This window comes from Toxotes jaculatrix, chromosome 16 (assembly GCF_017976425.1).
Source record: "Toxotes jaculatrix isolate fToxJac2 chromosome 16, fToxJac2.pri, whole genome shotgun sequence".
Classification (NCBI taxonomy): domain Eukaryota; kingdom Metazoa; phylum Chordata; class Actinopteri; family Toxotidae; genus Toxotes; species Toxotes jaculatrix.
Genome location: NC_054409.1, coordinates 18,070,454 through 18,214,632, shown reverse-complemented (window position 1 = coordinate 18,214,632; position 144,179 = coordinate 18,070,454). Strand labels below are relative to the sequence as shown.

Below are 144,179 nucleotides of genomic sequence, written 5' to 3'. Positions count from 1 at the left end.
AAGAGCACAGAGAAATAACAATATCAGGATGCTTGTTGACGTTAATGAGAGGAAAATCTTACCCCTCTGAAGTGTCAAGTTAGCACTCAACAGTTATCCTTGTTGATATAATGGCATTACCTCAGTCTCTCCACATTCGATTCTTGGAATTACATCAGCAGTGTCTTTAACATAATTTCAATATCTGGATTTGCGTTACAGATTAAATTATTCATCCAGTGTATTCAGTTAATACTGTAAGTGTTGCATTAACAAAATTCCATATAGGTGTGTGGTGTGAGTAACTAAATCACCATGACTTCTTTGTCTCTGGAAAAGCACAGAGCGGTGTCATCTTCTCTTCCTTTATCTCTTTCCTCTTTTCCTTTTTGCTCTGTCATTATTACAATACAAAGCACCTCAGTTGTCAAAGTCAAGTCTTTGTTTTCCGGATCATTTTCAAAACCATTATCTCCCACCAAAAAGAATATGGCTATAATGACATGACTCCCCATTGTGTTCCTACCAGCTGTAGGATGCAGGTCTTCAAGAACAAGAAATGTAGTGCAAATATTGTAGGTTTAAAGCCATCAGCCCTCACCACGCAACTGCAGAAATGAGACGATACACATATTACTGTTTGGATACATATTAAATGTCCCACTGTTAACATATTGAACAATAGCCTAAATCATGGGCTGCCCAACAGGATACGCTTTCTATTTACAAAGTTCCCATGCCATTGTAGCCTATATTTTTCCCACCAGCTTTTGTTTGCCCAACCAAAGCAACGTGCATACATGCAGTTTACAACTTTGAATGAAGACACTAGCAGACACTTACAGTGAACGTGTCCTGTTGGAGTGACAGCGTTTTTGTTGACTTGCCTAACGGACAAGATCCTGATGCAGCAGGATCAGTGGCAAACGCTTTGTTTGCTCTTGCACTGAACTCTTGAGTCAATGAGTCTAATTATGTTGGATAGAGAAGTTTGTGTAAGCTCGCGAGCTCTGAGCAAACACGGCCTGAACCCAACTCAAACTCAACACTGAACAGTTCTCAGCAATTTAATGTTCCCAAGTAAGTTATTTCCCATACAGTATTTTGATTATTATAGTGTAGTGTTTTTCATGGGACCTTTTTGGTTGTGGGCAAGATTTGCAAGGGAAGCCAATAAATAGTTTGACAAGATAGGCTTTATTAGAAAAAACTGCCATCCCAAGCACATGTTTTAAGAAACATATTCAGATTAGACCTGTGTGTATTTCTCACATTAGCCTTGTCTCAAAAATTATTTAAGACTAATCATCTTTGAGAATTTGTGAATTTACAGTAAATGTGGATATGCTGAACAGACAGTATTATACATCTATATATAAAGACATATAGGCTCTATGTGCGCTGCCTGCAAAATTCAAAATGCAAAACACTAAAAAAAAAAAAAAAACCCCACATTGTAAAAGTAAAACAAAACAAAAATTAAATGTTGCTTTGCAAGTACCTGCATGTGTTGTGGGTTGGCCACTCCTACTGAAATCCATAGATGTAATTTTAAACCCAACATGGGAATAACCATAATTCTTGGCACAATTACATATAGACTACGTCACTGGTAAAATCCTGGTATTGTATCTATCATGAAATAACGAACAAATTTATTGTCTTGGGGCCCCCTGGGTGGTTAATTCAGCCATGCTTTTACCTATGTAGGTATTAGAAGCTGGACTTTTATATATTATGGAGGGCTTTATTATTATTATTATTTTACATTGGTATTGATGTTTACCTTCTCCACCACTGCTGCTAATAAGTAAACTAATGTAAGCTTTTGTCCATCCAGGTGATGCCCATGCTCGCAGGTGAGCCTCCAGACATAATTAAAGTCTCCCTTACACCCACGCCAGCCGGTCTTAAAAGATGCGCTTCTTCACCCCACATTTCACAGGACTAAGGATAGGTGCCGTTGCTATGAATACAAACAAACCTCTCTCGCTCTCGCTCTCTCCATTTCTTTCCCCCCCCCCCCCACGTGATGTTTTTCCGCGCTCGTTGCCGGGCAACGAAGGCGTGTCCAGCTCCAGTGATTTAAGGATACCTCTCACGCGGTTTTCTCAGTTCAGGCTGCCGGTCCCTGCATGGTAACAGGCGCGAGGGATTCCCTCGTCCGTCGCCTCTCTGTCTTCCCGTTCAAACAAAAATCTTTTTTTTTTTTTTTTTTTTAAACTTTAGCTTACAAAAAAAATCACCCTGTCTCGCTGCTTCTACCCGGCGCGCCCGTCGGCGGCAGCATGTCTCGGAACCTGGTATAACGCGGAGTAGAAACTTTAAAACCGGGGATATTCAACCAAAAACCCAGCGCACGAGCAGCCGAGAGGACACCGCATCCAGATTCTCACTGATGAGGTGTGGACCCTGAGAAACTTTTTATAACAACATTTAACTCCGATGAACATCTGCTTGTGGACTATAACAGGCTGCGCTCGCTGTTCCATGTTCACTCCACAAGGATTTACGATGTTTTCTGTTTAATTTCAGGCAGCCTCCAAATGACGTCGAGATGGCTTTAGGGGGAACGCTTCTGCCATCAATATCCACGTTTGCCAGCGGCCCCACTGTCAAGAGTAAATCCATAGGAAGTGCCAATTTAGTGAGTAGCCTGTGGTCACTACTTATTTCATGCCAGATAGCCATGGGGCATCGAGGAACCCGTGGAGGGAAATATGTAGACTGTGCAGTTTATTCACACTGTAGCTGTTTTCCAATGTGTCGCTCCCGTGTTATTATGTGCACAGTCAGGGCTTGACACCACGCTCTACTGGGGCGTGCACCAGTTTACATAGGCTACTCCAGTAGGTTTCTGTGCGAGCATTGAGGCTACTACACAACTCCATGGAAAACATCCTGATGCCCAGTCAGAATAAGGGGTTTACTGGTATATAAGACTATTCTATAGGGTCCAGGTGGATTGCTAGAATCTCCCGATGACACTCAGAGGCTGATAATTCTCTAAATGGCTCACTGTTTATTCCTCAAAGTGTTGCTTACCTACTGAATGCCGCTCCTTGAGCATTCCAGTGCAGTTTCATGATGAATATGACAAATCTGTATTCTAGGAAGAGCTTTGTGTCAGCGGCACCAGATTTAGCTCTGTAGGTGAGCTGTCATAAATATCACCCTGCAATATAAATCCAGGTTCCTCTCCCCTTGAAGCATTAAATTATACTTTTATCTGATATCCTTATCTATTATAAACAAGCACTAATTTCTAAGTAGGACAGGACAAACTCAAGTGTGATTTTCTTTACTGCTCTATGTATCTTATAAACAGTAACATGACACAAGCAGCTTATGCTGGTACAGTCATTAATGCCTCTGTAACTTTCCTCTAGAGATGGAAGGAGGAGTTGTCCCACCTTAAGAGACCCAGTGTGCCAACCGGAAGCAACTGCCCTGACCCAGACCATCCCACTGCCACCAGCACAACAAGCCCCAGCATGTCCAAGAAAGACACAGAGCCCGACCTGGACTTAGACTACGACTTTATCCTGTCTAACTCCATTCTTCAGCAGCAACAGCAGCAGCAGCAACAACAGCAGCAGCAACAGCAGGAGGAGGCCATGGCATGCACCTCTGGCCAGGCCTTGTCTCCTTCTCCGGGCTCTTTCTCCACATCTTACCCTCTCCCTTCCCCTCAGGGCACTGCCAGTGAGCTGCTCTATACCATTCCAGATATCAGTGACGTTTCGCCCTCTGGAGGCTTTGTGGCAGAGCTCATGAGACCCGAGTTAGACCCAGCATACCTCCACCCCACCAGCCTCCATGGCAAGTTCGTGGTCAAGACAACAATGGACATGGGAGAATATAGCCAAGGAGTGAACGTAAGCAAGGCCTGCGTTAATGCTGTGTCAGACCCAACTCCTTCGCGTGCCTCACCGTCCTTTACATGCCACAGGATAAAGCAGGAGAACCCCAGTAACTGCACCATCTCACAGGCCATGGACCCACACCTAACTGGGGTAAACTCCCAGGGCCGGGGGAGTCAGCAGCAGCGCCCCGGCCACTTGGATCTACATGGGTTCCCTGGCGGAGGGCGGTCCATGACAGGCAGCAGGTTATCCTCATCCTCTTCCCTCTCCCCAGACCATCCATTGAGCCGGGAGCACCAGGTGCTGGGGCATCCCCACTCTCAGATCCCTCTACCTCCCCAGGGATACCACCATAGCTCCCCGCAGGGCTACACCACCTATCCTCAGCCATCCTCCTTGCAGTACCAAGGTTAGAGCACATTTCTGTTTCTCATTATTCAGAGCTATATATATACTTTCTTGTAATCTTTTGTGGCTTCTGAACACTGTAACTAAGATTTTGCCTATTAGTTAAAGAAAATGCATACATACATGTAAAGCAGACTAACAGAGAGCATATTACACAACAGGAATAAAAAATCAAAGTCCATAGAGTCTATTTAAATACATCTTATATGACCTTAAGGGCTTTAATTATACCCCATACCATAAAACCAGCAATTCAAAAGGTTTCAAACCTCCATCCCATGGCCTCAGACAAAAAAAAAATCCTCTTTTTATTATGGAGTTCCTCAAATCAAACAAAATAAATGTATGACTACTTTTGTATGACCACATCGATCAGTTTTGTCTGCAGTTATTAAAGGAACTAAAAACCTTTTTACATCAAATTACGTCTTTTGAAACACCAGCTTTGTTTAGAACTATTTGTTTTGTTTGAGAATAAAGCTGATCTCAAAGTTTACAACAGAAAAACACATTTTTAAACTATTAACGGACATTTTGCAAATTTTAGTTGTCAGAAGTGAGTGCTCTTTTTAGCAAAGCTTCAACACAAAATTCTCACTGCCTTTCATGTAAGCCAGAAGTCAGAATATGTGACCTCAAATATATTTATACACTGAATATTTTCTCTATACGTGTGGTAATATGATAAAGTACAGTGAAGTTGACCATAATTGCTTGACCCCACAGATCCTCTCATGATCTCCAGTGGGGACTGCTTGCCGGAGGAACCAAAGCCTAAACGTGGTAGGCGCTCCTGGCCGAGAAAGAGAGTTGCCACACACACGTGTGACTACGTTGGCTGTGGGAAAACTTACACAAAGAGCTCCCATCTCAAAGCGCATCACCGCACACACACAGGTATTTAATGTTCAATGTTCTGTGCCATTTATATTTGTTTTAAATTACATCACATGCAGGTAGCTTTCTATAGTTATAATACAGATTTGGATCTTATTTAGGAGAGCTATTTAATACTGTTTAACGGTTTTAACATGTACACACTGTTTCTTGTTCAGAGCTAAATAATAAAACAACCACATCTGTTGCACATAGGGTACAAACACACTGAGCTATTGCGTCATGAATGGGGTTGGATGGGTGTGGGGTGGGTTAGGGGAGTTGTTTAGCAGGTGCAGCGAAACAAGTTGATACTGATCCCTGCTCAAATGCAAACTCTGGGCTGATTAGTGTGGCCTTTATACACTAGCTGCAGGACAGGATGGACCTCTTTTCTCCTGGCGGTGGGGAAGGTTAGGCCAGTTTAACCTCAGGGCCAGCACTAACTGCTCCGTGTGTATTGTGTTTCCATCAAAGGGGAGAAGCCTTACCACTGCGACTGGGACGGCTGTGGTTGGAAGTTTGCACGTTCAGACGAGCTCACACGCCACTACAGGAAACACACAGGCCACCGGCCATTTCAGTGTCAGAAATGCGACCGGGCCTTCTCAAGGTCAGACCACCTTGCTCTCCATATGAAGAGACACTTATGAGACTTGGTTGGAGGACCAGACTGGAGGGAGGTGGATGAAGGCTTCTGAAAAAAAAGAAAATATGTTAGCACAACCCTGAACAAACTTGTGACCTACACTTTTTAAAACCATAATTTGCCTTCAAGCCGTTGTCAAGCAACAAGACAAGCTGTGGTGTTCACGGCAAAAAGAGCATTTCTCCCTCAAGAGCCCTAGAATTTCTCTCAAAACTTCTTTGCACATCGTGCTGGTGACTCGACAAGACCTCTCAGTCAGGGTTGTAAACTATTATGAAAGGGACCAAACTGGAATTTGTCTTATTTAACTGACAAAACTTGGAGGACCAGGTGCCAACAACTTTAAACTGGAAATGTATTTTTGTCAGGGAAGCCAGGAGCAACAGACAAACATCTCCAGAGGCCTTCTACCAGCAACATGCCATTATAGGCTCTGTTAACAACTACACACTGTTCAAAATACTGTATTAATAAATACATATATATTTATATACACATTTCACCTGTAATGCCATTAATTTCAGGTACAATGTTAATTTATACAGAATGGTGCTCAGTGACTCTGAAGAAGGTTTTTTTTTTTAAAGAAAAGGTACCAAAGATTAAGGAAAATATACAAATGGGTGAAAACTATGAAAAAGTGCCATATGGTTGTTTGTGTGTTTCTTGGAAACCTCTTCCACAATCTGACGTAAATCAGGTGAACACTTCACTTTTTAAATGGTGATGGCAATCTTCAATGCACTGCAGTTGCAAAGTGCAATAATTTATATGAGACATTCATATTTTTGTATTGAATGAGTAACTCTGAACAAAGATTTTTTTGTTTATAGCATAAATGTGTAATATAATCTTGAATTTTGTACATTTGTAAATAAAATTTCTTTGTTATTGTTTTGTATTTTACAGTATAATAAAATAGAATGTATTTGAAATAAGAAAACCATCATGATCTTTATACTCTTCTACCATTCTCTAACAATGTTATCATTTAGCAAAAAAAGAAAAAAAAAGCCCACACAAACAGTTAATTGCACAAAAATTACATGCAAAGTTTCCTTGAACATTATAGTAATTGTAGATTTCCCTGGCAGTGTAATGGAGAAGTACATTTAAATGGCAGCAACAGCTCACAGCGCACACACAATATCCCCCTGATAATTGTGAAATTGCCACAGGCAAACTAACACAATGTTGCCGTTAAAAAGATTTTCAAAAAATACACTCCCACAATGTCCTGTTTCCATGGGGTTCTCTTTCCACCTGTCAGCAGGAAGAATGGGAAGGACAACTGAGTTACTGGCTGACATTCAAGGGCGACACGAAATCTCACTGCCTCTATGTGCCGGAGCTCTCAGGTGCACCATGTGAATGAAACCCACAAAGATGCTACATTAAGACAGGGTCTGGACAAGTTTCTGCTCTATTATTATTATGACTATGCACCATTCTTTGCAGTGTCTGTATGAACCATATATATATATATATATATATATATATATATATATATATATATATATATATATATATATATATATATATATATATTTTTTTTTTTTTTTTTTTTTTTTTTCCAGAAAAAAGCTGCATCGGAGGAATGCCGGCATCAAAGCACACTCAGCAACATTTACATACTCTACTGGCCTCAGTAAAGAAACACTCCAATATTTGAATATATTTGAATGTATCTTAAAATAAATGCAAACAGTAAATTAAAGCTGCAAGCAGCGATGGGCAGGCCCTCGCACCCCTTGCGAGCCGCGGGAGTCGCAGCCAGCGCAGCCACATAAAACAGTCCTCCTATGTCCTCTCCTCTCTCCTGCTCTTCTCCCCAGAGAGGCACTGCAGTATACAGCAACAGAAAAGACATGGCCCCCTCCCAGCAGGGGGCGCTATGACCGTATCATCATATGAGAATATATATGAGTTGAGAGTGTGAAGGTCAACCTGATTATCTGTGCAGAGCAAACATGTAATTTGGTTTAATGGCCAAAAAAAGTCATTTTTAAAAACGGCCTCAAAATGTCATAAAAAACGTCATAGTATAGTAAGGCGTGAAAATCGGCCAAAAAAAGTTTGTTTTTTTTTCAAACCTCAAAATGTCATTAAAAACGTCATAGTATAGTAAGGCGTCAAAATCGGTAAAAAAAAGTCAAAAAATTTTTTGACCTCAAAATGTCATAAAAAAAAGTCATAGTATATAAGGCGTCAAAATCGGTCAAAAAAAGTCAAAAAAATTTTTGACCTCAAAATGTCATAAAAAACGTCATAGTATAGTATGGCGTTTTTTTCGGACCAAAAAAGTCAAAAAAAATTTTGACCTCAAAATGTCATAAAAAACGTCATACTATAGTAAGGCATCAAAATTAGCCAAAAAAACTGAAAAAAAATTTTGACCTCAAAATGTCATAAAAAACGTCATAGTATAGTATGGCGTTTTTTTCGGACCAAAAAAGTCAAAAAAAATTTTGTCCTCAAAATGTCATAAAAAACGTCATACTATAGTAAGGCATCAAAATTAGCCAAAAAAACTGAAAAAAATTTTTGACTTCAAAATGTCATAAAAAACGTCATAGTATAGTATGGCGTTTTTTTCGGACCAAAAAAGTCAAAAAGATTTTTGACCTCAAAATGTCATAAAAAACGTCATACTATAGTAAGTCATCAAAATCGGCAAAAAAAAGTCAAAAAAAATTTTGACCTCAAAATGTCATAAAAAACGTCATAGTATAGTATGGCGTTTTTTTCGGACCAAAAAAGTCAAAAAAATTTTTGACCTCAAAATGTCATAAAAAACGTCATAGTATAGTATGGCGTTTTTTTCGGACCAAAAAAGTAAAAAAAATTTTTGACCTCAAAATGTCATAAAAAACGTCATACTATAGTAAGTCATCAAAATCGGCAAAAAAAAGTCAAAAAAAATTTTGACCTCAAAATGTCATAAAAAACGTCATAGTATAGTATGGCGTTTTTTTTCGGACCAAAAAAGTCAAAAAAATTTTTGACCTCAAAATGTCATAAAAAACGTCATAGTATAGTATGGCGTTTTTTTCGGACCAAAAAAGTCAAAAAAATTTTTGACCTCAAAATGTCATAAAAAACGTCATACTATAGTAAGTCATCAAAATCGGCAAAAAAAAGTCAAAAAAAATTTTGACCTCAAAATGTCATAAAAAACGTCATAGTATAGTATGGCGTTTTTTTTCGGACCAAAAAAGTCAAAAAAATTTTTGACCTCAAAATGTCATAAAAAACGTCATAGTATAGTATGGCGTTTTTTTCGGACCAAAAAAGTCAAAACATTTTTTGACCTCAAAATGTCATAAAAAACGTCATAGTATAGTATGGCGTTTTTTTCGGACCAAAAAAGTCAAAAAAATTTTTGACCTCAAAATGTCATAAAAAACGTCATACTATAGTATGGCGTTTTTTTCGGACCAAAAAAGTAAAAAAAATTTTTGACCTCAAAATGTCATAAAAAACGTCATACTATAGTAAGTCATCAAAATCAGCCAAAAAAAGTCAAAAAAATTTTTGACCTCAAAATGTCATAAAAAACGTCATAGTATAGTATGGCATCAAAATCAGCCAAAAAAAGGGAAAAAAATTTTTGACCTCAAAATGTCATAAAAAACGTCATAGTATAGTATGGCGTTTTTTTCGGACCAAAAAAGTGAAAAAAATTTTTGACCTCAAAATGTCATAAAAAACGTCATAGTATAGTATGGCGTTTTTTTCGGACCAAAAAAGTCAAAAAAATTTTTGACCTCAAAATGTCATAAAAAACGTCATACTATAGTAAGGCATCAAAATCGGCCAAAAAAAGTGAAAAACATTTTTGACCTCAAAATGTCAAAAAAAAAAAAACGTCATAGTTTAGTATGGCGTTTTTTTCGGACCAAAAAAGTCAAAAAAATTTTTGACCTCAAAATGTCATAAAAAACGTCATAGTATAGTATGGCGTTTTTTTCGGACCAAAAAAGTCAAAAAAATTTTTGAACTCAAAATGTCATAAAAAACGTCATACTATAGTAAGGCATCAAAATCGGCCAAAAAAAGTGAAAAACATTTTTGACCTCAAAATGTCAAAAAAAAAAGGATGGCGTTTTTTTCAGACCAAAAAAGTCAAAAAAATTTTTGACCTCAAAATGTCATAAAAAACGTCATAGTATAGTATGCCGTTTTTTTCAGACCAAAAAAGTCAAAAACATTTTTGACCTCAAAATGTCAAAAAAAAAAACGTCATAGTATAGTATGGCGTTTTTTTCAGACCAAAAAAGTCAAAAAAATTTTTGACCTCAAAATGTCATAAAAAACGTCATAGTATAGTATGGCGTTTTTTTCGGACCAAAAAAGTCAAAAAAAATTTTGACCTCAAAATGTCATAAAAAACGTCATAGTATAGTATGGCGTTTTTTTCGGACCAAAAAAGTCCAAAAAATTTTTGACCTCAAAATGTCATAAAAAACGTCATAGTATAGTATGGCGTTTTTTTCGGACCAAAAAAGTCAAAAAAATTTTTGACCTCAAAATGTCATAAAAAACGTCATACTATAGTAAGGCATCAAAATCAGCCAAAAAAAGTGAAAAAAATTTTTGATCTCAAAATGTCATAAAAAACGTCATACTATAGTAAGGCATCAAAATCAGCCAAAATAAGTGAAAAAAATTTTTGACCTCAAAATGTCATAAAAAACGTCATACCATAGTAAGGCATCAAAATCAGCCAAAAAAAGTGAAAAAAAAAACGTCATAGTATAGTATGGCGTTTTTTTAGTATGGCATCAAAATTAGTCAAAAAAAGTGAAAAAAATTTTTTATCTCAAAATGTCATAAAAAACATCATAGTATAGTATGGCGTTTTTATCGGACCAAAAAAGTCAAAAAAATTTTTGACCTCAAAATGTCAAAAAAAACGTCATAGTATAGTATGGCGTTTTTTTCGGACCAAAAAAGTCAAAAAAATTTTTGACCTCCAAATGTCATAAAAAACGTCATACTATAGTAAGGCATCAAAATCAGCCAAAAAAAGTGAAAAAAATTTTTGACCTCAAAATGTCATAAAAAACGTCATAGTATAGTATGGCGTTTTTTTCGGACCAAAAAAGTGAAAAAAATTTTTGACCTCAAAATGTCATAAAAAACGTCATAGTATAGTATGGCGTTTTTTTCGGACCAAAAAAGTCAAAAAAAATTTTGACCTCAAAATGTCATAAAAAAGGTCATACTATAGTAAGGCATCAAAATCGGCCAAAAAAAGTGAAAAAAATTTTTGACCTCAAAATTTGATAAAAAAACGTCATACTATAGTAAGGCATCAAAATCAGCCAAAAAAAGTGAAAAAAATTTTTGACCTCAAAATGTCAAAAAAAACGTCATAGTATAGTATGGCGTTTTTTTCGGACCAAAAAAGTCAAAAAAAATTTTGACCTCAAAATGTCATAAAAAACGTCATACTATAGTAAGTCCTCAAAATCAGCCAAAAAAAGTGAAAAAAATTTTTGACCTCAAAATGTCATAAAAAACGTCATAGTATAGTATGGCGTTTTTTTCGGACCAAAAAAGTCAAAAAAATTTTTGACCTCAAAATGTCATAAAAAACGTCATAGTATAGTATGGCGTTTTTTTCGGACCAAAAAAGTCAAAAAAATTTTTGACCTCAAAATGTCATAAAAAACGTCATACTATAGTAAGGCATCAAAATCAGCCAAAAAAAGTGAAAAAAAAAACGTCATAGTATAGTATGGCGTTTTTTTAGTATGGCATCAAAATCAGCCAAAAAAAGTGAAAAAAAAATTTTATCTCAAAATGTCATAAAAAACATCATAGTATAGTATGCCGTTTTTATCGGACCAAAAAAGTCAAAAAAAATTTTGACCTCAAAATGTCAAAAAAAACGTCATAGTATAGTATGGCGTTTTTTTCGGACCAAAAAAGTCAAAAAAATTTTTGACCTCAAAATGTCATAAAAAACGTCATAGTATAGTATGGCATCAAAATCAGCCAAAAAAAGGGAAAAAAAATTTTGACCTCAAAATGTCATAAAAAACGTCATAGTATAGTATGGCGTTTTTTTCGGACCAAAAAAGTGAAAAAAATTTTTGACCTCAAAATGTCATAAAAAACGTCATAGTATAGTATGGCGTTTTTTTCGGACCAAAAAAGTCAAAAAAATTTTTGACCTCAAAATGTCATAAAAAACGTCATACTATAGTAAGGCATCAAAATCGGCCAAAAAAAGTGAAAAACATTTTTGACCTCAAAATGTCAAAAAAAAAAAAACGTCATAGTTTAGTATGGCGTTTTTTTCGGACCAAAAAAGTCAAAAAAATTTTTGACCTCAAAATGTCATAAAAAACGTCATAGTATAGTATGGCGTTTTTTTCGGACCAAAAAAGTCAAAAAAATTTTTGAACTCAAAATGTCATAAAAAACGTCATACTATAGTAAGGCATCAAAATCGGCCAAAAAAAGTGAAAAACATTTTTGACCTCAAAATGTCAAAAAAAAAAGTATGGCGTTTTTTTCAGACCAAAAAAGTCAAAAAAATTTTTGACCTCAAAATGTCATAAAAAACGTCATAGTATAGTATGCCGTTTTTTTCAGACCAAAAAAGTCAAAAACATTTTTGACCTCAAAATGTCAAAAAAAAAAACGTCATAGTATAGTATGGCGTTTTTTTCAGACCAAAAAAGTCAAAAAAATTTTTGACCTCAAAATGTCATAAAAAACGTCATAGTATAGTATGGCGTTTTTTTCGGACCAAAAAAGTCAAAAAAAATTTTGACCTCAAAATGTCATAAAAAACGTCATAGTATAGTATGGCGTTTTTTTCGGACCAAAAAAGTCCAAAAAATTTTTGACCTCAAAATGTCATAAAAAACGTCATAGTATAGTATGGCGTTTTTTTCGGACCAAAAAAGTCAAAAAAATTTTTGACCTCAAAATGTCATAAAAAACGTCATACTATAGTAAGGCATCAAAATCAGCCAAAAAAAGTGAAAAAAATTTTTGATCTCAAAATGTCATAAAAAACGTCATACTATAGTAAGGCATCAAAATCAGCCAAAATAAGTGAAAAAAATTTTTGACCTCAAAATGTCATAAAAAACGTCATACCATAGTAAGGCATCAAAATCAGCCAAAAAAAGTGAAAAAAAAAACGTCATAGTATAGTATGGCGTTTTTTTAGTATGGCATCAAAATTAGTCAAAAAAAGTGAAAAAAATTTTTTATCTCAAAATGTCATAAAAAACATCATAGTATAGTATGGCGTTTTTATCGGACCAAAAAAGTCAAAAAAATTTTTGACCTCAAAATGTCAAAAAAAACGTCATAGTATAGTATGGCGTTTTTTTCGGACCAAAAAAGTCAAAAAAATTTTTGACCTCCAAATGTCATAAAAAACGTCATACTATAGTAAGGCATCAAAATCAGCCAAAAAAAGTGAAAAAAATTTTTGACCTCAAAATGTCATAAAAAACGTCATAGTATAGTATGGCGTTTTTTTCGGACCAAAAAAGTGAAAAAAATTTTTGACCTCAAAATGTCATAAAAAACGTCATAGTATAGTATGGCGTTTTTTTCGGACCAAAAAAGTCAAAAAAATTTTTGACCTCAAAATGTCATAAAAAACGTCATACTATAGTAAGTCATCAAAATCGGCAAAAAAAAGTCAAAAAAAATTTTGACCTCAAAATGTCATAAAAAACGTCATAGTATAGTATGGCGTTTTTTTCGGACCAAAAAAGTCCAAAAAATTTTTGACCTCAAAATGTCATAAAAAACGTCATAGTATAGTATGCCGTTTTTTTCGGACCAAAAAAGTCAAAAAAATTTTTGACCTCAAAATGTCATAAAAAACGTCATAGTATAGTATGGCGTTTTTTTCGGACCAAAAAAGTCAAAAAAATTTTTGACCTCAAAATGTCATAAAAAACGTCATAGTATAGTATGGCGTTTTTTTCGGACCAAAAAAGTCAAAAAATTTTTTGACCTCAAAATGTCATAAAAAACGTCATAGTATAGTATGGCGTTTTTTTCGGACCAAAAAAGTCAAAAAATTTTTGACCTCAAAATGTCATAAAAAACGTCATAGTATAGTATGGCGTTTTTTTCGGACCAAAAAAGTCCAAAAAATTTTTGACCTCAAAATGTCATAAAAAACGTCATACTATAGTAAGTCATCAAAATCGGCAAAAAAAAGTCAAAAAAAATTTTGACCTCAAAATGTCATAAAAAACGTCATAGTATAGTATGGCGTTTTTCTCGGACCAAAAAAGTCCAAAAAATTTTTGACCTCAAAATGTCATAAAAAACGTCATAGTATAGTATGGCGTTTTTTTCGGACCAAAAAAGTCAAAAAAATTTTTGACCTCAAAATGTCATAAAAAACGTCATAGTATAGTATGGCGTTTTTTTCGGACCAAAAAAGTCAAAAAAATTTTTGACCTCAAAATGTCATAAAAAACGTCATAGTATAGTATGGCGTTTTTTTAGTAAGGCATCAAAATCAGCCAAAAAAAGTGAAAAAAATTTTTGACCTCAAAATGTCATAAAAAACGTCATAGTATAGTATGGCGTTTTTTTCGGACCAAAAAAGTCAAAAAAAATTTTGACCTCAAAATGTCATAAAAAACGTCATAGTATAGTATGGCGTTTTTTTCGGACCAAAAAAGTCAAAAAAATTTTTGACCTCAAAATGTCATAAAAAACGTCATAGTATAGTATGGCGTTTTTTTCGGACCAAAAAAGTCAAAAAAATTTTTGACCTCAAAATGTCATAAAAAACGTCATACTATAGTAAGGCATCAAAATCAGCCAAAAAAAGTGAAAAAAATTTTTGATCTCAAAATGTCATAAAAAACGTCATACTATAGTAAGGCATCAAAATCAGCCAAAATAAGTGAAAAAAATTTTTGACCTCAAAATGTCATAAAAAACGTCATACCATAGTAAGGCATCAAAATCTGCCAAAAAAAGTGAAAAAAAAAACGTCATAGTATAGTATGGCGTTTTTTTAGTATGGCATCAAAATTAGCCAAAAAAAGTGAAAAAAATTTTTTATCTCAAAATGTCATAAAAAACATCATAGTATAGTATGGCGTTTTTATCGGACCAAAAAAGTCAAAAAAATTTTTGACCTCAAAATGTCAAAAAAAACGTCATAGTATAGTATGGCGTTTTTTTCGGACCAAAAAAGTCAAAAAAATTTTTGACCTCCAAATGTCATAAAAAATGTCATACTATAGTAAGGCATCAAAATCAGCCAAAAAAAGTGAAAAAAATTTTTGACCTCAAAATGTCATAAAAAACGTCATAGTATAGTATGGCGTTTTTTTCGGACCAAAAAAGTGAAAAAAATTTTTGACCTCAAAATGTCATAAAAAACGTCATAGTATAGTATGGCGTTTTTTTCGGACCAAAAAAGTCAAAAAAAATTTTGACCTCAAAATGTCATAAAAAAGGTCATACTATAGTAAGGCATCAAAATCGGCCAAAAAAAGTGAAAAAAATTTTTGACCTCAAAATTTGATAAAAAAACGTCATACTATAGTAAGGCATCAAAATCAGCCAAAAAAAGTGAAAAAAATTTTTGACCTCAAAATGTCAAAAAAAACGTCATAGTATAGTATGGCGTTTTTTTCGGACCAAAAAAGTCAAAAAAAATTTTGACCTCAAAATGTCATAAAAAACGTCATACTATAGTAAGTCCTCAAAATCAGCCAAAAAAAGTGAAAAAAATTTTTGACCTCAAAATGTCATAAAAAACGTCATAGTATAGTATGGCGTTTTTTTCGGACCAAAAAAGTCAAAAAAATTTTTGACCTCAAAATGTCATAAAAAACGTCATAGTATAGTATGGCGTTTTTTTCGGACCAAAAAAGTCAAAAAAATTTTTGACCTCAAAATGTCATAAAAAACGTCATACTATAGTAAGGCATCAAAATCAGCCAAAAAAAGTGAAAAAAAAACGTCATAGTATAGTATGGCGTTTTTTTAGTATGGCATCAAAATCAGCCAAAAAAAGTGAAAAAAATTTTTGACCTCAAAATGTCATAAAAAACGTCATACTATAGTAAGGCATCAAAATCAGCCAAAAAAAGTGAAAAAAAAACGTCATAGTATAGTATGGCGTTTTTTTAGTATGGCATCAAAATCAGCCAAAAAAAGTGAAAAAAAATTTTTATCTCAAAATGTCATAAAAAATATCATAGTATAGTATGGCGTTTTTATCGGACCAAAAAAGTCAAAAAAAATTTTGACCTCAAAATGTCAAAAAAAACGTCATAGTATAGTATGGCGTTTTTTTTCGGACCAAAAAAGTCAAAAAAATTTTTGACCTCAAAATGTCATAAAAAACGTCATACTATAGTAAGGCATCAAAATCAGCCAAAAAAAGTGAAAAAAATTTTTGACCTCAAAATGTCATAAAAAACGTCATAGTATAGTATGGCGTTTTTTTCGGACCAAAAAAGTCAAAAAAATTTTTGACCTCAAAATGTCATAAAAAACGTCATACTATAGTAAGGCATCAAAATCAGCCAAAAAAAGTGAAAAAAAATTTTGACCTCAAAATGTCATGAAAAACGTCATAGTATAGTATGGCGTTTTTTTCGGACCAAAAAAGTCAAAAAAATTTTTGACCTCAAAATGTCATAAAAAACGTCATAGTATAGTATGGCGTTTTTTTCGGACCAAAAAAGTCAAAAAAAATTTTGACCTCAAAATGTCATAAAAAACGTCATACTATAGTAAGTCATCAAAATCGGCAAAAAAAAGTCAAAAAAAATTTTGACCTCAAAATGTCATAAAAAACGTCATAGTATAGTATGGCGTTTTTCTCGGACCAAAAAAGTCCAAAAAATTTTTTGACCTCAAAATGTCATAAAAAACGTCATAGTATAGTATGGCGTTTTTTTCGGACCAAAAAAGTCAAAAAAATTTTTGACCTCAAAATGTCATAAAAAACGTCATAGTATAGTATGGCGTTTTTTTCGGACCAAAAAAGTCAAAAAAATTTTTGACCTCAAAATGTCATAAAAAACGTCATAGTATAGTATGGCGTTTTTTTAGTAAGGCATCAAAATCAGCCAAAAAAAGTGAAAAAATTTTTTGACCTCAAAATGTCATAAAAAACGTCATAGTATAGTATGGCGTTTTTTTCGGACCAAAAAAGTCAAAAAAAAATTTGACCTCAAAATGTCATAAAAAACGTCATAGTATAGTATGGCGTTTTTTTCCGACCAAAAAAGTCAAAAAAATTTTTGACCTCAAAATGTCATAAAAAACGTCATAGTATAGTATGGCGTTTTTTTCGGACCAAAAAAGTCAAAAAAATTTTTGACCTCAAAATGTCATAAAAAACGTCATACTATAGTAAGGCATCAAAATCAGCCAAAAAAAGTGAAAAAAATTTTTGATCTCAAAATGTCATAAAAAACGTCATACTATAGTAAGGCATCAAAATCAGCCAAAATAAGTGAAAAAAATTTTTGACCTCAAAATGTCATAAAAAACGTCATACCATAGTAAGGCATCAAAATCTGCCAAAAAAAGTGAAAAAAAAAACGTCATAGTATAGTATGGCGTTTTTTTAGTATGGCATCAAAATTAGCCAAAAAAAGTGAAAACAATTTTTTATCTCAAAATGTCATAAAAAACATCATAGTATAGTATGGCGTTTTTATCGGACCAAAAAAGTCAAAAAAATTTTTGACCTCAAAATGTCAAAAAAAACGTCATAGTATAGTATGGCGTTTTTTTCGGACCAAAAAAGTCAAAAAAATTTTTGACCTCCAAATGTCATAAAAAATGTCATACTATAGTAAGGCATCAAAATCAGCCAAAAAAAGTGAAAAAAATTTTTGACCTCAAAATGTCATAAAAAACGTCATAGTATAGTATGGCGTTTTTTTCGGACCAAAAAAGTGAAAAAAATTTTTGACCTCAAAATGTCATAAAAAACGTCATAGTATAGTATGGCGTTTTTTTCGGACCAAAAAAGTCAAAAAAAATTTTGACCTCAAAATGTCATAAAAAAGGTCATACTATAGTAAGGCATCAAAATCGGCCAAAAAAAGTGAAAAAAATTTTTGACCTCAAAATTTGATAAAAAAACGTCATACTATAGTAAGGCATCAAAATCAGCCAAAAAAAGTGAAAAAAATTTTTGACCTCAAAATGTCAAAAAAAACGTCATAGTATAGTATGGCGTTTTTTTCGGACCAAAAAAGTCAAAAAAAATTTTGACCTCAAAATGTCATAAAAAACGTCATACTATAGTAAGTCCTCAAAATCAGCCAAAAAAAGTGAAAAAAATTTTTGACCTCAAAATGTCATAAAAAACGTCATAGTATAGTATGGCGTTTTTTTCGGACCAAAAAAGTCAAAAAAATTTTTGACCTCAAAATGTCATAAAAAACGTCATAGTATAGTATGGCGTTTTTTTCGGACCAAAAAAGTCAAAAAAATTTTTGACCTCAAAATGTCATAAAAAACGTCATACTATAGTAAGGCATCAAAATCAGCCAAAAAAAGTGAAAAAAAAAACGTCATAGTATAGTATGGCGTTTTTTTAGTATGGCATCAAAATCAGCCAAAAAAAGTGAAAAAAATTTTTGACCTCAAAATGTCATAAAAAACGTCATACATAGTAAGGCATCAAAATCAGCCAAAAAAAGTGAAAAAAAAAACGTCATAGTATAGTATGGCGTTTTTTTAGTATGGCATCAAAATCAGCCAAAAAAAGGGAAAAAAAATTTTTATCTCAAAATGTCATAAAAAACATCATAGTATAGTATGGCGTTTTTATCGGACCAAAAAAGTCAAAAAAAATTTTGACCTCAAAATGTCAAAAAAAACGTCATAGTATAGTATGCCGTTTTTTTCGGACCAAAAAAGTGAAAAAAATTTTTGACCTCAAAATGTCATAAAAAACGTCATACTATAGTAAGGCATCAAAATCAGCCAAAAAAAGTGAAAAAAATTTTTGACCTCAAAATGTCATAAAAAACGTCATAGTATAGTATGGCGTTTTTTTCGGACCAAAAAAGTGAAAAAAATTTTTGACCTCAAAATGTCATAAAAAACGTCATAGTATAGTATGGCGTTTTTTTCGGACCAAAAAAGTCAAAAAAATTTTTGACCTCAAAATGTCATAAAAAACGTCATAGTATAGTATGGCGTTTTTTTCGGACCAAAAAAGTCAAAAAATTTTTTGACCTCAAAATGTCATAAAAAACGTCATAGTATAGTATGGCGTTTTTTTCGGACCAAAAAAGTCAAAAAAATTTTTGACCTCAAAATGTCATAAAAAACGTCATACTATAGTAAGGCATCAAAATCAGCCAAAAAAAGTGAAAAAAATTTTTGATCTCAAAATGTCATAAAAAACGTCATACTATAGTAAGGCATCAAAATCAGCCAAAATAAGTGAAAAAAATTTTTGACCTCAAAATGTCATAAAAAACGTCATACCATAGTAAGGCATCAAAATCAGCCAAAAAAAGTGAAAAAAAAACCGTCATAGTATAGTATGGCGTTTTTTTAGTATGGCATCAAAATTAGCCAAAAAAAGTGAAAAAAAATTTTTATCTCAAAATGTCATAAAAAACATCATAGTATAGTATGGCGTTTTTATCGGACCAAAAAAGTCAAAAAAATTTTTGACCTCAAAATGTCAAAAAAAACGTCATAGTATAGTATGGCGTTTTTTTCGGACCAAAAAAGTCAAAAAAATTTTTGACCTCCAAATGTCATAAAAAATGTCATACTATAGTAAGGCATCAAAATCAGCCAAAAAAAGTGAAAAAAATTTTTGACCTCAAAATGTCATAAAAAACGTCATAGTATAGTATGGCGTTTTTTTCGGACCAAAAAAGTGAAAAAAATTTTTGACCTCAAAATGTCATAAAAAACGTCATAGTATAGTATGGCGTTTTTTTCGGACCAAAAAAGTCAAAAAAAATTTTGACCTCAAAATGTCATAAAAAAGGTCATACTATAGTAAGGCATCAAAATCGGCCAAAAAAAGTGAAAAAAATTTTTGACCTCAAAATTTGATAAAAAAACGTCATACTATAGTAAGGCATCAAAATCAGCCAAAAAAAGTGAAAAAAATTTTTGACCTCAAAATGTCAAAAAAAACGTCATAGTATAGTATGGCGTTTTTTTCGGACCAAAAAAGTCAAAAAAATTTTTGACCTCAAAATGTCATAAAAAACGTCATACTATAGTAAGGCATCAAAATCGGCCAAAAAAAGTGAAAAAAATTTTTGACCTCAAAATTTGATAAAAAAACGTCATACTATAGTAAGGCATCAAAATCAGCCAAAAAAAGTGAAAAAAATTTTTGACCTCAAAATGTCAAAAAAAACGTCATAGTATAGTATGGCGTTTTTTTCGGACCAAAAAAGTCAAAAAAATTTTTGACCTCAAAATGTCATAAAAAACGTCATACTATAGTAAGTCCTCAAAATCAGCCAAAAAAAGTGAAAAAAATTTTTGACCTCAAAATGTCATAAAAAACGTCATAGTATAGTATGGCGTTTTTTTCGGACCAAAAAAGTCAAAAAAATTTTTGACCTCAAAATGTCATAAAAAACGTCATACTATAGTAAGGCATCAAAATCAGCCAAAAAAAGTGAAAAAAAAAAACGTCATAGTATAGTATGGCGTTTTTTTAGTATGGCATCAAAATCAGCCAAAAAAAGTGAAAAAAATTTTTGACCTCAAAATGTCATAAAAAACGTCATACTATAGTAAGGCATCAAAATCAGCCAAAAAAGTGAAAAAAAAACGTCATAGTATAGTATGGCGTTTTTTTAGTATGGCATCAAAATCAGCCAAAAAAAGTGAAAAAAAAATTTTATCTCAAAATGTCATAAAAAACATCATAGTATAGTATGCCGTTTTTATCGGACCAAAAAAGTCAAAAAAAATTTTGACCTCAAAATGTCAAAAAAAACGTCATAGTATAGTATGGCGTTTTTTTCGGACCAAAAAAGTCAAAAAAATTTTTGACCTCAAAATGTCATAAAAAACGTCATACTATAGTAAGGCATCAAAATCAGCCAAAAAAAGTGAAAAAAATTTTTGACCTCAAAATGTCATAAAAAACGTCATAGTATAGTATGGCGTTTTTTTCGGACCAAAAAAGTCAAAAAAATTTTTGACCTCAAAATGTCATAAAAAACGTCATACTATAGTAAGGCATCAAAATCAGCCAAAAAAAGTGAAAAAAAATTTTGACCTCAAAATGTCATGAAAAACGTCATAGTATAGTATGGCGTTTTTTTCGGACCAAAAAAGTCAAAAAAATTTTTGACCTCAAAATGTCATAAAAAACATCATAGTATAGTATGGCGTTTTTTTTCGGACCAAAAAAGTCAAAAAAATTTTTGACCTCAAAATGTCATAAAAAACGTCATACTATAGTAAGGCATCAAAATCAGCCAAAAAAAGTGAAAAAAATTTTTGACCTCAAAATGTCATAAAAAACGTCATACATGGTAAGGCATCAAAATCAGCCAAAAAAAGTGAAAAAAAAAACGTCATAGTATAGTATGGCGTTTTTTTAGTATGGCATCAAAATCAGCCAAAAAAAGTGAAAAAAAATTTTTATCTCAAAATGTCATAAAAAACATCATAGTATAGTATGGCGTTTTTATCGGACCAAAAAAGTCAAAAAAAATTTTGACCTCAAAATGTCAAAAAAAACGTCATAGTATAGTATGCCGTTTTTTTCGGACCAAAAAAGTCAAAAAAATTTTTGACCTCAAAATGTCATAAAAAACGTCATACTATAGTAAGGCATCAAAATCAGCCAAAAAAAGTGAAAAAAATTTTTGACCTCAAAATGTCATAAAAAACGTCATAGTATAGTATGGCGTTTTTTTCGGACCAAAAAAGTGAAAAAAATTTTTGACCTCAAAATGTCATAAAAAACGTCATAGTATAGTATGGCGTTTTTTTCGGACCAAAAAAGTCAAAAAAATTTTTGACCTCAAAATGTCATAAAAAACGTCATAGTATAGTATGGCGTTTTTTTCGGACCAAAAAAGTCAAAAAATTTTTTGACCTCAAAATGTCATAAAAAACGTCATAGTATAGTATGGCGTTTTTTTCGGACCAAAAAAGTCAAAAAATTTTTGACCTCAAAATGTCATAAAAAACGTCATAGTATAGTATGGCGTTTTTTTCGGACCAAAAAAGTCAAAAAAATTTTTGACCTCAAAATGTCATAAAAAACGTCATAGTATAGTATGGCGTTTTTTTCGGACCAAAAAAGTCAAAAAAATTTTTGACCTCAAAATGTCATAAAAAACGTCATAGTATAGTATGGCGTTTTTTTCGGACCAAAAAAGTCAAAAAAATTTTTGACCTCAAAATGTCATAAAAAACGTCATAGTATAGTATGGCGTTTTTTTCGGACCAAAAAAGTCAAAAAAATTTTTGACCTCAAAATGTCATAAAAAACGTCATAGTATAGTATGGCTTTTTTTCGGACCAAAAAAGTCAAAAAAATTTTTGACCTCAAAATGTCATAAAAAACGTCATACTATAGTAAGTCATCAAAATCGGCAAAAAAAAGTCAAAAAAAATTTTGACCTCAAAATGTCATAAAAAACGTCATAGTATAGTATGGCGTTTTTTTCGGACCAAAAAAGTCAAAAAAATTTTTGACCTCAAAATGTCATAAAAAACGTCATAGTATAGTATGGCTTTTTTTTGGACCAAAAAAGTCAAAAAAATTTTTGACCTCAAAATGTCATAAAAAACGTCATACTATAGTAAGTCATCAAAATCGGCAAAAAAAAGTCAAAAAAAATTTTGACCTCAAAATGTCATAAAAAACGTCATAGTATAGTATGGCGTTTTTTTCGGACCAAAAAAGTCAAAAAAATTTTTGACCTCAAAATGTCATAAAAAACGTCATAGTATAGTATGGCGTTTTTTTCGGACCAAAAAAGTCAAAAAAATTTTTGACCTCAAAATGTCATAAAAAACGTCATAGTATAGTATGGCGTTTTTTTCGGACCAAAAAAGTCAAAAAAATTTTTGACCTCAAAATGTCATAAAAAACGTCATAGTATAGTATGGCGTTTTTTTCGGACCAAAAAAGTCAAAAAAATTTTTGACCTCAAAATGTCATAAAAAACGTCATAGTATAGTATGGCGTTTTTTTCGGACCAAAAAAGTCAAAAAAAATTTTGACCTCAAAATGTCATAAAAAACGTCATACTATAGTAAGGCATCAAAATCAGCCAAAAAAAGTGAAAAAAAAAAACGTCATAGTATAGTATGGCGTTTTTTTAGTATGGCATCAAAATCAGCCAAAAAAAGTGAAAAAAATTTTTGACCTCAAAATGTCATAAAAAACGTCATACTATAGTAAGGCATCAAAATCAGCCAAAAAAGTGAAAAAAAAACGTCATAGTATAGTATGGCGTTTTTTTAGTATGGCATCAAAATCAGCCAAAAAAAGTGAAAAAAAAATTTTATCTCAAAATGTCATAAAAAACATCATAGTATAGTATGCCGTTTTTATCGGACCAAAAAAGTCAAAAAAAATTTTGACCTCAAAATGTCAAAAAAAACGTCATAGTATAGTATGGCGTTTTTTTCGGACCAAAAAAGTCAAAAAAATTTTTGACCTCAAAATGTCATAAAAAACGTCATACTATAGTAAGGCATCAAAATCAGCCAAAAAAAGTGAAAAAAATTTTTGACCTCAAAATGTCATAAAAAACGTCATAGTATAGTATGGCGTTTTTTTCGGACCAAAAAAGTCAAAAAAATTTTTGACCTCAAAATGTCATAAAAAACGTCATACTATAGTAAGGCATCAAAATCAGCCAAAAAAAGTGAAAAAAATTTTTGACCTCAAAATGTCATGAAAAACGTCATAGTATAGTATGGCGTTTTTTTCGGACCAAAAAAGTCAAAAAAATTTTTGACCTCAAAATGTCATAAAAAACATCATAGTATAGTATGGCGTTTTTTTTCGGACCAAAAAAGTCAAAAAAATTTTTGACCTCAAAATGTCATAAAAAACGTCATACTATAGTAAGGCATCAAAATCAGCCAAAAAAAGTGAAAAAAATTTTTGACCTCAAAATGTCATAAAAAACGTCATACATAGTAAGGCATCAAAATCAGCCAAAAAAAGTGAAAAAAAAAACGTCATAGTATAGTATGGCGTTTTTTTAGTATGGCATCAAAATCAGCCAAAAAAAGTGAAAAAAATTTTTTATCTCAAAATGTCATAAAAAACATCATAGTATAGTATGGCGTTTTTATCGGACCAAAAAAGTCAAAAAAAATTTTGACCTCAAAATGTCAAAAAAAACGTCATAGTATAGTATGCCGTTTTTTTCGGACCAAAAAAGTCAAAAAAATTTTTGACCTCAAAATGTCATAAAAAACGTCATACTATAGTAAGGCATCAAAATCAGCCAAAAAAAGTGAAAAAAATTTTTGACCTCAAAATGTCATAAAAAACGTCATAGTATAGTATGGCGTTTTTTTCGGACCAAAAAAGTGAAAAAAATTTTTGACCTCAAAATGTCATAAAAAACGTCATAGTATAGTATGGCGTTTTTTTCGGACCAAAAAAGTCAAAAAAATTTTTGACCTCAAAATGTCATAAAAAACGTCATAGTATAGTATGGCGTTTTTTTCGGACCAAAAAAGTCAAAAAATTTTTTGACCTCAAAATGTCATAAAAAACGTCATAGTATAGTATGGCGTTTTTTTCGGACCAAAAAAGTCAAAAAATTTTTGACCTCAAAATGTCATAAAAAACGTCATAGTATAGTATGGCGTTTTTTTCGGACCAAAAAAGTCAAAAAAATTTTTGACCTCAAAATGTCATAAAAAACGTCATAGTATAGTATGGCGTTTTTTTCGGACCAAAAAAGTCAAAAAAATTTTTGACCTCAAAATGTCATAAAAAACGTCATAGTATAGTATGGCGTTTTTTTCGGACCAAAAAAGTCAAAAAAATTTTTGACCTCAAAATGTCATAAAAAACGTCATAGTATAGTATGGCGTTTTTTTCGGACCAAAAAAGTCAAAAAAATTTTTGACCTCAAAATGTCATAAAAAACGTCATAGTATAGTATGGCGTTTTTTTCGGACCAAAAAAGTCAAAAAATTTTTGACCTCAAAATGTCATAAAAAACGTCATAGTATAGTATGGCGTTTTTTTCGGACCAAAAAAGTCAAAAAAATTTTTGACCTCAAAATGTCATAAAAAACGTCATAGTATAGTATGGCGTTTTTTTCGGACCAAAAAAGTCAAAAAAATTTTTGACCTCAAAATGTCATAAAAAACGTCATAGTATAGTATGGCGTTTTTTTCGGACCAAAAAAGTCAAAAAAATTTTTGACCTCAAAATGTCATAAAAAACGTCATAGTATAGTATGGCGTTTTTTTCGGACCAAAAAAGTCAAAAAAATTTTTGACCTCAAAATGTCATAAAAAACGTCATAGTATAGTATGGCTTTTTTTTGGACCAAAAAAGTCAAAAAAATTTTTGACCTCAAAATGTCATAAAAAACGTCATAGTATAGTATGGCGTTTTTTTCGGACCAAAAAAGTCAAAAAAATTTTTGACCTCAAAATGTCATAAAAAACGTCATAGTATAGTATGGCGTTTTTTTCGGACCAAAAAAGTCCAAAAAATTTTTGACCTCAAAATGTCATAAAAAATGTCATACTATAGTATGCCGTTTTTTTCGGACCAAAAAAGTCAAAAAATTTTTTGACCTCAAAATGTCATAAAAAACGTCATAGTATAGTATGGCGTTTTTTTCGGACCAAAAAAGTCAAAAAAATTTTTGACCTCAAAATGTCATAAAAAACGTCATACTATAGTAAGACATCAAAATCAGCCAAAAAAAGTGAAAAAAATTTTTGACCTCAAAATGTCATAAAAAACGTCATAGTATAGTATGGCGTTTTTTTCGGACCAAAAAAGTCAAAAAAATTTTTGACCTCAAAATGTCATAAAAAACGTCATAGTATAGTATGGCGTTTTTTTCGGACCAAAAAAGTCAAAAAAATTTTTGACCTCAAAATGTCATAAAAAACGTCATTGTATAGTATGGCGTTTTTTTCGGACCAAAAAAGTCAAAAAAATTTTTGACCTCAAAATGTCATAAAAAACGTCATAGTATAGTATGGCTTTTTTTTGGACCAAAAAAGTCAAAAAAATTTTTGACCTCAAAATGTCATAAAAAACGTCATACTATAGTAAGTCATCAAAATCGGCAAAAAAAAGTCAAAAAAAATTTTGACCTCAAAATGTCATAAAAAACGTCATAGTATAGTATGGCGTTTTTTTCGGACCAAAAAAGTCAAAAAAATTTTTGACCTCAAAATGTCATAAAAAACGTCATAGTATAGTATGGCGTTTTTTTCGGACCAAAAAAGTCAAAAAAATTTTTGACCTCAAAATGTCATAAAAAACGTCATAGTATAGTATGGCGTTTTTTTCGGACCAAAAAAGTCAAAAAAATTTTTGACCTCAAAATGTCATAAAAAACGTCATAGTATAGTATGGCGTTTTTTTCGGACCAAAAAAGTCAAAAAAATTTTTGACCTCAAAATGTCATAAAAAACGTCATAGTATAGTATGGCGTTTTTTTCGGACCAAAAAAGTCAAAAAAATTTTTGACCTCAAAATGTCATAAAAAACGTCATACTACAGTAAGGCATCAAAATCAGCCAAAAAAAGTGAAAAAAAAAACGTCATAGTATAGTATGGCGTTTTTTTAGTATGGCATCAAAATCAGCCAAAAAAAGTGAAAAAAAAAATTTTATCTCAAAATGTCATAAAAAACATCATAGTATAGTATGGCGTTTTTTTCGGACCAAAAAAGTCAAAAAAATTTTTGACCTCAAAATGTCATAAAAAACGTCATACTATAGTAAGGCATCAAAATCAGCCAAAAAAAGTGAAAAAAATTTTTGATCTCAAAATGTCATAAAAAACATCATAGTATAGTATGGCGTTTTTATCGGACCAAAAAAGTCAAAAAAATTTTTGACCTCAAAATGTCATAAAAAACCTCATACTATAGTAAGGCATCAAAATCAGCCAAAAAAAGTGAAAAAAATTTTTGACCTCAAAATGTCATAAAAAACGTCATAGTATAGTATGGCGTTTTTTTCGGACCAAAAAAGTCCAAAAAATTTTTGACCTCAAAATGTCATAAAAAACGTCATAGTATAGTATGGCGTTTTTTTCGGACCAAAAAAGTCAAAAAAATTTTTGACCTCAAAATGTCATAAAAAACGTCATAGTATAGTATGGCGTTTTTTTCGGACCAAAAAAGTCCAAAAAATTTTTGACCTCAAAATGTCATAAAAAACGTCATACTATAGTAAGGCATCAAAATCAGCCAAAAAAAGTGAAAAAAATTTTTGACCTCAAAATGTCAAAAAAAACGTCATAGTATAGTATGGCGTTTTTTTCGGACCAAAAAAGTCAAAAAAATTTTTGACCTCAAAATGTCATAAAAAACGTCATACTATAGTAAGGCATCAAAATCAGCCAAAAAAAGTGAAAAAAATTTTTGACCTCAAAATGTCATAAAAAACGTCATAGTATAGTATGGCGTTTTTTTCGGACCAAAAAAGTCAAAAAAATTTTTGACCTCAAAATGTCATAAAAAACGTCATAGTATAGTATGGCGTTTTTTTCGGACCAAAAAAGTCAAAAAAATTTTTGACCTCAAAATGTCATAAAAAACGTCATACTATAGTAAGGCATCAAAATCAGCCAAAAAAAGTGAAAAAAAAAACGTCATAATATAGTATGGCGTTTTTTTAGTATGGCATCAAAATCAGCCAAAAAAAGTGAAAAAAAATTTTTATCTCAAAATGTCATAAAAAACATCATAGTATAGTATGGCGTTTTTATCGGACCAAAAAAGTCAAAAAAAATTTTGACCTCAAAATGTCAAAAAAAACGTCATAGTATAGTATGGCGTTTTTTTCGGACCAAAAAAGTCAAAAAAATTTTTGACCTCAAAATGTCATAAAAAACGTCATACTATAGTAAGGCATCAAAATCAGCCAAAAAAAGTGAAAAAAATTTTTGATCTCAAAATGTCATAAAAAACATCATAGTATAGTATGGCGTTTTTATCGGACCAAAAAAGTCAAAAAAATTTTTGACCTCAAAATGTCATAAAAAACATCATAGTATAGTATGGCGTTTTTTTCGGACCAAAAAAGTCAAAAAAATTTTTGACCTCAAAATGTCATAAAAAACGTCATACTATAGTAAGGCATCAAAATCAGCCAAAAAAAGTGAAAAAAATTTTTGACCTCAAAATGTCATAAAAAACGTCATACTATAGTAAGGCATCAAAATGAGCCAAAAAAAGTGAAAAAAAAAACGTCATAGTATAGTATGGCGTTTTTTTAGTAAGGCATCAAAATCAGCCAAAAAAAGTGAAAAAAAATTTTGACCTCAAAATGTCATAAAAAACGTCATAGTATAGTATGGCGTTTTTTTCGGACCAAAAAAGTCAAAAAAATTTTTGACCTCAAAATGTCATAAAAAACGTCATACTATAGTAAGGCATCAAAATCAGCCAAAAAAAGTGAAAAAAATTTTTGACCTCAAAATGTCATAAAAAACGTCATACTATAGTAAGGCATCAAAATCAGCCAAAAAAAGTCAAAAAATTTTTTGACCTCAAAATGTCATAAAAAACGTCATAGTATAGTATGGCGTTTTTTTCGGACCAAAAAAGTCAAAAAAAATTTTGACCTCAAAATGTCATAAAAAACGTCATAGTATAGTATGGCGTTTTTTTCGGACCAAAAAAGTCAAAAAAATTTTTGACCTCAAAATGTCATAAAAAACGTCATACTATAGTAAGACATCAAAATCAGCCAAAAAAAGTGAAAAAAATTTTTGACCTCAAAATGTCATAAAAAACGTCATAGTATAGTATGGCGTTTTTTTCGGACCAAAAAAGTGAAAAAAAATTTTGACCTCAAAATGTCATAAAAAACGTCATAGTATAGTATGGCGTTTTTTTCGGACCAAAAAAGTCAAAAAAATTTTTGACCTCAAAATGTCATAAAAAACGTCATAGTATAGTATGGCTTTTTTTTGGACCAAAAAAGTCAAAAAAATTTTTGACCTCAAAATGTCATAAAAAACGTCATACTATAGTAAGTCATCAAAATCGGCAAAAAAAAGTCAAAAAAAATTTTGACCTCAAAATGTCATAAAAAACGTCATAGTATAGTATGGCGTTTTTTTCGGACCAAAAAAGTCAAAAAAATTTTTGACCTCAAAATGTCATAAAAAACGTCATAGTATAGTATGGCGTTTTTTTCGGACCAAAAAAGTCAAAAAATTTTTTGACCTCAAAATGTCATAAAAAACGTCATAGTATAGTATGGCGTTTTTTTCGGACCAAAAAAGTCCAAAAAATTTTTGACCTCAAAATGTCATAAAAAACGTCATAGTATAGTATGGCGTTTTTTTCGGACCAAAAAAGTCAAAAAAATTTTTGACCTCAAAATGTCATAAAAAACGTCATACTATAGTAAGGCATCAAAATCAGCCAAAAAAAGTGAAAAAAATTTTTGACCTCAAAATGTCATAAAAAACGTCATAGTATGGCGTTTTTTTCGGACCAAAAAAGTCAAAAAAATTTTTGACCTCAAAATGTCATAAAAAACGTCATACTATAGTAAGGCATCAAAATCAGCCAAAAAAAGTGAAAAATTTTTTTGACCTCAAAATGTCATAAAAAACGTCATAGTATAGTATGGCGTTTTTTTCGGACCAAAAAAGTCAAAAAAATTTTTGACCTCAAAATGTCATAAAAAACGTCATACTATAGTAAGTCATCAAAATCGGCAAAAAAAAGTCCAAAAAATTTTTGACCTCAAAATGTCATAAAAAACGTCATAGTATAGTATGGCGTTTTTTTCGGACCAAAAAAGTCAAAAAAATTTTTGACCTCAAAATGTCATAAAAAACGTCATAGTATAGTATGGCGTTTTTTTCGGACCAAAAAAGTCAAAAAAATTTTTGACCTCAAAATGTCATAAAAAACGTCATACTATAGTATGCCGTTTTTTTCGGTCCAAAAAAGTCAAAAATTTTTTTGACCTCAAAATGTCATAAAAAACGTCATAGTATAGTATGGCGTTTTTTTCGGACCAAAAAAGTCAAAAATTTTTTTGACCTCAAAATGTCATAAAAAACGTCATAGTATAGTATGGCGTTTTTTTCGGACCAAAAAAGTCCAAAAAATTTTTGACCTCAAAATGTCATAAAAAACATCATAGTATAGTATGGCGTTTTTTTCGGACCAAAAAAGTCAAAAAAATTTTTGACCTCAAAATGTCATAAAAAACGTCATACTATAGTAAGGCATCAAAATCAGCCAAAAAAAGTGAAAAAAATTTTTGACCTCAAAATGTCATAAAAAACGTCATAGTATAGTATGGCGTTTTTTTCGGACCAAAAAAGTCAAAAAAAATTTTGACCTCAAAATGTCATTAAAAACGTCATACTATAGTAAGTCTTCAAAATCGGCAAAAAGAAGTCAAAAAAATTTTTGACCTCAAAATGTCATAAAAAACGTCATAGTATAGTATGGCGTTTTTTTCGGACCAAAAAAGTCAAAAAAATTTTTGACCTCAAAATGTCATAAAAAACGTCATACTATAGTAAGGCATCAAAATCAGCCAAAAAAAGTGAAAAAAATTTTTGACCTCAAAATGTCATAAAAAACGTCATAGTATAGTATGGCGTTTTTTTCGGACCAAAAAAGTCAAAAAAATTTTTGACCTCAAAATGTCATAAAAAACGTCATACTATAGTAAGTCATCAAAATCGGCAAAAAAAAGTCAAAAAAATTTTTGACCTCAAAATGTCATAAAAAACGTCATAGTATAGTATGGCGTTTTTTTCGGACCAAAAAAGTCAAAAAAATTTTTGACCTCAAAATGTCATAAAAAACGTCATAGTATAGTATGGCGTTTTTTTCGGACCAAAAAAGTCAAAAAAATTTTTGACCTCAAAATGTCATAAAAAACGTCATACTATAGTAAGGCATCAAAATCAGCCAAAAAAAGTGAAAAAAATTTTTGACCTCAAAATGTCATAAAAAACGTCATAGTATAGTATGGCGTTTTTTTCGGACCAAAAAAGTCAAAAAAATTTTTGACCTCAAAATGTCATAAAAAACGTCATACTATAGTAAGGCATCAAAATCAGCCAAAAAAAGTGAAAAAAATTTTTGACCTCAAAATGTCATAAAAAACGTCATAGTATAGTATGGCGTTTTTTTCGGACCAAAAAAGTCAAAAAAATTTTTGACCTCAAAATGTCATAAAAAACGTCATACTATAGTAAGGCATCAAAATCAGCCAAAAAAAGTGAAAAATTTTTTTGACCTCAAAATGTCATAAAAAACGTCATAGTATAGTATGGCGTTTTTTTCGGACCAAAAAAGTCCAAAAAATTTTTGACCTCAAAATGTCATAAAAAACGTCATACTATAGTAAGTCATCAAAATCGGCAAAAAATAGTCCAAAAAATTTTTGACCTCAAAATGTCATAAAAAACGTCATAGTATAGTATGGCGTTTTTTTCGGACCAAAAAAGTCAAAAAAATTTTTGACCTCAAAATGTCATAAAAAACGTCATAGTATAGTATGGCGTTTTTTTCGGACCAAAAAAGTCAAAAAAATTTTTGACCTCAAAATGTCATAAAAAACGTCATACTATAGTATGCCGTTTTTTTCGGACCAAAAAAGTCAAAAAAATTTTTGACCTCAAAATGTCATAAAAAACGTCATACTATAGTAAGGCATCAAAATCAGCCAAAAAAAGTCAAAAAATTTTTGACCTCAAAATGTCATAAAAAACGTCATAGTATAGTATGGCGTTTTTTTCGGACCAAAAAAGTCAAAAAAATTTTTGACCTCAAAATGTCATAAAAAACGTCATAGTATAGTATGGCGTTTTTTTCGGACCAAAAAAGTCAAAAAAATTTTTGACCTCAAAATGTCATTAAAAACGTCATAGTATAGTATGGCGTTTTTTTCGGACCAAAAAAGTGAAAAAAATTTTTGACCTCAAAATGTCATAAAAAACGTCATACTATAGTAAGGCATCAAAATCAGCCAAAAAAAGTGAAAAAAATTTTTGACCTCAAAATGTCAAAAAAAACGTCATAGTATAGTATGGCGTTTTTTTCGGACCAAAAAAGTCAAAAAAAATTTTGACCTCAAAATGTCATAAAAAACGTCATATTATAGTAAGGCATCAAAATCAGCCAAAAAAAGTGAAAAAAATTTTTGACCTCAAAATGTCATAAAAAACGTCATAGTATAGTATGGCGTTTTTTTCGGACCAAAAAAGTCAAAAAAATTTTTGACCTCAAAATGTCATAAAAAACGTCATACTATAGTAAGGCATCAAAATCAGCCAAAAAAAGTGAAAAAAATTTTTGACCTCAAAATGTCATAAAAAACGTCATAGTATAGTATGGCGTTTTTTTCGGACCAAAAAAGTCAAAAAAATTTTTGACCTCAAAATGTCATAAAAAACGTCATACTATAGTAAGGCATCAAAATCAGCCAAAAAAAGTGAAAAATTTTTTTGACCTCAAAATGTCATAAAAAACGTCATAGTATAGTATGGCGTTTTTTTCGGACCAAAAAAGTCAAAAAAATTTTTGACCTCAAAATGTCATAAAAAACGTCATACTATAGTAAGTCATCAAAATCGGCAAAAAAAAGTCCAAAAAATTTTTGACCTCAAAATGTCATAAAAAACGTCATAGTATAGTATGGCGTTTTTTTCGGACCAAAAAAGTCAAAAAAATTTTTGACCTCAAAATGTCATAAAAAACGTCATAGTATAGTATGGCGTTTTTTTCGGACCAAAAAAGTCAAAAAAATTTTTGACCTCAAAATGTCATAAAAAACGTCATACTATAGTATGCCGTTTTTTTCGGACCAAAAAAGTCAAAAAAATTTTTGACCTCAAAATGTCATAAAAAACGTCATACTATAGTAAGGCATCAAAATCAGCCAAAAAAAGTCCAAAAAATTTTTGACCTCAAAATGTCATAAAAAACGTCATAGTATAGTATGGCATCAAAATCAGCCAAAAAAAGTGAAAAAAATTTTTGACCTCAAAATGTCAAAAAAAACGTCATAGTATAGTATGGCGTTTTTTTCGGACCAAAAAAGTCAAAAAAATTTTTGACCTCAAAATGTCATAAAAAACGTCATAGTATAGTATGGCGTTTTTTTCGGACCAAAAAAGTCAAAAAAATTTTTGACCTCAAAATGTCATTAAAAACGCTATACTATAGTAAGTCATCAAAATCGGCAAAAAGAAGTCCAAAAAATTTTTGACCTCAAAATGTCATAAAAAACGTCATAGTATAGTATGGCGTTTTTTTCGGACCAAAAAAGTCAAAAAAAATTTTGACCTCAAAATGTCATAAAAAACGTCATACTATAGTAAGGCATCAAAATCAGCCAAAAAAAGTGAAAAAAATTTTTGACCTCAAAATGTCAAAAAAAACGTCATAGTATAGTATGGCGTTTTTTTCGGACCAAAAAAGTCAAAAAAAATTTTGACCTCAAAATGTCATAAAAAACGTCATATTATAGTAAGGCATCAAAATCAGCCAAAAAAAGTGAAAAAAATTTTTGACCTCAAAATGTCATAAAAAACGTCATAGTATAGTATGGCGTTTTTTTCGGACCAAAAAAGTCAAAAAAATTTTTGACCTCAAAATGTCATAAAAAACGTCATACTATAGTAAGGCATCAAAATCAGCCAAAAAAAGTGAAAAAAATTTTTGACCTCAAAATGTCATAAAAAACGTCATAGTATAGTATGGCGTTTTTTTCGGACCAAAAAAGTCAAAAAAATTTTTGACCTCAAAATGTCATAAAAAACGTCATACTATAGTAAGGCATCAAAATCAGCCAAAAAAAGTGAAAAATTTTTTTGACCTCAAAATGTCATAAAAAACGTCATAGTATAGTATGGCGTTTTTTTCGGACCAAAAAAGTCAAAAAAATTTTTGACCTCAAAATGTCATAAAAAACGTCATACTATAGTAAGTCATCAAAATCGGCAAAAAAAAGTCCAAAAAATTTTTGACCTCAAAATGTCATAAAAAACGTCATAGTATAGTATGGCGTTTTTTTCGGACCAAAAAAGTCAAAAAAATTTTTGACCTCAAAATGTCATAAAAAACGTCATAGTATAGTATGGCGTTTTTTTCGGACCAAAAAAGTCAAAAAAATTTTTGACCTCAAAATGTCATAAAAAACGTCATACTATAGTATGCCGTTTTTTTCGGACCAAAAAAGTCAAAAAAATTTTTGACCTCAAAATGTCATAAAAAACGTCATACTATAGTAAGGCATCAAAATCAGCCAAAAAAAGTCCAAAAAATTTTTGACCTCAAAATGTCATAAAAAACGTCATAGTATAGTATGGCGTTTTTTTCGGACCAAAAAAGTCAAAAAAATTTTTGACCTCAAAATGTCATTAAAAACGTCATACTATAGTAAGTCATCAAAATCGGCAAAAAGAAGTCCAAAAAATTTTTGACCTCAAAATGTCATAAAAAACGTCATAGTATAGTATGGCGTTTTTTTCGGACCAAAAAAGTCAAAAAAATTTTTGACCTCAAAATGTCATAAAAAACGTCATAGTATAGTATGGCGTTTTTTTCGGACCAAAAAAGTGAAAAAAATTTTTGACCTCAAAATGTCATAAAAAACGTCATACTATAGTAAGGCATCAAAATCAGCCAAAAAAAGTGAAAAAAATTTTTGACCTCAAAATGTCATAAAAAACGTCATAGTATAGTATGGCGTTTTTTTCGGACCAAAAAAGTCAAAAAAATTTTTGACCTCAAAATGTCATAAAAAACGTCATACTATAGTAAGTCATCAAAATCGGCAAAAAAAAAGTCAAAAAAATTTTTGACCTCAAAATGTCATAAAAAACATCATAGTATAGTATGGCGTTTTTTTCGGACCAAAAAAGTCAAAAAAATTTTTGACCTCAAAATGTCATAAAAAACGTCATACTATAGTAAGGCATCAAAATCAGCCAAAAAAAGTGAAAAAAATTTTTGACCTCAAAATGTCATAAAAAACGTCATAGTATAGTATGGCGTTTTTTTCGGACCAAAAAAGTCAAAAAAATTTTTGACCTCAAAATGTCATTAAAAACGTCATACTATAGTAAGTCATCAAAATCGGCAAAAAGAAGTCCAAAAAATTTTTGACCTCAAAATGTCATAAAAAACGTCATAGTATAGTATGGCGTTTTTTTCGGACCAAAAAAGTCAAAAAAAATTTTGACCTCAAAATGTCATAAAAAACGTCATACTATAGTAAGGCATCAAAATCAGCCAAAAAAAGTGAAAAAAATTTTTGACCTCAAAATGTCAAAAAAAACGTCATAGTATAGTATGGCGTTTTTTTCGGACCAAAAAAGTCAAAAAAATTTTTGACCTCAAAATGTCATAAAAAACGTCATAGTATAGTATGGCGTTTTTTTCGGACCAAAAAAGTCAAAAAAATTTTTGACCTCAAAATGTCATTAAAAACGCTATACTATAGTAAGTCATCAAAATCGGCAAAAAGAAGTCCAAAAAATTTTTGACCTCAAAATGTCATAAAAAACGTCATAGTATAGTATGGCGTTTTTTTCGGACCAAAAAAGTCAAAAAAAATTTTGACCTCAAAATGTCATAAAAAACGTCATACTATAGTAAGGCATCAAAATCAGCCAAAAAAAGTGAAAAAAATTTTTGACCTCAAAATGTCAAAAAAAACGTCATAGTATAGTATGGCGTTTTTTTCGGACCAAAAAAGTGAAAAAAATTTTTGACCTCAAAATGTCATAAAAAACGTCATACTATAGTAAGGCATCAAAATCAGCCAAAAAAAGTGAAAAAAATTTTTGACCTCAAAATGTCAAAAAAAACGTCATAGTATAGTATGGCACTTTTTTCGGACCAAAAAAGTCAAAAAAAATTTTGACCTCAAAATGTCATAAAAAACGTCATACTATAGTAAGGCATCAAAATCAGCCAAAAAAAGTGAAAAAAATTTTTGACCTCAAAATGTCATAAAAAACGTCATAGTATAGTATGGCGTTTTTTTCGGACCAAAAAAGTCAAAAAAATCTTTGACCTCAAAATGTCATAAAAAACGTCATACTATAGTAAGTCATCAAAATCGGCAAAAAAAAAGTCAAAAAAATTTTTGACCTCAAAATGTCATAAAAAACATCATAGTATAGTATGGCGTTTTTTTCGGATCAAAAAAGTCAAAAAAATTTTTGACCTCAAAATGTCATAAAAAACGTCATAGTATAGTATGGCGTTTTTTTCGGACAAAAAAAGTCAAAAAAATTTTTGACCTCAAAATGTCATTAAAAACGTCATAGTATAGTATGGCGTCAAAATCGGCCAAAAAAAGTGAAAAATTTTTTTGACCTCAAAATGTCATAAAAAACGTCATAGTATAGTAAGACATCAAAATCGGCCAAAAAACGTGAAAAATTTTTTTGACCTCAAAATGTCATAAAAAACGTCATAGTATAGTATGGTGTTTTTTTTTTAGGACAAAAAAAGTCAAAAATTTATTTGACCTTAAAATGTCATAAAAAACGTCATAGTATAGTAAGGCGTCAAAATCGGCCAAAAAAAATAAACAAAAAATTTTTTGACCTCAAAATGTCATAAAAAAACCTCATAGTATAGTAAGGCGTCAAAATCGGTCAAAAAAAGTCAAAAATTTATGTGACCTCAAAATGTCATAAAAAACGTCATAGTATAGTAAGGTGTCAAAATAGGCCAAAGAAAGTCATATTTTCGTGAGACCTCAAAATGTCATAAAAAAATGCCATCCGGCCGTAAGGCGTCAAAATGGGCCAAATAGTCATATTTTAGTAAGAATTCAAAATGTCATAGAAAGCGTCATAGTACAGTAAGGATTTGAGTGGATCAGCAAATGAGCATATAAATCAGGTGAGAGATTGAAATTTATCCTGACTGTAAAGTTTGTTCAACAATGGATGAAGTATGTGGGAGATACAGGCACAAATACATCCATTTCCTGTGTGTCAGTGAAGGCGTCGCCACGGCCACACAGTGCAACTTTGATGAAAGCTTTTTATAACTTTTACTTATCAATGAGAGACAACATTTCAAATGTACCAGATCATGTCCCTAAGAGGACTTCATTAAAATTTAATGTGTGGAATGTGGAAAATAGGGCTAAAAATAATGCATACAGCCTATGCTATGACTGTGTCATCATATTAGGACATCAATCTGTTCAGAATCACATGGTAATCATGCCTGATTTTTTTCATCCACATACATCCATTTCCTGTGTGTTGGTGAAGGGTCATTTTCGTGGCGGCACCATGGGCAGACCGTGTAACCCACATCAAAACATTTGATAACTTTTTGTCCCTAATGCCTTCTGAGCAATCTGGCCAAAATTCAGCACAATTGGACAAGGTCATCCTCTAGGAGGAGTTCGTCAAAGTACGGCGAGTGCTAAAGGCCAAATGGTGCAGTCTTTCCAAAATGGCTGACTTCCTGTATATCGTGGACTTACGGTGAATACTTTCACATTTTAGGGGGCGCTGCAGAGACATTTGGCTGCGCCTGGTCACACGGACAGTGTCAAACAAGAATTTTTTTGTCAGGGGACAATTTTGGGCAAAGTTTGGTGACTTTTTGAGCATGTTCAGGGGTACAAATTAGCCGACAAAGCGGCGGAAGAAAAATAAAAGAAGAATAATAATAATCCCTTCAGTTACAATAGGAAAGAGGAGAATAATAATCCCTTCAGTTACAATAAGAAAGAGGAGAATAATAATCCCTTCAGTTACAATAGGGCTTCGCACAAATTTTGTGCTCAGGCCTTAATAAGGTAGTATCTCTTTCTGTTTCTACTCATAAGAGCCCCATGGCATGAAGTCTAACAAATCACATATTTCAATTATCTTTAGAGGCAAAACTGTTGCGCTTCTTAAATCAAATGTTGTTAAATTTTGAAATATTGACCCATTTTATAATCTCGAAATAAACACATTTTCAGGCTGGCAAACAGAGCTTGGTATTGATGTTTAGAAGCATGTTGTGGTCTATGTTGCCCCCTATAGGTTAATTCAGTTTTAAACACACTCAGGGCTCCTTGTCATGCATCTTCTGTTCCTAGCTGTGGAAACTGCCTTATCCAATTTACAACCAATTCTTGGGTGAGAGCAGCAATATATATCTAAATTAGAGTAGTAAATACACTATATTTACTATAGTAACTGACATGTATAGTCACTGTTAATTGCAGAAGTTATTTACCTTTTTTTCAATTTCAGACTAACATCAGACTCCAAACACAGCAAAACAGTCACAGCTTTCATTTATCTTGAAAACTTTATTTTTTTCCATAAAAATAACAGTCTTTGCAACTAAACCCTATCACATGTATGTAAACTACATACATGTTTAAATGCCTTTAAAATGCCTCCTGCCAACAACAGTGTTGATTTAACATGCAGATGACGGATGTTAAATAGAAAAGGAACTAGTCCCACAAATTTTGTTTGTTATCCACAGCTTTAATTTTAAAAATTACTTCTCAACCTTAAAAAAAATAGAATAAGAGCATGTGAATAGCTTTCAGATCTACCCTGAACTGACCTTACCGCTTATATTGTAAAACATACTGCCATTGCAAACCATATTGATAAAAAATAAAAATAAATCAGAGGTCTTAACTACAGTGTTAAAAAATCAATAGCACACAGGTGATTTCTGATGCAAAGTTACTGTACTTTAATTGTTCCTCCATTTCAAACTGATCACAAACAACAGCCTGTCCTTGTGATAATGATCCAGTGTTATTAGAGAAGTGAATGTGGAAGTGGTGAATAAAACTTCTGGAAATGTAAAAGGCTTGTTGTACGCATATATTTAACATCAGTAATCAAAAGATAGAGGAAGAAAAAATAAGAAAAAAATTAAAGTAAGGATGGCTCTTTTAATCATCGTCAAAGTTCTGTTGTAAAAGAAAGTTGGCAGCCAAGTTCTCGTTCTTCTCACAAGCAAAGTAGGCTTGTATAACAAGTCCCTCTGGAAATCCTAAGGCTTTTAGCTGGAATTAGAGAGAGAGGTGTTGCAAATTAGCCAAACAGTACTTTAATAAGCAAATGGCAATTTGTGCTTCATGCTTTATCAGTCTCTGCCATGAGAAGAATAAAACCTCAAGTAAGGATTTTGGCAACATCATTAGAGTTGTGTATCATATTCCGGCGCTTCTAGTAAAGCAGCACTTAAGTTTGGACTAAAGGAGAGGGTTAATGTTAGTGTTGTGTTAGTCCTCACCCTCTCAATGGCCTCTTTCTCCTGTGGCGTGACCTGGATATAGCTCATGTGACTTCCGCTGGGTGCATCACTTCTGATGCCTCCAGCTCCTCCGGCTCCTCCTGAACCACTGCCACCACTGGCCGGCACGGCTTCTGGATTAGGTTCATTCAGCATCTGGATGAACTGCTCTTGGTGGTTGCTAATTTCCTACAGTGGTAAATGAGCAGATTAGGTATTACTGAGGAGCATCGGAACTGTTCAATGTTTCATAAGCCTTAAAATGTGGATAAATAAATTACTTCATGAAAAAAATAAGAACAAAACAAACAACAACAAAAAACATCCTGTAGCTGCCTATTATATATTTGGTTTTAGAAATACATTTGGAAGACTCACAAGAGACAGATTTGAAAAATAATTTTCAAACTCCTGACTTTTAGTGTCTAGTAAGGGTCAAGATCCCAAAAAAGCTGGATCCTACAATTCCCAAAATGACACAATGCAACTCAAGTCTCAACCCCAAGCTGCAATTTTTTTTTCAATTTTCCCAAGTACATGCACACTTACAGAAACATTTAAAAACACATAAAGCTCTGTCAGTACTTCACCTGCAAAAGTTCGGGGTTTTCCCTGCCGATCTCCTGCAGCAGGGCTGGAAGCAGGGCTGCATTCTGCTGGATCAGCTGTCGCATCACATGAAACTGGGGCTGATTTCTTAGGAAATTCAAAGGATTGCCTGAGAAGAAAAAATATAAGTCAAAAAGTGCAAGCAGCAAGAGTCAACAAGCCAGACAGAGAAAAATAATATCAGAAATTAAAATAGGTTCACAGAGGCTGATGGAATATGCAGAATAGTGTGGGCCATTCACCTCCAGCACTTGGTGAAGAGCCAGTGTTGGTGGGGGAGCTATTATCGCCTGTGGGTGCAGCTGGAGCTCCACTCACTGGAGGCGCAACTGCATCAGGTCCTGACGCGTGGCCCGGATCTCCGCCTGGGATACCCTGTCAGAAAAATTATGAGATTTTTTAAAATAAATAAATAAATAAAATAAAATACTGAAGAAGCTAGGATCTCACTGTTATTCTGAGATTCAGAACTACTTGTAGTCCACTTGTAGAGCCATCATGAGTTGAAGCACATTGCTAGATTGGTGCAAAGCTATGGCCACAGACATAGCACTGTTCTTACTGTGAGCAGGTACTCCACAGCTCTGTCTGGGTTGTTGAAACTCGCTCTCAAAGCTGCTACCACCTGCTCCCTCTCGTAGCCCATGAGCATCATCTCGTTCACCATGGCGTCATATGATGGGCCTGTCACTACAGGAACACACAGACACCAACACATAGAGTGCATTTCAGTAGTAGAATCTGTGAAGTTGTGTTTTCTCAAGTACAGCACTATAATTAAAACTATTTCAGAAAAACCTCACTCCACTTCCTAATTATTAGTGACCCAGTATTTAGAAAATAATGTTCAGTTTCAGTATTGGACAGAAATTGTGTCTTTGTAAATTACTTTAAAACTGTCAAGACCACCAGAAAGACATTAATATAAACTTTAATTTGAAGAAAACAAATAGTCTTTAAACACATATTAACATGCTATTATATATACAACACAGATAACACAACATGGCATGCATCAAAATTAATTCCTCTGTTGTGTCCCATAAAAATAACCAACCCATCTCAAAGTCTAAAAATTCACATCCGCGGCTGTATGAGTCAGAATAATTAAGACCTGAAAGATTTGCTCTGAGCAAAGCAATATCTGCAAAGTTCAGAGCATGTGGCCACAAGAAACAGTGGGATTATGCTTTGGCCGAGCTGCGGTGTCAGACTGTTTATTGATTACAATACATCAATATCAGCACACTGTGGATATCAACAATGTGGGCCAAAATGAACCAACAAAATTCTTATACCAGGTTCATAATCTTAGATTTTTGTCAGATGTAGCACGAGTAACAAGTCATACAATGATGACCTACAAATTAGGTTTACAAATGCTGCCTCACCTAGATTTGAAACTGCCTCATCAATTAGGTTTGTGTTTGTTGATGCCTCAGAGCTTCTGCAAAAGAAAACAGACCTTGGGTGATCACTTCTCGAAGCAAGACACACAGCGGTATCAGATAAACAGTTAAAGACAAACATCTACCCATCTTTACCGAACTTGGGAGGAAGCTGGTTCAGTAGTGGAGGACTGTCTCTCCTCTGGTTTGTCATCTGTGGAAGCACGCTCTGCTGTGTTTTCAGAGCCGGACGATGAGGCAGGAGGTGCTGCAGAAGCTGTAGTGGTGGGGGCTGGGGTGGAAGGTGAAGGCTGAGGGGCGGCTGAGGCTGTTTTGGGCTGTGAGACAAAGTTTAAAATACAAAAATATGTCGCTTCAGGGTCATAATGGGTCATTTGCAGTAGGGAGAAGGTACATCAAAGAGATTAGGACAGGACTGAGCCTCTCTATACCTTCAGTATGAGCAAAATACTAATCAAATGTGGTTTAAACTCAAATGCAGTCCAGTTTAAATACGCCCACACATGGATATTTTGAGGAGAAAGGATTAATGTAAATTGTCCTCTTCTCAGTTAAGCTAGGAACAAGACAATGTCTCATGATATTCTTTTCTTTAATTAGCTGAAGTGATCTGCAATGTATTAAATAAAACGGAGCCAGGGATGGACAATACTGAGCCCACAATACTAAAACTATTTTTTAAATTCCCAAACCTTTGTCACCATGACGACCACAAAGTTCTTCTCATCGATTTTATACTCTTTGAGGGCCGACTCATCGTTGAGGATTTTACCTGGGAAGAAACAGAAAAATGAGTCAAAACTCTGCTGGATTCACCTGCCGTGAACTCTGAAACAACACGCAGGGATGTAACAAAAGATGGTGTCATGCTGTATCAATGACTAACTGTTTCATCGTCTGCTTTTGTTACCATGTCTGGTTCTTTTTGTTCTATTGTAAAGCACTGCTTTTATTTTGTGTCATATATGTGCCTGAGAAACCACTTGAAGTGGGTCACACAAAACACCATTGTATAACATGTTATAATATACAGTTCACACACACTGCCTATAAAATACTTTCAACCTCCCTTGGAGTTTGTCATGTGTGATTGTTAAATTACAGTGGTGCTCATGATATGAACAAAATACATTTATTTGGGCCTTTGAATGGATCAGTACAACAAATCCAATGGGTGACAATATGCACAACAATGCAACAGCTCTTATAGATGTGAATTTACAATTGCATAAGTTCTATTACAACGCAACAAAATTTGACATGTCATGAGTGAGAGGTAAGCAAGAATGGCAACTTCTGTCTCAGTGGAGGCCATTTGAAAGCTCAGTCTTTGATCCAACTGTAAACTAGGGCTAAGCATTTCAAGTCAAAGTACTGCGAACCATTCTTCAAAGTGTAATCTCACTCACAACACACAACAAGAACCAAGTGCAACAAAGGTGAACACACCCTTCATTAGTGAGATTCCATTCTTTGAATTTTTAAAAACACTTTATATGTTGAAGGCAAGTTATGTGTTCAAGACAAGGTTGCATAAATAGCTAATTGTGTGTGGCATCATTTCTTGAGTACAGCCACTGCACCTTCTGTCTTTTACACTGTGGCTCAGTTTTGTTGTCCACTGTATATATCAGCAGTCAGAGATGTGAGCAGAGCTGCTGCTTGTGAGAAAAAAGTGAACTTGCTCTTGACTTCTTCTAAAGGACAGCTGTGACTATATTTTCTGGCCATTTAGCTTTCAGCTACTATCAGCATCACAAATACATCTAAAACGTCAATGGACAGTGTAATGGGTTGCAACAAGGAGATGAACACTCAATAAACGAATGCAATAAACTTTAAGGTAGATATTTTGCAGGAATTTCTAAATGTGTTTTTCACAGAGTAAACCACTGAAATTAAATTCCATGTAGATTTTGACAGCACAAGGAGAAGAGAAACTTATCAAGAAATGGGAGGATTTAAGCAGAGTTTAAACTGGAGCTGCAACGATTAGCTGATTAACCGAGTTGTCAACGGACAGAAAAATAATTTTTTTTCCTCCGTTTTTTTTTTCCAGTTCCAGCTTGTTCAACTTTGACTGCATTTTGGACTGTTGGTCAGATAAAAGAGGGGAATAATCGATAATGAAAATAATAATTGGGTGCAGCCCTAGTTAAAACAGTCAACAGTGGGAACATACCAGCATATATCAGTTTCTGTCCAGCAACTGAAAAGTTGTCCTTTCCTTTCTCCTGTTCAATTCTCTCTTTTAATGTCTTCACCTGTTAAAAAAAAGAAAGAAAAAAATCAGGCCACTTTGTTTTTTTTTTTTTTAGAATACTATAATGTAAAATGAAGCACCTTTTCAGCCACCATTTTGTCCAGCCCTTATTATATAACGTTAGCACGAGTTAAAAAATAAAGTACAAAGTGTGCACTGGGTTAACTACCAGCACCATCATAAAACTGGAGTTGAACGGACGTGAAACTTCTGCCTCTTCTGAAGCTCAGAACTAATTCAAAAACCATGCTGGAAATAACAAGACGTTTTACCCCTTAAACCCAACTTCATAAAATGTCATTTTCATGTTTCACACAGCTGTGCAGACTCATCGAAAGTAAAAGTTAACGAAAGGCTGTTTTCCATAGGCAAAACGCCAAAATGTAAAGTATTATTAAAATATACGGTGGCCATCAGAGCTCAGACATCGACCGTTAAAGTTAAATTTAATTTTAAGCTTTGGCGCTGGTTTACAGTAGCTTAAGTTCAAACTAACGTCGTCTTGCTTAAAAGATAATACCTAACTACATTAATCATATAACGTTGATTTGCTGCTACTGTCCCGCTAATTTCGATTTATTAAATGGAAAATGAACAGTTATAATTTCTCATAAATTACTGCTTCAAAAACATCAAACGCTGCAATTATGAGAGCCCCCCGACACTGACGCGGGCTACGGCTAAATACTGACTATACAAACTACTTTCCTAGCCAGTAGGAATCAAATAACGCGAATCTATCTAAAGTTCCGCGCTGAACACAAGTCGCATTAACCCGAACACTTGGTCCATCTGAAACTAATCCTTCCTATCTACGCAGACCCATTTACTGATGGTCTCATTTCAAATGTTGAAAAACTAAAACACTCGGTTCCAGGACATACCCAACTCCCAGTCCACCCCCTTCACAGATGCATGGTTTCAACTCTTACCGTCTCCTCTTCGTCGATGTCGATTTTAAACGTCTGCTGTTGCAAGGTTTTCAAAGTTATCAGCATTTTGCCGACTGAGTTTTTATGCCCGCGCCTGGTTTGAACGTCGTAGATCCTACTTGCAAGAATCTTTGCTGTTTTTGTTGGCTCATTACAAACTGTCAGCCGCCATGACTTTTCGTCTCTCTTCTTCTATCTGAGTTGGTCAGCCTACAGCGCTCCTGCTGGACAACTTTAACATTACACTGACAGTTCACTAACTCACCTGTGGAGGAAGTTTTCAATGTGCCCTTCGATAAACGTGGCTAATAGCTAAACTAACTAAATAAATAAGCCATTACAAGGAAAGGAGAGTTATGCTATTACTGTATGTTGTATTTAAGTTGTTTTGTTGGATTATTATTATTGATGCATTTATGTATAAACATTTGTAAATGATGCTTTATAAACTTAAACCGTTTATTAATATGCAATACGGAAACACGGCATCATTTTACTAACTGATTATATGTTTAGTATTTATCTGCAATGTCAATAGTAACTATATGAAATACTTGAAGTAGAGCAAAAAGTAACATTAGTAAAAGTAAAACATTTGTCTCTGAAATGGATTTTGGAAGGTGTAACAGGAAAAAGAAAATAGAAATAGTCAAGAAAAGTTAGGTACATTATTTGAGTAAATGTGCTTACAAACTTTCTACCATTGTTTTAATTTCTCATAATCAGTTAAATCCATGAATTTGACAAGAATCAATTTGAATAAGTGCAACTGAAGCTGTAAATCACTGGGAATAAACATAGTTATGATAGTGTTACAAAATCGTTCAACACTTTTTAAAGGCCTCGCTAATTTTTTTACATACATTAACATAAACATGGACACCTCTTATTTACGATGTAACAGTGAACAATAATGTTAATTTATTCTGCTGGCATGCAGGTACAGAAAGAGCCTGATTTATACACTCTTACTAAACCTCTCAGGAACACACACACACACACACACACACACACTACTCTGCCCTCAAGCAGACTCCAATTCAGCTGAAGAGATTATGAGCAGCAGACAGAGCAACAGCTCAACCATGCAAGCAATTTGTCTGCAGTACTTTTAATGTTTGTGTTTGGGATTCTTTGACAAATCTTTGACATCTCGATGGTGCGGTGTCTGTGCCTCTCGTGGAATTTGGACCAATCACCAACGCCTATGTCAACTTTTAATTGACATGTGATCAAAGCATTACCTGCAATTTACTTTTGCATGCATAAGTTGAGTGTATGGTGTTTCATATTCCTCTGAAGACTGACACTGGTGGGCTAAACATGTTGTGATGACTGAGCTTGAGATAGTATTCTATGCTGTTATCACAACTTTGAATAATCCCAGGTCCTTCATGCATGGATGGATTACATTCTATGACTGTGTGCGTGAGTCTATCTTTATGTCCCATTCCTCCCAACTGTCTCTCCCTTGTCCTTCTACCCCCTTCACCCTTCTTACTCTTCTTCTATCCTTACTTTGCTTTCTATCCTTCCTCTCAACCCTCATCCCCTCTCCCTCTCTGTCATCCAGTTATTACAACAAGAGCAGTGCCCCCGCCTGCCGTGGCCTGAGCACACACTCACCAGGCGTGTCCTTATGTTGCTCCACTCAGCAGCAGCAGCAGCAGCAGCAGTGTCCTCCTTTCCCCTCTCCCCACTGTGGCTGTGCCTCTTGCTCCTGTCTCCAGGGGTCGTCAGTCTGCCATCGGCCCCCTCTGAAGTGGTGAGCCACAGAGATTACAGCCTGATCTCCGGTGACTTGAAGATATTTTTAAGTGATGATGTTAGACATGTGAAATAAAAACGCCACCCCTTCAAAAATAGGCAGGAGAGGAAATGCAGAAGACTTGTGTGAAATCGAGACTTTGAATAGGAAGACACTAGAGATACACCACTCCAAGTGCTGTTTTTTTGTGATACAGTTGGCTCAATGAAGGACCAGTGAAACATGGAAGCATAGCTGACCTAAATGACTTGTGGTATGTAGGGTGCAAGAGGTTCAGCATTTCACCTACGTGCATTACACAGACATACCAAGACGCAGAAAAGCACACACAACTGACATTTGCAGGGTTTGTGGTTTTGGTCAGTAGAGCTCATGCAGGGTGTGGAGAGTAGTAGAGAGAGAGAGAGAGAGAGAGAGAGAGAGAGAGAGAGAGAAAAGGGTGGAAGGGTGTAACACACAGTGAAGGCCACTGAGATGCCTTCTCAGCCCGGAGCTATTTCCTGTGGACAAGCTGCTGGGACTATTATTGGTTATTCCAAGGTCTTTGTGGACATGTTGCAAAGAAAATCGTATATGTCACTGGAAATTGAAAACATGTTTTACAAAAGCTAGAATGGATAACCATGAAGAAATTTTTACAAAGCATGAGATTAACTTTGGAGGAGAAGTGGTTAAATGTGCGAACTACTTCATCATTAAACCACAGTGTTTCCACATAGAAACACACACAAATAATCTAACAAGAGTCCACAGCCAAGTAAGAAGATACTGTGAGGCTGACCTGATGATACATCAGTATGCTAGCATGTTCACAATGACAATGAAGATGAAGCAGCTATGCCAACCCCCTTTTCAGTGTTTGGCCTCTGTGGTAGTTCCAGCTTTAGCATGTATCTCTAGGACCATATCTTGCCATGATGACAAACACATACACACAGACTCACAAGGTGAAAATACCAGCCACATGCTGTCACGGCTGATTAAAATAATACACCATATTCCCACAATTTAATCTCCAAATGATCACATACTGTAGTTCAATCTTATCCCTTAACATCTCAGTTTAACGCAAAGAAAAGCCACCTCTTAGAGGCAGAAAGGAGAGAAATGTAATCAACCGTTATCTGATAACTTTATTATCAAGTTAAAAAAAGACAATGAATTACAATATTTACATAATATCCAGAGATAAATGGAATAAAATTGTAAACAATCATTCTAGGCAACATCACAACCCACCATCAGGTAATCAGATTTATATGGGAAGAAAGGCAAGAAGGAGAGATTCTAGTGTCAAACTATGGAGACAACAGTCTGAAAAGAGAAATGCATCAGAAACAAACTAAACATATATACAAGTATCCAGTGTGTTGTCAGCAGGGGTTTAACTTTGGGTAAATGGGGGGTATTACAGTCTACAGACTGCACACAGTGAGGGATTCATAGTCATTTTCTATTAAAATGATCACAGAACAACAAATAATTTTGGGTTCACAGCTTCATTACCCAGATTGTCCCAATTTATCATCTGGTTTACACTGGGCTTTCAAGCTGGGCAACAAGCTGCCTTACAAAGCTTATTACTACAACAACAATTTTCAAACAGTTTCACTTTCAAAAAGCTACAAGCTGGTCCTGTAAAACAGAAAAAGGGCTTTGAGATTCAGCACCAACTAAACGTGTTTTTAAGGTATTAAAAGGACTGAGGAGCGGCGTGGGGCTGCTACAGTCCCGCCTATTGTTGACTGGGTACACTAAGGGCAGGCCTTCCTGCCCTTACTGACCGTGGATAGAAGATACTGGAGTGTCAGATTTTGGATTAGACATGAGTGAGCTAGATCTCAGAGGGATCTATAGGTTGACTGTGAACCCAGATGGTGGCCAAGCCCAGAAAAAGACCAAGCAGATTAAGGAGATGCTCCCAAAGGAACACTTTTTTTTCTTGTCTCTTACTTTGCCATGTTTTTTTTTTTTCTTCAAAAAAAGCCTGGTCATTATTTATGAGAGAACTGCATCATTATCCTTCATGTGTTTAAATATTGTACAACCACACTGCTCTTCCTATCTGCTCAATCCCATTACAGTACAAAAAAAGGAGATATTTTTCATTGTAACCAGACATTGTACAACAGCGTAATAATGTTGGATTGGGGACTCAAAAAGCCCCTAAGGGTTATCTATCATCCTTAATTTTTTTTTCTCTTTTTTTTAAAAATAAGAACACCTAAAGGAAAAGAGGGTTAAAGTATCCTTTCTGAAACACCACAGTTCAAACACTTAACGAGTAGTTTTGTTTTCTATACATGGCTGCAAACATGTAGTTTACCTGGGTTCCACCCATAGAACTCTAATTCTAAAATTCTATGGTCCAAACCCAGATTTCCCATTTCCATCAAAGGTTCAATGCTCAGGAAAGACAATCACAGCAGCAAACACAGCAGGCTTGGTAAATATTTTGGTACCAAGAACACCATTAGATTAACAGTGTTCCTCTTCAAATTTTAAATTGTAGCTATCAGTCATTTGATTTCAGACTGTTTAACGTTGCCTATTGGTCTCATTGGAATTGAACATAAATTTCACTTAATTGCTATTCACTTCTTATAAGGCTTTAGGGCATTCAAGCAGCAAATTCCAGCAAATACAATCTCTGCCTTTTGTCAATATCAACAATAACATGACAACTTTGTCTAAAAAGAAGCACACAAATGCAGGCTATGACAGTTATGTCAACACAGGGTAAGAATTTAGGGGTCTAAATTGGGGGATTTGACACCTTTAAAAAGTCTTCAACTTTTTAACATACAGTCCCAGTGGCACCTTTATTCTCTATTTATGTGGAAACAAATGTTTTTATGGCTTTTTGACCTAGTTACACTTGTCTTTTCAGAGTATCCTATCATTTTGAAACTGGACCATAGTCTGTTTGACCATGTCTGTGACATCAGCTATAAGTTTCTTAAGAGACATTTTGAAGCCTAGATTTGAGTTTTCCTAGACGCTCGCTTCCAGCTTGTCAGTTGTTTGGAGCCTGTAGATCCAAATATGGACACTGTGGAGGAACCTGGATGGAGTTGAGGTAATCACCAGGGCTGACTTTGAAAGGCCAACACGCCTGACAAACATGGCTCTGAACGTACCCACTTTAGCATGGAATTTCACTTGTGGTGCTCACATCATCGAAAACAAACAAGAAAACCACACACACACTAGCAGCGCTTCTTTCCCTAAACACGGCCCCCCACCCTTTACTCTAGATAATAAAGTAGAACACACTGTTAACAGGTTTCATTCTATTTATTTGGTAGAAAAGAATTCCACTGAAAACTGCTCTAATTTCTTAATCCTGTGAGTGTAATAAATTCCATTCTCTTCCACTGGCCATTAGGGTGGCAGCAGAAACCTAAGAGGAGCATATCTCAAACTGCTGGCAAAGGAACTAAAGCCCTGACTATTAGAGGCTGAAATCGAAAAAAATATATATTTTTTTGTAATCGGGCTCGACCAATGCTTTGAGCCTCAAGAGCCTCTTTGATCTGATCTGGGTCGATGCTAAACCCTATTTTGCTGTTAGAATAAAGTTGAATCTAATTTGATCTAATCCAATCTTAATTAAATAATGACTCTCAAAATTGCCACTAAGGCACACATTAGGATGAACGAAAACAGCTGTTGAGGCCTAAAATTCCTGTGGGAATAAATCTTGACTTTACTTTTTCAGAGAGAAGTTGGATATTTTTGTAGTTACTTTAAAACAGCTGCAGTTTTTGCTTAAAGCAATTAAAGCCTTATAGTGGCCAGCAGTGGAACTGCATTGTAAGGCACTTGCAGACTGGAGTCAGCACACAGCCATGGTGGTCGACACTTGGTCTGTACATAGTGTAGTCTGATCCTGTAGACAGTGTAATCAAGAGAACTGTACCACACGCCGTACGAATGTCTGAGAAGTCTCTTAACCATCTGTCATTAAACGTGTGTGGACAGAGCTGGATTCTGACACATCCAATCACATATTTTGCACTGAAAAGACAAGTGTAATTTCTGTCTCTTGGTCAAGATGCCACTACTGTTAAAACCTGTAGTTATGTTCCAGGCTAACCCTTAACGGATACTTTCATACGGGTTCAGTTATGATACAGTTAACATAACTCTGTTGTTACTTTGATCTGCTGAGTGCACAGGTTACCTGTGATACAGGTAACCTGGATCACAAACAACATGACATCCTACAGGGGAAAGGACATTTTAAAGTTTTATCATTATTTCCATGATATAATCAGTGAAATTACTGGACAACAAAACAGTGCAGTCAAAATGTGAAGGGTGCCACAGGCTGAAGGCTTATACGTAGTATAATATTAGGGGACCTAAAATATAGCAATTTGCTACAAACATTGGGGGAAATTGTCAGTATTTCTGCAAATGAACAAAACGTGATTTGTGATTTTGCTAAAATAGATAAGGTGCGACTCTTCCTCAAGGAATACTTCTACACATTTAACACAAGGCTAAGATGAAAAATTTCAACGAGAAACAAGCAAAGGTAGCTCTACAGTGGGCCACGGTTGTAAATGCTTTCTTATCTGGTTTGTTTCTTCTCTGTAAAATTACAGTACCCCTGTTTTGGATGAGCAGGGGGGAGTGTAAAAGGTGCTTCGATTAATAAAATGCTAAATTTAGTTTATCATTTTGGACAAAGTTCTTTATAAATAGCTTAGTTTTATCTAGGTGGGATCTTTCACTGTAGATTTGACCAGAATGTCAGCAATAAAGAGTTCTGTTCACTATTGGTTACCAATATATTAAGATCTGTCCTAGGGGACCGCTCATTTAAAGAGCTCAGCCATTTTATGCAGCACAACCTAATACTTATATATGTAACACCTAAAATCTAATGATGTGCCAACTCATAAGAAGTCACTTTTTTTCCATTTCAATCTTTTTTTTTCCTTTGACGTTCTATTTTAAGATCCAACTCAGTGCTGATCCTACCCAATGTTATCGTTTTCTAGCACAATATCCCTAGAGGCCAAAATCTATTCAACCAAACTGTTGATCCTTTTTGGTGTCGAGCATTTCTTTGTCCTCCACATACTGGCTTTGACTTTTGAGTGACAGATCAGCAGGGTTCCCTTCTTCTTTTCTGTTGCTGGACAGGTCCAGTCCTTTGTCCATCAAGACAGAAGAGCCAGTGGAAGATGAAGCTGAGGCCTCTATTGCTGCAGTGGTGCTGGTGTCCATCCGACTGTTGCTAACTGTCCTGAAAATGCAAAAATAAGTGCTTATAGGGAGCTTGTAAGACTAATGACAGAGAGGGCAGAATTTTAACTACACGGACATACTGTTATGAAAGAAGACTACAGAAGTCTACAGCCAACTTAGATGCAGGGGTGATTTGAGCTAAATGCTAACATGCTAAAAATAACCATAATAACATGTTGAGGTTCAGCAGGTGTATACCATGTTCACCATCTGAGTGAGCATGTTAGCCTGCTAAAGTTTTCTGATTAGCACTAACACAAAGTACACACGTACTGATGAGAACGTAACTGGTTTTGCAGTTATTTGGTTGAAACTGAAAGTACAACTGAACATATTAGAAATTCGAACTGATGATGGTGCTCAATGAAAAGTCAGAGGATCACCACAGTTATTACATCTCATCCTGAGGGGGACTATGAATGCCTGTGCCAAATTTCATGGCAATCCAACAAATAGCTCACACACAAAGAGAGTGTAGAGAAGATGAGAAAGAGGAAAACAAAAAAAAAAAACAGGAGAAAAAAACTAACATGCCATGTCGAAGGACATGTCGTTCCCACTCGAGGCTGTTGGTGAAGCAGCGGCCGCAGAACTCGCAGGGGAGACGCTTCTCTGCAGAGCTCGGTCCAGAACTGCTGCTGCTGGTAGGAGATGCAAGGACCTCTGGGAAATAGAGTTCAAATGACTGGCTAGTCTCAGAGCACAGTAATTTCACACATATTTATTTCCTATCTGTAACAATATTGGAAAACAATGGAAATTTTTATTTCTGTAATTTATTTATAATAGCGCAATTAATACTCCATAAGTAATTATAATTATACATCACTCTCCAAGTTAAAATGCTTAATGTATTGGAAATAAATGTTGGCTCCTTTGTGGACCTGTAGATTTTTATGTTAGCTCTACTTTTTCCTTCAGAGGGAAACCAACACCAGTCTCCTTTACCATAACATAGTGAATCATATCCTAGAAGAATGAAATAAAGAAATCAATTCAGAATAACAACGAGACTTTGGTTATTTTGGAAGATGAACATTGCTCATGAAGGACAGATAAAACACACTAAAAAACATATGTCTGCTATGGGACTTCCAAGATCAACAATGTTCTGGAAGTGTGACTGTTTTTTTTAACCTTTGTGCACATTTATTTAGCTTCAAAAGAGACACAGGAGACTCTTCACACAGATCACTATTGGATCTACAATAACCGAGAACACCACTGAAAATGCCTTTTCAGCAGACACATGTTTACAGCATGGTCCAAGGAGGTTTTGTAAAGAAATCTGCTGTCAGACAGGCTCAAGCAGCAGTTAAATAGTATTCAGTAGTGTTTTTGACTTGTCTGGCCCGAGTGTGAAGTGTGTATTTGCTCTGTCAGAAAACATCAGTGGCTGTACTTTACTGTCTGATGTGATACTGTTCTTTGTTGCTTCTTCTTCTGCCTGCTATTGATAGACAGGTTTAGGTGTTTTCTCACTTGACAATAAGCATCAATGGTGTTGGTCCAGGGTCCATTTCAAGTTTAGTTTTAATTCACATCTAATTTTTGTTCTTGAAATAATGTTGTAGTACTTTACTTATACATGGCCCTTGGATATGGACCCTGTGTGTCTGTATGAGTGAATAATAACTAACAGATGATCCTTTGTATTTACCTTGTAGGGCAGGTTTCTCTTCCTCCAACCCCTTAACTTCCTCTTCCTCCTCCTCTTCCTCTTTGATGTTGTCCTCTATCTCCTCATCATCCATCTCTCTCTGTTCATCCACTATGTTTTCCATAATTTCCATTCCTTCATCGTCCTCGTCCTCCTCTTCCTCTGCAGCCACTTTTCCATCTACTACCATCTCCATCATTTCTCTCTCCTCTTCCTCCTCTGCGCTGCTCCCGTGTTCCTTTATCATCTCCAGCTGGTCCAGGTTGACCCGGCCCATCAGCTCAAAGTTGCGGATAACCTGATCAGAAACAGGGGTATTGTTCTCTGAGCCACATGAACCACATTCATCCTGGATTTTTTTTAATTAGGGCTTTTCTAATGCAGCTTGTTGAAGCCTTCAAAAATAAAAACAAGTGGCAGGGTGGAAACTACACATTTCACAAAGCATTCATGTTCATTGTCCTTTTTTTAAAATAAAATTAATTTATATTAAAAAGTAAATTTGTGAATTTAAGGTTGATTGTTCCTGTTATTTACCATTTTTCTATGTCACATTTACCAAAAAAGCTCAAGAATCAGAGCCATATTAAAAAGTCAAGCTAATTTGTGCAGGTTTTACAGGTGGGTTAAGACACTAAAGTTGATATGTGTTTCTCCCTAGTAGTTTGTTTCTTCATATACTACTATACATTAGCTGTGTTTCTTGGATTTATGTTGATTATTTGTGACACGGCTTTATACCCTGCCTAAACTCAACAGCCATAGTAAAAATAAGTAAATGTTTTTTCAGAAGCCAATTTTTCAACAGTGACTTTATGTTCCGGGGCAAAGAAAGTGCCATGAAAGTTTCTGGCTGAAATTTATTTTGCCCCACAGTATAAAACAATTGAGTTAGCAGGCATTTGAAGGTAAAAGCCGGCCTCAGTCAACAGTCAAAACTGTTCCAATGCAAATGTTCCTGTTTTCACTGTTCCCGTTAATAAAATCCATCTAATTTGCAAAAATGAAAATTTGAAAAATGTTTCAAACAAGATGTATGTTTGCATACAGTGCAATGCAGCCTTAGGTGATAAGTGAAGTCAAATGATCTGAAACAGAAGTAAATTTAACATAGATGAAAGGTTTGATAGCAGATCTTGCTCATCTCATTGCTTAAGCATCTTGTTGCACAGTAAATTATGACACTGTTTCTGAGTAATTCCCTTCCCCCCATACTCCCTGAGGACTCAGAGCCATAGCCCTGCAATCCACTTCCCAGCAGTGAAAATATCTGTCCCTCTGGTCTTCCACAGTGAATGAACTGTATCTCTCTGTCTCTCTCATTCTTCCTTTTAACAACAGATGCCCTGACTCCCAGGTCAGCTACAGTGGCGATTTAAGTGTTTTCAAGATTGAAGAATACATTTATAATATTCCAATGAAAATAAAATAAAAAGAATTTACTGCCTGGTGTGCAATTAAGACCTACAACTCAGTGAGCTGATAACTGATTGCTCTGTGTAGCGGATGATGAATGATTCAAGGCTTTTAAATTATGGCTGGGCTTCTTGAAGGTAGCAGACGTGCTCAAGGCAGATTAGAAATATCTACAGGCTGGCCTCTATGCTCTCTTGACCTTTTTTAGCCTTTATCTACCAAACATCCTGACACTTCTTTACCAAATGATGATATGAAGAAGGAGGGTGCTTAGCTCTGCTGAGGTCCACAATTAAAAGTGTGCTACTAAACATAATGATAAATGGTTCTGAAAACGCATAACTTTAAGACCTCTCCGCATTCATCTGATTTCATTTTCTCCTTCCTTCTCCTTCCTCTTTTTGAGGTTACACGTTTCTCCCACTTTTTCACAGAGCTTTCCTGAGATGCTTAGTCCCTCCTCCGACCTATATCAGATTCTTCCAAATTTCCAGAAATATCAAGTCCCTCCTTCTGAACTACCCAGGACCGTAATATTTAAGGTAATCGTGGCAGGGGATTTCAAAAACTAACACTCACTGATCACTGGTGGTGGAGTAATCAGTTCTTCTCATAACTAAATTTAACTCAAAACCAATGGATTGTATTATTTTTCTGAACTGTATGTGCACTATGTTAATTATCCATTCACCAATCATTTATACCCACCTACTCCTCTTTTAGGTAACAAGTGGGCTAGACCTTACCCCTGCATGCTCTGCGTAAAATCAGCGATCTAGTCAGATGTAAAGAATGAAAAACGATAACCGGGTGCCCTTTTAAGTTTAATGTACTTTAAACTCCTACCATCTGCCTCCTCACATCATCTCATGAATTATCCCCATTAAGGGAGACTGAGAGATGAAACCTTTTCTCTCCTGGATGTGGTTAGAATTTACAGAAGCTTGAGAAATCTGATATTTATCCGCCTACTTACATCTTATTCCATTGTATCAGTAACCATTTCACTGATATTTTTATCTCCTTATACGTCAAGGCGCAGTTAGAGGTTAATTTTGGTGCAGAAATGCTGTCTTGAAGAAGACTCCTGATCTGCTTTATTGTCCATTGTAATTGGAATCTTCTAATGATTTCTCAACTAATAAAGTTTAATAGATGTGTTAAAAAAAATACCACACACACACACAGACACAATAAAAGTTAGCTGCAGTGGAGCCATTAACAGTGTTTTCTCTGCCTAATTTTAAGGCAGACTGATTTGGTTTTAATGTGAAACTGCTGCAGGAAGTGTTCACTTGTAGTCACTGGGAATAGCTTATTTAGATTAATGTTGGTGGTTAAGCTACTCTAAATAAAATTTACATTTGGACAATTATGTCTCATTTTTGTAACGTGACCAGTATCACGCAAGTAAGTTGCTGGACAGCGAGATGCCAGCACTTACAGAAGTTTGGCTGAACCTAAAACACCCAAGTAAACAAAGCAATTCCTTGTGTTGCTGCTGAACTTATTTAAATAAATTAACACATTTTATTGGCTTTCAATTGCTGTTGTTCCAATCTACCTGCATTCTCATCCCACCTGATGCATGGCATCACTTCTTTGAACACTTTTTACATGCAGGTTCCCTTATTGTGCTGCTGTATTCGGCCAGCAGCACAATGAGGCCAGAAACAAAACTCTTTTCTCTTGCCAAATTGTGTACATCATTTCTTTTAAAAAAAACCGGAATCAGTTCTTGTTAAAGGATCTGGGTATCAGATTCAAATGGGGTTTTTTTACAGTTCAGCAGCTGATGAATGAGGATGAGTTTGATTTAGGAGTTGTAAACTGGATTTACTGTAATAAGTGATCTTTCAACACTGTGGGAATATAGACAGTAATTTGGCACGGGCCTAACGATTACCTCCCATAAAAACAGCAATGGCCATTCAGAATTAATTGAACAGTTTGAAATTACAGAGTGTATAAGCTGTAAACAACTCATGTTACAGCCATTAAGCAAACCGATGATTAAAACCTATTCTTACCAGTAAACCACATTCTCTGACAGTGCTAAGTCACAAAGTCTTTCATCTGCAAAATGAGGCCACCGTTTAAAGCTGCGATGGCCATTTTCTTCCCACTTGTTAAATTGTGTTGTACAAACCAATTACGTAAAGTATATCAATTTAAATTTAGTTAGAGAAAACTTGTTGTGTATCATATATCTGGACTCCAACTGACCTTGTGCTCAAGGCGGAGATGCTCCTCTAGCTGACTCCGTCGACTGCTGTCATAGTAGCAGAGCTGGCACTGGTAGGGCTTGATCTCAGCATGCTTCTGCAGGTGCAGCTGCAGGGCCTGGTCACTGGAGCATGTGAAGGTGCATTTGTGGCAACGGAATACCAGACCCTGGAGGTGGCGTGACAGCTTGGAGCGGCTGACCTCCAGCGGAGCCACTCGCTCCTCTGATGGAGGGAGAGGAGAGAGTAGTGTGGATTATTAGGTCGGAGGAAGGGAAGGGAAATAATGGTAGAACAGGGGAAAGGGGAAGAACGGTGAGAGCTAATGACAGAATGTGAAGAGAAGATGTGGGGGTGCAGGTATCAAACGACGTTTGTCTGAGGATCACACACTCAAGCACACACACAGAAAAAAGTAATCACAGTGGCTGATACCTTCTGGTGTTTTTGTCATTTTCTCAGTTTCCACACAAACACTCTTCCAGAAAAGTGAAGACAGTGTCATAGAAAAACTAACCAAACAGAGAAAGTTTTATCAACTCATCAGAGCAGTTCCATCCCTCTGTGCTTGCTTTTAAGTGGTTTTTGTCAGTTTCAGTTCTCATGAATGTTCTCATTTACAGTGAACAACACTTTAATTATTTTAGAAACTAAAAGCTTCACTTGTACGTAGTGCTTATATCACCTGTGCTATCGACATATTTCCATTTCCTATAATGGAATAAAGATGCATATCAATGCTGTCAGTAGAAAATGTTGTGGTTAGTTTCTCAGCCATTCAGAAATGTTTGACAAGCCCTAACTTTCTTAAATGATTTGACCAATCATTATCACTTAAAAGACACAACTGCCAACAAAAGGGTTATGAGGTTTTCACTGGACCATGGTAGTGTTCACAGTAAAGGAATTTCTCAACATTTGGGTTATCCCTAACCCTAACCCTAACCCTAACCCTAACCCTAACCCTTGGGTTATTGTTTTTTTTGCCAACAGCTCAGCTTAGCTTAGCTTATAGACAGTAAACTAGCAGGTAACACAATGCCTACCAGCACCTCTAAAGTTCTCTAATTAACACATTGTTTTACAAGGAATTATGTGCCAGACTATTCTTTTGAAAGGGTGCAGTAACTTCCTGGAGTCTTGTCATCACCATGAGAATGCCAGGCCTACCAGAAGAGACTCCAGGAAGTCACTGCAGCCTGGCAGTGGCTGCTAGCTCCTATTTTCAGTCTACACTAAGCTAAGATAACCAGCTCATGGCTTTAGCAGACATGGAAGTGGTCTCAGAGATTTCCCAAGTTGTCAAACTATTCCTTTGAACGAAAATGCGTACCTCTGTGTAGGACAATGTGGTCAATCATATTGCTCTTGTGTTTGGTGTGGTAGAGGCAGAGAGGGCAGCGCAGGTCTTTATGGAGGTCCTCAGGAGCATTGTTGTTGTGTCCAGCCTCCACATGCATGGTGAAGGTATTCCTGAGATAGATACACAGAAAGAAAGAGGAATTGGACTACCAAAACCTACTAACACAGCGTATGCACAGAGTTTGTAAACTTTAGTTTGCAGCATGTGACAGCACTTTCCTCTGTCAAGGTGAAGTCTTTTCTTACTTGTAGCAGGTGAAAAAGGAACAGTCTTTGCACTTGAAGAGCTTCTTGCCACCGTGGCGGTCCCTGTAGTGCCGGCGAAGGCTCTGCATGTATCCAGAGCTGAACTCACAGAACTCACAAGTGAGGACGCCGTCTGGTCGATTGTCAGCCACTGTTGGGCCACCAGGCGCTGAGCCGGAAGACATTTGACTGCGGGAGGCCAGCTGGTAGTGACTAAGCTGCTGACGAACATCTGCTGGCTCCAGGTACGATGGATCTGACAGAGAAATTAAGAAAACGTATAACTTTGTTATACTGTGACCAATAAATGCCAATGGATACAGAATTTTTCTGTAGTTTGGAGCAGTGGTGGAAAGTAACTGAGTACATTTACTCAACAATAGCACAAGATTAAACCAGTGGCTTGTGACCACTTATAAAACAAGTTATTAGCATTTGTATCAATTTCATTTACATTATAAGAAAATAAAAACGCAAAGATTAGAGAAAGATCCCAAAAATTACTATAGGTTTATTTGGAGTTTTTCCATCCTTCCTTTGCTTCCACATTTATTAATCTCATAAAGCCTTAGATTTATCATGTGACCCCTTGGAGGGGCCCCAGCCTCTAGATTCGTGACCACTGGTCTAATCTACTAAACCTAATACTTTAAAAAGCTGTTAAATTATGTATGAGTTGGAGCATTTCTGTATATTTATGTTATTATATTGGAACATATTTCTCTTTCAAGAGCCTTTCCGTTCTAAAGGAGACACGACTATCCAGCGCGGCGCTCACACCAAATGTCCCCCCACTCACAGACACAGAATGTGTTACTGTGACTGTCTTCCTTCATCCCCTACCCCTTTCCCTCCTCATCCCCCTTCTCATGAGTCTATAATATCAGTGAGCAAGCTCATCTTCTCGTCCTACTTTGAGCCTCCAACACATCAATAAATAAACCACAGTGACACTAATAGAATATCTATTCATGTGAAAAATGCCACATTCAGCATGAGGAAGCATGGAGGGAGAAAAAAAACTTTACTTTTTAACTTTTACTTTATAAAATGCTTGAGATCCATTTTTTCACTTCTGCAGTAGAGCCAGAGGAATTCATATGAATCAACAGTGCCACAGTTGAGTCACGCTTTTAATCTCCTTACATCTCTACAATGTAGATGTATGGAGATAAGATAACAGATGCAGAGCAAATTTTGTGGTTAGGTTGTGTCTTCTTGTATGGTTTAACTGTCAATTATATTGCTTAAATGAGAGGTGGAATACCTGTGTGAGGAGTTAAAGGAGAAAAAGAAAGAGGGGAATACCTTAAAAATATTTTAGGGATGACCTTAAAGCAGCAAAAAGTGTGGAAGGGGTTGGATTTCAAAAGAACTTGGGTTCTATTTTCATGGTCTTGGGGAGGTGCAGGTGTAAATGTTAAAACAAACTGCACCTATATTCAAGCAATTTTCGAGACGTTTAAATAACCATTCCTGCTAATGAGAAGCAATCACATGGAAATATTTTCTAAACACATTTCACTGCCAAAAAAAAAAAGCACAAACTCTCATTTCCACTGCAAACATCAGAATTTTAGACATTCAACTGAGTGTAGCTACTTTGGCATGGTAGAGAGACATCCAATATGTCAGCTCTGCTCTTTCTCAATGCTTCATTTGTCTTGGTAGGGCACAGCTGACAGTGGTGGTTGGTGCATAGAGGAATGCTGTCCTGCTTCAGCTCCAGGGAAGATTCCACAGCTCCAGCAGCAAGGTAACAGCTGCTGCCAAGAACATTCTGCAAGCTAAAGCAGTGGCTGCACAGACACTAAAGCACCTAAAACATGGCATCACATCAAGGAGTTAGCTGCTGCACCAACCTACAGTGAAGGTGCCTCTTTAACTGAATATATTCTCTAAAGAAAAGTGTCATAATCAACATGAAAGAAGGCTTAGGCAGCCAAATCTGAGCAGTCAGACTCCTAAATTCTCATATAATTTATTCAATCTGTGCACACAACCCTCTCCCAGAGACTATGAATGTGACACAGACTTGTTGATGCTATAACCGCTGATTTTCAGATTTATAGCAAATCTGATCTGTGTTACATTAAATGTTTTTTTTTTTAAATCTAACCCCTTTGATGAAAAGGCCTGGCAGAAAATGTACACATTTCAGTCCAAACACTGCCTCTCTGAAGTGTGAGGATTTGATGCTTTCCTTTGTCATATGATGATAGTAAAGTCCCCCTTGGTTGTAGGAAATTATAATGAATAGTTTTTACTGTTTTAACAGCCTAGACAGCAAAGCTGGTATTGTTTTCACCTTGTGTATACGTGTGTGTGTGTGTGTGTGTGTGTGTGTGTCTGTGGGTGCGCATACACTTGTACTTATATCTGTGTGAGGACCAGTTTGATTTATAGAACTTATGTGAGGACATTCTGGAAAAGTGAAGACATTTTGGCCAGTTCTCACTTTCTGACACATCAAAGGGCTGTCTGAGGGTTAAGACTTGGTCTTAGGGTTCAGGTTAGACATCATGGTCAAAGTGTGGTCCCGGACAGCAGGACTTTCACAGAGGTGGTTCTGAGTACTTTGGCAGGTGTTTTAATGTCTGTCTGTGGAAAGATTTTGTCATGGGGATAGCTTCACAGCCCACAATACTTTTGAACAGGAAATAAACATTGCCGTGGCATCAACTTGAACTGGTTTTTTTTTTATCTTCTTTTTGTTTACAGATTAGAAAATTGTCAGCATTAACAGTTTGCCGAATTAGCTATTAGCAGTTCCTGTTTGCAGTGAACCCATGGATGTACAGACAGATACAATTGATTTACCTTAATACTGAAGAAAATTTAAAAATGTGATGATTCTCCAGCAAGTTCTGGAGAGACAAACAACATCTTTTTTCAATTATGTCATAGCAGATTTATGAACTTATTTTTCTGTGTTACAGTGGACTCTGCTTTGATGCTCAATTGAGATTTTCTAAAATTTGGCCTGACAAGCCTATCATATGACGTTATATCTACTAAAATGATATTACACATGATCTCATACCATCTGAGGCCAAGGGAGTCTGCTCTGTGTTACTGGCCAGCCGGGAGGGCCTGAGGGTGGCATGAGCAGCCTGGGTAGCAGCCCGGAGTTTAGAGAGGGTCAGGGCCTCACCATGGTCTCTCAGAGAGTGCTCCTTCAGCTGACTGATGGTCATGGAGGAGAAAGGGCACGACAAGCACTTGTATGTGTGCTGTTCACCTGGAGGATAAACAAGAACTATAAGACAACAACTTGACAACTTAATGAAATACACAAAAGGAATATTAGATGAGGATTAGCAGAGACCTATAAATGACTGTAAATTCTGAAGAAAAAACATGTTGACAATAAACACACCCTCCACCACAAACAAAGCTATTTCCCTGAGCCAAGCAGCAACAGATATATCACCTTGTACTCATTTAGTGCTCCCCTTGGGCTAATTAGTGTTATTTTGATAGAATATTTTTTAGCTGCATCGTTTATCAAAGTTTAAAAAAAAAAAAAAAAAAATTCAAACTACTATTTTGAAGTATCACACATAAACACAAAATTATTAGCAAACAAGTCAGATCCACATTCGAACCTGTCAACATGTATTTTCCTTTTAGACAGTTTGGAAATTACTGTACAAAGTTGATTTTGTAATTATCCAACAAAAATCAACAGTACAGTATGTTAGAAACACTACTGCTACAATGTGAAACTACTATTATTTTATTTGATTAAGTATAAAAGGAAGCTCGAAAATGTAAAATTGTTGTCAGCTTATTCAGCTGCTTTTCGTTGCTGTTCCTCCTGGAGACCTCATCTGACACAAAGATCCACATTAAATGAATGGAGATTTGTGTAAGTTGGTGAGGACAAAGGACAGTACTTCACTGGTTTATGCTGCCGCAGTTTATGACTGTACTTGTTTTGGCTTCTGTGTGTGTTTCTGGCAAACGCTTTGGTAGAGTTCTGAATTTACCCATGGGGCATTCAGAACATCTTGCTTCCTGTTTCTGCTGAATATATTTGCCTAACAACTTAATGCAAGCAGCATCCTGATGAGTGAAGCCATTACAAACCAAATCTGATCTGACTGCAACTTGTTCTTACCAGAAGTGGTTTAATAAGGAAGCCATTTCCTTATTGAACTGCTTCTGGTAAGAACATATTGTTTGGAATAAGACAGCTCCTGAATATGGATGGCTTTTTGGACAACAAGCAAGGACACAAAATTAAGAATTGAGACACAGCACTGAGATTTAATGTATATATATATATATATTTGTTTACACAAAGAATAAAAGTGAAAGTCTACATAATCACCACACTCTACTTTTCAAATGTAATCGCAACTCAAAATTGGTTTGTGTCAATTATCACCAGCAGTTAACACTTACTGCTGTTTCTTGTTTTCTACAATCAGACAGTTGAGAGCACTCAAATGCCGCTTGAAAATTGGCGTGTCTAGTTTGCTAGTTCTACTATTGTTTCTTGCGCTTGTGTATTGATTGCTCAGGTGGAGCTTTTTTGCATTTCTTGAATGCCTATGTCTTTGGATCAATGTTACCGTCTGGCTCACTCAAAAACAAATACAATCACAGAGGAAGAATCACTTCTAACTAAAGACACCTGTACATGCTGGACTTCTAACCATGTTCCCCAATAACAATATTAACAATATATTCATCTGGGCTGTTTGTGCTGAAATAGGAATCCAAATTTGATTCCCTTGGATGCGCTTAATTAAGTGTGTCTAATGAATGGTGAAGATGCTCCTCAAGCTAATCCACTGGTTGCATTGTGCTGGATAGGCTAAAACAGCATCCTTATGTGGAAGATGATAAACAAGAGGGTGCTATATTCTGGCCCAGGAATACACTGTTAGTCATGGATACAGCTGTAAGATGTGATTTAATGTATATGTGTGCCTGTTTTTTTTACCTGTGTGTGCCTTATGCAGGTGGCTCTTCAAGCGACTCACGTAGGCAGATTTAAAGGGGCAGAGCTTGCACTTGAAGGGCTTGTGGTGCCCGTGGTGAGACTGCACATGTCTGTCCAGGCTGGTGAAGCAGAATGTACAAAAAAAAAAAAACAGAGGGGAGGATATGAGATAAGAGGATAAAAGAAGAAAAAAATAAATGAAATGAGGACAAAAGGATAGCAGATAGAGAGAGAAAGTGACAAGAATAGGGTAGAGAGCGAAAGAAAGAGAGCAAGAACTACTCTACAGCATCCACTTTGATGATTTCAACAGAGAGGTTTTCTGCAGCATCTAAAGCACTGGATTCTGTTTACCTCACAAACAACAGCCACACATTTCCAATGACTACAGAACAAGGAGCCGTGGGGTGAACTCATCTACCCACAATCCCCTGGTGGGAATGAGTGTGTGAGTGCCTGTGGGGACGGTGGCTGTGTTTTTAATGTCAGCCTACCTAGGTGGCATGGGAATGCGGCTTCTTTCTGGGTCAGGGCACATACAGTACAGAGGGATTACACCTGGGAGCTCAGAGGTGATGAGGACTCTCTCTTTCCCTTTCACTCTGTGTCTCTGTGATGGATAAAACAAATCACACTACCAAAATGTCTGTCTGCTCCTAATGTTTGTCTTGCTCTCCTAGGAAGCAGGAAATCTTAGAGACGATTGAAGTTTTAAAGGCAATGTGACAGGGTAAACACAACAAGGTGTAAAACTGTGCTCTCCACCAAATGAGTTTAGCATCCAGTTGATTTGTAGAACAGCTGGTGTGAGACTTGTAAGGTAATATAAAGGTGAGCGTTTGAAATACACATCTACCATGGCTACATATTGCACATACTGTCAGGGTGGGGGTATACTGATCTGTCACTGTAGAGAAATGACACAGTACAGGCTTTGTTCTACCACTAGATTATACTGGCTGAAGGCTCAAAATGGAAGTAAATCTGGCAGGAACAGATCCATCATGAGCCTGTTTTTTTAATACTATTTATACAGCAATAGCTATTCAATGCTTTTACATTATGTATTTACCTCTGTATTTAGAAGAGAGTTTTAATTTGTATGAATGAATGATGTAGGTAACTGAGCTGTTTTAAGTCATTGCTCAAGCAAACCAAATATTTCCCACTGACGCTGTTTCACATTAAAAGCACTGATCACAACTGTTAATCAACAATTTTGCAAGGGGATAATAAAACCGCTCTAACAGTTCCATCTAACAGTGAGCTGTTAGATGGAAAACAACAGGGGAGAGGCACTTGTGCCATCGGCAACCAGAAATCAGACTGTGGTTGCAATTATTCACAGCTTCTTTGTTAAAACTGCGTTTCTTTGGGTGCAGTATAAGAAGATACACCAGCTCAGTGAGTCTTTGGTGTCACATTAATCTGCACTCGCTGATATCACCATTAACCACCGGTGTCACCAAATCAACCAGGTCTAAAATGTTAAGGATTCCAACTAGAGCTACTCTTACTGAAAAACAAACGTTAAAGAAAGCAGAAAGTCAGAACAGATCAATATTCAATGGAGGATCAATGGATCAACACATTGACAATGGTTAAAAGTAACAAACATATGTTTACTTTGGGCAAAGTTGCCTAACATACTCTAATTTATAAAGTATCACACTCTATACTGGGGGCTCTACTGTAGAAGCAGTGTTAGAGGCCTCAATCACAGATGTACTCCTTCCCACTTACTTGTGTCTGAAAGGTGAGACGAACTGGCAGTACTGGCAGCTGTATTTGTCCTCTCTGCTGAACAGTGCCATGGCTGAGTGGCTCCTCTCATGGGACCTCAGTCCCTGCATGGACATGAAGACTCGGTCGCACTGGGCACATGGGTGACCCCCTGCGGCTAACCGTTGCTTCAGTTGGCCCTCTGACACCACAGTCGCGAGGGCCACTGCACTTCCTTCAACAGCATCCGTTTCTGGATCAACCATCTCCGCGGCAACAGCAACACCACCAGAGGCTGCGGAAACCAAGGACGGGCCCATTGCTGTGGCCGCAGGTCTCTCGAAGCCATCGGCTTCAGCTGCTTCATCCCCCTCCAGGTCTCCATTTGTGAGGCTCTCCGAAGGCAGGGTCAGGGGGACCTCGCTGACTTCCTGCTGCAAAACAAAGAGGAGACGGCTCAGATTTTCAGCAACTTTTCTGTGGCTGTTGATTTTGTTGTCAAAGTCTTTTGACATGTGGACACACACCAATGCAATAAAAAGAGAAAGAGTAAGCATAACAATTTATGTGGACAGCAGAACCTGGTGGACAACAGAATGCTGATGCTGAAGTATCACTTGTTAGAGCGTGGCATCTGTCTAACACCTATGGTTCTGTCTATGCTGTATCAGTGCAATAATTTCTCGTTAAATTTCAGTTACAGCTACCTCACGCTTTCTCTTACTCACTCTTTGTGCATTTATGCTGGGGTGCTGTCTGTCAGTGCGCGCCTGTCTGGGTGTGAGACAAAAAAGTGTTTCTGTCCGAGAACAAATGATAAAAAGTGAAAAACATAACTTGATTCAAGTCAAGTATAGGCAAGCCTTAACTGTAAGCTTAGCCAACGGCTAACTTCAACCCTGAACCTGAAACTCTGTAGTCTGCCGGGATTTACGGACACGTGACACTCGGTTGATACTGAATTGATTGACCTATACAAATGGAATGTGACAGGATAATTCGAGCCCAGCCCTTTGAATCTTTGAGCTTTGTGACATATCATTCCTAACTTTCCTGCATCTTTTTATGTATCTCTCAACCACATAACTCTTAAGAATATGACTACTAGACCCTGACAATGCTAAATTACCCGTATGAGAAACGGGTGAGAGGACAGACAGAAAACCTTACACATTCACACATCTGCCACAATAGCACAAACTAACTGCAAAACAAAACTTCACCATCAGTTTCTACTTCCTTCATCTGCTGGAGTGCAGGCAGGCTTCTGCAGTCATCAGGAGCAGACAGACAATCACGATGACTTTTTTATTGCCTCAAGGAAGCTCATTCTTTCTGTGGAAGGACCTGACCCTGCACTTCATGCAGCCATAAATAAGATGTGGCATCCACAGGCCCAACCTTGCCATCCAGTCTGCCCTGACTGCACTGTCAGCCTGTTCCTCATCCAACTCTATCAGAAACCATTGCAGCTCTAGAACTGAAACTGTATTTGTGATCCTAAAAAAAACAAAACAAAACAAAACAAAAAAACACTTTGGTTTACCCTCTGCGGTGTATAAAACATACAGTAGCCTATATTACATCTGGAGGAGATGTTGTACATTCACATGGTCATTATGTTGTAGGCCATAAATACTTACAGGTAACCCAAACCCTGACCGGGTTAGTGCCATTAGCTGAGCAGAATTATATTTTATTCTTAAATGTGAAAGTCAAAACAGAGGTACTTCCTCTTTCTTGGCAGATCTCAGTTGCCACAGTGATTTCAGTACGTCTTCACCCTCAGTGGCCCCAAACCATCTCATCTTAATACATAAAAGACAGACTGAGTGTCTGACGGAAGAACCAGGCCTCCGTTTGGGTGAGGCGTTGGATCCTTAGGCCTGTTCCCCTCACTAGCAGCCTCAGTGGAATACTAATGTTCAAATGGTTACCCGCCGCTGCCCTAAAAGTTATGGCTCACCACTCTGTCCTCCACTCCCCCCTCCCCGCCTTCCTCCATTGCAATGGGACAGCATTGCTTGTTTTCTCTGGGGGAAGCTGACAGACTGTCTACCCAGAAGCTTCCGTCAGTAATCAACAAAATGGGAAACAGAACCCAGGCCCAGTAAAACAGATCGCTGCGGAGCAAGGAGGATAGGGGTTGGTTTGTAAGACAGACACACTGGGGACAGACAAAGTGGGTCTTTCAAGTGTTGTTAATGTTAAAATAGGAGTAAATAATTGATACTGTGCATTTGGTTGATCTCTGAAGAAGCTGCCACACAATTTGGTAAAGAACTAGTTTGACATTTTAGGAAATATATCTACTCACTTTCTTGAGAGCTGAGACTTAGATGAGAAAATCAATACCACCATCATGTCTGTACGCTAAATATGAAGCTACAGCTAGCAGTTTGTTAGCTTAGCTTAGCATTAAGAGTGGAAACACTGGGAAACAGCTAGCCTGGTTCTGTCCGAAGGTAACAAATCCGTTTAACGTTACCTCTAAAGCACTAATTCTCCCGTTTCCAGTTTTTATGACACGCTAAGCTACCCTACTGCCGGCAGTAGCTTCATAATCAGTGGACAATGGACATACGGAAGTGATGTCAATCTGTTCATCTAACTCTCAGCAAGAAAACAAAGAAGTGTGTTTTCCAAAATGTCTGTAGCAAGTCCCCAACTGAAATGAGACAAGTGCTATAACACTTTCAAAGAAATGTAAGACTAAATCCAACTCTATTTACCTTGACATGTCCCTCTTTGACCTCTCCATACTGGACGTGCTTCCTTAGGTGGTTGCAGATTGCTCGGAGGGTGGGGTGCACCTCAATGCAGAAGTTACACCTGAATCCTATGGGAGCTTTATTTACAGGGCTTTCCTGTTCAGAAAATAATAAAAAAAAATAACCTGTTTTACTCCCAGTTATTGTTTTTCCTGTTTTTTCTTTGACATCTTTATTAAATTGTATTTAAAAGTGATCAAGATATTAATCTTCAGCAGCTAATGCATTTGCCACAGTCAGAAGACACTATTATCTCCTCTCCATGAGCTTTACCTTATCTCCATTATAGACTTCCACTGCTCTCAAATATACATTAAATGAGATCAATGATATTTTTAATGAACTAATTATGAAACTAATTATCACATCTCATTATCATGCACTATTATATACTCCTGGTGACAGTGCAGAGGCAAATTGAAACACATAATTATCTCTTTAATTGTTTCGTCACTTGAGTTTTGGCAGAACTGATCTGCTTTGGGTGCATCTGCAATGAAAGTATGTTTATTCAGTCATGGTAAATAACAGATAAATAAGAAATGATAAATTAACAGCCAAAGAAATAGATTATATCTCGATAAGCCTTTGACCTCCAGGACTTAAAGAACACCTGTAGTATGATAGATTGTAGTAGCTTGTGACTATGGCATTAGATGATTTACAGTATGATTTCAGAAACATGTAACGGTAAAAGGAACATTTAATTATAGCTGTTTTATTCTTTGATTTACAGGGTTTTAGGGAAGCATATCTTCACTCACCTTCTCAAGTTTGGTGTCAGGTAGTTCTGCAGCTTTCTGTTTGCTGAGAAGCTGCTTCCTCCTCTCCTGCCTCATGGCCCTCTTCTGAAACTCCTCATTGTGATTCAGTAGATGCTTGGCCAGAATTGGGAGAGCCAGGAACTTCAGCTCACAGTGAGAACACTGGTACAACTCAGAGTCCTCATCCCCGGGACCGGGCGACACCACAAAGTCCCTCTTGAGGTCATTGCTGTGGTGGTCGTTGTAGTGCATAGAGAGCAGCTCGCCTGTGCTGAAGGACAACCGGAAGCATTTTAGACACTTGAATGGTAGCCATTCAACCTCTCTGTCCTGCTCGGGTTCAAGCGGAACCTCCAGCACTCCCTTGTCTTCCTCTGCCATTGCACTGACAGCAATCTTCTCAGGTTCTTTGGCATAGATAACGGTAAAGTAGCGACCAAGCTTGCTAGCATGCTGCTTCTTGGGGAAGACACCTGGGTGGCGTTTAATGTAATGCGAGACAATGCTCTTTCTGCTGAAGGCCTGGAAGGGGCAAAGAGAACACCTTCGTCTCTCCACAGCCAAACGTAGGTCTTCACTCATTTCTGAATTTTCTCCCTCTGATAGCGAGGGTGCCATCACTTTGTTAGGTTTTTCACTTAAAGTCTTGGAAGCAGCCAGACAATGGGTGTAATAGGCATCAATATCATGGCGCTTCTGGTAGTGTGCTGCCAGGCCTTTGCGTATAGGATTTGTGTATGAACACAGAGCACATTTGAAGACATTGTTTTTACCCTCTGGCTGAGCACGGACGTTGTTGTGCTTGATGCGGTAGTGGCGAGCGATGCCTTTCCTTGTGGAACAGAAGTATTTGCAGAGCTGACACTTGAATACAGCATGTTTTTCTGTCTTATTGATGGGTAACTGCGAGAGAGCAAGGTCCAATTCACTGTCCTCCTGGACTTTTGCTGAACTAGATATATTACTAGCACTGCATTCACCTACTGGCTCTATCTCTTTACTGGAAGAGAAATTTGTCAGAGAGGGAGTGAACATATCGGAGGCTGACTGATTGTGATACTTCTCATAATGGATTTTTAGTTTCTCCAGTGTCCCATGTGTGTATGGGCACATTTTGCATCTGTATGCACCGTAGCCCTGCCTTTGAGTTTTGCACTTGTCATCTCCTTCATTTAAGTCAGAAATTTGCTCTATATCATCTGCAAAATCTTCTGCAGTGACTTTCACTAATGGGTGTCTTTTCTGGTAGTGAGTTAAGACACCATGGATGCGAGAGTTTACATATGGACAGTGACGACACTTATACACAGAACTGGGGTTGATGTCTGCCTCCTGTGCAAAATCTGCAGCTTTTACTTTCATGCCCGGGTGCTTCTTTCCATAGTGAGTGAGGAGGCCATGAAGACTGTTGTACTCTGACAGACATACAGTGCACTGATAAGGATTGTTAGAGATGGAAAGACGTGGGTGGGCAGGATGGGGATTGCTTTCTTGAGGTGGGGTGGCAATGACCAGCGCTCCATCATCTTCAACAGACTGGCAATTGAAAGACGATTGTTCTTTGGCAACCTGCTGGTGGATCTTTTCAGCCGAGCCATTACCTTTGATGATATCCAAAAGCACAGATTCATCCTCTTTGATGGCCCAGGGGTGGACTGCCTGATAGTGACTGGTGATGTCCCATATTGTACAGGCCTCAAAGGCACAGTCTCTGCATTTGTAATGTTTAGTTTCCATATTGCCCCCTTGCTGGGTGGTTTCTGGCCCAGCCCATAGCTTGCTGGCCATGTATGTGTAATCGACATTGTGCTCAGGATGGCGTCTTTGGTAATGGAGCAACAGGCCCTGGGGTTCAGCATGGGAGTAAATGCACCATTCACAGTGGTAGCCAGCCTCCAGAATGCCATCTTGGTAAGCCCAGTGTAAAATGGTCATGGCTGTGGCTTTCACAGTGGGGTGCTCTTTCTTCAGATGCTTCTTTAGGGCATAGACATAGGGGGATGTGTACGAGCAGTGTCTGCACTTCAGGGAACGCAGAGGCGTAGCATTTTCAGGGTCAGGAGGGGCTGGGATCACGGCAGAAGACACACTACCTGACTGAACCATCTGCGCACGCTCGCGCTGACTCCGGACAACTGCAGTGTGACGACGTACAAGGTCAGCATTAGCCTTGGTCTCTCTATGCTTCTTCTGGTAATGAATAAGCACTCCTTTAACAGTGCGGTTGCCATAATCACAGTGCTGACAAAAGAACAGTTCATCCTCGCCTTTCTCACCACTTCCTGGTTTAGGGCTTGAGTTGTTAGAGCCATCGTGACCGTTATTTTGAAACTGCTTCAGAAATTGTTTGGGTGTTGCAATTTGCAGTTCATCCATTAATTTCATCAAACCAGGGGTGGGAGCCCCATGTTTGATATATTTTGCTGTCACTTTTACTTCTGGGTGTCTTTTTTGATAATGGACCAACACACCAACAACAGATCGGTTGCTGTACACACAGTGTTTACAATAGTACATTTCTTCATCTGATCCATACAGTGCTGCACTTGATTGTTTTGGAGGTGTAGACATGCTGAGGTTAAATGAGGAGTTGGCCGCAGGCTGTGACTGATCCACTGACATGACCTTCATGGTTTTCTGTATACGGAAGTAAGATGCCTTTTGCTCTGGGTGTTTCTTCTGGTAGTGGACCAGAACAGAGTGCATGTTGGGACTAGCAAAGGAACACACATCACAATCATAGACAACAACATTGCCACCCATAGCTTCTTTAAGAGGGTCTGCCTCAGTGCTAGTTTCAGGGGTCTTGGAAACAGTTTTCAGCACTGGGCTGGAGGATGACCTGGGTGTTGACGAGGCTGAGTTAAAAGTCTTGGGGCCAGAGTTTAATATTTCCCTCAGAGTTTGCGATTCACCCGTTTTGTGGGGCTGCTCCACTATATAGCTGGAGAAGATCATGGCATTATTGATTTTCACTGTGGGATGCATTCTTTGGTAATGGGGCATTAGGCTCCTGACATTGGGGCTTGTATACGAACAGAAGCGGCACAGGTATAAGAGATGTGGCTGGTTGAAGTTGAGCACATTGCTTGCTTCAGGGTGATGATCCATGTAGTGTTGGTGCAGATCATTGTAATTTGTGTATTCAATGTAGCACTCTAAGCACCGGAAGACCGCGCTCTGGTCTTCAGGGTCCAGGATGTACTTAAAGCTGAACTTGATGTAAGGGTGCATCCTCTGGTAGTGGGTGCTGACGCTACGAGCTGACTTGTTGTGGTAATCACAGTGTTTACAGTAGAAGCGTGTTGTTCCGGTTTCCTCTGAATATTCAGTATTCTCTTGGACAGCACTGTCACTGGGATCAGCAGAGATGTTTTCACTATCATCAGAGAGAGTCAGCGATATAGGAATGTTTCTTGGTTTTGACTTGGGGTTGCTTTTTCTTTTTCCTATTCTGCCTCCCTCGTGAGAGATCATCGATTCTCTTGCATGTTGTGTGTTGTAGGCAAAAACTGGGTTTTTGCTGTCATGGTTTCCACCCTCTTTATCAGCAGTGGTGTGATTTTCTCCTGCATCTTCATCATCCATGTCATCTAGATTTATAATCATGTCCTGCTGGCTTTGGCTTATCTTACTTTGAAGGTTACTGGCAATTTCATCAATTCTAGTTCTCTTCTTTACTGAGGACAAGTCCAAAGGCAAGTCATTAATGGACTTCCTGGCTCTTTTCCCTGTCACTAGGGGCTTTTTGGTGGCAAGTCCTAAAATGGAGGTCTGGGTTTTTTGCAGAAAGATCGGAGAAGCATCCACTTCAGAGTCTGGCTGGTCAGTCAGCTGGCTTTCAAAGACAGAGGGATCTAGGTCATCACAGTAGGAATGCTTATGCTGCTGGTGAACCCTCAGACCTTTCAGAGTGGTGGTGGAAAAGCTGCAGAGCGTGCAGCGATGAGGATTCTGCTGGTCATTCGGTGTGCTGGTTGTCTTTTTTCCATTGACTTTGGAGCTCACATTACCCCCATTAACTGGCTCTTCAGCGCTGTCATTCTGAGGTTCTGGACTATCACTTGTTAGGTCCAAGGTCTCTAAATCTGAGGAATTGTGGGTCTGCTTGTGCGTGCCTAGTTTAAGAGGGCTGGTGCAAATAAACGGGCATTCATCACATTTATACACTGTGGTTTTGCCAGAAAGGTGAATGTTTTCAATGTGGCGGGAGATGCTCCGCCTGTGCATGGTGAGGAAGGAACAGAAGGGACACTGAAAACGGTTCATGTACTTTCTGAAAGGTATTCCTTTTGTCTCCAGTAATTTATTATCCTCATCAGTTAAAAGCTGCTTTGCATCTGCTGACAGGGTTCCAGTATAGCTGGGATCATCTATATCGCCCAAATCTTCGTCGTCGTCATCCTCTAAGCTGCTCCTAGAGTCTTCCTCATTGAGCAAGTTGGCATCCATCTCTATGACACTATTGGGGGCATCAGATGAAGCAAACCTCTTGGACAATATAGAGGAACCTGTGCTGTTGGGTGTTACTGCACTAATCTGTGCATAATGAAAGGATGAAATCTCTGAGACTGACTTCTCCAATGTGTTTTCTGGTGTTTTTTCTCCTGTCTCCTCCTCCTTTCCACAAGCATCAGCAAAACTCATCTTTGATCTAGTCGGGCTATGGGGAGAGGAGGGAGAATCTGGTTTAGGTGAGCTTGCACTTGCCTCTCCTTCCAGCTCTGCAATGCAGGAAACTATCTTGACCTTGTCGCTGTGCTCCTTCACCACGTGATTAGTCCAGCTGTCCTTCTGGTCAGTCTGATAGTCACACCACTCACAGGCAAATGTTCCCTTCAAGAGTCCACTGGCTGCGTCAGATTCCTCTGCAGTCTCAGCGTATTCTGAGGGATCTCCAGAGCTCTCAGAGGGAACCTTGCTATGATACATTAGTTGGTGTTTCATTATCCTTGCTTTGCGTGGAGACTTATATGTGCAGTAATGACAAGAATACACTTTTGAATGGTCGTTGTGCATGATAACGGTGTAGCCGGGCTGCTTAGCTGTCTGTGAGGAGATACTTGCGTCAGAATCTTCCTCTACAACATTATGCACTTTTTTGGTGTGGTTTCTCAAGAATGACTTTGATCTGAAGTAACGGACACAGAACTTGCACTGGTAAAACGGCAGATGGGTTTCAGCTGTCTGCTTTTGTGATGTTTGGTTGGAACCGTCAGTAGAGCTGGGGCCTAGAAAAAGAGACATAAGTACATGAGACGTAAATAGTAAAACAGTAACTTTTTGCTGCTGTTATTTAGTCTCTCTGTTGTTTCTGCTAATAAATTCAGCCACAGCTCAATAAATTTTTATGCTCCTCAATAAAATATATGATCATCCTACTATAAAGAGTTCTTTGAAACAGCAACAGAAGTGTTTCCTAATCTCCAACAAATTAACTGTAGCATCTGAATTAATGTGGTAGACATACTCATTCCAGTTTTAGGAGGTGTATAATCCTTGTCATCCTTATCCTCATATTCCTCCTCTTCCTCTTCATCTTCCTCCTCGCCTTTCAGAGAGTCAGACTCATCTGCATCTGCAGGCTGCAGGAAAACAGTGTGCACTTCCTGAATGTGGGTCTTCAAGTCATCATATGACTCGGCACGGAAGTCACAGCCATCACACTGTAATACCTCCATCGCTAAAAAGAGGGAGCACTCCCTGGAAAATCAGGGAAACCTGCAGAGAAAAAGAGAGAGAAAAAAAGTCATGACGACATGCATCATTTTCCAAGGAGCGGACGGTTAAATAAATGTCTAATTTAAGTGGTTGTGAGTGAGAAGAAAAAGCAATTTATGAGAATCCTGTTAAACTATTCACAGGAGCCATAGGCTAAAAGCTATTAAAATTGCAAATTACGGGGTATTTACTATAGCAAAGAGACTCATTCATACAGAAATACCACAAAGCTTTAAGACTGAAGTCATTTCACGACTAATTTTAACCTGTAATGTTTTAATATGCAGTGTCGTGAACATGCCCGTCCATAAAAATGAACTTGATGATGATATTACATGATTACCAGGAGCAGTTCCTGCTGTGAACAAAGAACAATCAAGTGCATACCTTTTCCACTAAACAAGTAAGACAACTGCCAGTAAAAATATAATGCTTACAAATGTTTATGATTATGTGTTCAAAAGACATTCTTCTAAAGCAAAGCCTCATTTGCTGGATTTATACAGCCTCTTCAGGTTGCATTTGCAAGACTGTGCTTCAAAGGGATGTGGCAAATCGTTTCCAATGTTGCATCGCTGGTGGAAAATCTTTTTTGGATAAAATACTGTCATTGTACTTTGAATAAGGATAAACATCATATAATTTGCATTTATTTTTCATGATTACTTTAATGCTGAGAAATGTCTGAGAGGGATAAAATGGTAAACTAAAAGCTGAAGTTGAAATATTGAAATATTGAAACTTTTTATGATGCAGCCCTCTAAGCCTAAATCAAATATGCCACAGAAGCACCTCCGAAACAAACCACACAAAATTAGAAGCGTAAAAATATTTTAAAAAATTGAATAAAGATGACATATTTGTGTATTTATGCTGCCACAAATTTCTGTTGTCTCATTCTGATGACAATACCACATGGATAGAGTATCATAAATCCATATAAAAGTGATTTTCCATCTCTAGAATGACTGGTGCTGTCCACAAACTCTGACAGAAAGCCCCACAAAACATGACAAAGAGGGGAATTCAGCTGATGCTGATGTTACTCAGAATACTAAGAAGGTCCCATTTTTTAGCATAGCATCAATCCAAGAACAATGGAGGGACTGAGGAGGGATTATGGGCTGATTTGTCCCATTTTTATTACCTTGGGATAAGCAACAGCTGGAGAGCAGCTCCACAGCTCAGTATTTAGAGCAGACTATTCCATCAGATTGTATCAACTGCTCTGAAATAAGATTGAATGAATCAACTGAGAGATGAAGGCTTTATGTCTTTGGGCTTGTCTGCCGTTCAGACTTGGCAAGAAAAATGTAAGCTGATGATGTGGCCATCATTTCGCAGCTCTTTCATCATGGCTTTCTGATCAATTGTCATTTTGTCTCAAAAATACTGCAAATAGGATTTGTAGTTCACACTGGTTATTAAATAGGTATTTAAAGGGCACAGTTTACAACCTCAACTCTCAAATCAAAACCCAATCAATCAGATTTTTTTTGCACTTTCTTTGGAACACAAAACAAATAAATCAAAGTCAAAAATACGAAGTCTGGTAATGCATTTTGTTTGCTTAAGAGACACACTGTGGTGTGTGTTGTTTGGACAAAAAAAAAAACAAAAACAATAACACACATCACATAGTGTGATGGAGATGTTTTGAACATCACACTTCAACAACACATTAAAATTTAACTAAAAAAGCAGCCATAAAGGCATGTCAGAGTGTGTCACCCTATAGTATGAAGAATAATTATACTGAATGCATCAGGTTTAAAACAAGTTTCACAGTTCTCACTGAAGGAACACAAAGGAAGTGGTCAAGTTACCACGGAAGTGAATCAGCACCTCTCTGACCTGCTCTCAGCAAGAACTGTACATTCTGAGTTTTATAAAGTAGAAGTTTATAACAAGGCTCCCAGGTTGACACAGCTTATATTCAAATCAAACATCACCTGGTATAAAGTGCAACAAATCTATAGGATATGTAAAGGTGTGGGTATAGCTATGTTGTGGGACTCATTAGGTCTGATAACTGCTCTCCATAGAAGCATAATTGCCAACACTTACAATACGAGGCCATTTTACAGGACCAGGTCCTCTCTCTGGTACAAACACTGGTCCCTCATGATGTTTCCCCCAAACCACTAAGTAAATTTAAGACTAGTTTCATGAACACTATGGACACCTTCACCTATTTGAACCTTTGGACAGTTCAGGCCATCTGTGACAGCATTTCAAGATGGACTAAAGCTTTCCTAAACGTACAGGGGGCCCTGCTCCTTCTTATCACCTCCATGAATTGCCAGGTGTTTTCTTGCACCTGCATGTCAATATCAGTTGGGGGGGAAAAAAAACTTGAAATACAAGACTAAAACAACAACCAATTGAACACATGGAAAGTTGTGTACACACCAGTAGCATTCACACACACACACACACACACACACACACACACACACACACACACACACACACACACACACACACACACACAGTGTACACTAGGTGTCAGTTTTGTTTGTAACTGTTAAATACAGCCAGAACATAAGCCTGAGGATACAACATTTTTTTGTTTATGAAAAACTCCTTTGTGTACTAAGTAATAAACCTCTCAGTATGTTGAGATATTTTTAACCTTTTTTTTTGCCTTATTACTTTTTAATTTTGCCTTTGTATATACACACACGCACACACACACACACACACACGCACACACACACACATATATGCCGATCAGGCATAACATTATGACCACCTGCCTAATTTTTTTTTTTGCCTTGATTTAAGAATGTGGGGCAACTGAAAAGATGAGGAAATGGAGCAAAGGAGTTGGATGACATGTAACAACTAAAACACACTAAAAGCCAAAAGCCACTTTTCTAAGTACTGTTTCTTTATAACAAGCATTCATTTGTGTATTCTATTAGGCAAAGACCAAATATTTTGCAAGTATTCAAAGAGGATTAATGGTTCACACTGCAAGCATAACCCTTTGTCGATCCATTGTTCTTAATAAAAAAAAAAGTCTACAACACAAGTCTACAACACAATACACCATGACTCATGTCTAGAATCTGACTAAAATCTAATCTTACTATAATCAGTTCTCTTTATATTCTTGCTGAACTGTCAGACGATGAAGATGTTTCATCAATGGCTATAATAATGCCCAAAGAAAAAACAATTTAATGACTATGATAAAATTATAATTTAAGATAAAAAGCTGTAGCTAGGCTTCAATGTAAAACACTATCATAATCAACACTTAGTGTTTCAGTTTAAAATTATATTCTAAAAAAAAAATTATTCTAATTATGTCACATTCGTACAATGGAAGCATGAGTCAGCAGGAGCATACGTTTTTCATTTAGGCACTAAGCTGACTTAAAACAAATTACTAAAGCAAGACAAGAAGCAGGTCAAGTAAGTATGCAAATAAGGAAAACACCTGCATCTCTGGCCTAACAGTTGGCCATCAAGTTGCATTGTGGGTAATGTATGCATCGGGTTTTGACATGGAAGAATATGTGGAATAAAAAAAGATGATGAATCAGTTTTATTAATTTATTAATTTATTTTCAAAGCTGTCCAACGTTGTGGGAGTGCAATGCTAAATCGCCTAAATTTAAATTTTAACCAGTTCTTTAAAAACTTCAACTGGTTTTAACTTGTTTACTTGCTAACGCGAACATGGAAACATTTGACAGTTCAAGGGTAATTTATTTCCACTAGAAAAAACAATGAGACAAATTATGCAAAACTGAAAGCTGACAAAATGGAAACTGAATCATTTGCTTATCAGTGAATCAATGAAATACAGCTTTAAAACCACTATGAAATTCAGTCCACTGCTCTCGATACTGAAACCAAGAAATTTCAAACGAGATCCAGCAAGAGACAGTTGGGAATCCCGCCCTGCTTCCCACACCCAACTGGCCAGCCAGTGGAAAGCTCCATGTGAGCCGGCCAAGCCGCCAGTATGTCCCTGAGCAACCAGGGGATCCATTGTTGTTCAGGGTCAGGTTACAGCCTCACCACGGGGCCCCACCCTGCTCTCTTGGCAGTTCACTACAGTTTTGAACAAAGTTGCCTCCTAATGCCAGGTTCCTTGACATGGATATCAAGAGAATCCTTTCGGAGAAGGAGGAGAGAGGAATGCCCGGGGAAGAAAAAAAAAAACCCTCCTACACAACCACCATCTGCCTTAGAGTTGGCTGTGTCTTTTCAGCCAGTCAGTCCCTACGCCACACCAAGTTAATGGGTGAGATTGTGTAACTGCTTTCATCTAGTCAGCTGGGGCTCTAACAGGCAGCGACTGAGCTGCTCAGATCCTCCTCTGAGCTGAGCTTCAAGGGCAGCCATTTTAGGAGCTGACTATGTGCGCTTAGGTGTTCAGCCAGCACACAACATGGACCCACAGATCTGATCCTCTTCCTCAAAGGCAGGCAGCCTGTCACTGGAGAGCTGCTGACAGAAATCTATCTGCCAGATGTACAGTACTGTACCCAAGCCTTCTGCCCACACTGCTCAGCAGAAAACATCTAACACTCTTGCCAGCCTGACTTTGCCTAGTCCTTTCATTTCTCAGGGACATTATCTCTCACATCAAGAGATTTTCAGAGAAATACTAGAAAGCCCGTTCCAAGGAAAGACAGAATAAGTCAGAGCGAGCGGCATGCACCAACACTTTGTGGAGAGAAATACAGCAAATGCGTTTTGTAGGAGCTGCCAACTACTTTCCACAAGGGGGTCTAAAAATGTGAGGCATGTCTGAACTTCTTTATCTCAGAGCTCTGCAACCCTGAGCCCTGAGGAGAAGACGAGAGAGGGGGCAGAGAGAAGCAGAAAGGGAGAGCAGGCCTGAAGGGGAAGGGTGGGAGGAGAATGGAGGCAGCGAGAGAGCATGACGGAGCCACCTGGAAGACCTTCAGTGGTAAGCAACAGAGGACAAAGCCATCAGACTGGGCTCCCCAGATTCCAAAGTCTACTGACATTTGTTAATCACCAACCGGTCTCTCTGCATCGGTGAGCTCTGCCAGCAGTCACACCCTCTACTCAAACTGGCTGACAGCAGCTGCTCTGTCTGAAAGAGGGCCTTTGAATAAGCCAGCATTAAGCTGATTAGGAGTACAGAGGTTTTGTCCTTAACTGTTGGTTAGTGCTACCATCTCATGCCGGCAGGGAGGCAAAAATCCACGGATGTGTTACATTATTATATGGCCAGCATCCTGGCAACAGATAATTTATCTGGCAAACAAGACAGGACATGCATCTTGTCAACCTGCGCAGCCTCAATAATTAATGACCCATTGATTGAAAATGACAGCCTGCTTTTTAAAGGAAAAATACAGTGGCAATAACAGCAGGTAGCCAGAGCCTTGGAAATTGATTTTTTTTTTTTTTGCAGAGATGAGATGACAACATCAGAGGAAAATCAATACATTTTTAGTTTCAAGAAAGTTATAAAACAGAAAGACTGAGAAAGAAGTGAAAAGGTAACTGCATAATACTTCAAATTCTGATCTCTTTAGCCCACTGTCTTCACCAGGTTCGCTCAGAAGAGAGGAAAAAGACAGCAGAGAAAGATCTCATTGTGCCTGCAGAGGAGCAGCAAACGTTGCGTCACAGGACGAGTGAGAATTTGGCCTCTCGCACAAACAGGAGATAGAGAGCTGGAGATCAAGATGGCTACTCCTATCCTCTGATGTCAGCAGCTCTGGAGAACTCAACACACCAGATCTGATAGTGTGCTTAACAGTTGCTCATACACAAATAACACACGGTGCATATCACCATGCAATCCAATATCAAAATGCCACCAACTATGGCCTGGAATTGACCAGAGAGTTAAAACAGCAGCTTTATAACACAGCCTCAACAAATATAAGACCAAAAAAAAAAAAAGACAGGAAAAAGTGTTGGATACTTGAGGGATTCATATGTCCACCTGCTCTAGTCTATATGTCCACCATCCAGAAATATCCCAACCTTTAACAGGGTACTGCAATAAAAGAATTCATTGACGAGTGTAAGGCAATAATACATTTGGTCAAGAGGAGTGAATGCGATTAATTGTATAACTTTTACAATGATATGTTTGAAAGATAAACTTAATCTTTTAAAGAGATTAAAGAGCTTACAGTATGAGGTAATGCATTTGTATAAAAACAGATGCAACTGAAATCCTGAGTCAAATTTATTGTGGTGCCAATGACAGGCTTTTACTGTGAAGCAGCTGCAGACATGACATTTACAATGAAGCAAGGTTGCATCTAACAACATGTTTCCTTTTGTTTAGTTTTCCTTTATGAATATCTTGGTTTTTCAGAAGTCTAAGAACCATTTTGAAGAGAAATTCCCAGTGGACCAAGGTGATGTTTCAAATTGTTTGTATTTTTTTATCTTATGGCAAATTAGTTTATATTACAGCAAAAAAAAAAAGGGGCAAATACTTCACCTATATCACTTTATTACTTTTTATACTTCAATATTGTTAAAACCTTTGTTTTTGTCTTAGTTTTAATGTTAAGAAAGTGGGGAGATGTTTTTTTTTTTTTGACTGTGGTACATTTCAGAGCCTTTTTGTTGTCAGGGATCACTTAAACACACGTAAATCACAGGCCAAACATGAGCTTGTTTAATCTAATTCTAACTTACGGATAAATATTTGTCACTTCATCTCTTAATATTATATTGTCAACAAATTCTTTTCTGTTGGATCTCTTTCTGGGATATTGTCTTTCCCATGCTGTGTGTAAATCTGCTCACATGACCTTGTTCTCACACTTTTTGTTATGAGTGTCTCTGGATCTATGCAATCATTTTCAGTCAACATAAGGAGATTCTAGAGAATATGTTTTTAGCAAAAATTTCAAAGCCAATTTCAAATTTTAAAATGAAAAACTGAATCTCCAAATTGTGGTCAGGTGCATCCTGCTTGCTTTTGAAATGTGTCCAGACATGCGGCAAAGCGAATTCACTAGCAAGCACTGATTGTGGTGAACACCAGGCACTGCTCATCACCTTCTAATACCATCCCTGTGGTGAAACATGGTGGTGGCAGCAACCAGAGTGCACCCAAGTGCACCTGAGACTGGGGCGATGCTTCACCATTCAGAGCTACTGCCCTTGAGTGGCCCAGCCAAAGCCCAGACTTAAATCTCATTGGACATCTGTGCAGAGACCTGAAGATGGCAGTTCACAGGTGCTTCCCATCCAATCTGATGGAGCTTGAGAGGATCTGCTTTGAAGAACAGGATAAACTGCTCAAATCCAGGTGTGCAAAGCTTGTAGAAACTCGTCCAAGAAGACTCAAAGTTGCTGCCAAAAGGGCTTTGACAGTACCGAATTAAGGATTGAATACATTTGTAAAAGAGAGTTCCGTTTTTTACTTTTAAAAACTTTTCAAAAAAATTCTAGAAACATGTTTTCACTGTGTCTTTATGGCTTATTGAGTGTAGACTCAATATAATCCATTTACAATTACATCTACAACAAGGGGTTTGAAGGTTTAGTCTTTTCTGAAGGCTAGGGTTAGGAGTCTACGTGAAAGAGTCATCACATGTCAACACGTTCACTCAACACTCATCACAAAAGTCAATGTCTGAAGTTTGGAAAGCAACGTCTGGATATGCCACTGTCATTCTGAAAAGAAGTGCTGTGGACAGATGAAGTTAAATTGAGCTCTCTGGGGAATCTGGAGAAAAGGTAGCATTACATGAGAGGAACACCACACCAATTTTTAAACACGGGGGTGTAAATATACTGCTTTGTGGTTGTGTGGCAGCCAGTGGGACAGGAAACATTGCACAGATAGAGAGAAGAATAGATTCCACTAAATATCAGCAAATTCTATAGACAAATGTCACGCAGTCAGTCAAGAAACTGAAAGTGAAAAGTGGCTAGTTTCTACACAGAGGGGTTGCTATGGTACTGACTGAAGTTTACTTCAGCTACTAACTAGTTTCTGTTGTGTGCAGCACTTATCTTTAGAAATACTGTGCTGTCTGTTTGGGGCTACTTCAGTAACAAGTTTTCCATTTTCACTACAAAAGATGCCTAAACAATGTGCAAAGTAAAGCATCTGAAATCTTCATACACTGAGTAAAATCGAGAAAACTGCAACATGCTGAAAGGAGGCTAAAGGCTAAATTCTAAACCTGTTCACAGAGTACAAAATATGAGGGGAGATTTGACAGGATTCTAGGATATTAGTCAGAAATCCTTTAAACCGAAACCGGCTTGACAACAGTCTTTTCTTTTTATTTTATTAAACTATTATTTCAAAATGTTTTAATAACCATACCGTCTATGAAAATTACACTATTTATTAGAATATCCAGTAAATATTGTAGGACGTTGTGGTGTCAGTGAGGTGAAGTAAGCTCTACACATAAAACAGCATCACATCTGTGAAATGTTCATACCATCTATGGCAGCATCTAACAATTATTTTCATTACTGATTAATCTAATGATTATTTCCTTGACTAATCAATTATTTCTTGTCAATAAAAAGTCCAAAAACGGTGGCCATTTTAACTTCCCTAGTAAATTCCAGGTCATTGTTCATATGTCCGACCCACAACTTTACTGTTCTGCTTCACTCTGACTGCTCTCACTCTCTGGCAGCTGTTTCAAAAGAAAAAAGTCTAAAACCCCACTATACATGTCCTGCTTATCCCCAAACAATATGGTATATGACAAGCTGGTGAATATAATGGAGCACTTAGCAGCTAAAGAGCCAGATGTTTCCCTCAGGAGTTGGTAGAGACCAAAATCTGAGGTAAAACAGAAGGAATATTGGACTTCCAATTCAGTAAGCACAATTTTAAGCTCATTCTGTTGTATTATTTATGATGAACAGAAACAAGGAGGCTGCAGGCCCCGAAACCACGGCCAGAGGGTGACCATGAAACATAATTAACGTTTGTACTATCGGCTAACATGCAGCCATTTGTGCGTGTACCTAAATTCACTCTCACGCACAAACAACATTCAGTGTAGACAGATTATACACACACATGCTCCGTTACCGAGCACCACCACCACCACCTCAAATACACACACAGAGTACAGAACTCCAGCGTCAACTTGTCTTGGATTTTTCACGGCTTAGGCTCACCTGAAAGGTCTCAGAACACACATTAAAGCCATGGGGTCTGAATATGTCACAGAGAATTATTCCCTGAAAAGGATCTCCCAAGAATTTCTTAATACATGCTTTGGAAGTTATTTTGGTTCAGATTAGGAATGGTGCCCTCAAATGCAAGCCAGCCAAAATAACAGCATCTGGTTTGTAGCGATTCTTTGGCCTGCGTGCAGCTTACACCCTTGTTGGCTCACAGTTAGGCTTTTATCTGTCGGCACTGTAGCAGATAACAGCACTGGTTCAAAAGAGAAAAGCTGGTCCGACCTGACTGACCTTCATAGTCCAATACTGTGCTGCTGCCTCATCCTTTCACTAAAGAATAACATATTGACAGATACAACTACAACACTGCATGGGAGTCTGATATTGTGTTAGTAAGCATGTAAAGTAGAGATATGTAGGTGCTACATGTCACTAATGCTGATCATTTCTTTTTTCATCCACATTTTGTTATGTCCCCATCGCACCCAAAAGTGTTAAGTTACAAGAAAACACCAAAGTTTACAGTAAACGGGGCTGTCATGCAACAAGGAGAGCTCAGATAGTCATCAACAGTCAGGAGGAAAGTGAATGAGTACAGTGGGGTTGGAACCAAAGAATCACTTTCATTATCAGTTAATCTTTTAATTTTCTTAACTCACAAATTTTCCATTTCATCTGTAAGAGGTCAGAAAACAGTGACAAATGCCAGTCACATTTTCCCACGTTTTTAAAAACTAACGTTGATACACACATTCACGTCATGGTCTGGATGAGTAATTAACTCAAACATAAAAATCAGCAAATAATGAAGCCTATAAATAACCAAACATGCATGACTGGAACCTTATACTTTTTTTGCTGTAGTAGCGGGGGCTGTCACTTTGGCCGGTAATACCTCTCTTTTTTTTTTTGTTTACATGCGTGTAAATATGCAATGATGTGTTTATAATCCACCTTAATCTAATAGAGTTTGACACTGGAATTCATTCACAGTTCCACTATCTGACCACCTGAAACTGACAGACTGATACCCTGTAGTCTTGATGAGCATATCTGTTTCATTGCAACAGCTCTCGAGTGATAACAACAACAGTGAGCTGGAAGGTAACCTCACCTCTCCCAGCCTGTGATCAAAGCAGAGAGCTTCCTTAAATGATCACATGGCGCTGCTCATTTGAGGAAGACAGAATACACAGAGATGAGACATCGATCCCACCTGGCCGATCAATGGACCAGGCTTTTTCAGAAGAGATGCAAAGGAATCAATAATGTTCAGTATGAACGTTTTGTCATAACATTCAGCAGACATCTGTTGGAATGGAATGAAAGGGATGGGAATGGCATTAAGTACAAGAAAAAGACCAAAACAGAGCTGGGAATACAACAGCAATGCCATTACACATCTCCCTGTAGATTGTCTGCATGCATTTCTACACAATATTTTCATTATAGTTATTCTAAGCTTAGATTAAACCTAGACCTTAGGGTACTTTCCAACACTGATAATAATTTTTACAGATTCTGTTTTAGTTTTTGTTCACTGAGGTCAACACGATGAATAAAAATGGCAGACTAAGCAACATAATAAATAACCTTTTAAGCTAAAACACAAGCTGTGCAGCCACACATTTGGATCCTCATCATGGTAATACTGAGGCCATATCAAGTTAATAATGAATCATCAAACTGTGGGTAGGCCAAAAGTTCAAAATGTCTCTGAGAGTGGACAAAATCATAAATGTTGTCATGAGATATTATCAGCCACTTGACTAAAAACGCTGGCGTTAATCTGACAACAAATCTGTTTCAGGAAGCATATGGCATTCAAAAAAGTAGGTCAACCATAAACCAGCTAAAGGCCTTGACCAGAAACATTCTTCTAACACTCCTTCATCCCAAGCTGCAAGTCCATCTGAAATATCTGATGTCCCTTGCTCAGTTCAATACAATCTGAGGTTTTGCTGCTATATCCTTACTTGGTCTGGTATGATCAGAAGCTTATGGTTTCTACTGGTCTGTAACTGACTTTATGGAGCCAGCCCTCTGAACTACAGTGGCAAAAAATATTCAAACCCCTTCACTTTTCACACATTTTGTTATGTTGTAGATTTAATTGTAAATGAATAAAATTTCCACTTTTGCCTAATAAAACAGTGAAAACGTGTTTATAGAAATGTTTGCAAATTTGTTAAAAATCACAAACTGAAATTTCTCATTTGCAAAATTATTCATACTTTTAACTGCTTTGCAGAAGCTCCTTTGGCAGCAATTACAGCTTTGAGTCCTCTTGGACAAGCCCCTACAAGCTTTGAACACCTGGATTTGGACAGTTTATCCCACTCTTCCCAGCACGCCCTCTCAAGCTCCATCAGACTGGATCTGTAGCGTCTGTGAACTGTCATCTTCAGGTGTCTCCACAGATATTCTATGGGGTTTAAGTCTAGGCTTTGGCTGGGCCACTCAAGGACACTCAGGAACATGTCCTGAAGCCACTCCAGTGTTGTCTTGTCTGTATGCTTAGGGTCATTTTTGTGCCGAAATCCGAACTGTCACCCCAGTCTCAGGTCGTGTGCACCCTGAAGGAGGTTTTCTTCAAGTGCCTCTCTGTATTTGGCCATATTCATCCTTCCTTAAATTGTGACCGGTCTTTTGTTCCTGCTGCTGAGAATAGCATAGCATAATACTGCCGCCACCATGCATCCCCATAAGGATGGTCCAGGTGATGAGCAGAGCCTGGTGTTCGCCAGACATAGTACTTAAAGTTCTGCCCAAAAAATTGATTTTTTTTTCTCATCAGACCAAAGAATATTTTTTTAACATGCTCTCAGGGTCCTTTAAATGCCATTTGGCAAACTCCAAGCAGGCTGTCATGTGCCTTTTACTCAAAGTGGCTTCCATCAAGCCACTCTACCATACAGGCCTGATTGATTGAGTGATGCTGAGATGGTTGTCCTTCCGGCAGATTCTCCCATCTCTGCAGAGGACTCTGAAACTCTATTAAAGTGACCTCTGGACTCTCAAACACCTCCCTGACCAAGGCCCTTCTTGCCTGGTTACTCAGTTTATCCGGATGGTCAACTCTAGAAAGAGCTGGTGGTTCCAAACTTTGTTCATTTCCCAATTACTGAGGCCACTGTGGACTCAAAGCTTTAGGTTTTATACTCTTGACATGATCTATGCCTTGCCACAATTTTATTGCAGAGTTCCACAAAGAGTTCCTTGCACTGGCTTGGTTTTTGTGCCAACATGCAGTGTTCTTGCATGTGCCTTTCTAAACGATGTTCTAGACAAACGTGCCAAATGTATAGCAAAGAGTCTGAATACATTTGCACACAAGAGAACAAAAACAAGGTTTCACTTTGTGGACAAGGACTAGGTGACAATTTTATCCATTTAAAATTAAATAAACAACACAATTTAGTCTGCAAAAAGTGAGTCACTTTTACAACTGTTGTATATTTAGCATTTACCATTATCCCATAATTGCCATGTGTTGCCCCAGTTGGGGCTGTTCAGCAAAAGTTACATGGACCTGCTTTAAATGGAGTAAAATGTAAAGTCTGCCCCTGATGCAGGACTGCTCCACTTGACAGAACCGGTTTGCTTTTGGAGGCAGAAAGTAAGTGTCCCTCCAAGAATTTGAGGTATTTACCCATTAAAAGTAGTTTATTTTAAATTAAACTGATAGATATGTAAAAACACCTATGGGTTATTTTTTCCAGTAGAAAAATGACTTTAAATGTATTTTCCTATTCAGTTTTGCTGTTAAAAATGTTTCAGCAACAATAACATATGAAACTCCTTTTTTTTCAGTTGCATTACAGTGACCTATAACCTATACTCAATGTGCCATTGCTCTGCATTAAAGAATGAAGATCAAAACGTTCTACCTTGGTTTCATCAGATCACAAGTTCCATTTCTTGTCATGAGAATCAACCACATTCTTGCATAATCAACGCTTTTTGGCAAGAACTTGTCTTTATGTTGTTGCTGTACCGCTCAGTTTAGAAGTATGTGGAGCACATAAAACTCTTGCTAACTGCATGTTGTGGATTGACTCAGCTATACAGTCTTTCAGTTATTTTTAGCTTGCTGTTGGCCTCTTGGTACTTTTTGCTTTAGAGCTTCCTCTTTACATGAGCATCTATCATAGAAAGATGACCTGATCCACATAAGGTCCTGGTTGTACCATAATTCCTCTAAGTCTTGAAGTTCGTCTACACTAGACTCCAGAAAAAATGTAAAAGGTCTTAAATCTGATTTTATGTCCTTTTCCTAATATGAGACTTTCAGCAGTAACATCTCAAATATGCTGCATTAGCTCCTTTGACATTCACTTAAAATCTCGTCTTACTTGATCTAATTAGAAGCAGCGCCGTTAATTTGTGCACAATTAGCTCACTTCATGATTTTCAATGCAACTAATTGAATCTCAAAACTATTACAACCCCGAATTAATGAGGTATGTGCATACTTACATAACTGAAATGTTTACCCATTCTTAGCACAGAGCGAATACAAATAGTAGCCTTTTGTGTTTAACTTTCTTTTACTGGTTACTCTAACTGAATGAATGAGAACAAAAAAAATCTGTGGTTTTTTGTGAAACCAGCTCAGTAATCCCAGATTGTCTCAGACGACTGGTAAATACAGATGCAGAGCCTTTCAGACGCTGCAATCCAGCGAGCTTTGCTGATCTGTCTGCAGCCTGACCTTCCCTAGTGTCACATTCAGAGGGTGTAAAAAAGAAACACATCACCGCAGCAGGCCCAGGCAACCCTTAAGGATTCTGGGTAAAGTGGAAGTTCATGTAGGCATACCACCATCCTATTAAACTGACTGAATGCAGGTTTAATGGGACACAATGAGGCAGGAAGATGCAGAACTGAATTCCTTTTTTTTTAACTGTATCACTGAATGCTTACACACTATAATTAGAACTGGTTTACTTAACAATATGATTGAGATATCATCTGATTCAACTTCAAAGTTAATGCTTTACACAATATGAACAAGCACCACCTCAGTAATAAAGGACAACAAGCAGAACCTAGGAGACTGAAGGATTTTGATCTCTGGACCTCAAAGTACTCTGCTGACTGAGGCCTTCAAGCAAGTCCTCACATCAAAAAGAAACACAGAGAAACTGAAGCTGAAAGAGGAAGAGAGGAATGCCATTAGCATGACTTTCAGTTGCCATACTAATCCCAGGAAGAGATGATAATTTTCTGCTTTATGTCTGTGTCGTCCATACTGCAAGGTCAGACAGTGCCTGTGTCAGCCTGTCTCTCTCTGACAGATGGTTACCTGACATCACCCACCCAGTCAGACGGCCTTTAATACTTAATATCACTGCATTTGCTCTCCTCTTTATATTCTTTCTTCCCGAACCAAGACATTTCCTTTCTCAATCCAAAACATCCAACTTCCTAATTCCATGTTTCTCTCTAAAGCTGCACAGGGGGGGAAAAAAAAGAAGCTGGCCATCATGGTACAAGTAACCTTGCTCCAAGGGTAGCCTTTGTGTTTAGCAAAGGGCTCAGATTGTTACTCCTGAAAAGGGGAATGGCTGCAGCAGAGAGCACTCAGTAGCAACATTTGGCCTCTTTTGCACTGAAGATAATGACCAAGCAGATTAAGGGGAGACAAGCATTAATACCCATCTTCCGTGAGGCTACTGTCTTCAGGTTGTCATGGTGAAAACTAACCATAAAATAAAAAAAAAAAATACTTGTCCATTCAAAATGTTGCGCTTACACTTTTTCTTACATCTCCTGCATTTACGTTTTAATCACAAGCCTTCAGAGATAGTTATGTGACCTTGAAGCCTGAAATTTTCATAAAGCAACAAAACAGGGGGCTGGTAAATCCCCCAGCTAAAGCCTTCTGGGTGTGAAGGTTAGATAATGAATACCCATTCATAGTCACTCTCTTCAATCCTGTTAACAATACCAAAAAATGAACCTTTTCATCTTAGCTGATCTTTTTTTCTAGCCACTGCGTGTCTGCTCGATGAAAAAAGCACCAAATGAAAAATGCAGTTAATAACGCGAGTCAGAACCCAGGAAATCAAGTAGCTGTGCGAGGAGAAGAGGTGGAACGTGCATGGCTTGAGTTCTCTGGAAGTCCACTGCTCAACCTTCTTTTAGTACAGTCACCTCACTTGGCCGCTCTCTTGTGTCTCTCACTCACTCACACTCTCTCTCTCTCTCTCTCTCTCTCTCTCTCTAGGGGCTGACAGAATTATCTTCTGCATCAGAGCTGAGGCTGGGCCAACGCTCCACACAGAGGACTCCATTTCACACAGCCAGCCCCACTGTGGCCAAGGAGACGCAGCCAATCACGCTGGAGTATCAGTGGCATGGCCATCCACCATTTTGTGTTCCTCAAGGTCTTTGACTGTCCTGCTCAGCTGAGTGGAGCTGCCTCTGCTCACTCTGCTATCTTGTTACACAGATGGAAGTGTTTAACTTTAAGAGCACAGACCTGAGCGAGCAGCTTCCCCTCCTGTCGGTTCCTCTGCTGACTGTCATGACAGTCAGCAAAAGCAGAAGTGAGATGTGTGGTTTTGTTCGCTGCAAAGATGGCCACCTAGAGTGTGGTTCTGATGATCTTCAAAAGCCGAAGAGATCTGAGGACAGTGTCTCTAAATATGGAGCTTTTAATCACCCTGTCATATAAAACTTTAAGAAGATAAGTGTACACTTCTGTAGATAACAATACATGTGACCCCACATGTTCTAAATGTTTTTAGTGCTTCTGTGGAAAAGCTAAAATCATTTTTTTTATAGACTGAAAAGCATAAAAGATAAAACTTGGGGCAACCCTCAGCAACATTATTAAATATTCCATCCAAAAATGATTAAGTGCACAATTTAATTAATAGCCTCAGGCGTGATTATTTTTACAATTTTATATGGGAAGGAATAGGTAGATATATTTGGTTCTCTCAAGAGGTTTCTTCCCTTGAGTTTGAACAGAAAAATTCAGAGAGAAAGAATTCTATCAAGTACTGTACACAAGTAGGCTACAGCTAAGAAAAAAAAAATGGATGTTTGCTGCTCTGCACACAATTCATTTGTCTAAACTTTGCACGTTCACAGTCTGACATTTGAGGCTAAGAATATGTTTCATTCAGATCTCCTGCAACTCAAACACACAGGTTCATGGGCTAAATAAACACCACTAGTAAGTCAGGCGGGATGAAGGATGCCCAAGGACAGATCTTGGAGAGAAACCAGGAAGTGTTTTTCCACAAGGACAATTACTCCAGGAAACCTTACATTCCACACAGCCTTGTAGTCCATCTATCCTAGGAAAACATTTCCTGACATAAATCAATCTGCTGTTGTCTCAAATAAATTCTGTATCATCTCAGACAACGTGTGCGAAGAACTATACAGATTAAGGTTAGCTCTCAAGGTGCCAGACTTTGGCAAGCATGGTCACCAGTGATCCAGTTTCCTTCTCACTCCTTCTCAAACCGTCTTCCAGTGAAGGCTCTTATCTCATCTCAATCAAAAGTCTAAAAACATTGATTTCATTCCTCTTTTCTTTTTCTCTATTGAAATGCCTTCAGCAGTATCTAATTCCACCAATTCACCAAAAAAATAAACACAAAAAAACGTACAAGAAAAGGCAGTGACATGAGCTCAGGGGTTTCTTATAAGTGCTGCTCAGTGGACAACTGCCAGAAAACACTGCAATGCTGACTTCCTTGTTAGCCTGACATGGCAGTTACTACAGTTACAGGGAGTGGGTGAGGTTACAGGCTAGGCAGGATGGAGTATTTCAGAGTGACCAAAAGAAGACACAGGAAGCAGTTCAAAAAAAAAAAAAGAGCAGAAATGTCAAAGTCAGTCTGGTTTACTTGCAGAAATGTTGGAGGAAAGACTGCGTGATGGCAGTTTTTTAAAGCTACTTATGACTTTATCTAAGAGAAGAAGTGAAGTTCCTCTTCAGGTTCACCAAACTGACCTCTCGAGGCAACTCAACAAGTTTGAGAAGGGAAAGATGAGAGACCCATCAATATTAACTTACCACTGAGACCTCCTTTCCAAGCTCTTAAATATTTAATCGCACTTGGACAGCTCTGTTGCTTCGTAGGCCGAGCCAGTGTGGATCCCTTCTACAAGACCACTCCTGTTCCTGCTCAATGAAGGCCTTGTCCGGTGGCACCACACTGCCCAAGGAACGGGCGTCTCCAAAGAATTCAGGATTTTTTCCACCACAGGCAGCTCGAGGCTGACAGAGCTGGTTCACTGTGTCTTATTAGAGAAGGACATAAATCCTGAGTTTAGGCTGGGAACCTGAGGATGCCGTATAGATGGCTGAATTTATCTCACTGGACAAACTGTCTCATGAGCATGGCCACTTTACACCTGAAATCTACATTTTTCTATGAAACCAGCCCCCACTATGCCTATTATATGTGCGTCAACAAGACAAGCAAAGATAAACACAGCAGTCTGAGCCACAGCCATTTTTTTCCAGGAGGGGAAAGGCAACGTTCAACTGTTGATGTTCTGATGGAAAGCAGAGAGGAGGAACCAGTTCTGCAGCAGTGTAACGTGGCAACTGACAACAGAAACTGGAATGACACCTCCAGCAAGCCACTTCCTTGTTCCATTTAAACCCTGACATGATGTTGAGTTTTGGTTTTTCAAAGAGGCCTATGCTTAGTTGCGTAGCATTAAATTGATCATGGTGGGTTGAAACCCAATCTAACACTATCAGATCTTGTTGCTCAGTCAGAGTTTAGAAGGTCAGAAAAATGCAAGAACAAGCAGTGAGATTTTTTTTTTTGCTGTGCTGTAATGACTATAGTGTTGTGGATGTGGGGCCTGTGTGTTTCAGCACACTTACAAGCATAGCACCAGGGCCAGGGCTGCATCTCATGAGCCGTGCATCATGTCAAGAAAGCACTCACTGGAGCATTTCAATTTGCTTTTGTGCGCCTCCCTAGCCTTCTTCACTGCCCCAGGTAGAGAAGAATGGAGGAGTGCATCACCCAATGTGAGTGAGTGAATGAGAGAGAGAGGGAGGGAGGGGGAGAGAGAGAGAGCAGTTGTGTGTGTGTGAGTGAGTGAGTGCAAGAGACACAGAAAGAGTATCAGAGTGAGTGATGAGCTTCACAACCGCTTCCTTCCAGCGTTCAAACCATCACAGAAGTCTCTCTTGTTTAATCCTCTGTCCTCTCTGTCGAGCTTTTTTAGCGTAATCCTGAAATACCTTGCAAAAATCCAGTTATGTAATTTTTTTCTAAAAGTATCTACCATAGTTCACTTCTGCCCTGTCACCTTAAAGCTGAACTGCAGCAACAATGTGTATTAAATATTTTATGCAGAGGTGAAGTTCAACCAGTCTGATTTTGTTGCAGCTCCACTAACGTGACACAACTTTTGACCACTGAATTACAATTAAACCTATGTGAGTCAATATAAGAATGAAATTTTTGTGTTAGTGTGAACTGTTTCTGTTAGGTTTTGACATAGCGCGGTATCTTACAGCATGTTGCAAGGGACTGCGAACAATTCAACACTGTGTAAACACACAAAAAAAACACACCTGTGTTCCATCAGTGCATTTTGCCTAGAGTCCCAAAAACCTAACAGTACTTCTATGTTCTACACTGGAATATTACCATGCCACATGGATGCTCTGTGTCATTTCATTTAACGATATGCATCATTCAAGGTGAATATTAACTAAAATACTTAAGATACTAAATTCAATTTAGAAGGGCTACAATTAATGATCATTTCCATTATCAATTAATCTGAATTATTTACTTTTTGTCTCAAAATCGTCTGCAGGAAAAGTGAGAACTGCCCACTACAGTTGACAACATATTTTTGTTCTGTTTAAAATCCAAACATATTTAATTTACTAACATACTATATGACAAAGGAAGGCAAGAATTTACAATTATATCCATTTACACTGATATAAAACAGATAAAAGCAGTAGATTCTCACGCTGGAGAAACTGCACCAAGAAAAATGTGTGGCATTTTTGCTTGAAAAATGACTGTCAATCAAACAACCGATTGATTAATTAATTGTTAACACAGACCCTCTGTAAAACCTGGCCTCAAGACTGGGTGAAAATGCATAAGCCACCTTAGGGCCCAGTGTTGCCCACTTTGCCCTATTAATAATACAATCTTGGTTTACTATAAAACAAACTACTGGAAATGCCATTTCTGTCACAGCAGAAGCAAACAGCCCTGACCTACGTGACCTTAACTGGGGAACTGAGCTGAAAAAACCTGAGCACACAGATTAGCTACTACTGTAGCATGAACACGATTGAAACAGTTGAGAAAGAGTCAAGAATGTGTTGAAGACATGTGAAAGTTACAACAGGAACTCTAAGTGCAAAGAGACAGCACACTGTGTCAGAGGCTATCTGTGTACAGTCTGAGCTTTCTTCAAAAAAGAAAAAAAAAAATCACACACATCACAATTGCATCCAGGTTTACATCAGTGGGCTCATTTGAAGAACATCCACTATCCACCAGACTATTTCCACTGCACCCGTCTGTGAGACAAATGTGTCGACCGCAGCAGATTCCTGCCCAGCCGTCCTCTATCGGCTCCTCCTTGAGAACCTGTTTGCCCTGCCACGCCAGGGAGAAGGAGCATCGCCACCATTTTGATTGCTCTTCTCAGCCCCAGCATTGTCGCAGCACAGTGTGTCAAGCTCACAGTCTCCTTGTCAGCAAGATTTCACACAGTGGCCAGGGGAACTGCAGAGCGTAGCACAGCCACACTCGCGCGCGCACACACACACACACAGCAACTGCTGCACACAGAAACACACTACAGCTTGCAAACACACCTCCACTCTCCTGACAGGCTGGTCAACAGACACCTTTAGGATATAATGTGTGAAAAGTCAGCCTAAGGTTGTACAGTGGACACAAAGTGCATTACAACACAGAGTTAATAAATGACCAACAGCCTAATCTATTAGTCCAAATAACTTTCGAAGTCATTTAATATACTTGAAACGGCAAATAAATGAGTATAATCTTGCAATAACAGGCACATGTGCTGTGCAGTAAACAGAGGACTCCATTAGCCCCTGTGCAACCAATTAGTCTAGAAATTATAAACCTACCACTTTCAAATTTACAACCATCAGAGTGTAGATAACAGCAGCCGTAGCCTAATTTGACCTGAAGCTCAACCAAAACATAGAAACAAGAATCATCTTGAGAACTTCCTTTAAGAAACTATCGGCAACAGTCATTACTTCACTCACAGACACATGCACACATACAGAAGAGAGAGACAGAGAGAGAGAGTTGAGGCCACTTTGTTGAACATTAACTACCTGCATGGCCAAAACACTGCATTATTCAACATTAAAATTCCTATCTCATGCATGTGTCCCTCAGCCATCCAATCCCAAACATGTACTGTCCATAAGTATAAGCTGCAAATCTTTAAAAAATAAATAAATAAATAAACATAAAAGATAAACATCCCCACATTATTTACAAGCCGAGTTGGGTTTAACTGTGCAAATTAAATCTGCAAGTTCACGGAGTCAGAACACATAAGTTAACCTTGAAAGAACCACTAAATGATCTAGCCTCACTTTTTCAGAGTTCTTCTGCTTCCTCTCGCAGACTAAACTTCGGAGCTTAAAAAGCAGAAAAAGAAGCAAAGGAAGAGGAAGAAGAAGGAGAAGGAGAAGAAGAAGAAGAAGAACAGACTGTGGCCGATCATATTTTTGAACACAACCTTTGTTCTGGCGTGAGGGTTCCTGCCTGTCTGACTCCAGGGCTCTCCTTGGAGACTCATCTGCTTTCCTCCATTTTATGGTGAAGCCCTACTAGTGTGACATACCTGACTTGAGACCAGTGACAGCAAACAGACATCCAAACAGTGCAGGGGGGACAGGCGGCTAACAATGTAGCAATAAGCACCAAGAACAGAAACAAAACATCAGGATAAAAATACATAAAGCACTGCGCTTACATTCACCACCATCAAGAGACATCTAGCTCCAACCCTGTGGAGAACCGAGTCAAAATCGCCACCAGATAAGGTTTCTTTTTTAAAATTGAGAGGAGCAGTGAAGGTGTGTGTGTGTGTGTGGAGGAGGAGGAGGGGGGGAGCATATATATCCTCTTCACACTGGACATGGCTTTCACGGTGAGTGTGTGTGTGTGTGTGTGTGACTGGACCAGCGGCTATGCCAGCTCCTCTGTGTCGCTAATGGAGGCTGGTTGGGAGAGGAGAGCAATCCGTGCAATGGCTTCTCCATGAAGCTAACGCGCAACAACACGCACGGCCGGAGAAGGGGACGCACAGCCGGGGCCAGTAATTCCCCTGACCAGACATGTCAGAATAACAAAACACTCCGATCCGGTGCTGCTGAAACACGCAGGCGAGCCTCTTTACACCGCCGCGTCCATTTCCTTGTGTCAGTTTGACAACAAACCGAGAGGCGACATAGCGAGGAAGCGGTAGGTTGGTTAGGATATTAAGTGGGAAGCGAGAAGACCCACTTGACTTTGGCTGCATGGGTGCCAGCCGGAGCGCCCACCCGACTAAAATCTCTCCCCGGCTTCCTCTCCCAAGTCGGCTGGACCTGGACTGTAAGGAGAAAACGGGGGGGATCAGCTCTTTCCAGGTCATTCACGAGGCGCTCTCCAAATTATATCCCATGATCTACCATACCGACGTTCTCGCAGACCTTGAAAGCCCCGACGAAATCTTGGCGAAACTGGAAATATAGTGCAAGAGGAAAAACTCACTGGTACAATCTTCTCCTCAAGCGATCCTCCCAAAAGTTGTCCTCGTATTTCATGCGTGCGCCCGGTCGGTCTAATGGATGATCGCCATCTTTCCTGCTTCTCCTTTGCTGCAGCTGCAGATGACCTGAGATCCGTCTGTCTCTGAATAATGAGCAACCACACAGACAAGGAAGACAATCTGCAAAGCAGGCTACACAAAGAAGTTTGGGAGACTAGCAAGCACCAGAGGGTGCACAAGAGTTTACGATGAGACGAGGGAGCATCAGCAGGATGGACAACGTCTATGTCTGAGAAGCTCATCCTTCATCTAGACTGAAGTCAGATAGCCTGCAAAGCCTTATCAGCGGCTCAGACCACCACCAGATACATGCAGGCACCGTGAATTTTATATAGGCTTTCCATACTGTGTCTGCCACGTCATGGGGTTATCTGCAGTTCACTTTGGTGGTGATGATGCTGCTTCATACTTGAACTACAGATAGATAGTATAATAGATACATAAATAAATATATAGATGGATAGATAGATTTGTTAATACAGTTAATACGCCCCCTAATATTATTAAAAAATATATTAAAATACATCATAATAAAAAATATAATTCACAAAAAATCAGCTGTAACATTCACTTTCTATATAAAAACCACTTCCACACACTGATCACCCCCCCCCCCCCCCCCCCACCCCACCCGTTCCCCCAAGGGTTTATTATCTTTATTCAAATAAAAGCAAAGCAAAACAATACATTCACAGGAGAGTGTTAATTCATCCTGTCCTTCGTTCAAAAAAAAAAAAAAGAAAAAAAGGGTTGCAGTCTGTTGTCATTACACTGTCTCTGTAAAGTAGACATGCTGCTGCTGCTGCTGCTACTGCTGCAGGCTGCTGCTCTGTCCACCAGCTGCTAACAAAGAGGGAGCCCAAGACAAAAGGTGCAGGGTCCCTGCTCAGATGTATGTCAGTGTAAAGGATGGGTGAGTGGATGGGTGGTGGGTGGGTGGGGGCTGCGCGGCAAGAAGGGGCACACAGGGGAGGGTGGGTAGTGAGGAGATGAGTCTACCTTGCATGATTGAGTGAGTATAATATCATCTGATGACGTCTTTCTGTCTTGATGGCTTTTGGTAAGAAGAGTTTAACATTTAATGTGTTAGTTATGATTATTGCCATAAATGTTTCACTGAAATAAATTTAGATTATTTGCACAATGGAAGTGCTCTTGTCATATTATTGCACTGTAAGATATTTTTGATATGGCAATTTCATTAAAATGATTTTTCAGACTTCAGAGATTTCAGAGTTCTTTAGTCAAGAGCACTTACTCACTCAAACTGTCTTAATACTTAAGATTTCAATGCATCTCGCATCATGGACAGCTCATTTTATTGGTCTTTAATTTTTGCAGCTACAGTTTTGCGCTGAAATTTTTAAAAATGCTGTAAAGTGAGGATGCTTTCAAAAATAATGTCATGAATACTCTTTATTTCTCAGTAAATCTCATACAAAGGGAAGTAAACACAAAAACCTAACTACACTTTGACTACACTTTGCTTTTGAAACAGCACCAGTTCTCCTCCGTACACTTGTGTGCAGTAATTCAATGTACTTGGCAGGTAGGTTGTTTCAAACATCTCAGAGAACTTGCAACAGTTCTTCTGTGGATTTAGACTGTCTCAGTGTCTTCTGTCTCTTCATGTAATCCCAGACTGACTCCATGATGTTGAGATCAGAGCTCTGTGGGGGCCAGACCATCTGTTGCAGGACTCCTCCTTGTGCTTGTTGCTGAAGATAGTTGTTTGTGACTGGCTCTGTGTTTGGGTTCACTGTCATGCTGTAGAATGAATTTGTGACCAATCAGATGCCTCCACGATGCTGTTGTGTGATGGATAAGACTCTAAACATCTACATCGCCTAAGAAGTTTGCACAGCACTATGTGAATCATGCATAATATAAAGTTCACAATAAAGCTTGATTTCATAAAAGCTTATCCATCCTTGGGTATAAGATATTTCTTTTTGTCTTGCAGACTGATGGTAAATGACTATAAAAGTTATACTGTGCATCATATGTTTATTTTAATCCCAGTATGTTTATTTCTTGCCTTTTGCAGACAGTAGAAGGCAATAACATCTGCCCTGATTATTCAAATAAAAGCATGTGAACTGTTTGTTCTCTGTCCTGAGTTTTTTTTTTTTTTTTTTCACAGCTAAACAGTAAGTTTTTATCATTCAGAAAAAAAGTTGTTTGAATCCAAGAAAGTAAGAATTCTATCCGTGACTACTAAAAAAAAAAAAAAATCACAGCTGCAAATCTCGTGAGCGGGCTGGCTGGTGGTTGTTGTCTGATTTACAGGCAGAGACACTGAGTGGAATTAAATTTCTGTATGATCCAGACATAGTTAATCATGTTTGACAAGTATTGGTGTTGCTTCTCTCGAAGTTTGGTTATGAATTATGGATTGTGCAATACATACACTATATTTTTGTGGAATTTAATAGAAAGCTTCAGATAGGAAATGATATTCAGTCACTCTTTGTATCACCAACCTGCTATTTGTGTCACCGGTGCTAATACAAGACTGGATTCTCTACAATGCTGTTACACGGTGTGATACAAACAGTGTCTAAAATATGTGACACCTTTTCAGCTGAATCGTGAAAATATGAAATATATAATGTGCTGTTAAGCATAAGGTGACAGATGGAAACAGGAACGAGCCTTTTTTTAAAGCACGTCCATAGTGCCAGTTCTCCTGTTGCAGTGACGTACATAGCCCCATGTATTTCCCATACACTGTGGCAAATGATCACTTGGCCCAAAACTGACTTCCTCCTCCTTCAGGGTTATCTCTGAGGCCTTGTTGTTCATTCATGCTTTTTTCCCCCCTTGGAGCATCGAGAAGAAAAAAAAAAAAGCCCACAAAAATACCTGTACTATTTATTCCAGTATCATTTTGATGTCTCAACAGATCTTTGAAGGAATGTCTCTGGAGGAACGATGTGTGAAATATACACACCCATGCAGACACACACACACACACACTCACACTCACACACACACACACACTGTGTTGACAGCGCGTCCTGTGGGTGCCAGGTAGCAGCCGGGGTTTATCATGCTGCTTGGACATATGGCTGCTGCGGCAAATCTGATTAATATGGGATGGCCAAGAGTCCAGCGTACAGTGTAGGACAGACTGCTCCAGGACATCCCCACTGGTCCGGCCTCCCCCGCACACCGTGCCAGGCCTCCATCCAGCAAGGCTAAAAACAGACCAGTCGTCAGGGATTCAGATGGTCTAAGCAGTAGGGGAGTGCAAGGAGAGGGGGTGCTGTACAGATTTAGAAGGTGACCAATGACTTTTTGGATACATCACCGTGTCACTGGGAAAATCTTACTGCTAATTAAAAACAAACCTCCTCAGTTAATTCTTCTCCTTAGATCTTTGTGAATAAACACGATTTAATGACCGGCATTGGAGAGGTGAATTTAAATTTTAACTTTCTGAGCTGGTCATAACTCAAATGTGCCCTCTTGAAAAGTTCCCAAGACTGGAACTGAGACACAGTGGAGTCCTGTATGGGTCAGCAAACATTACTAGAGGTCAGATCTGTGTGCTAGTGGAGAGAGGACAGAGGAGATACAAGGAGATAAAGTGACTGTTGCCTCTATAGTGTGAGTTTTCATGGACAACCACCTTCAACTACAAGTCTTTTTTTTTTTGTTTGTTTGTTTGTTTGTTTTTACCCTCTTTCACTTCACTCTCACACAAAACACAGATGACCCCAATCATACTCTGTGAACACATAAACATATATTTGAACTGTTTGCTCCAGTTCATTTCTGATCTAGTTTTATATGATCTAGTAAGACATACTCCAATAGATGGATTCTGACGTCTTCTTAATTGAAATGGATTTTTCTATGAGATTATGATGAAAGAAATGGCAAGACATATTGTTTCTTTTATCAGTATCTACGCCATCTCTCCAGAGTTTCTTTTTCTCCAGAAATTACATTGCATCTATGAGGGATCACTTAAATTACAAAACACAAGTATAACAATGTGCATAAAATGGAAATGAAATCCTCGCCTGCTGCCTGCAAGGACTCAGAGATGCTACATCCAGCAAATTGTCATGGCATGTGTCTAAATGGAGAAATGATCATGAATTATTAATGCTTCAATTACTATTTCATTTAGATAAGCCCTTTAACTTGTCAGAAATGTTTCATAAATGTCTTCATGTTTTCAGGATTACCAGAAATGTTGCTCAGGCGTCTGTGCTGTAACAGACTTGGATCAGGCCTATTGTGTGCGCCTTCCAACAGTTTTAAGATGCAAATCAGGGGTATGTGAGGTCCTAAGTTGCTCAAAGGTGTGTGTGTTTTTTGTCTGTGTTTACCCTGCAGACTAGTGACCTGCAGAGCATGTTACCGTACCTTCTTCTCAGTGTGTACCGAGTCCAGCTCCCCTTAAAGATAATGAAAAGAATGGGAATCTCTGAAAATGTACAAAAAGTAATAACAAAACTGACAAGCAGTATCTGAGGTGTAGAAAAAAACCTATTCAGTCATTCAGGTGTCTCTGAGCCTTTATTTAGTTGGATTTTTGTACCTTGTGTAGTTTCAAGTCAAATTTTCTTCAAAATCAAAAGAGAACAGGAGGCACAATGATTATGCTGCACTTACAGTACGTAACAAAAAAGCACTGTGAACAATAGACATACCTGCTGTGCAATCTGAATTGAATTTTCAGCAGTCTAAACTTAAAATGCACTTCTGAATGAGTGCACTTTATATATTTTGTGGAACACAACAATTTGTGATGGCAGAGAAAACAACAGACTGAGAGTATTTCAGTTTTACTGTCACAATTTAAAAATGATGCTGTTTCCTTTAAAATATGCACTCTCAAAGTATTTCTAATCATATTTATAAAACATCTTTAGTTATTAAGAGAAAATCGGAAAGGAACATCAGAAGACACTGAAAACATTTTATGGCATTGCAGTTCTCTTCGACTGGCCTTCAGAAAAAAAAGACTATTAAGTGGTTAAAGGGAACTTGACAAAATATGTATTTTCTCTTACTTCAATCTGCACCTAACAAATGTTAAGCCATTCATTCACATCCACGTCAAATATGAATTTTGATTCAGTCTTGTAAATACAGTTTGTAAGAAACTTGGCCAAACATGACAGAACCAGCATGGCTTTAGATTGCCAGCTGCCCGGTGATTTGCATAACCCTTCCTCAGCTCATTTGGCTATGATAATCTGTACATGTTGTCACTGGATGTATCACCTTTCTAAAGGGCTGACGGATTGCTCTGCCATTCCTGCTTATCCCTCGTCTCCCTCATGGCTGACTAGCTGTGACTGCCTCTCCGGTGCTGATGGGGCTGATGTTGTGAAGGACTGATCTGTGTGTATGGACTGGATGCAAACAAAACGGTATGTCTGAATGCCCGGCTTTTTAAAATTTCACTTACAGTCGGACTGCTACACTCTACGATTTCTCACATTGTCAACAAGTATTTATTTTCTTACAGATAAATAACCTTAATAAGAACTAATGTTAGACCCATCACACCACTGACTCTGAATATTATAAGTGAAGAACTCAAGGACATACTCTACCATATCATGCTGGAATACACTGTTTATTTAATCAGGACCAGGAGTTTACAACCATTCTAGCAGCTCTGTGAGGCTGTACTAAAGCGCAGCAGTGCTTTGAGCTAAATGCTAAAACCAAATGATAATAGTAACATGCTGGTGTTGAGTGGGCATAATGTTTACCATGTTCACCATGTTGGTTTAGCATGTTAGTATGCTAACCCTTGCCAGGCAGCACAAAACTCAAAGTACTGTTGAGGCCAATGGGTCATTAGTTAAGCAAATATTTGGTAATCTATCCAACAGTTGTCAAGGCATTTCACTTAAAACATAAAAATGCCAGAGCTGTCGCAAAAGATTTTAGGGTATATCATCTGGACACCATGCATGTCAGTACAAAATTTTAGGCAACTGCATCCAGTAGATGTTGATATATTTCAGAGACCATGGTGGTGGACCAACCAACAGACACAAAAAAAAAAAAAAAAAAACGTACGTCACATATTTGTGTCTTTTATCAGCTATAATCAGGTTTACACTGTTGCTTTTCCATATGTTTTTTCACAATAGAAATATCATTGTGTGCATGTACATGTGAGTCTGTGTGTATGCTGCCAGATAATTTCTCATCGTGGGGAATTTTATTGCTTTCAAGTCCTCATTCTCTGACCTCAGTGAAATGATTGCCTCTGATAATGCCATTAACCACTGCCCTGCAATTCTCTGGGGCACAGTGAAGAGACTGAGAATAGAAAATATTTTTAGTTCTGAGAGAGGTGTGGATGTTTCTCACTTCTGATTTATCAAAGGGCAAAAAATCGACCACAGTTTATTTGCCTCTAACTAACTGGATCATACATTGATCGGCCCTCACCTACTGAGCCTTTCATTTGTATGCCAGTGGTTGAGACAGAGAAAGATGGTGAAATGAATTGGCAGTAGCAAAGGGCACTCTAATGTTAAAAAGCTAAGGCATTCTTTTCTTTTCTGTAAACTGCAACAGAACGGAGTGTGATAATGACCTGAGCATTTTATTACAAAGGGAAAAAAATGGCAGATATGCAGTTCCACTTCATTTAGTTTGCATTTGGCCATTACAAAGTGCTTTCGTAAAGCGGCAGTCGGTTCACCTCTTTGGTAGGGACTAAAGTGTGTCAACAGCTGTTGGATGGATTGCCATGAAATTTTGTACACACATTCAGGACCCCTATTTGGATTAATTGTTGTAACTTATGAGCAAGCACCTTCAAAACTAATGGCACTCCCATCAGTCTCAGCTAAAGTGTGTGTTTTGTGCTTATGAGCAGAAGTTAGCATGCTAACATGCTAAACTCAGACAGTGAACATAGTACTACACATTATACCTGCTAAACATCTGTATGTCACCATTGTCATTGCCAGCAGCATCAATTTTTGCAGAAAACTGGTGCTTTCAGCAGCTTATGCATGTATTCATTCATGTCAAATCTATGCATTTGAATTAGCATCTCATAGTTTCTACCATCTGCATCTGCTCCCATCCTCTTCCTCTGTCTCTCCTTTCACCCTTCTATCTACGTTTCTGCCTGCAAGTGGTGTCCAAGGTGCCTAGTCTTTATCCTCATCTATGTAACAATAAATCTGCTCTGCCACATGAAATAAAAAGTCCCCAGGTGAGGGTGTGCAAGGAGGCCCTGCTATCAGGGAACAGCCAAGCATACAGTGGACAGTGGCATCTCTGGGATTAAAAATTGCTGCATCCACTGTTCCCCTGGCCCACTGACGGATGGATAAAGCCTTGGACTTCACCTTATTGAAAGAAGGAGAGAGCGCCCGGGGAGCCATGAAATCCATAGACCCTTCTTTAAATGGGTTTGTAAGAGGCTTCCGCCTAGCAAACCACAGCTGAAAGAGCCCATTAAATAAAGCTCAGCTTCTCAGCAAGGAGCTGGGGCAGGCTCATCAGAGAGAAGAAGGCAAAGATAATGATAGCTCATGGCCAGATGTGAGATGCTGGCTCCACTCGCACGTCATGTGGGACTATGTCAATAACAACAACAGTCAGACATATAGTCTTTTCTCACTTTCTTCTGCCATCTCTCTTTGGGGATTGTGTCTTGCAGAAGCAGCTAAACGCAGACAGACATTTGAATGCATAATGTACACACAAGTTTTGGGAACAAAAACACAAGTTAATTGGACCATTTTCTTACTTAAGCAGTCTCACAGTCTTTTATTAACCACCTTCAACTTATTTCAACACAAACTGCAGGCCAGTGAGTGGAAATGAGTTCTGCAGAACACCACCTACAGCATATGCTCTGTCATTTTTATATGTCTAGCTGTGGATTAAGAATCAGGGTGGGGACATTTAGCCCACCTTCTTTCTTCCCTCGTGGTTTGGCGAGACCTTCACAGTGAGAGAAGGTGGAATGCAGCCTGGGCAGATTTGAATATCAATGTGGTCAGATAGGATGGGAAGATGCTGGAAGGAGGGAGGACGGAAGGCTGAGGAGGGCCTGTGGCAGGACAGTGGGAGAGATGGAGAGCAGAGAGAGAGAGCGAGAGAGAGAGAGAGAGAGAGAGAGAGAGAGAGAGAGAGATGCAGGGAGGGACGGAGAGAGAGATTTGTCATTTGCTCTCCGTTCCACCTGCTCCCCTGTCATGCATCCTGCCGGGGGGGAAATACACCCTGATGTCTGAGGGAGACTGAGGGAAAAGGATGAGTGAGGTGAAGGGGGCTACTAGAGGAGGGGAAAAGATGGACAGGATTGAGAACGAGACAAAGGAAGGAGGTGAGATAGGAAAATAAAGACACACAGTTGTAGAAAAAAGAAAGAAAATATATGCATACCATTGCGTATTTGAGATGCCAAGTCCTGAAATGCAGGAGCTAACTACAGGGGCTGGCAGGTATGCAAATAGGAAGATGTACCAGTGCACCACCAGATTACTTTTCCTGCATTTGCTATTCATATATTTGCAAGGTGACTCACTTCAGACAAAGCAGGTGATCAAGAGCTCTTTCCTTTTCCCTCTCGCTTTTCTCCCTCTCTCTTCCTCCACATCTGCATAGCAAGGAGAAGAGGAGAGCAGGCAAGACTTGATGGATCCACAGCCTCAGCAGAAGTCATAAGCCTTGCAAATGCTGCAGCCCACAATTGCATGCCCGCAGATTTGATATGTATTCCGTCAGCAAACCCCATTTAATCCATTTTGCTGTCAGCCCCCCTTAAAAGCATCTCGAGTGATACGGGGAGAGTATAGAGTGCAGGAAAGAGACAAACAAGACACCAACATGCATAGCTAACAATCACTTCCCAATCACTGAGAAACATTTGAAATGTTCATCTTTATGCTTTTCACTTGCTCCTCCTGACCAATTTGCTTCAAATTGCTCTCTCGCTGATTCTGTCTTTCAGAGAATCAAGCTCATGTACACAAAGGGCTGACTTTCCCAAAAACTTCCAAGTATCAACATCTCCATTGGCTAATAGCACAGAGTTGAAAGTTTGGCTAAAAATATGTCCTTCAGCTTCTCATATTCATTCTTCTCGATGTTGCTGCCACTTGGGACCACTGCATGTATTTCCACTACTGTATTTTATTCCTTGTCCGGTACCAACATTTAAACATAGTGGGGGATCTGTAATGACATGAGCAGCCCTCTCATGAGTATAAGAAAGTATACACATATATATACACATACACATACACACACACACGTGTGTACATTCAGCATACTGAGCAGGATGACAGACTGATTTACTGTCCTTGATACAGGCTCGCGACAACCCTCTGGGGGCTTTGTCTTGGTGAGATCTGAGATAAGTTCTTCCTTCCAGTTCTATTTGATTACAGCCTTGTAATCTCTCAGTAAACACAAGGGAAAGAACTGCGGGAATAACATTTCTTTTAAAATCATGAATTTGTAACATCGTACCATCCTATGAGGGGATACAGTGCATAAAGAGGATATCGCCAACGCACCCCACAGCGCTACAAGGTGCCACAGTCTCTCCAAGGTCACACTTCATCTCTCCACCACGGCTGCCATGCAATCACGAGAAATAAATGAAAAGCATGCAGCATCCTAAGGGGGGAAGCCACAACAAACAGTGGGCTGTGGTCTCCTGAAATCCTGCAAATGGGGATTTTGAAAACTGTCCATTAGGTTTCATAAATCAATCTATATTACTTTTATTTCATTTAAAGGCCAGAAAACTCCAGAGTGCCAATCATGTTTTGAAATGTATGTCTGTTCTAGATGACAGGCCCAGTATTTGTACATTTCATTTTGGGGGGAATTTTACTTTTAGGTTAAATCTCAGGAACCAAATCCAAGTCTCCAGGCATCATAATGGCCCATATTTCTGTGTGGCCAGTTCCCTCTCACGACTTGTTTCTCCTCACCCAGTTATTGGTAATGCTCTTTCCTCATCACTAATGCTGCTCTTCAACTGTAACAGATGCAAATATTACAATTACAACAATTATTCATCAAAAATTCCCTAAATTGTATTATTGTTTTTAAAGGAGCTGATTATGTGACTATGCACTTGACTCAAAATTCGAGACAAGATTAATGCTTTAGCCAGGCAAAAGAAGGAATGTTATACATTGAATAAGCCAAGCTTTGAAGTTATATAAGAAATAGTGCTGCCTTTCAAAACTAAGAGTGCTTTGCCAAAAATATAATTTGTTCTCAATTAGGTGTTTTTTTCTGCCCCAGTTTTTGGCTAATTTCCTTGATGAATGTAGAGGAAGAAAAAAAATTCCATATAATTTGTAAACATTGCAGTGCCTACCTATTAACTTGTGTTAACTGAGCCATCCAGAATGTCTGACAAGTTAATTTTTTTCTCTCCAAAGTTAACTCCCTGTATGGATATTTGGATAATACAATTTATGTTCCATAAGTGTGGGATAAATAAAGGGCTCTTCACAATCCTAAGTGACCAGTGGTAAAGTCACAGGATACCTTCTTATGTTGTGTTTCTACTTGATTCCTTGAATCCGGTTCTTGTAAGGTCAGAGTCATCAATAAAAAGAAATGGAAGCTGGTATGATATATTAAAGCCTGGGTGTAGCTCCAGGAAGCACAGAAGAAGTTGTCGGCATTTAATTTCACTTCTTTGTTGAGATTTCTTCCTGAGACAGTTGGCGGCGTCAGCAGATTCTTGCCTCTGGCACGAAATTCATGGGACAAGTGTCCATGTCAGCAGTTTCTCCCCCCTCTGCCGGTGTGTAAAAGGACATCACACTTGTCAGCTGGGGTAAACCGAAATTATAAGGACAAATAAAATGGTGTGTCTGTGAGTGGGCCTTTTCACAGAGCATGTCCTTTTGGCTGAAACGATATTGTAACTTATATTGGAGTCTCACATGGCCTGACAGATCCCGTAGCTCCACTGTATGTGTGCGTGTGTGCGTTAAGGAAAGTCTTTGAGTAAGGGTATGGATGTCCGTGTGTGTCTGTTGGTATGTGTGTGTCTGCTGGTTCATTCTGGTATCGTACTGACATGTATTTGCGTGATCTCCGCATGTAGAGCATGTGAAATAGAAGCTATACTGCAGCTATTTTGTATATTTTGCCATTTTCACAAGAGGATAAAACTATTTTTGAACATATTTGTAGAAAGAGCATCAAAGCCTCTGGTTGGGTGTTACTGGGTGTTGCTTTCAGCTGTGGTGGGGCGTGTAGGTAGCTTATGAATGTCACAACATGCAGTGTTTCAGATGACCTATTGTGCTGTTTAGGTTTGTAGCCTAATCCAATCAGGAAGTGAAGCCTAGCAATGTAGGCCAACTAGTCTCCGTTTGAAAAATGGAAGCTCCCTTTAGAAAGTGGAAGCTAGTTAGCTTAGCTTAGTAACATTAGCACGCATTCTGACTACACAACCTTTCCCTGATGTCATTTTTAAACCTAGTATGATTAAGCTATGTTTGTTTGCATTTTGGAAAAAAAAAGTGTGCCGAATTGGCTACTGGCAGTTCTCATTTGCAATGTACCCAAGGGTGTGCAGACTCCATTATTAAAGTCCAATATGTTGTTAACCCATTTGTCCACAACCTCCTCTTAGGTTGGGGTGGACTCTGTTGCTTTAAAACATCATCATCCGAATTCCTCCTGTGCTCCTGTCATAATTACTAAAGCCACTGGAAGGCTTTGTCTCTTGAATGTAAACATGTCATTTTGGGGCACTTGCTGAGAAGCCTAATGGTGTCTGACACAACTGCTAGATGTTGCTTAGCAATAAAACATAACTATAGGTCGGAATAAGCTGCTTGCACAAATTTAACGAACTGTGGGGTTGATTTTCATGGGAGTACAGTCTCTTAAATGTTTATGTGGCCGTTGGAATTTAAGTGATATTATGAAATATTTCTAGTTCCTGCCCACACAAATATTGCACCAATCTCATCAACGACCACCTTAATGTAGGAGGTGCTGTTACAACAGAAAAATAAATACAATTAAAATTTATTCTGTCTGGTAATTACAATTATAACCAAGTAAATAGAAAACAAACACCAAGGATATATATACTCATCCCTTAAGACAAATTTAATTTCACTTCAGCCTTTATATAAGCTGATAACAATCCTCATGAACCGGTGTCATGCTGCCATCAACACAGTCTTACTCAGTGCTAGTCTGCAGGCAAGTGTGAGGTGAGTCAGGTTAGGAATTAGTAGCTGGTAGGTGTGGATTAAGGTTTCTGCTCATTAGACAGATGTAGCAGAGCTATAATCCACATCCTCCCTCACAGCATATATGCACACATGCAGGCCCATATACAGTACACACAGAGAGACAAACAACCAGCTCAATCCATTAAAAAAAAAAAAGTTTACATTCATTAATTTTGCATGACCAAATGGCAGGAGCTTTTCTTTCAGGTTTTACACACAGAGCTGCTGATGTAACTGGGTGGAAATGACAGGGGCGGGGGGGTTGGAGGAGTTGCAGCAGGTATATAGGTTGAGATTTTATCTGAGAAAACTGTGGGAATGGCTGTAACATTGCAGTGCCTGAATCTGGATTATGGCTGCAGTCTTTTTCTGCGGCTTCTGAATCAGTGAGATGGAGCTGAAGCAGAGGTCTGCAAAAGTCTAATCCTCCCCAGTTCTATCAAAATCCTCACAGGGCATCGTTATGAAGTTATTGATCTGACGACTGGCTGTGCTGAATGTCACAGAAAAGATAGAGATAATTTTCTTGGTATTTGAAGGTATTGAAACTGTAGTGCTGTAGAGTAGCAGAAAAAACAAGTCAGGAGGTATCCGGTATAATGAGGTGTAATTGTGGGAGGTGCCATCCTATAGGAACCGGCACATTATGTGAGAGGAAGTCATAGCGAATGTGTGCAATACATGAGTTGCAATTAGTGTTTATTAGTGTTTTGACTCCATAAGACAGCGGTTGTATGAATTCTGAATTATTGTTACTATGGCTGATAGATCTCTCAAGGCTCTCTGACCATATAGAGCTTGTCCAGGACTGGACAACAAGAATGACAAGGCATTATCTCTGTGATTATTGCAGGTCACCAATATTTTACCAATACAAATTCTTGTGTAAAATAGTCCATCTGTATGTACAATATACAGGAATAACACAGACACCTTACACAAATTCTTAAATACATTTTTCTGACTGATAGAACAACATTTCAGGCTCATTAATTTCCATTTTATTCCATAGAAAATAAGAGGTAAAACCAACAAGAGAGTGCTAGGTAATTTTAAAAAAGACAAAATTTCTTTCCGCCTTTACAGTACTTAATTTAAGTAAAATGAATACATAAATGAATCATTTGTTAAATAATAATTTAGGATGTAGTGACCTTGGACACATTAATTAATGACAAACAAGTTTACACTACTGAGGTGCTGTTCTGATTTTAGTGCAGTTATTCTTGGAAGGGAACATGATGCATTGCCACAGTGAACAGTGTGTTTTCACTTCTGTTGTAAAGATGCAGTGTGATTATGTGTGTCACAGTGCTGATAAACTATTGATTTTAAAGGGTTGTGTGGAACTTGCTTATGTTTCAGTACTGCAAATACCTGAAAGTAAATATTCTCTTGCCATTGTATCTTTTTCAATGGGTATTATGTGGAAAATATATGCCAAAAAAAAAAAAAAGGTTTGAAGCATACAGCGATTTGCGTGTTGTTGACTGGAAAGAAATTTGGATGAGAGTGATGTCAACAACAGTTCAGCAGGAATTAAAACAACACGCTAATGATTCAGTCAGTTTGTGAACTAATTGGTATACATCAGTACTGACAGCTCTGAGCTGCAAGGTAATCATATCTGCTTTAAATAGGCAAAACTCTTCTCAGTGTAGGAGGGTATGGCTCAGTAAGAAGTATACTGTATGTGTCTGCATTTCTTAACATTCATTTTCATGCTGGTGATTGACACATATTCTATGTATAAATGTAAGACTGCTTTATAAGCATGACAGAGATGAAAACACACAACTCATTTTGCATGATAATTGTCATGTTTTTTTCTGACTTTTGTTTGTTTCTGTGCGTGTTTGTGCACATTCTGCTGTTCATACCCATCTCTCCTCTACATATAATCACATCGGCAACCTATGTGAACCCCCCCCCCCCCCCCCCCCCCCCCCAAAAAAAAACAAAAATAAAATAAATAAGAACTGCATCTCAAGGAGCTCCACCTTATCTCAGAAACACTAGGGGAAGCTTGTCAGGCTTCTGATGTTTTTTTATTCAGGGGTAATATCTGGATTCAGATGAACAGAGGAACCCAGGTGTATCTGGCCACTGTCTGTGCAGAATTCAATCAAAGCCAAGCCATATCTGCTCCATCTCCCTCTTCCTTTCCTCCCTTGCTATTTCTCTTAATTTCACTTCAATCCACTGTGCTCTATTGGCATGAATGGCAGATGAGCAGCATAGCCACAGCATCTAACAATAAACATTTGTCTTTTTAGACCATTTGTATCTGAGTATACAACACATACACCATGGATCAATGTATTCAACAGCCAGACTCCTTTGTTGCATCTCTATCTCCCATTTCCATCTTTTTCTATCTCCTCCTGTCAGGTAACATCACTTTTGACGCAGGTTATCAAGATTTGGTTCATGAATTTCAGCTAGGCTAATTAAAAATTTATTTTTCTTTCTTATTTGGTTTCAAAGCAAGCATACTTTATTCCCTTACTTCGACTGCCATGCAGATAGTTTATGTTTTATTTGGCCCAGTTTTAAGGTAAAAATGGCCTCTGTGAAAAGGTTAGTGTCTCTGTAATTTCTCTGTAATTGAGAAATCTTTAAATATAGTTTAAATGCTGTGTAATTAAATACATCAGTCTAAGCCTAAAAAAAACCCAAAATTTCATTTACACATGGTGAAAACCTAATTAACAAACCATTCTGTTGTTAATTGTTCTTGGATACAATTCAGAGCTTCTCATACAGCAGTTAGCTGGTCCTTTGGTGCACTGTTCCAACGTGCAGCACAAACAGGGTCTACATGGAAGAGTCATCAGAAGTAAACCTCATCCCAAAGGTCAGTGTCTGAAGTTAGCAAAGCAACATCTGGATAAGCCAGAGTCGTGTTGGAAACAAGTGCTGTGGACAGATGAAGTTAAAACTGAACTCTTTGATCACAATCACTGAATGTGAATCTGCAGAAAAATGGAGCGGCATTTGATGAAAAGTCCACCTCACCAACTGTTAAACATGGGGGTGTAAATATTCTGCTTTGAGGCCAGTGGGACAGAGGAAAGAATGGATTCTACAAAATATTGTCAAATTCAGGATAACACCAGTGTTTGTACTTTTGACTTTTGACTACTTTTTGACAGCTGGACTTTTACTTTTAATGGAGTATTTGGGGTGAACCAACACTTTAAATAACACGAGCTGCAGGCCAGACAGAGGGGAAGCTCTTCATCCAGCCATGCTCTGTGGGGCACATTTGCTTCTGTGTGCGTTTGTGATCACACTTTGTTGGGAGGGGATTGGATTTTCTCTCTCCATTTGGGCCACCAGTGATTAGATGAGTCTATGTCTGAGAGTTTAATCCTTGTTGGAAGGAGCACCAAGTTGCATGTGGCATGCACGCACGCACGCACACACACACACACACACACAAACACTCGCAGGCTCACACTCACAATTTGAGATCCAGATGTATCTTTTTTTTTTTTTTTCAAAGTGGAGCTGCATCTGCAGGGAGGCATGCAGCCCTCATGGCACAGGCCCAAGCTGCTTATTGATGGGCAGATTTAGCCTTCATTTCACTCAGACATTCCTTTGTCAGACCCCTTCGCCCTCTCTTTCTCTCTCTCACAACACACACACAAACACACACACCATGTGTCAGATGATACCAGTAGGGGCTGGAGACTGTGCAACAGGCCAGACCATAAAAAAAATGCTAATGTCTTTTAAAACACTCTGTAACATAATCCAGTATTTAGTTTTCTTGTGACGTCTTTGGCTCTTTCTTTTTCTTCCCTTCCTCTAAAAGTATTTTTAAAAATAAAAGTTGATGGACTAAATTGACAATGAAGTGTTTCATCAGTGCATTTTGATTGCAAATCTACTTCAGACAGAAGGACAGAGAGGTTTTAGCATAATAATGCAGCTTCATACTGTACATTAATATTCATATTTACAGACTCTGCTGCAGCTCTGACAGCTTGGCCCCTCTTGCACCTGCCAGACATCTGTGTCAGTGTGTCTTTGCACATATGCACATTCTTCATAAATAATCTTGGTGTTTTGTTTTTTTTTTTTTCTCACACTTTCACCTGTGCTTTTACCAGTAACGCAAATGTGACATTGCTGCTGCTCTCCCATGAAGGAATGTTTATTTGGATCAAGAAGTTACACTTAAAATAAGTCAGGTAAAGGAACTTACTAAGGACTTTATTAGGAATACCATACAGGACTTTATTAGGAACACTGTGTTGGGCCTTCCTTTGCTCTCAAACATTCCTTTGAGAGTCTGCTCCATGTTGACATAACTGCATCACATAATTTCTGCAGATTTGACAGCTGCAAATCTCCTGTTCTACCACATCCCAAACGTCTTCTATTGGATTCAGATCTGGTGACTGGGGAGGTCACTGAAGTTCAATGAGCTCATTGCCATGTTCATGAATCCAGTTTGAGATGACTTTTGCTTGGTGGCATGTTGCATTAAGATGCTGGAAGACAGTAAATTGTGGCCATAAAGGGATGAACATGGTCAGTAACAGTACTCAGGCTGTATCATTCAAACCATGATCAAATGGTATTAAGGGGCACAAAGTGTGCCATTACACCACCGCCACCAGCCTGGACTGTTGACACAAGGCAGGCTGAGTCCATGGATTCATGCTGTTGATGCCAAATTCTGACCCTACCATCTGCGTGGCTCAGCAGAAATCGAGAGACAGACCAGGCTACGTTTTTCCAGTCTTCAACTGTCCAGTTTTGGTGAGCCTGTGCCCGCTGCGGCCTCAGATTTCTGTTCTTGGCTGACAGGAGTGGAACCAGATGTGGTGTTCTGCTGTTGTAGCCCATCCACCTCAAGGTTCAAAGTGTTGTGCATTCTGAGATGTTTTTCTGCTCACCACAGTGGTTATCTGGGTTACCGTAGCCTTTCTGTCAGCTCCAACCAGTCTGGCCATTCACTAGCAGACAGAACTGCTGCTCACTGGATCTTCTTTTGTTTTTCACACCATTCTGTTGTTAAACTCTAGAGACGCTTGTTGGTGAAAATCCCAGGAGATCAGCAGTTTCAGAAATACTCAAACCAGTCCTTCTGGGGCTCTGTACCCATCCACCTTCATCCCGTTCTGATATCTTTGCCTCCATCTGTTGCCAAGGCAATTTAGATATGTGATTGATTTATTTAATGGCTCCCTAAAACACATCTAAAGCACTTGACAGAGACAGAGGGTTGGGAAACACCTTTTACTGTGAAAATTCACTCATGAATAAAACACTTTATAAAACATTTATTGAAATAATAAGTTAAACAAAGTGTTTCAGAGCTGTTGATATGAGGTCAACTAGGCCATTTTATCTGGGACGTAGAGGTTTGTTGTTAATTTTATGGGTGTTGACAAATCTACATCACAAACCTCATAATGGATTTTAGCACTTTTGAGACAAATTACAGTCATTAAGTCCTGCATACCCTTAAACTAAAACAATTACAAATAATGGGCTAAACTGGTGCATAGTAGATGTTTATTTCATTTTGTATTTCATTGACCTGTCTAATACAGCCTAATATCTCACTCCTGCAACACTCCTGTATCTGTGAAATTGTTGAATGACTCATTATAAACTGTTGCATTACCATCTTAGTTGTTGTTGTTGTTGTTTAGTGTCTTGTGAGCCCATGCTTTAGTGCAAGACGCTTAAATCAAGCAGTCAAACCAAACAAAAAATATATACAAGCATGCTGATATGGGGAAAAACCTTGGTTATGTTTTACTTGTTGAGGTCTCTGTGTCTTCGTGCCACAGCAGCTGCCATTTCCTCTGTCCTCCAGTGCGACTCATGCATCCTCTGGCTCCAAAGCACACCATCATGTTGCTCATACCATCCTAAACCACACACACACACACACACACACACCATCTTACTCATTTCATCCCAAACACGAGGCCTGCTCAGACCATATTTCATTGCACACACACGCTATCTATAAAATGGGCTACAAAACAGGGTTACCGAGCTCTTCATTGCTTTTCGCTCCTTCTCCGTGAGCAGCCCATTCTCCTTGAGAAACTTCTCCATGCATATAATGAAAAGGCCTGTAGATATAATAGAGACACAAGATATGGTGAGTAAGCAGCCTCTCCACCCCTGAAGTCTTATTGAAGTCTCATTGATTTCACAAAATCTGCTTTGTACATTCAATTCAATTTGGTCTTGGTCTCAGTTATTTTAAATTTCTGCATCTCTACCAGACCCCTTATTTAAGTGGTAAAACTGCACATATGTGTGCTATGGAGATATCTGGTACCTGGTACCTGAGTCTCTCTCCTCAGAACTGTAATGTTTTTACATGTCACGCCAGCATTTCATTATTTGCGATCATCTTTTCTTTCAGGCAGGAAATAACATATCTTACAGCACAACAATGGGAGCGTGAAGGTTGAGAGATGCATCAGAGGAATTGTCTGATATCCTTTAGGGAGAAAACAAGGGGCCTGCTTTTGTCATGTAATTGAGAAACAAAAGCAAAGGTGATTGCTGTGGAATTAGAATTGGGAGAGGGGAGAAACAACAGTTGGGATGTGGGATATCACTGGAGGCTGAGAGGAACAAAAGGTGATTTTTCAGGGTTTGCAGATGAAGAAAGACCATGTTTATATTGCCATGTAGACTTTTTGTCCCCAAACAATCACATTTTGTCCATGTTTTGATCTACACCAGTTCTCCGTAGATGACACCGGATCTTAAGTATTCAGCAACCTGTCTGGGATGACATTTTTTATTGCGACAGAAACAGTGAAAAATAGTTGGTTCATTGCAGAGATGTCTCACTCGTTCTCAGAGGTGAGCATGGCGCAATTAGTATGCAACAAAGACACCTCAATGTGGCCGCAATCTGAATAGAGAAAATGAAAGTTGTGGAAAATATGATGTGTTTTCAGAGCCTTGGGAGAAAGGAGCTAATATGCATGTCAGTCAAGCCTACTGGCAGCAGATAAAGCTGAGCGACCATTTTATGCCGGAGAGTGACTAAGAGATTGGTGTGAACTAACTGACTGGATGCTGTTTTCAGAGTCAGTGACCTCCAAACAGAGATTTATGCAGAGCAGGGGAGTGAGGGAGAAGGGAACAGTGATTTTCATTTGTCCGAGACGTCATTCAAATAGGGACTGGAGTGACACTTCAATTAACTCCCCATCCTCAACAAAGTTTACCTTGGTCTTCAGAAAGGCGCAGTGTTTCGTCTCATCCTGCAGGATTAGCCAATCATATTTCCAATCTCAGACCTGTCACCATGGTGTCGCTGTGTGGCAGCTAGTAGTCATAACGACAATCTATTCTTCAGGAAGTGAAGAACTGTTTTTCCCTCAATTTTCCCAATCAGAGAAGAACATTGTGTTTTTTCTCCCTCTCATACATACAGTTTGCCTCTTTCCTCTGTTTATCCATCTGTTTGTCTGTCTACCTGCCTTGACTTGTTGCATGTCTGTTCATCTGTCCATCTGCCTCTCCATCTGTCTGTTATTCATTGTTTCTGTCTGGCTCTTTCTCAGTTTGAAAATACAGACAGGTTATTTTTTTTTTTACAAGTTTCCATACATGATACAACACTTTCCCCAAACTATATGGAAGAGAATTGGTGGATTTTTTTTTTTTTTTTTTTAAAGGTCATTTACTCTTTCCCAGCACTCCACCTCTGGGCTAGGTCACACGTTTTGAGTCTAGATCACAGACAGTGTTGGCCCTGGACAGCCAGCAGCAGAAATACCCCTGGCATGAGACCAAGGCTTTGTGTCCGCAAGCCTCCACCACAGCCTGGAGCAGGTTTTCTGCTTTTACAGGAATTTTGGTCCAACACCTTCCACTCTCACAGAGAAAAGAACTCCATCATAACGTTAAAGAATTGGGATCAGGGTAGAAGAAACACACCAGGGAATCTCAGGATTTCAGCGAAGCAGCAGATATGGACCAGTGGAAACTGACATTGTTCCAGATGTTGTAGCAAGAGTGCTCTGGCCAGCATCACCTCCCTCTGCTTCTGGAGTAGAGCACCAGGAGACAACTGAGGAATGCAAGCAGATGTTTAGCATTACTCTACATAGGCCTAGTTTGGCTTGGCTGTCCCATAATGGATGTCATGATGGCTGACAAAGAGTGACACTGCCTCTGCCGCAGCCAAGGACGTCCACAAAGGTGCAGTGCACTCTCTGCTGCTTGGAAAACTTATATTAGAAAAACATTACTGCTGTGAAAACATTGTAAAGTACTGCAAAACAGATCAGAGTAAGTAGGCCATCATGCGGCCTACAAGAGATGATCCTGGAACTGGCTTACATTAGTAGTCCACCAAATTTAATAATAAAAAGTTAATTTGCTAGTTATGGAGAATACAGGATTTCTAAAGTAACTAATAATTTGTCACATAAACAAATTATTTGTGTAGTGAAATGCACTGTGGCATGAAAACGCATTAGTTTTATTTTTATAGAGTTATACTAAAATAAGGCGCCTTAGGCTTGTGTCATTCAAATTCAGTTGCATTAAAAGTTGTGGTTTGCTGTAAAAATATTCACTCACTCACTTCCCGGAAAATAACTCCATCCTCTACTATTCGACACTATATTTCTCGGGGTTGAATATTACTGCGGAGAACAGATGTACAAGACAATGGCTTCTCCTTTTTACTCTGAGTCTACCACCATCAGCTAGCTGTCCCTCATTTCTGCAAAATTAGAACAACTGCTGTGTTATTGTCTCATTTGCACTCTCTCTGTTGGTGGTATCTGTTCATTTCTCTAAAACATATGAACCCTTTTTTTGCACATTCAAACTGGTGATTGTACAATTTAGTGAGAGGACTTAATGTTGCGTTGTAATGAATAATTTTTGGATATGGAACGACAAAACATGAGATCACGAATCAGCTAATGTAAAGATTTTGATGTTCTGTTCATGTAACCAATGTTGGTACATTAGTTGGGGAAAAATGTAACGTGCCAGATATGAGCTGAGAATCACTAGTATTGCCTGATTTATCCACTGGCTGTCATAAACAAGACAATCATAGTGTCACTCTTGAAATCTTACATGTATTTCCCTTTCTTTCCTTGTCTTCACTTTCATGCCTTGTATTCAGCTGTATTGTAATCCTACCTCTAAACCAACAAATGGCCCTAATGGAATTCATACATGGCAAAAACCTATAATGTTTACATAAATGCACTGATTACTTCAAGATCCTTAAAATGCTGCAACAGGTTTTGCTCTCCCTCAACCGCTTCACCTTCTGCATCCAATATTCATCACTGAACAACAAACAGCTCTCCTATTTTGGACTTGCGTCACATAAGAGGCTAGATGATCAAAAACCCCTGTGAGTCACACACAGATCCAATATATTTCCTTCTTTTTCCGTCTGAGTCAAGGTGTCATCCCGTGCATGCAACATAGGCTCATTCCAGCTGATGCAAACATAACAAATTTTATTCCCTCTATAGCCTTGTACGGTAGGACATGACTCCTCCATTATTACACACCTTCGAATGTGCATCCATGGTCATGAATATAAATTCAACGCTCCATAAAGAAGTGGGTCTCAACAACAGCATCTAATAAGAATATTCATACTGTATATCAACCAAGACATGCCTGAATAAATATAATTGAGCGACGTGGTGCAAAGGCAAAACAGAGGAAATGACAGACAGGAGAAACACTGTAAAGAGATGGAGAGATGGAGAGTTGTGAGCTGAATACTGAGCTTAATGATTGAAAAAAGCATAGAAAGAAAATAAAATCGTGCAACAGTTGTTTTCTGTTGCATTACATGACCTTGATTTGAATGTATTTTCTACACGATCAGTATTTTTAGTCTGTTTCTACCTTTTTAATTGTTTAGTCTTTAATTGTCAGTGTGGTAAATTACATCATACATTATGAAGTTAAGCACTATTTACATTACGCTTACATGTGTGTGTGCGTGTGTCAAAACATTATAAGTTCACAAAGGCTTGCTTAATGTTACCCCTGGAGCAGCACTCCAGTAGTTCTGTCCTCACAGTGGAGCTGCAAAGTTTACACAACCTTTAACTCTGAACAAGACTCACATGATTCTTGAATGTTGGCTTACCAGTGGTTAATATTAGCAAGCCAGCTAGGGATGGTGCAACATGTAAATCAGGCTGGTTTGGCAAGTTTGGAACCGATCAAACTGATATCAACCTTCCACCAAACTGCGGGTGTTAACACAGTAAACAAGTCGATCCCCAAACTGTGAACAGAACAGAACTTTCCCAGTAATGGAAACTGTTGTTACCATTACCAGGAACTGAATGTCAGATTAAAATCCCTAAGATCCCTATTTACAATCCTTGTTACTGGAAAAAAAAATAATCATATGACTGTAACTTAACAAATGTGTTACCAACACTGATAATAGACCATGTAAAGTACCACTCACATGACGAATGATGCCAAAGAGCAGTCTAAGCTGATGGTAAAATCCAAATGAAATCACAAATCTTTTCTTGTTTTATTGTTTGTTTCCACTGTAGAGGGGAACTTGTTCAAAGTCACATTGTAGTAGTTCATGCTTCACCAAGTTTGCTCTGAGCAGGAGACACACTTAACTTACCACATACTTTCAGTTTCCAGATCACTCGCACACATGCTGGACAAATTCACACACTCTACTCTGATTGACACGATTGACCTACCCTATCAGTAGCATCTCCTTTGTGACTAATTTCCAAAAATGAATCATAGAGGAGCATTTGCATTTCCTTGAAAGGCTACAAGGTCAACAGAGTTTATGTTCAGAAGCTGTAATAGTCAGCCAGTATTTAAGAGCTAAATGATTGGTTTATAACACACTAGTCTAGTTATGAACAAGGCTAATAAGGCCTTGTTCATAAATAAGGCTATTTTAAAGTGTTCCTTCTATGAAGCAGTCATGACAAATGAGTGACACATAGGTGACAAATACACACACAACATAGCAAGTAGGACTAATTCATTGCATCTCTTGCAATAATTATGTTTTTTTTTATCATATTTATCAATGACGAACTTCGAAGAAAAGTCACTTGCTGGAAACTTCTGAAATTACTATTTATAATTGAATTTGCATGCAATGCATATCCTTGCATTGCATACATTTTTGAAAACCACATACCACTTTTGATAGACATCTGTCACCTGCGGCTGCTTATATGATATGCATTCTTGTGAGAAACTGCAGCAGTGATACTGTGAAAGAAGTCTATGCAAACGGTTAGCTCCACAGGTAGAGAGAAATGACCTGTGTATCCAAAACATCAGCGGATAGCGTGGGTTAAACACAGAAGCCCCCTCACTCAATTAACAGAAGCATTAAAAAAAACTAATGTATGAAAATGTATACCAGATGGGCTACGTTAATGTTAAAACTCAAACTGCGTCAATACAGGATTTAAACAGCATTACTGATCAGTCACACAGGATCATGAAAAACTGAAAAAAAAAAGGAAAATTATAAGCATGACAATGGAGGCAAAACACATTTTGCCTCCAAAGGCATCAGTCTGCTCCCTGATCTGCTGTCACTGATTCCCAAACTGAAATACTATACGTATGTCAAACACAGAGCCTGACAGACGCTAGCAATAACCATTAAACAGCCTTAAAGACACAGTAACAGTGTTACTTTTGTGACTTTTATGTATGAGACAATTTCATGCTGGATCTTGGACCAGCCACCTCTTTTCATTGGGTATCAGTCTTCATTGAGTTTAAGTGCATAAGCTTAACACCACTGACCTTCCCCTAGCTAATGACCCTTGTCATCACACAGGGTCCACACCAGCACTTTACACCAGGGAGACAGTATAAACTACAGCTTTGGTTCACCAGTCCTCAGTCATTGCTCCGTAATGGCAGTTACCTTGGCACAATGAAATCCATCATCATCATCCAGCATTAATTTATCATAAGGGGTGAGGCATTAGAAACTGCAGAGGGACAAAGCAGAGCAGTGCAGTGACAGAGGCTCCCTCTGGTGCGATGGAAAAAAACACTGGGAGCTCCATGCTGTGATGGGCAAAATAGTATGTATGTCACAGATGTGACAAATCATGTTTGGGAAAATGGAATGGTGATTGCAAGAGAATGATAGTAATTTGAGACTTTGTGATAAGTCGATATATGACATATTAAAATGAATTGGCTCTTGAAGTACTGTTTCTGTTTGTTGTCTTGGTAGTTGATTTAAATAAAAATGACAAACTACAGTTGAACAGCTAAATAAAATATTTATGGAAACAAATAATTAAACATTTTAAAGATTCTTTTTTTGTAGGGAGGGCGTAGGGGTTGTGGGGACTTCAGAAGTCAAGGCTACAGCCCTGTCAGCATTACATACCACTCCAAGATTCATCTTTCAGTACAGTCAGAGTCTTCATGTTACAGCTGTAGAGGATGAATTTCAATTAGAACTGGAGTTTAATGAGAAAGCATTGCAGACTAAGAACATACTGCAGAGGCTTTTCACAGTCACAGTGAGACTGTGCAAACAGGCTTCAGTTTACTGTAAGTAGCATGTTAACAGTATCCGTGGTAGGTTTGCAGACAGTTCCATAGGAGGCTGTGAAAGGGAGGCAATGTCTCCCACAGGAGGGGTTTCAGAGCAGATGGTTGCCTGGGTGTGCAGGCTCGGTGGCAATCCTTCCTGCCCTTTTTTTTTTTTTTTTTTTTTTTTTTTTGTCACCCTGGCATCACGCAGCTCCTTCGTGGAGGGCAGCTGACAGCCATTCACCCACTCATCAGCACAGACACCATGTTGGAGCCTGTCCCCGGTGTAGGAGGAGGCAGATTAGAACCAGATTGTGGCGGAGGATTCAAGGATGTTTGCAATCATTCATTTTCAAAAATGGAGCAGGATTGGGAAATGCTGGGCTTTCCTAGATGCCATGTATGAGGATTTTTTTGTTTTTAATCTCAAGAGATTTTGGTTGTGATGCAGCAACCTTATCGCCAGACAAGAATGTTGACATTGGACAACTCTGCAAATCCTGAATAACGTTCAATACCAGTGCTGTTAAAAGCCTCTCTTTCTGCAACATCTGGCATGGCGGTATGGTTAAGGTTAGGGAAATTGTTGTTGGCAGTTAAATTATAGTGCAAGTATGGTTAGGGTTACACAACTAAAACACCTTGATAAGGCTGGGGAAACTTGGCTGTAAGGCTTAAGGTTACCATTATGGTTAGCATTAACAAAGTGTTAGCAAATACAGTGTTTACTGCAGGTTTGTAACAGGACACAAACTCTGCCTCTTGCATGAAAGTTAGTTGTGCTACACCCTCATCCACCATCCGGCCCCTCTACACGCTTTCTGACTTGTGATATCTAGGTCACACTATTTCCTGTGTTGGAACTCAAAGTTGGCCTTGGACATGAAGAAGAACCAATTTCAATATGGATGTAATTATTCGGGATACTGGGCTGATTGTCTGAAAAGTTTGGACAAAAGTTCCTCACAACTGTCAAGATAATGAGATCTTAAGTAATTCAGTCATAGTCTTTGTAAATTTTCATCTCCAGAAACTGTAACTTGTTTTTTGTTTTTTTGTTCAAACAAATTCAAACAATTAATGTGGACACTGTAGGAATTAAAGTTATTCAAGGTTCAGCCACTGATGACCAGGGGTTAACTGATTTAGAAGACAATAACCTAACAATCTGAACTGTGTTGATTGTTATCATCTCCAGGTTGCTGGCAGTACTTCCTAGTAGCATCATTCCTTAGAGTCAATCTGCACATGTTGATCTGTCTCTCACATTGAACCCCCACCTGTTTCCACGTCCTCTCCAGACATTTCCTTTGTGTCATGATGTACTTCCTCTTCCTGTTCTCATCATCCATCCAAATCCAGTCATTTCTCCTCATCACCATCCATTTCCTCCGTCTGCAAACCTTTGAAGACACCACATGTGAAACATTTTAAAAACCACAGACACACACTTGCCCCAGTTTACAATGATCTTGACCTGTGCAACAGTCATACAGCTCATCCTGGATGCCTGTGTGAAAAGCATTATTAGTTGAACCAGCACTAATGTTTGCTGCTACTACAACATGAAAAGCATGAATTCTCTCTACCTCTGTCTCAGTCTCTTTCTCCTCTCTCTTTCTGGCTGGTTTCTAATGTATTCTACCCCTTTGGTGGCCTCTAGCCAGCCTCACTCTTCTGTTCTTTAACAATGGAGAGGGAGGAGGTCACTTGATGCCTCTCCTAAGCTTGACTCTGCTCTCTTTTGCTCTCCTCATATTCCCTAATATGCTGTGTTCCCATCTCTCCTTTCTTCTGCTTTCCTCTCCTCTTTTCTGCCCCCCCCCCCCCCCCCCGCCTTCACCCCAGCCCTCTGGGTGAGGTTGTCCTACCAGGGTGTAACTAAGCTCTCTCTCTCACTGTCTCTCTCACTGTGTCTCTCTCACTCTCTCAGGAGAAAAGTAAGAGCTGATTCGAGGCACAGCAGGCAGGTTCTTCAGAGGATGAGGTGCTCTCACAAAAAAGAAAACAGCAATGTGCTGTACATTGAAGGCAGATGTTACAGTACACCTACAGACTGATTACATACAGTACTATACATACAAAACACTACACTACACTACACTACACTACACCCATGTGTGATTCCTGAAGATCTCATTCCAAAACGATGACCATTAATATGCTCTAACAGCCTCCACTCTTCTGGGAAGGCTTTTTGTTTGCCCCCATTCAGCCACGAAAGCATTAGTGATGTTTGACACTCATTTTGGGCAATGAGGCCTGGCCTACGGTTGGTGTTCAAACTCATCTTAAACGTGTTGGATCATGGCTCTGAGCAGATCAGTCAAGTTCTTCTTTGCTCAGCACCCCTAAGAATTGTGTTCATGTTTGTATGATTCTGCACATGGTTGCTTATTTTGTAGTGCTAACATTCAGTTAGCACCGCCAGTGCAGGAAGTAGTATGTCTTTTGCGAGGTGGAAAGTAAAGGCTAATTTGTCCGACCATGTCAGAAGGCAAAATTGTTAGTAGCTGTTCTTAACAGCCACAATCTAAGATGGAGTGAAAATCTGGCCTCCACAAAGAGGGACAAGACAAGATATCATTTCAGCGTGGGGGTACCGGTGCACATATTAAACAGTCTCTCCTGGAAGGCATTCATTGTGTTGCACTAGTTTATATTCACAAAAAGTGACAGTAATAGTTGTGCAACAAATGAAAAAAGGGAAGAAAAGGTGTAGGGGGAGGGAGTTTCTGAAGTTGTTCAAAGAAGGCTGGAGCTTGCATCCTAACCAAATTTCTTAACCTCACTGTCAATGTCCAGTAGTTTATTTGCCAAAACCAGTCTGCAGTTAGCAGGAATCTTTATTGTACAAAGAAGTAATTTTAATAATGTCAGTCTATTTGAGAGTTTTGCATAATAATTCAATATCAGCATTCTTTGCCTGCCCAAAGGTTTGGTTATTCAATGACAAACTAGAAAAAAATAAATAATGGACCTCACTTTGTGCACAGGGCCACTGTAATCTTGAAACAGGAAAAGCACTTCCCCAAACTGGTGCCACAAGGAAGAATAGCAACAATTTGAAGCATTAAATTTTGAAATAAAGACTCAAACCAGGACAAACACTGAGCAATAGCATGCAAATGTACGTAGACAGTATCTTCAATCCTTGACTTAATTATAATCAGAATCTGTGCAGCTCATCCTCCTTCCTTCCACAGCTCTTTATCCTCATACCATCCAGAGCAGTGTCAGAAGCCAGCAGCTACTGCTACGACAGCCTCATACACTGTCTGTGGAGTCAGCAGAGGAACTTGCCATCAGGTCCTGATCGACCTCCCCTCAACCCCCTCCGCCCCTCCGCCCCTCCATCCCTCCATCCCGGTCCTGGACCCTGCTGGCGGCCATGATGAATGATTCATCCTCCCAGAAAAAACAGCTGACTCATCGCTGCATTTCAGCTCCATATTTCCAAAGTGGGCAGGCGCTAAATGGCTTTACCAATAGCCCTGCTTCCTCACCAGCTATAGCTACCTTCTTGTTCTGCTGCTGAATATGCAAAAGAGGGAAATACAGTATCAAAATGTATTGCTGCACTTTGAGTTGAAGCCATAAAGGCCTATATTTCTTTCTAGGCTGCAGCTAATTATCACAGTGTGGTCTATCTATGTAATTTTTAAATGTAGGTGTATTATCTAAATTGCTGCCTCGTGGAGGTTATTTCTCAATTCACATGAGGCTATGCGACCTGATCATTTATTTAAACGTCATCTTAAAAGCTAAGGTCAGTAAATAGTCAAAAATCTGACTGGAGTCAATATCTGTCTCTTTGAAGATATTGGTTTTTAGGACTTGGTGCACACAAATATTCAGATACTCACACTCACAGTGTGACATTCTGAGATGAAGGACATTTTAGTTGTGCTTTGCTGCAGTGGACTAATGGTCAATAACAGATTTATTTTCATCATCGTACAGTATGTGTATGTGTGTTTGTGTGTGGCTGTGTGAGGGTGCGTGTGTGTGCGTGTCCTTCACTTCCTTCTCCGGCAGTTATTATGGACATTTGAAATTCTGTGCCAGCTTCTAGATTGAGCGGGGGGATTACTCATCTGCCTCAGATATTGTGCTCCTTGGTGGTGCTTGGCTTTGCAGCTGACTTAATGAGAGTGGAAGGCTTTGTTGTTGTGAATTTCTCTATTCATCCAAAAGAGGAGGAAAGGTGCTCCACTGACGAGAAAGAAAGAAAGAAAAAAAAATAAGGTAGCTACTCTCAGCTGCTTTTCCCGGTGAAAAGGAATGACAACTAATACCTGAGGGCACTTCCTTATCTCCAGCCCGTCAACACAGACAGGCCATATCATTCACCGGGAGCTTTACTCAATGGGAAAAAGCCATCCACCAATGGGAATAAGCCCTTTCTTGAAAACAGTGGTGCTCTATCTCTTACTGTGACTCTGTAACCTTTATCATACAGTGTTTATGGAAGAATGGTTCCTCACTCTGCCAAATGCTGAGACTTTCTTTCATTTCCTGATTTCAAAGCAAGGCTGAGATGTTCTCGGCTTAGAGGAAACAGGATGAGGTGAGGATGCAGGAAGTGCATTGTGGGACAAAGATGAGATTATGGGGTGGGGAGAGAAGATCAGGTTGAGATTCAAAAGATGTGCTGACCAGAGATGGTGTTATTAATGTGTGTGTCTGTGAGAACGTTGCTCTCGCAGACACTTCTCTTGATCCCGCGTTTAAGGATCATGGTTTAAATGATGATGCAGTTTTAAAGCTCTGCTCTCCTTTCTTGATGTTTTTGTGCAGAAGTGGACACACAGAAGAACATTATCAGTGAATGAGATGACGGATGAGAGAGATACATGATGCCACAAGGCTCAAATGGTTTGATGTCATAATTAATGCCATATCATCTTGAAAAATTTAACACATTCTTGTTGATAGCATGAATAAATAAGGAAACAAATTAAGAAAAAAAATGTACTTTGTAATTATCTTGGGGGAACCTGAAAAAAGCTGTATGGGGCTTTTCGCAGAGAGAAAGCAACCTAAAAGAACTTAACAAAAGAAAGCCCTTTACATTTCATTTAACCCCTAAACAAAACCACCATAACCACATCCTGTGAATACCCACTGAAACCTCATCCGTCTAAAGACAGTTGTTCGTATGCATTGTGGGAATTCACATGTGTAGACAAGTCACTCAAAATTTCACTCTTATTTGGAGACTAGTTTTTTTTTTAAATAAAACAGAGCTCTGTGCTGCGGGGCTCTGGCAATTTACTGATGAAAGAGAAAAGTCCAAAGCACCCTCAGCCCGACCCCCCAACCCCCACCTCCACCCCACCCACAAAAGTGTCTACCAAGAAGAAATCGATGGCTTTCTGTGGGAGGTGGAGATATGCCACAATTGACTATACAGCCCACTAAATAAGCAGCCACTGGCAGATGATGTTAAATGAGGTAGGGAGGAGATAAAACATTTGGTTACAGCGTGGCTCTGGTCTCACGAGAATGCAGGAAGTGATTCAAAGACACGAGGTGAAGAGACAAACAATCATGAGTATCCTTCTACTAGAGGACAGAATTTTGCAAAAATAAATACTAACAAATAGATAAATAAGAAATACTGTTAATGGTAAGATTGTTAGTTGAACATTTTACCCTTCATCCAGTTATAGTGACAGTAGCGATCATTTTATTTTACCTATCCTAAACATGCCAGTGACTCTCCTAAACTAGGTGTCTGATGTTTGATACTGAGTCTTTATATTTATTCTAAAAAATAAACCATGAACACATATCCAAATCCTGAAAATTGCTCTGTGGCCCAGTTTTCTTTTTGCCAAAAATAAAAATAAAAAGACTAAGAGTCGACAGCCAAGATATAGCAGCTCTGTGAGGCTGCACTCACACACAGCAGTGCTTTGAGCTAGATGCTAATATCAGCATGCTAACATGCACACAATGAAATTGCTAGCATGTTGACGTTTAGCAGGGATGTTTACTTTGTTAGCGCTGATTATGGTGCTAGATGAAAAGCTGAGGGATCACCAGCGCTATTTCAAATCATCCCAAAGAGACAATAAACATCTGCATCAAATCACATGAGAGATGAGATGAGATGTTTCACTAAGTAAGTGAAAGTAAGTGAAAACTGTGACTTGTGGGCGGCGGCAGTAGATGAAAAGTCAGGGATTGCTACAGTCACTGGGATTCATCCTCTGGGGATCATGAATGTCCCAAAATTTCACTGCAACCCATCCAATATTTGTTGAAATATTTCAGTCTGAACTAAAATGGTGGACAGACAAACCAAGTGACAGATGGCACTGTCATCCATAAAAACAAAAAAGAAAAGAAAACGGAAAAGAAAAAGGAAATTCTGCATGAACACGCAAAATGTAGAGATTTTTTTGTACTCTAAAGCACATACATAATTTCTTTGAACTTTTTTCCCTTTCCTTTCTGATACTTAAACCGTCAGTTCTCCCCAGTAACACCTAGTCTTGTGGTCTATGTCTGATAATGACAGTGATGATGAAGTATTGTGGACCTGTAGTCTCCAGAGTTCTGAGCGGCTCACATCCACTTCCATCTCTCTCCGATATGATTGGTCGCTGAGTTAATTGTGGAGGTCACGGATGGATGGGGAATTGAACTTCTTCCTTGGAGACCACAAAAACTAGATCACTCAGTAGGAGATGGCATTATTAAAAGTAAACTATTGCTATAATAATAAAGAAAGATTGTGGCCATTTCTTTGTCCTTTGTAGAAGATCATACAGTCATACAGATCATCTATTAATGTCAATGTGACATGGGTTAGCAATGATCCTTTAAATTAAGGTAATTTAATGATCCTTCCAAAAATTGATCTCCACCTGTAGAAATTTCCAGATAATCCAGAGTGATCTCTTGCAATAGTTGCAGTCTTAAAATGTATTTGATGTTTAAATCTTAAAGTTCATAATCTGTGTGCTTATTCTGGGGTGCTATTTATGTGACAGGACATCACTGAGACAGGCCTGCCAGCTGGAAATTTATTTTTGATGATTGCTTATTTAGTCATTAATATTAAATGTTACACAGAACTACTGAACTACTAACTAAACCAAGTACGCACTCCCTCATGATATTATACCTTAAAAAAATACCACAAACTCACTGTTGAATAGGTACAAGTGACTGTATGTAACAATACAAACATCCTCTTTGAATATAGATAGAGAAATTTACAAGTCACTTCACAAACTTTAAAGTGGCCTTTGAAAAAGAGTGAGAAAAAAATCACTAAAGTCATTCCACATGATCAGATATTTCACACTACTTCACTTGCACATTGTCTTCTTGTTATTTGATCATACTCACATTGACTGGGTTTAATCCAGACTTGCATATCTGCCTCTATACTGATGCCAGGGAGAGTTCCTCCAGACATATGAGCACAACACTGTTCCCGAGGTAGTCAAGATTAATGATTGAAAACAAGTGGGCGAAACTGAGAAATAACAACTATAAATACTGATGCTTTAGAGAGCGGGGATCAGGCTGGAGCTGTGAACATCAATAAGAGTTGCTTCGCTCTACCTTTGCCACTCTTTGTCTATGCAGTGAAAAGGAAAGTGAGCATTTTTGCACTGCTTTAAGACTATCAATGTGAGCCATTCTGAAGGTGAAATTTAAAAGGTTACAGCACCTGACATTTATTCAAGAGGTAATTTTTAATTCAAGGCACATCAGATATTTATTTCAGGGCCGTAAGGCTTAATATGAAGTGCTGACCTCTGTTTCTTTATGGATATGTGAGGGAGTAGCTGTAGATCCATTTAGCACTTAACAGCATTGGTCTGAACCATCAGTTCATCTTGTTCATTTTGTATGTTGATAGCCCAGTAGAAGAGAAAAGGTTTTGTTCTCGAAGGTCCATTGCTGCTGTGTCCTCCAAGGCTGTGATTGGTAGATACTGGAGGCTTCCCAGCTGGGTGTTCAGTGTCTGTTAGTTTCATCACTGTTAGTCTGTGGAGCTTTCTTATCACCATCTCTTCAATTCCCGTGTCCAAGGACGTGGGAGCTTGGGTTGGCTGTTGGTAGCACTACTTGCTCAGCTAGTTATGCTTTTTGTTAAGCAGACATGATTAAAACCGGTTCTGAAACAGGTTCTGCTAGATCTTTCTGTTGTGGTGGCAGAACAGTCACAGTGTGGAGATCTGGGTGACACTTACCCAGCAAAAAAAAAAAAAAAATCTCAAAAAACTGAGGTAGCTAGTTTCCAACAATCTGGGTGATCCACTGTTGGATATATAAAAATATAATCATGTGCATGGCAGCAGTGGAGCCCAGGTCAATATTTCAACTTGGTGTCCAGCTTCTTTTTCAGCCTTTCTCATGGTTGGACTTGTACATTCCTTACCAGAGGCAGGTTAGTCTCAGTGCCAGGGTCAGCTGGAGTAACAGATGGTTGCTGGAGCAAGTCTGGCTTTTCCCCTTCTCTCTTTCACTTCCTCAGTCTCTCTCTCCTCACAATAACCCCACTGCTGTTCTCATGGTAACACTATCTGCCAAGTCTGAAGGATTGGATTTTTACAGGACACATGAGCTCAGCACTGTACCAGCGGTGGAGACTCTGCTCACACTGTCTCTCTCCTTCTCTCCTGCACCTTCATCTTTCTTTCCGTCTCTACTGAATGTTTCATTTCTTCCTCCTCGCTGGCTCAGGATCCCTTTGTCTCCTTTATCCGGCTCCTCCTCTCCTCAGCTCATCTGTCATCGCTGCTTGTTGAGTCAACAGTTCCTTCTCTTTCTCCTCCTGGTTTTGTTTCATCATCCAGAAATCCCAACCATGACTGGGCTTTATCGGTTGGCGTGTATAAATCTAACTCCAATCTAATCTCCTGCATCTGCTGTGCTATTGTTCCTCTTTTCTTTGTTTCACTGTATCTTCAAACAGCTTGCCTCTCTTGTATCATGTTCTCCAGGCTGTGCTGATAGTCTTATCGTATGACTGATGGTTCCCTCTCTGGATATGATCTCTCACCTTTAAAGAATGGTGCTCAAATTGGTGTAAGATTCTTGCAGAGTGGCTTGGTTGACTGTTGGTGCTTTTTGTTTTTTTTGGAAGTTAATCAGGGACACACGCATCCACAGACCCATACAAACACACTTATTAAGGATATTAGATTTAAACAGGCACAGCATGGTGTAGGAAAGACAGCCAGCTGTTCTTTGGACCAACTTAGATTTCTAAAACAGTGGCCATCTGTGGCACGCCGATTGAGGGGGTGACCCATTCTGAATTCAAAACATCTACAAATAAAATGCAAGACCACACACACACACACACACACACACACACACACACACACACACACACACACACACACACACACACACACACACACACACAGATCTGCTCAACCCCTGCTCCATCAAAGAACAAATTCAAATCACGAGAGTTAAGAATGCTGGCTTTCTGTGTGTCTTGCCATCTTTCCCTCCACAAGGTGAGCTCGACTAGCTCTCTCTACCTTCTCTTTCCCGCTTTCTTCCTCTGACGGCATTGTAAATGGAATGAGTCTGGTTGCATTGCTGTATTACGGTGGGATAAAGTATCAGTGCTGGTAATCTACCGTGGATTAATGGCTTCTTCTTTATCTGCTGCGGCTGCTCCGCTCAGATGTCTGGCCGGGCCAGGAGCCTCCTGCTGGAATACTAATGACAGACAGACAGACAGTTCCAGCTCTCCCTGTCCCCAGCCCCAGCCCAGCCCATAGGAGCTGTGTGTGAGTGTGTGTGAGGTTGTGTGTGAGTGAAAGAAAGGGAGCACACATGTGTGAAGTGCATGTGCATGCAGATAGAGAGAGCACACAGCAGAGGACACAGAGAGAGAGACTGCATGTGTTAAGTGTGTGTGTGTGTGTATGTGTTTATGTGTCTGTGTGTTTTTTGCCCCCAAGACCCTGTCGCCTCCTTTGTGAGGTAGTCGCTGTCCTCCTTGTCCTGGCTGACACCTGCTTTGCATACAGGAGGGGCCGAGCGGAGAGGAGGGGAGGGGCAACGGTGTTGAAATGAAGGTCCCCCAGGATGTGAGAGAGGGACACACAGGGAACAAGGGAAGGAGAGGAGGGGAGAGGGAGGAGGAGATGGAGCAGATTAGCAGAAGAAAATAAAGCAGACTGATGGAGTGAAAGAAGCAACCAGAGAAAAAATTGAGACAGGAACAATGGGAAATATGAACAGATCCCAGCAACTGGACCACACAAAGTCGCCCTTTTCCTACGAGCAGATCCACTGACAGACACTCGTTTTGTGGTAAATAACCTGCTCTAGGGCGTCGTCATAATGGCGTGGTAACTCCAATTCCATTCCTTTAGCAAGGTCACATTTACCCTATACAGACCATGGGCTAAGAATATCTAGTAGGTCCTTTATGAAAAGGAAAAGGACCAACACTAAACGCCATCTGCTTCCTCAGTGAAAGAAGAAAAGAAGAGGAGGAGGAAAGGAAGAGGAGGGGGAGTGACAGAAGCACACCATGTACCAACTACTGGCCATGCTTCTGTGAACAGAAATACAGAGAACAAAAGAACACTGTACCCTGAGCTTACCTCATTTCCAAGGTGGAGCAGGAACCAGTATGAGAGCAGAAGCACCAATTGAACATCTGACCAGAAGAAAAATGAAATGCAAGTGTTAGCGGATAGTTATTTGTAAGACTTGAACTTCACATCAAACTGTCCACAAGAAATGTCACCATACTTACCACATTAAACAAACAAAACACTAGAAGGAAATTGCAGGAAAGTAGCTTTGGAGGTTCAAAATCACCTTCTCAGAAGCAGCAGATTTATAGACTTGTAGCTGCTATGTAGGTAAATTATGATAGCTTTAATTTTTATTCGAAATTCATCACCATTATCCAGTAGATATTGTGGCCACGAAAATTACCAAAAAACTGAATGTAGCATCTTTTTGAGTCTCACAGTCTCATTGAAGCATTGGTATTGTGAGCCTTGAAAACTAGGTATCTGGCACAGCTTCTATCCAGAGACCTTGCATGTATTCAAGGCTAATCATGTAAAAAGATTCATGAGCTCTTATAAGAAGCACAAAACCCGGATCCTTGAGAAATGTAGTCTGTGTGTTTCTCAGATGCAGACCTCTGAGATAAGAGTTCTTATTCTCTACACATGCCTTCTTCCATTCACCGTTTTGAACTAAGTTGTAATTTTCAATGAAAGACGATCACTAGTAGTCGTCCCAGCTAACAAGCCCATAGTGTTAGTGCAATTTAGGTCCACTCTAAGTAATTGTGATTGGTTGTACCTGTAATAACTGATATTTTTTGGACTTTTGGGGGCAGAGGAAACACGATGTGAACACAACATTGGCATACCGTCACCTTTTATGTTGATATAGTGAACTTGTTAGCAATTGGCTGCTTATTTACACGTCCCAGAGACAGAGAACATTGTGATTTATTGTATTTATAAGTTTTGGACAAATGGTAAATCCAATATTCATTCTCTTTCAGCCCTGTTTTTGGTTTCCACCAATTCCTGAGGGAAATACCTGGCTCTTTAGCTGTTAAATGCTCCACTATGTTCTCCAAATAGTCACTAATTGTCTCTGTCTGCCGTTTGATGCTGCACAGGTAGTGTACAGTGGGTTTCTGGAGCTTTTTCACTGAAAACAGCTGCCAGCAGCGAATGAAAATGATGCTATGAGAGCGGTGAGAGCGAAACTGAAACAAGTGCCATATTTGATTCATTCAGTTCACCGAAAGTAAGTCATGCCATTGTAAGATAGTGCCACATGCTAAAAATAAAAAGTCACAATAAATAACTATAAAAATTACAAACAAAATTCTTTTAAAAGACAAAATAATTGTTTTATGATCATTGCTCATTTTGAAAAGTATGGTCTCAACTATTACCAGTTTTTCAGGCACACCTGTTCAATCCACTGCAACAGCCCTGCCATAAATCATATCTTTGTAAAGCTTATCATGTGCAGTTTTTGTTGACACTGAGTCAGAGGTGTTGATTTAACTCAATAGTCATTTTAGAGGCTGTGCTTAGTGTTTTAATACTCTTAATGAATGTGCAAAATGTTACAAACAACCTTTCAATATACTTTCTTTCGGTTTTCTTAGGGTTTTAGTAGCGATTCCCCTATGTGACGTAAGTATAAAACCAAGTCATACAGTTGGAATAAATGATTGTCAACCTAAAATGTGTAGAATGGCTGGTTGCCATCTGCACAACTGTATTAAATCCAAGCCTTGCTTGTTCAAAACGAACAGATATACTGTAACCTTCTAACGTCCTGTTTAAAATGAGATTGTGGCAGTAAATTAAACAACACCACAATGCTTCAGAAGCTTCTTTATGCCTCTTTTTGACATATAGATTGGTCTGCAAAAATTCAGTCACCCCTGAACAAATTTCATGTTTAGAGAGTTTAAGTTCAACATCATAAGCTAACGTGCCTTTTGGGAGAAACCACTTTCATTCTCCGGTTTTCCTGTTTTTCACTCTCTTACACACAACACACACACACACACACACACACACACACACACACACACACACACACACACACACACACACACACACACACACACACAAGAAGCTTGCCAGTCAGATTACAGTAGCTCCATTTTTTGGCATTCTCCTTGCAGCTGTTCTTTACAAGTCAGATCTTGAATGGCGGTAGACATCGGCCGCTTGGTGCTCAGTTAGAGCTCTCTGAAGAGACTGCTGTGCTTGTATATGTGTGTCTGTGCCTGAGAGAGAGAAAGAGAGATGTTATGCATACAACACCACAACGTTGTCATGATGCCCTGATGTGATTCCTCATTCATGTGGTCCCCACATTCTCCTCTAGCTAGTATTTCTTTTTTTTTCTTGCCCTTTATCTGCCTTTCTCCTTTCCTCTCTCTAACTTCCCTAACTGAGTCTTTTCCTGTGTGGTCCCAAGCAGCTCTCTCCTTACTTTCATCTCACTTGAAGAGATAATGAGTTTGATTGCATCACCCGCGGAGTCATTTGACAAAACTTTGGATTAAAAAACACTCACTTTGATCGTTTCAAAAAATCCCAAAAGGAAGAAGTTGTCAGGAAAAAATAATGAATGCCTCGTTGCTAAGAAGCACCTATGAAAACTTTTTATTTCATTACTTAGTATTTTTATATATATATATATATATATATATATATATATATATATATATATATATATATATATATATATATATATATATATATATATATATATAATTTATACATCATCCATGGCAGACATCAGATCACAGGACAAACAACATCCAGCATGTGACATCATGTTAAGACACCACTGAGTCGGAGCAGGTGCACTGCCACAAGCCAGAAGATTGCAGCTAGTTTAACTCTTTCACAGTCATCTCCATGGAGTGATGGGACTTCTGGCGGGGCAAAACGTCAATGACACGACTGAGACTGACTGAAATTAAGCAACAAATCTCCCTGTAGATCAGTGGCGTCTGGTGACTTTCAGAGACAGGCCAACAACCAACTACTTAACACAATAACTAACTCCTCGTCATCGCACGTTGCTCGTTTTCTTGCTACTGCCACCACTTAATGCTTTGGAAGAAAAGACTGTTGAAGTAACAGTTTCCACACGCATAGTATAATAATGAGTGCAATATCATAATTAGAAGCTGAGTCAAGGGCAGCTTGACAAGCACGCCTGTCTGTACCTAGCTGTAGCTTGTCACTTGTCAAAGATCCCAGGATTATCCACAAAGCACATGTGCAAACATCCAAAAAATGCTGCCTCCCTCCTCTGCTCGACAAGCCCCAGCCTTTGTCAAGAGGACATGGCCATGTCCATGAATAAGACAGAAATGATAGATGCAGCAGCTGGTAGTCAAACTAGCTTTCAGAGACAATAGCCTACGGCAGCTTCAAGGGGCAGTAAATTATACGATGAACGCAAACAGGCAATATCAGATTCTTTTTGGGACAGAACGCTGTTCTGAGATATGTGTTTCTAATTGATGTCTACAGGTCAAGCACTGCTTGCCTTGCTTTTCCTCGTGGCATGATACTCTTGTAGATGCATCTGATCGGTGAAATAAACCATTTAAACAACAACTCAATAAACATGATTCGTAAGCAATAAAAGCAGAGGTGTGGATGTGTGCATGTTTGTTTCTCTGGAGAAAGAGAAGAAAACAAGGTGCCCTGGTCTCAGTGGCTGTTGGAGGGATTTGTTGAGTGTGTGTGTTTGTAGGTGTGCATATGTGTGTGTGCCCCAGAGCTCTTTGTGCCTTTTTGATGGACTCAGCCTTTGTTGCCACTCTATGTGACACAAGCACTGACACAGACAAACGAAAACACATGCAAATATCCACATACAAGTTGGCTGATTTTGCTTCACTTTAGATGTGACATTTCTCTTGGGGTGTTGCCCTTACTGTAAAAACAAACCCCCATACAAAACTAAAAAATAGTCCCAGATTTTGCATCTAGAAGATAATTTTGAAGTTTGGTAGTACTCAGGGTGCGCATTTTTAACCATCAACCCTAAAATCAGCTTTTTGCTCCATCCAAAATGCCCCCACAACCTAAAATGTCCTTACAAGAATGGTCAACCATCTATAGGCAATCCTCACAAGCGCAGCTAAACCAGACCACACACACTCACACACGTGCAGGCAGCTACCATTGGCTCTGCAAAGAGGGTCCCCTCCTGTCCCCATCCCTCCTTGCCTGCAGCTGCTGGCCAGCCTGTCAGTTCCCAGGCATCAAGCCATCACAGCTGACGCCTCCTCACGCCACCAAGTGGTAATCACCTATCCTGCACCTCTTATCAGCAGCGGTCTTATACTCCAGGAAGCAATGGAGGTTAAGATTCTATGAAAAGTGTTTATAGCTTCATTGGAGGAGTTTGAAATTTACTGTGTGTGTTTTCAAGCTGGAACTAAAGGTTCAGGCCATGTAATGAAGCCACATAAAACCCTGTGGACTGAAAAAATCTGTGGGTAGTACGCCATCATCTTAGTATGTACCTGACCTCGTCACTGTGGGGTCAAAGTCATGTGTATGACAATGTGTGTGCATTCAACATCTTTGCATTGTGTCTATATGCAGAAGTTGTGAGTGTGTGTTTTTGTGTTTGTGTGTGTGTGTCATGGGCTTGAAGAGAGGAAAATCGGATATTCCTGAGCCATTTTGCCAAATCCTTGCTATATCCATGCCCTCTACTCAAGAAGCCACCATGGGTTCAAAGTCATGTGTATAGGAAAGTGTGCATGCATTGTGTGTATAATCTACATCTGTGTGTGTGTGTGAAAGTCAGTCTGTGTGCACACATTTAAGGATTAATTTTCTGCACCTGACAACTGGAAAACAGGCAGAAGTCTGAGGGATAAAAAGAGGCTGTGGAGAAGAGCTGTAGGGCAGGTGAAGCACAGGGAGTGAGGGGCCAAGGTGGAAGGAGCGGGGGCTCGACAGTGGAGGGGCTGTGCTCAGCTCAGTGAGTAATTGTAGCGGGGGTCACACAGGTCCGGACCTCATTAAGAGAATTGTCTGGGAACTTTCAGGCTCTGAGTTGTCGTCATGTCACCTGCCTTCTTGTCATAGGAGGCAGCGCGAGGAAAACAGTGGCTTATTAATGTGTCTTTCAGTTTCCCAGGTCACACAGTTCAACATCAGAGACAGTAATATCAACACACACACGCAAACACAAAGCGGTTCTGCAGCAAACACTTCGAGCACACAAGCCTGCAATTGACATGCGTACATCTGAAATCTATGGACTTAGACGTATTAAAGGCAGGTACATCATCTCAACCAGTATCTTTTGATCGTCTTTGAACATCTTCTCTTTTCTCCTCGAAGCCCCCCCCCCTCACATTCTTAATTTGTATTCACTGGGGGCTTCTTCGCTGTCTGAGGTTACACAGATGAGAATTGGTGGGGATTTGGGGGATCTCTCTCCAGCAGCTTTTTAAAGAGGGTGAGGTATCAATCAGGTGCTGATGTTACACTGATGCAATCTTTTGGCCTATAGAGAAGTAACCTTACTTCTGGGCGCTGTGCTGCTATATCAGCTTAAAAGCAGCTAATACAGTTATCAATTATTCTTCGACACATGATACCATGAACACGTGCTGAGAGCTACATGAGCTACATGATGTTTGATTCTGTATTAATGTGTAGATTTATTTCAGGGGCACAGAATTTTTTTAATGTAACTGCTGATCTTTTTTTTAAGTAGTTGAGTTGTACCCAGCTGTTTGGGTTGAACTGTACAAATCTGTCTGATAAATCTGGAGGCTAAGTATCACAAGAACACATTTTATAGTGTATTTAAATCTGTTCATTCACATGCTTTCAGTTGTAATTCAAAGCATTCACCAAAGAAACACAACACAATAAAAAAGTTGTCTTCCATTTTGAAACGTTATACATTCAAGAGTGGAATTATTTAGTATAAATAGAATAAAATGTCTGAGTGTCACAGAATATAATCTCTGTTTTAGAAAAATCCATTACTATATCAGATTAGGAAATATATCATTTACATGAAGCAGAATATATACAGAAGGAAACAGAAAGAAAGAAAGACAAAGATATAGACATTCATAGATCAGCAGGTGCACAGCACTGTTCCCAAAACCCGGAGATAAAATTATCAAGTTTGTTCTCATTATAAATATATAGTAATATATATAATAATTAAGCTACACATTGTACTGCAAGTGTGCAATCAGTCCAAGGATAATATGATGTTCACATCCAACAGTATAAATATTACAGTACTTTAAGGATGGGGTAATTATCCCAGAATAAGGTGCAGGGTTGGCTGGAGTCAGCTCTTATTGAAATTCTATTTCAGCAGAAGGATTTAAATTGAATTCTGAGAAATGCGAAAGAAATTAAATAAATGGAAATAATGGAATAAAAAAAAATGTTTTAGCCAGCAGGACAAAAACATGCTTCTTGATAAAAGAAAATAGAAAAGAAAGTTTAAGTCCTGATAAGGCAAATCTGAATCAGAAATGACTCCACAACCCAGCTTAGAGGTGAAAAGGCGCTATGGGGCTTATAGAGGCTGACTAGTTGGTCTTTTTGCAGTTTGTTGTCTCTGTACTCTCTGACTCCTCTTTGGCTTTGAGCGATTCACATTGTCCCTTGACAGGAGAAACTGGGGTGTGTTTCCCTGTTGCTCCGTTCTCTCTGGACTCTTTGGTTGTGGCGGTGGAGGTGTTTGTTGTGCCATTATCAATACATGTTTTCTTTACCTCGTCAGTGAGGGCGGCATAAGGGGAGTAGCCGGCGAAGAGGGTCTTGTAGATGGCTGACTCGACGGCAGCAAATGGTGAGGCGGAGGAGCCTGTCAGCATCATCCTTGACTGAAAAAGACAAAATAAACGTGCGATGACAGAAGCAAGACGTGAGGAATGAGGGAAACATTTTTTATATTAAGTTTAGAGGAGAGCATGTGCCTGTCTAATCACTTCCAATCAATAGTTGCCTTACATCTATCAGGTGGCAAGAAACATGACTTCAAATGAATGCTAATGTTGCACCATAACTGCTGGATGTGTAAATAAACCCTTGTTTGCTAGCATGTGCTTGTTTAAGGCTAAAAACAAAGTCAGTTATTGCATGTTTAACCTTTTTCTGTTGTCAGACAAACAAACAATCATAAAAATGCGACCTCATTTAACATCACATAATGAGGTGAGGTCTGCATTGCAAACACTGGAAAATATATGTCAATATATAGCCAAATGGCTATAGCATGCATTTATCATATTATCTTGACTAATTACGCAATGGCAGCCATAAAAGCACAAAGTAAGAGGATAACGTATTAGCATGTACTTCTCATTAGGGAGCGAATGTATAACATCTGCATCATCAGGAACACAAAATAATAAATAGCAGGTTGGACACAACTCCTAAATCTGATGAAATGGTTCGGCGTTAATTTGACAGATCAGAGTCAGAGCGAGCTAACAGAATGAGAGTTGAAAGAAGACATGGTAGATTTATCTGTGTCTCAGTCAAGAGCACAAGTTTCCCAGAGAAGAGAGGATGATGCAAGCTGATGAAAATGATGCAAAAGCCCCAGCCCTACGGGTAATACCGAGCTAATGTGAGTCACCACAGCTAAAACTTCAAAAAAGCAGAGGGAGAAAGGTCATTTAAAAGACGAGCCATTACAGATATGGAGGGAGCTATAGCTCCGAAACATTTGTACCAGACTTAAGATCTAATTAATAAGCAAAGAATGGCATGAAATAGTTGTCCTTAACACAACTTCCTGTTCTGTGTCTGAATCACTACCACCTTGGGCATAAATACTCAAGGTCACAGCGTCAGGTATGAGCTACAGCACATACAATGGACTCACCTTGTTAACGACGGTAAAGATGGTGTAGATGAGCATCAGGTGGTGCTTCTGCAGAGGCAGGTAGTGTGTCTGCTGCAGAGCAAACAGCACGGCCCCTATCAGGGTGATCTTGGTTGGGCTAAACAAACATGTCATGAGGAATAATCAGTTATGATAAACAGTATGTTATTTTAAAAAAATGTAAATGTCTAAAATATGGAGGATAATACCTTCATGCACACACCTGAAAGATGTCACGTCTTATTTGTACAAATAAACTAAGCTGGAGACACACATCATCACTGCAGTTGTACATGCCATCTTATTGGGAACATAAGTCAGTTTTAATGCTGTCTTAAGGTAAAAAAAAAATGAATATGATGTTTCCTGATACACAAATAGGTGTAAAGAATAGAATTAGACGGCCTGGCTAACTTTTCCTTAAAAATTCACATTACACTCAATCCATTACAATACGCTCACAGTATATTAAAAATGTAGTTTCATAAGCACAAAGATAAAACAAAAAGGTAATGCACTGATGTAACATCAGCAGAGTCCTTTAGAAGACTTACTAAGACATTTTGAGCAGCTCATTAGTCTCCGGTTTCCACACACCTCGAACAAGCTGCTCAAAATTACTTATCAGACCACCTCCAGCACCTGTAGTGTGGGTAGAGAATACACACATGGTTGATACAAATGAATATGTTGTATATTCATGGTATTAATTAAAACACTAAATTCTTTTCAGTTGTTTGAAACCACTCACAAAATGTCATTACTATAAAAAAAAAAAAAAAAACCTTGAGTGTGACACATGCACACCGACTGACCTTTAGCCCACCCAATGGCAATCATGACCAGCAGGCTATCCTTGTATTTGCTATGAGCCTGGGTGACCCCTCCAAGCACCTTCCATGTCCTTGTCACTTCCTTCATCCCTGACAGCACCAGCCTGAGAGGCAGCAGGGCAGCACAACAGTACACCAGGTCCATGGGGCAGTAAAACACTAAGTACCTGCAGAGACACATGTGGCTCATTAAAGTCGCACATAAACATTTCAGATACCTGCTGCGTGGAAACTACAGCATGTTTTTAGTAAATATTTTTACAGTATCACACGCAAGGCTCTGTCAGGTACCCGTCTTCTCCAGCAGAGGGCAGTGTGTATTTTTATTTGTGTGAGAAGAGTGTAATTATATGTGCCACCAGCAGAGGGTACTAAAGGCTTTGTATTTAAAGATGGGACCTCAACAATAACCTCTCTGTTTCATTCAGTGTATTCCACATTTCATGCTCCCTTCACAGAAAATTAAGTAGATCCACATATCTTCTAAAAGAGAACCTCATTATTTGGTATTTTGCTTTAGGGATGCAGAGAGGAAAGGACACTGACCCGTTTCTGTGTCCTCTTTTCCTCAAAGCTCAAGAGGGCCTCTCACTGACCCTCACACTTTCTGCTTCCCTTTCCTCGCTCGCACTTTTCTCTGTCTACGCACTCAATTTCTCATTTCTCTGACATTTACCAGATGACTGAAGCAAGCAGAATGCTCGTGCCGTTGGTCAAAGGTGCTACAGGTGGCTCGGCCAGCATGATCCCAGACAGCACAGCGCCGCCAAAACAGAAGAGCATGGAGCTGAACCAGCAGGCTAAGGGGCTGACTCTGGAAACCTCGAGAGCTCCTGCACAAGAACAGAAGTAAATTAATTTGCTTGATTTCCTTGAGTCCCCCATAGGCAGTATACATATCTCCATACATAAGGTATTAGCCTACAGCGTCTAAACATTCTGAGCTCTCACATGAGCCTGTGAAAGGCAAGATTATTATGATTATATAAATCCCCCCACTATAGTGAATACTAAGGAACAGGCTTTGTGGACATGAGTGAAATGAAGTGTAGACTAAAAGCACAGTATTATGTCGGAATGCAATCAGAGTAACAGGTCAGTGGCAAACAGTGGAGTTGATACTGTGGCACCTCCCCCAGATACACGGAACAAAAACAGGCAAAGGTCTGTCAAGCACGGCTGCATTATTTGCGCCTGGGCCTACAGTTCAAAGTGCAGAGCAACGCCTCATGAAGCCATGACATTTACAGCCACAAACACTGACGATATCAGTTCACTGAAGGAGATAACCAGCTGCTCAGTGCTCCCTCTGTGTTTCCACCCTGTTTTAAAGTTAAAGACAACATGAGCTACAGAACTGCTCCCTGTAATGTTTTCTTGATGTCCTTGCTCTAAATCTTCACTGTGAAAGGAAGATTTAGTGTAATTATCATTTCTGTGAGCTGTCACTCAGGTTTTATTTACAAAATTATAACACAGACATTTTGTAGATCCCTTATCTAACTGTAAGCACCTTTGCACAGATAGTACATTACTATCCAAGACTGACTTGTTTTATCTCTACCAGAATTAATCCTGGAAAAGTACACTGAGATCTATATATCTCACTTAAGTTCACATAGAGTGCTCAGTTAACCCTGAGCCACCTGCCCAGAGTCACTGTGACCGCACACAGGACCATACTGGTAATCTGAGGATTACAGGCAGATTAGAGACTCCTGGACAGAGATCGGTAAACCTGGAGGATTTATAGCTCTATCTGCCTCCTGTGCAGACTCCCCTGGATTCAGTCTTCGTGGCTTACATTTAACTTTCCTCTCAAGTTTTAAAAGGATCAGAAAATGGTTGCGATTATTGGGTTTAGGTTTCTAAATGAGAGTGGCACTAATTTTTACTGTTGTAGCTGATTGAGGTGGAGCTAGTTTGTCTACTCCAGATACAGGTACTATTGTCCAGTGGCTTACAATTTATGGATCACACCCCAGTCACCAGATAAATCTCAGGGGACATGAGATGATTAATGGGGCAGGAAAGAAAAAAAAAAAAAAGCTCTGCTACACAAATCTGTTTTCAGTTTTTGGACTTTTCTCTGATCTTTGCTTTTTTGGTTCATTTTACTTCCTTCAGCTTCAAACATTTGTTTAAATGAAACCATGTGGGAAGTTTAGAAGGGAGATTTCTTTTTTTGTGAGGGATCACAAGCCAAAAGGTCAGGAACCGCTGGAGCTTAACAATGTGTTGTTTTTTATATCTTATATCAGAAATAATTAGAAAGAAAGAAAGTAAAAAGTACAAATTTTATTTTGTCTTTTTAGTCGAGTCAAATATTGCAAGTGGCTTCCTCCTCTCCTGTGATAGACTACACGAGCCCTGATGTGAATCCTCTGTATTAGTGCTTTCGGTCTTACGGCTGTTGTAGCACAAATTTCACAAGTGCAGCAGATTGCTTACAGAGTAAACAGTGTTGCTCTGTCATCACCTTTGGTTTCAAGAACAAAACAAACTGCTGCAGTCAGAGTCTGAGCCTGATCGCTGACTTGGGAAAGCTCCTACTTTTGGACTACTGCACTATAATTTTGCGAAACGTATTATAATTTCGTGTGTAGGCAAGAAATGCGTTCGTAGGTCCATGAAAATTATGTTGCTTTTCCGGAAGCTCAGCTGAAACCTGTTTGACAATTTCTGCATTAGAGATGCACAAGAAAATTGGATGCCAAAACAGACCAGTAAAAAAAAAAAAAACATTTTATGTTGAAATATAACAGACTGCTTGGGCTGCTCAGACATGCTGGGATACAAACACACTAAACCAGATCCTGTCTCTTGGTTTTGCATTTGAAGGAAACACATTTACAAAACAAATCAGAGCAATACAAGCCAAGTACAGCCTAGCTCTAACATGTCATAATGTGTTGGTTGTCTTTTCCATTTCTTTCTTTCTTTCCTCCTTCTTTCCTTCTCTTTCTCTCTCTGTTTATCTCCTGTGGGAAGCTGTGGGAGTTCATGTTGCGTCTCATCTCTATTCCCCTCAGTTCACCCAGGAATAAAAACAAACCGGTCGTAGCTGGTCTTAAAGGCCTGCTACAATAGTTGTTGGAATGAAATGAGTTTTGCCTTTCGAGGCCACTTGCAAATTATCTTAAGATTGGTGTATTTACTGTGCAGGTGTTTATTTACATTCATGAGTAGAAACCAAGATCTTTACAAATGAACACAAATAATGTGGGCATCGAGAAAAGTCTTGTAGCTAAGAAACTGTCCATTTGTTGCTACTGCAGCAGTGTTGATGCAACCTGATCAAAAACAGTCATTTAAGTCTTAACCAGGACATCTCATCTCATAAACACCAAACACATTATCTAAGCCTGTAAATGTGATTGAAACTCACTCTCAAGCTGCCAAGTTCTTTATTCCCCAGTTCCATTCTCTTCATCTACATTTCAATAATTCTATATCTGTTCTCAAAATCCATTGCTCTTTCTTGACACTTTTGTTATCACTTAATCTCAGCCTGAATCTCTCCTGAGCCACAGCCTTATTTTCGTTTGCCCGTTATTTTACTTTCATGACCCCTCGTGAAACTCTTACCCCACTCTTCTTCTCTCTGTGGACAGAGTCATTACAGGCAGAGCTAAATGAGAAAAAAGTGTCTTATCTCTGGTTATTTTTGGATTGAAGAGAGGACCACTGATTGACATATAACCACTGCTCCTCTTCCATGTCCCCTGTCCTCCTGTTTCCCCTACAATCGACTCACAGCAAGGTTTAGAAATGTGCTTTAAATAACTCCACAGTAAACTGTCACGGCAGTTCTGCGTTTTTCCTGTTTGAGGCTTTGGATAAATGATTTTCTCTTCGTGAAAAAGATATTTTCAGAAAATTAT

The 144,179-nt window shown here is 38.3% G+C and overlaps 4 protein-coding genes across 6 annotated transcripts in view; 1 reads left to right on the top strand and 3 right to left on the bottom strand.

Moving 5' to 3' along the window:
* The first annotated feature begins 2,111 nt into the window (after window positions 1-2,111).
* Window positions 2,112-6,710, top strand: klf4 (Kruppel-like factor 4). Its single transcript, XM_041059805.1, has 5 exons — window positions 2,112-2,382; window positions 2,515-2,626; window positions 3,369-4,254; window positions 4,980-5,150; window positions 5,607-6,710. Exons 1-5 carry the CDS (start codon window positions 2,378-2,380, stop codon window positions 5,780-5,782), a joined length of 1,350 nt encoding a protein of 449 aa, XP_040915739.1. The 5' UTR covers window positions 2,112-2,377; the 3' UTR covers window positions 5,783-6,710.
* A 31,936-nt stretch (window positions 6,711-38,646) lies between these two features.
* On the bottom strand, window positions 38,647-44,617 carry rad23b (RAD23 homolog B, nucleotide excision repair protein). The gene is made up of 10 exons (XM_041059632.1): window positions 44,433-44,617; window positions 43,420-43,501; window positions 41,930-42,009; window positions 41,373-41,554; window positions 41,220-41,275; window positions 40,391-40,518; window positions 40,071-40,203; window positions 39,810-39,937; window positions 39,220-39,408; window positions 38,647-38,989 (listed from the first exon to the last, which is right to left on the bottom strand). Exons 1-10 carry the CDS (start codon window positions 44,496-44,498, stop codon window positions 38,876-38,878), a joined length of 1,158 nt encoding a protein of 385 aa, XP_040915566.1. The 5' UTR covers window positions 44,499-44,617; the 3' UTR covers window positions 38,647-38,875.
* A 2,701-nt stretch (window positions 44,618-47,318) lies between these two features.
* Window positions 47,319-96,338, bottom strand: znf462 (zinc finger protein 462). 3 transcript variants are annotated; one of them, XM_041058431.1, is made up of 13 exons: window positions 96,209-96,338; window positions 74,053-74,303; window positions 68,583-73,813; window positions 67,780-67,914; window positions 65,069-65,481; window positions 63,326-63,444; window positions 61,415-61,612; window positions 58,372-58,627; window positions 58,097-58,236; window positions 56,765-56,988; window positions 53,123-53,420; window positions 51,993-52,125; window positions 47,319-51,460 (listed from the first exon to the last, which is right to left on the bottom strand). In XM_041058431.1, the coding sequence occupies exons 2-13, from the start codon at window positions 74,261-74,263 to the stop codon at window positions 51,241-51,243; spliced, it is 7,578 nt and encodes a 2,525-aa protein (XP_040914365.1). In that variant the 5' UTR covers window positions 74,264-74,303; window positions 96,209-96,338; the 3' UTR covers window positions 47,319-51,240. The 3 variants fall into 3 exon arrangements, with proteins under 3 accessions (XP_040914365.1, XP_040914367.1, XP_040914366.1); XM_041058433.1 differs by having other exon boundaries at window positions 61,526-61,612; XM_041058432.1 differs by having other exon boundaries at window positions 65,069-65,478.
* Window positions 96,339-135,984: 39,646 nt separating this feature from the next.
* Window positions 135,985-144,179, bottom strand: part of tmem38b (transmembrane protein 38B) — a 10,677-nt gene continuing 2,482 nt past the window's right edge. Inside the window, exons 2-6 of the mRNA XM_041058872.1 lie at window positions 140,972-141,128; window positions 140,278-140,462; window positions 140,017-140,104; window positions 139,463-139,580; window positions 135,985-138,455 (exon numbers count right to left, since the gene is read on the bottom strand). Of these exons, the coding sequence (XP_040914806.1) occupies window positions 138,159-138,455; window positions 139,463-139,580; window positions 140,017-140,104; window positions 140,278-140,462; window positions 140,972-141,128 (845 nt within the window). The 3' untranslated portion in view covers window positions 135,985-138,158. The remainder of the gene's footprint in view (window positions 138,456-139,462; window positions 139,581-140,016; window positions 140,105-140,277; window positions 140,463-140,971; window positions 141,129-144,179) is intronic.

Bases quoted from the DNA above. Each gene is read 5' to 3' on its own strand.
- klf4 (XM_041059805.1), top strand. The intron at 4,255-4,979 runs GTTAGAGCACAT...TTGACCCCACAG, and splicing joins ATCCTCCTTGCAGTACCAAG to ATCCTCTCATGATCTCCAGT. The intron at 5,151-5,606 runs GTATTTAATGTT...TTTCCATCAAAG, and splicing joins GCATCACCGCACACACACAG to GGGAGAAGCCTTACCACTGC.
- rad23b (XM_041059632.1), bottom strand. From the start codon at position 44,498: ATGCTGATAACTTTGAAAACCTTGCAACAGCAGACGTTTAAAATCGAC. The intron at 42,010-43,419 runs GTATGTTCCCAC...GTTTCTTCCCAG, and splicing joins ACAGAAACTGATATATGCTG to GTAAAATCCTCAACGATGAG. The intron at 41,555-41,929 runs GTTTGGGAATTT...TTTGTCTCACAG, and splicing joins TGGTCGTCATGGTGACAAAG to CCCAAAACAGCCTCAGCCGC.
- znf462 (XM_041058431.1), bottom strand. From the start codon at position 74,263: ATGGAGGTATTACAGTGTGATGGCTGTGACTTCCGTGCCGAGTCATAT. The intron at 67,915-68,582 runs GTGAGTGAAGAT...TTTTCTGAACAG, and splicing joins CTGACACCAAACTTGAGAAG to GAAAGCCCTGTAAATAAAGC. The intron at 56,989-58,096 runs GTACGCATTTTC...TCCCTCCATCAG, and splicing joins CCACATTGTCCTACACAGAG to AGGAGCGAGTGGCTCCGCTG.